This window comes from Epinephelus fuscoguttatus, linkage group LG3, assembly GCF_011397635.1.
Source record: "Epinephelus fuscoguttatus linkage group LG3, E.fuscoguttatus.final_Chr_v1".
Taxonomy (NCBI): domain Eukaryota; kingdom Metazoa; phylum Chordata; class Actinopteri; order Perciformes; family Serranidae; genus Epinephelus; species Epinephelus fuscoguttatus.
The window spans coordinates 20,307,820-20,414,844 of NC_064754.1; the positions used below are offsets into that span (position 1 = coordinate 20,307,820).

The 107,025-nt window shown below is 40.3% G+C and overlaps 2 protein-coding genes and 1 pseudogene across 2 annotated transcripts; 1 reads left to right on the plus strand and 2 right to left on the minus strand.

Annotated features, from left to right (window-relative positions):
* Positions 1–18,940: 18,940 nt before the first annotated feature.
* On the plus strand, positions 18,941–56,965 carry rnf24 (ring finger protein 24). The gene is made up of 6 exons (XM_049569439.1): positions 18,941–19,458; positions 35,464–35,613; positions 42,344–42,386; positions 43,218–43,259; positions 49,763–49,842; positions 51,852–56,965. The coding sequence occupies exons 2-6, from the start codon at positions 35,471–35,473 to the stop codon at positions 51,991–51,993; spliced, it is 450 nt and encodes a 149-aa protein (XP_049425396.1). The 5' UTR covers positions 18,941–19,458; positions 35,464–35,470; the 3' UTR covers positions 51,994–56,965.
* Positions 56,966–66,901: 9,936 nt separating this feature from the next.
* ccdc86 (coiled-coil domain containing 86) lies at positions 66,902–72,285 on the minus strand. The gene is given in 5 exon segments (XM_049569424.1): positions 66,902–67,247; positions 67,249–67,371; positions 67,570–67,644; positions 67,733–67,862; positions 71,674–72,285. Coding segments are annotated over 5 exon segments (885 nt in total). The 5' UTR covers positions 72,192–72,285; the 3' UTR covers positions 66,902–67,208.
* Positions 72,286–80,551: 8,266 nt separating this feature from the next.
* On the minus strand, positions 80,552–88,496 carry LOC125883474 (polyunsaturated fatty acid 5-lipoxygenase-like; annotated as a pseudogene).
* Positions 88,497–107,025: the final 18,529 nt, after the last annotated feature.

Consider the following 107,025-nt stretch of genomic DNA (forward strand, 5'->3'; position numbering starts at 1 on the left):
AAGAAATAGTCTCAGACCTGCATCAGGAGGTCAGAGCTAGTTATAGACTAAAGTGTACAGATTCGTTTTTAACTTACTTTTAAAAATATTACATGAGCCAGCTTCCCTGATATCTATACATAGTGTGTTCCATAGCTCTGGGGCGTAATGAACAAAGGCTGCATTCCCGATCCTCTTCATGCTGTTGCTGGGAAACTCCAATAAACCAGCAGCAGATGGTCACTCTGTCCTCTCATCAATAAATTCCTTTAAATAAATCTTACTAACTTTAGAGTAAATCCACCACAGTATATAAAGCTTTGTTGGCATTGCCTAAAGTGCATATTCTGAAGTCCACCACCACAAAAAAGACGCAAATAAACAAAGAGCTTGGGAGACACTGAACACCTTAAAACAGCAACAAGCTGGGAAATTTTGTTGGATTTTCTTTCTTTTGTGTGTAAGTGACAAACAGGAGCAATAATTTCTGAAACTGGTCCAATATTGAGTGAGACAGGCTGCAATAATTTGGGGCATGTGTGCACCCTCATTGTGTATCCACTAAAAGTGCTTGTTTTTGTCTGACAGGCTCAAATGATTGATTTAAGTTTGTGACAGCTTATGGAAAGTATCACATTGTATGTTATGATATCGACATTGAATTTTACAATGATAAAATTCCTGTTAAGAATGGAGTCTGGTGGAATTTGCAGTGGCGATTATGAGTCTGTTTCGATCTTACTGTTTTACATACACGTCTATCTCTGTGGGGATGCCATCCAGAAATTGTCAGACACTTAAAATAATATTCTGAGCCTGTCAGTGGCAAAACAAGCACTTTTAGTGGATGTAAATTGACAGTGCAACCATGGTTACATCGCTGCTGACAACGGCGATCTGGCTTAATACTGGACCACTTTCAAAATTGCTGTTCCAGGGGTCCACATTGAAAAAAACACTTTCAAAGCAGTTTTAAAGGAATAGTTCAACATTTTGGGAAATGCACTTATTCACTTTCTTGCTGAGAGTTAGATGAGAAGATTGATAGGCTACCATTCTCATATCTGTACAGTAAACAAAGCTAATGTTGGTGGTTGGTTGGTTTAGCTTAGCTTAGCATTAACACTGGAAAGGGGGAAACAGCTAACCTAGCTCTGTCCAAAGGTAAGAAATTTGTCCTTCCATCACCTCTAAAGCTTTTGTCTTTGTCACACACAAAACAGGCAACATCATGTGATGAGAAGACTCCAGCATGGACTTCTCATTAAATATATTATTTCAGTCTAATCCACTACATCTTCAACTAACTAAGGTCAGTATAATGAGTTAGGGCTTCAAATAAAAACAGCAAAAGGAATACAGGCAGTAAGATGAATGTCGAGTTTTTAGTCGGTAGGAAGCAGACAAAGATAGACATGAAGAGGGAAGGGCAGGATAATAAATATAGCTTCCTGCTGTATCTTTGGCCTGAAGAACAAAAAAATGACGCATGATAATTACATTATTGTCCAGGCCCTTTGCTGTGTGTCATCCGGTGGTCCTACAGCGAGGACATGAATGGGAGGCGAGTGATAACCCTCTGACCTGACCTGAGCACGTGTGGAGGTTATTTTAGAAGTTCAGGAAAGGGATGAGAGACCAACGCCTTGATGCAGTCATTCTGTGACCTGCAGCTATTAATACTTCTCTCAGTCACTAATAACTGGTGCAGACACCAGCTCTGAACATTTAGTAAGACTACTCAGGCATAAATAAGGTTTGGAAAAACAACATTTTATATTATCACCTTATAAAGTATATTGCAAACAGTTGATTATTTGTTCACTCTGCAGATACGAAGCATCACAAGCATTCATGTGAGTCCAATATTCAATCTATTTTAGCTCCATTCACCAACTCTTGATAAAATATCTGGCTCTTCAGCTGCTAAATGCTCCACTATGTACACCAGCTAGTTGCTAACTGCGTCTTTCAGTTGTTTGGTGCAGAGCAGGTCGTGTGCAGTGGTCTTATCAGAGCTTTTTTGCTAAAAATAAAGCACAGCTGCCTGCTGTGACCAAAAATAAAGCTGATGACTCAAAACAGTAAAGCAAAACCAAAACAATAGGCTGGAAGATGCTAAATCGCTCAACTCTGCAGCTGGGCACTGCAAAAATAAGTGATAATTCTCAGTTGGTTTATCACTATGAATGACTCTTAATATTACACATGTCATCCATTATATGAAGCTCAGCGTAAGTTCAGTCAGGAAGACTTTCTTTGTGCTCATCCACTTCCACTGCTTCCTCTAATCTGCTGACTATGGCTGTTATCCAATCAAACCTTGCCACGATCGCTATCAGCCAATTAGGATGCTACTGTAAAATTTAAAATCTGCTCTCTTCTGCTGCTGTCAGCTGTTATTTTAGGCAGAATTGCTGCGCCCTCCCCCACCTCGTTCACCTCCAGCCATCGTATCCAGAGTCCAGGACAAGCTTAACAAAGGCTCATTCCTCTACTCATCCAGATCATCTGCACTTCTCCATCTTCTTCTTATCTCATCTTCACCACCTCTACCACCACCAGCGTCTAGACCCCGGGGGGGTTCCCTATTCGACCATGGATTCATCACCCTCCTTAAACCATACCATCTCTATGAGGTCTAATTTCCAAAGTCTTTTCACACTTTTCATTCTGATGTGCACATGTTTATAAATGGTTTTTTTATTGTAAAAAATGAGTCTCTCCTGATTGAAATATATTTATTGGTGTAGCTTGACGTCTGAAGTGTTTTTTGATGTGATATTTAGAAGATGACAAATGTGTCTAGAGGAATCCCACTGTGCAGAATTATGATTTTTAATAGTCTCTTTCACAAATCACTATACCATGAAAAAATGCAAAGCAGAATTGAAATTTGCGGCTGTTTTACTAGAATTAACCATTTTGCAAGTTGCAGGCAGCAGCGGTCCTCCATACTTTGCTCCATGTGAGGTCAGCAAACGCACTCTTGTTCCCATCGCGCCTGTGTTTGTCACTGGATACGCTGCCTCGTCACAGGCGGCTTTGCTATATGTGTCTCAGCGAGAGAGCTGGGGGGAGTTATGTGACCGTGGACCTCTCGTGTTACAAAACATACACTGCAGCCCCACAACCTTGCTGATTCTAAATGTCACACAGACTGCGGGAGATGCTGACCCATGCACACACATGCAGGGTGTTCTTTTAATTTTCAAACCGGGATAACAGGCTGGTAAACACTGCACACTGTCTTGTCCGTGGCTGATCTGTAACTACAGCAGCAGGGGCTGATAGTGGAAAGAATGTGGACTCCCATGGGCCTCTGTGTTAAAGTTAGTCAATAACCACAACTGTCTTGTTAAAGTGATAAGAAACACTGACATGTTGCATCTCTGAAAGCTCATATAGAATAAGAGAATCACAGCCTAAGTAGCTGATGATTAAAAACATGTACTGTGAGCAACATTGTGTCACTGCAATACATCCGAAAAAGCAGAGTAATTCACAGTTTTGATTCTACCACAGTTATTTATCGCTCTCTTTTTACGGTAACTCAGAGGGTCGAGATGGCGGTTGGCTTATAATGATTTATTTGTTTTAACTAAAAAGCTGAAAGTCAATCGGATCATCAATGAGCCACTGGTGATAAAGCATGAATGAAACAGCTGATGACCCATCAGCTGACAAAAATACAACTGCTGTGCTCTACACTTAAGTAATGCTCTGTTATCACATCATGCTAAATCACTGATCCCCATATCTGTGGGAGAAACCACAGGAAAAAAACATCCTGAAAAAAAGTTAAATCTTGAAGCATACCTAGCAATATGAAAACATAATTTCAGTGTCAAACAACTCTAAACCTGAATGCTAAAATATAATTTCAGAGGTCAAAGTTCTGGGATATCAAGGGCATCGATAACCACAAAAACATCACCATAAATTATGATTACCTCTTCTATGCTTAATAAGCATGGCATATGTGCTGCAAAAATTTGCGAGCTGTTATCTATTAGAGTTTTGGAGTTTCCTCCTGTAGAGAGCACAAACATGTTATTGTACAATATAAGTGGATCTGAACCACACACCCAAGGTGGAGGTGAGGCCACTGCACTGGCACATTCTGTACGTGCCATAATGAAGTTAGTGGTATGACTCTTTGGTGACATTATTCAGAAATGTAGACTGTTTTGTTTCAATAAATAAGTTACACCTAAGCTGTGTAAGCTGTTGAGTCTACTGTCTCATCTTAAAATATGCAGGGAGGTTACATTCAGTGTCTCATGTTGTGACATAGCATGAATAGTTGTCTGTCTCTATGTGTCAGCCTTGTGACAGTCTGGCGACCTGTCCAGGGTGTACCCTGCCTCTCACCCGTACAGTCAGCTGGGATAAACTCCAGCCCCACCCACAACCCTGAAGGATAAGAGGTTACAGATAATGAATAAAAGAATATCATGCACATTTAAACATTTAAAGGAGAGGTTTTAGATGATTGAGAAGCATCTAGCAGTGAGGATTGCAGATTCCTTCAGTGGTCATTATTCAGGAGGATTTCACCGAGAGCCGAATTATCCAGAGGTCTCTTCCTCACACCATGTTTCATGTTACAAAGTGTTTCTCCTCTGCTGTTTGGCTCGTCATAGACCAACACCTGCTAATTTGTGCTCACCTTTTTTCTGATCCAGACATCAAGGGAGTATTTACCAGGAGCCGAATTATTCACAGAGGTCTCCTCCTCTCCAAAATAAAGATTTAACTGGTGAAAATACTAAAAAAAAGCACTTTCATGTTACAAATCAGTATCTCTACAAAGCTATTGGGCTCGATGGAGAGGAGCACCTGCTAATGTGTGCCCACCTTTTATTTCTTAACTTAAGATGTCTCTTCCTCTCCAAAATTAACAGACCTGATTATTAAAAACACACTGAAAAAAATCTGTTTTTCCATCGCTCGTTGTGGCAGGGCTGCTATCTATGGTGGCCAATGAAAACAGGAATAGCCCTACCTAGAGCCAATGTTTGGTTTGTCTGTTTGGCTACTGTAAACTTGTGGCAGTTCAACATGACAGACTCTGTGGACAAGGACCTGCTCCCTATGTAGATATAGACATAATCATGATATAATTCATTTTGGGGTTGGATTGTATCTTGTTGATATAGTACCAACACACCTGGTTGATCGTGGGTCAGATGATTATTAGATAATTAGTTCCACATAATTTCACAGACCTCGGGTTCTCAGATGTGAATATGATATATTTTCTGGGTTTCTTTGTCTTCTGTGACATTTAACTGTGTATTTTGAGGTTTGGAGGCTGTTGGTTGGACTAAAGAAGCAATGTGAACTTGCCCACTTGATCTTTGGAGAAATTCTGATGGCTATCTTTCATTATTTTCTGAGGTTTTAAATGTCTAGTGTGCAGGATTTAGTGCCATCTAGTGTTGTGTTTGCAGAACTGAACTTCTCCAGTGTGCCAAGCTTGTAGGTATAAAAGCAGATATAGGGGACAATCTTGCAGCCCTCTGGGCTTCAGGTGGGCTGCTTGCAGTCAGACACGCTTAAATTGACCAAAAAAAAGAAGAAAAGGATGGATCCCACAGGAATTATATAAGAATAAACATATTTATTCTAGAACAAAAATGAAAATATTCTCATACAACAGCCCCAGTTGACTATATAAAAAAATAAACAAAAAGGCTCCAAGCCTCCAAGACAATCTATTTTAAGGGCAAATCAAATGCGGTCAAAAAACTGTGTAGTGCCGCTCTACCTGTGCCAACCTGAGTTCTAAATTACCTGACAAGATAAAGGTGTGGAAAGGAAATGAGAGGAACATGGGAAAAGAAGGCGTATAGTCAAGCAGGTCACCATAACCAATTATCCTAATATTAATTAACACAAAGAATAAACCTCTAATGGGGCAAAAAAGACACAATTTTCACAAAACAAAAAAGATGAATTTGGCTCCTACAGTAGGAGAACAACAGTGGATGACGTGAAAATGCAAAAAATGCCTATGTCCCTATCTAGAGCCGGTGTTTGTCCATTCTAGGCTACTGTAGAACAATATGGCAGACTCCATGTAAGGGGACCTGCTCCCTATGTAGATATAAACGCCTCATTATAAAGGTGACGAAAACACAACAGTTCTTCTTTTCAGGGGATTTTACACTAAACAGAACATAGTTTTTATAACATATTTTATTTCTGTCAGTGTGTCCCACTAAATCCTACACACTGGACCTTTAAAACACAAGTGCAATTCAAAGTGAATAGAAGTCAACAACTTGAAAATCAGTTACACATCACAATAAATTGGAAAAAATACATCTGTAACCAAAGGGCTGGAGTGAAAGCACAGTTTCAGTGCAGTTAAGAGTCACAGAAATAAGTAGCCATAGCTGATATTTTGCTGTGATAACTTGAACAACTTAAAGATGGTGCAGACTTGATATCTTCTGGAAATGCAGATATCTTGTTGATAAACCAAAGACCATCATCATTATGTTTCCTTTTATTCCTCTGTCACCAAACTGGCCCCAGGACCTGGGACTTGTGGTGGGCTCAGCACACAAAAGCAGACCAGAAACCTGAAACATTTGGAGCTTTTACAGACAAGCAAGGACATTTCAAAATGAACTCTTCATCTATCTTCAGTGCAGTGAATTGGAGTAGTGTGCTCTGCTGTCTTTGTCCCAAAATAAACTCAAGCAGCAGTGTTCTGACCGAGCGACACGGTTTCAGTGCTATTTTGGAGAGACACAAACACACAAGTCCAGTACCTATAACATAATCATGACATCTGTAATACAGTAAAGGCTGAGGAGCAGAGATCATTTTCAGGAGGCTCCCTGAAATGCCCTCTACAGGCCAGCTTAACTTAGCTCACAAGGCATGATCCACATGAAACACCCTCTACAGCCTGCTTTCATAAATAGAAGTGTATGGAACTTAGAGAGGACAGTGATACAAAAAATACTTTATACATACGTTTGTTGGCATACAGAAAACAAAACTTTCATGATAAATATTTTATAATGTTCCAAACAGGAATATTATTTCTGAGTAGTCTTTTGAATAGTGAGGGAGCAATCCCGTCTTATGATGATCTCGGAGCAGTGTGCAGTAATGTAATGTAATCCACTCTGTGCAGCCACACCACAGACCTGGAAAAGGAAATTATCATGATGTACAAAGCAAACGATACGCCGTCCCAATATTAAGGATACAACACTGGTGAATTGGAGAAAAGTAGATAACATCTAAGTAGCATATCTGCTGTAGTGTTGTCGTTCGCGAACGAATCGTTCAAAAGAACAAATTTGTTAAGTTCATTTCTCAGTTCATTTGAGCTCAGCAGCAAGCGTGCAGTCCGTGAGTGGAACTGCCAATTCAGTCCGTGTGAACGATGAATCACTGGCGAGTTGCGAGGCAGCCAGGGTGCAGGGAGGGACTGCCTACTGTGTGATGAATCACTCGGTGAACGAATCACTCGATGAATGACGTAACCCCGATCCCCGAGTGATTCAAATAATTTCTTCTCAGCGATACACTTTAATACATGAACACAATCACACACCTCACCATTGTTTTAACAGACTTAGTTTCCAGATAAACAAACTTAAAATGTTAGGCTGGCCAGTAATGAGACTCACCAGTGCAGGACAGATGCAGCAGCAGCTCAGCCATGTATCAGTTCAGTGAGTCGGACTACGCAGTACACAGTCAGGGCTTCACCCACCAAGCGAATCTTTTGAACAAATCTTTTTAATGAACTGATTCTAGTGATTCAGTAACATCTAAAGAACTGCTTTGCCCATCACATATCTGCTGCTATTTAGTGAGAATGGGAGGATTTGTTAGAAAAATGTGTCTCATGGGGGAAAGCTTTTATGTCCATTCACACAACTACCTTTGAAGTCTCCATTAAAATTTTACAACTAAAAGTAATTTATAGTTACTTGCCTACTAGGAAAATGCTTAAAATGGGGCATTAAACAGTGTGACTAAGGGAGGGGAGACAGATCGCCATTCATTCGGGCATTAAAAAGGTAGCATTATTATTGGATTAAAGTTGAAAATTGGATCTCTGTGTACAACTCCAATTTTCATAAATGTCCTTTAACCATATTGTTTGTCAGTTTAGGAGATGATGAAGAAGGAGGTGAACTGAACGTCATTGTTTTGATGAGTAAAGAGCAAAATAAATTCTTGAATGTGGGTGGAATATTTTAAGTCAAGGTGCAGGCTGGAGTTAAAAACAGTCGACAAAAAGTTTCTATCCACGTCCACATACGGCGTGCAAGGTACCACGGTGGTTGTTGACGTAAATACGTACCTTATCTGTTTTGTTTGTAGAACCGAACAAATTTTTCCCCCTGCATATAAGTGTGTGTAAATGACTATGTGCATATGTGTGAACATGTGAATATATATATATTGCATGTATATGTGCTCATGTGAAGACACATCTCTTTATGTGTCTATGTGTATATACAGATATGAGTATGTTTGAACGTAATTTAGTTTACTGTGTGTAGTTAAATAAGTAAAAGATGAACGGATCTCCAAAAGGCATGAAGTTAAAGATTACACATTTCTTCAATATTCTAAGCAAGATTACTTTTTCATTTTAATCTTTCACAGTTTCAAAATAACAAAAAAGGAAAAGGGCCTGAAGCAACAGTGTAGGCGACCTGCATGGACAGTACTTAGTAGTGCCCCCCTTTGGGAAGTATCATAGCTTCTAAGTACGTTTTGTAGCCAGCTACGAGTCTTTTAGTTCTTGTTTGGAGGATTTTTACCTATTCTTCATTGTGAAAGGCATCTGTATCTATGAGTTTCTTGGGCCGTCTTGTGTGCACTGCTCTTTGAAATCTATCCACAGATTTGTACTGATGTTTAGGACCTTCAGCTTGCGCCTGTTGAGGTATCCATTGAGGATTTCGAGGTGTGTTTCGGATCATTGTCCTGTTGCAGAAGCCATCCTCTCTTCATCTTAAGCTTTTTTACAGATGGTGTGATGTTTGCTTCCAGAATTTGCTAGAATCCATTTTCCTTCTACCTGTGAAATGTTCCCCGTGCCACTGGCTGCACCACAAGCCCAAAGTATGATCCATCCACCCCTGTGTTTAACAGTCAGTCAGTCTTCACCCTTTTTTCTCCAAACATACAGTGCCTTTGCTCACTGCATCAGAAAGTTCTATTTTAACTCCATCAGTCAACAGGACTTGTTTCCAAAAAGCATCAGGCTTGTGTAGATGATCCTTTGCAAACTTGTGACGCTGAATTTTGTGGTGAGGACACAGGAAAGGTTTTCTTCTGATGACTCCTCTATGGAGGTCATATTTGTACAGGTACAGTCAAACAGGAGTTTTGATTTGCCTTTCTAACTATCCCACGAGCAGCTCTCTCGGAATGTTTTCTTTGTCTTCCAGACCTCAACTTGACCTCCACAGTTCCTGTTAACTGACATTTGTCAATTATGTTACAAACTGAGGAAACAGCTACCTGAAAACACTTTGCTATCTCTTATAGTCTTCTCCTGTTTTGTGGGCATCAGTTATTTTAGATTTCAGAGTGCTAGGCAGCTGTTTAGAGGAGCTAATAGCTTCTGATTGATGGGACAGGAAGGGTTTCAGGAGTCGGAATATTCATAAAGCTCTGAAATTTGCATCACGTGGCCTTTCCTAACGATGATAGTGATCAAGGCAGAGCCCTAACAAGCTAATCGTGGTGTGACACCCTGTAAAAGCTCCCTGAGAGCTCAAATTTCTGGGATGCCCAAACTTTTGCACAGTGCTCCTTTCATTATTTCATTCAAAAATTATACAAAAGAAAAAAATAATACACTGATCTTACTTAAATGTCCTTTTGGAGATCAGTTCATCTTGTACTTACTTAACTATTCACAGTAAACAAAATTTTGACCAGCTGTGCCAAAACTTTTGCATGTCACTGTATATGCATATTAACCTACCATCTGTCTGATATTACTCTCTTTCAGGAAACAAAACTATTTACCGTTGCAACACTAAAATGGGACACATTTTCATTTTCTTTCTTTCAATTCTTTACTGCTTTAAAAAAAACATTTTTAATTTTTCTTAATTATTCCAATTAGTTGTGTGTCTTTCTTAATGTGGCGGTAACATTGTGTATTTCAATAAATATTTAAATGTCTTTAAATGAAATGTGGCAGGAAATATATTATGTAAACTGAACTTGTGAGGCACAGAACACCTCTCAGCACACACCTGAGATAGAGACACCTACAGTCATCAGGCCTTATGTGGCATTTCTGCCCATTAATCTCCAGGTCTTAAGCCTCATCCATTTAAAATCTATTGTTACGTATGCTTCACACTGCGCCTTCACATAGCCCCACTTTGGAGTTTGAAGCAAACTATCAAAATGTAATGCACAATAATCACCACTAGAGGGTAGCAAATAGTGCAGTAATGTGTCCTTGTGCAAATACAGCAGTCAAATACTACAGGCTGCCACTGTCAATGATTGTGTCTGCTGGAACAGTGCACACACATGTTGATGTGCAGTACAGCAGGTCTGTGACATATTTCTTACATCTGTAGATGAAATAAACCAACAGCTGCTTACACGGTCATATCTAATGGTTATATATGTGTGTATAATCTTTCTTTTCTCCACAATCTGTTCAGTGAAATTTTCCAAATATAGCAGAACAACAGTAATATTTGGTCAGCCCAATAGTTTCACAAGAAAAAAGTAGGTAGTAAGCAAAATAAGAATGATACAAAACCAAGACAGGACTAAGACAAACAAAACAAAATAGTAATAACATTAAAATATGAAAATGTGTGGAAATGTGTATATGATGATAAAATAACACTCCATACTGAAATATAATGGTTGTTGGTTGCACAACAGCCTGTCACATCACAATTTAATGCCTCCAAAATACACAATCAATCATTCAGGAATATCTGGAAAGTCCAGCTCTTGTATACACTTGAAAAAGAGATGCCACATCATGTAAAAGCTCCTCAGGGAGCTCTTCATTTTGCACCTGATTCTTTCCAGTTTGATTAAATTAAGGACTTCCCTTCTCCATAGTGTGTGAAGGAGGTATTGGGGACTCCCACTTGAGAAATACCAAGCGTCTGGCTAGTAGGGTAACAAAGGCTGTAAAGGTTGCCTCATGGGAAGAGAGTGGTACTGTGGGTGGACTTACACCAAACAATGCAATCACAGCATTAGGTTCAACAGATTCTCCAGTAACCCATGGACTGGATCAGTCCATGGTTTGCACAGATAGATGTGTAGAATCCTGTCTATTGATTTGTATTACAGTAACAGCACTATGCCTATTTGAATTTGTTATAGTGCTGTTACCTTAAGTGATCCTGAGGAATATACTGACACAGTCATGCTGCTTTTAAGATTGAGTTTATCATGGTCGTCTTCCCGTGCTGAAACACATGTCAGTACCAACTGTTACTCAGTCCCCAGTGTTTTTCATATTGCAAGTCATTTTACGAGTCATTTTTACTCTACCCTCTAGTAATCTTCTCCATGATTAGATGCACATTAGTTTGTGTTATTTGTAATTCTGGCAAAATGGTGGGTTGTTTTCTATCATCGTGGACACAACGTGTGTCTTTATAGACAGCTAAAAAGGTCTGGCAGCTCTCATAAAGTCACACCGTGCTCTCCTTTGGACAGAAACCTTTGCTAACACACATTTTTGAAAATCTAATATTGTTCGTCAAACTTGAAAAGTAAGACCTTTCTTATCGAGTGTAAAATAGAGAAAACTATTGTAAACTATCATTACTTGTTCTGATAATGCAGCTATCATTGTAGGACACGAAATAACAGGAAATGTTGGTGAAAACATATTTTGCCTTTCGTTTTGCTTCTTGTGAATATTACTCTTTGTAACTGAGTTAAATTGCGCTATTTGTCTGAAAGAGAACAGTCATTACTTTGACCCATGTGGAGCAGTTTATCATCATGTCACCGTGACCCTCATTTTGTGTCATTTCATGATGCTTTTGCAGTGCTGGAAACACAACAGCCTATTGTGGGCAGTATGGAGAGGACACAGTGGTAAATGACACAAGACAGTGTATGTGCAGAAGTGGACATAATAGCCATCGACAGACTGAAGGAAGTGTAACACGGTGATAATAAACCTCCTCTCTCCAATTCTTCTAAAATAATCCCTCCATTCAGTCAGTACCAAGCAGCAGCCTCCTCCTGCCATCCCATGGAAGGGAAGGAAGACCAGTGCCAGTCTTGTACCTAGTCTGCAATCCCTCAATGGGCCTTTGTGGATGCTGCCATCCTTCCCCCCCGGCCAACCCCCGGCAGGCCATTCAGGAGTGTCACATGGCACTCCCACTCTGCGCCCATCTCACAATGCAGCCCTGTCATTCGCACCTCATTGACATGCGCTCGTGGTGATGCGCATTGGGGAATGGTCGTGCTCCTCCTTTACTTTCAAAGGAAATGAAGTGCCGGGCTGGGTGGCCAAAGTGTGGCTTCCTGGATACGGTATTCATATTTCTTAGGAGGAAGTGCTGAAATGTGTGTGTGCGTGTGTGTGTGTTGGGAATTGGCAGTGAGTTTCAGAAAATGTGTCACACCAACCTCCCACATGTCAGATGACGAAATGTAATAAATGGTTTCACGACATCATATGTTCCAATGTAAGGAAGTGCTGAATGTCATTAAGGAAAGAGTCAGAGGTCAGCCCTGGCATTTCATGAGAGAAGAGCGTAAAAAAGACAAGTGAAACTGATCAGTAATGACGTACATAAATTCCAGCCTGGCTCCAGACTTTTATATCACCATCCACATTTAATTCAGTCTGATTATCAGGCTATAGAAATTCACGATATTAACGAGATGTGTGAGATCTAACTAGTAAGTGGTCACTCCAGATAACAAAGGTTCCTCCAGTGTAACACTTGGAATATTATTCGGAGCAATTATTCTACTTCTAGAGAGTGATGCGTTGGTCTGGATGAGTGCTGCTCTCTGTTGAAAAAATATCAGAGGTGAGCTTGCAGCTCAGCTTCCTGCCTTTTAGTGGTAATCTTGTTACCTTGTGAGCTCCTAAATGATGCTGAGTCTGCACTGCATGGGCCAGGTCTTTCCAAATTGACTTACATTGTTATGTTTAGTTGCTCAATCTAACTTGGACTCAATGGACAAATATAATCTAGTAATAAATCTGGTATTTTTCATACCCAATACCAGGAAAAAAGGCAGAATGTTAGGCCTCTTTGCATTGCAGTACACATGAGAGATGACAAACGTAGCTGACAAATAGCTAGATGACAAAAACACTGATAAACACTTCTAAAAATTCACATAAAATAGGCTGCATTAAAACCCACCTACAACACAAGGTAAATGAAAAAGTTAAGAGTTGTGCCTTAAACAGGGGTGGAGGGAAATTGGGACTGATTGCCCAGAGCCCCAGTGGGTGGGGGGCCTCGAGAACCCTGGAATGTAAAGGTTTTTTGTTTTTTTTTGCATTTTTTCCCCTAGGTCATTAGTGCCATAACTAAATTAAAATTGGCTGAATAAATGGGTTAGAAGACTAAACTTTGTATAAAAAAAATAGTTAAAGCTCTCTGAGGGCCCTCTCAGTCCAGACACAAAATGGTTTTATCCACCACTGCGTTAAAATTCAACTGTAAATGCAGCTATAGCCGAGTGAGGGACCGCTTAGACTGTTGGAACACCAATATCCATCGTCATGTCTTTCCCCAAGAAAGGGAAAGAAAGAAAGAAAGAAAGAAAGAAAGAAAGAAAGAAAGAAAGAAAGAAAGAAAGAAATCTTTCAAATTTAAAAGGTGTGTGTGCAACACATTCTCTGTCTGACCTTGTCATATATCAATGTTTGGTCATGGACTTTCCACGTCCACATATGACGTGCAAGGTACCCTGGGTGCGTTGGTTGTTGATATTCTGGGACATTGTGTCAAGTTCTGCATTGTCTTCTTTCAAAATAAACACACTGTGTCAGTACAACACCGCGGATTGACTTTTTTTTTATCCTTCAACAACAAACACACATGGTTGGGTTTAGGCAACAAAAGCACGTGGTTAGGTTTAGGAAAAGAAACAGGGTTTGGCTGGAGTGAAAGTTGGTGTTTGTTGGACCCATCCAATGGACTTTCACCACCTTGATTTGTGTCCTGGTCCCACTGTGTTTCGCCCTAATGCAGCCCGGCGTCGTTAAACTATAACAGCAACCAGCCACGTCATGTCATGCCGACATTAAAGGATGCCTTTTTTCGTTGGTTTCTGACGCCACAAGTCACTGCCCAAGTGCCACATTTCGACGACTTTAGAGTGAGACCAGGCTTGTGTGAGAGAGACATGAATCAAGACAGGAAAGGCAGGGGGCCCACAGAAAAGACTTAAGGCCCGTTTCCACCGCAGGAACTTCGGGGTAATTTTACGCGGCCGGGGCCGTTGGTGCGTGTCTCCACCGCAGGAACCACCCACGAAGGACAGAGTTCCAGAACTTTTACAGGGGCTAAACAAGTCCCTGCCTCGGGGTAGGTACTCAGAACGGCCCCGAAAGACTCCTGGCTGGGGCTTGGGGATTACTTGGTGCTGATTGGATATACTCAAGGAGGGATGTGACGACAACAGAAAGCAACAAAATAGCTGGCATTTTTAAAACTCAGCAGACGAGGGTTAGCGCGTTCATATAGCTTCCGCCGCCATGTAAAAAAACTCACTAAATGGCCCGTGAAAAAAAATATTTTTTCCAGCGGATATCTTAGTTACAACATGATTGAGCTAGCAAAGCAGTTTTGTGTTGCTATGTGTGGTATTTATTCAGTTATGGGAAGTCACGATGTCTAGAAAGCATCAGTGGCCGCAGCAGCAGCAAAGCTAACATCAGGACGTCATCTGTTAAAAGCCTCCCGTTGTCGGACACGACATGAAACTACTCCAGTTAGCTCAATCATGTTGTCCCTACGTCGCCCCGGTCAAAATGGTCGTGCAATGATTACGTAACATCCAGAGCCCGTAACTTTACAGGAACCTTCCTTGTACTCCGCTCTCTCAGTGGAGACACGGCGGTTGAGAGAGCTGAGCGAGAGGACGTTCCTGTAGTAGTTCCTGCTCCCCAAATAGTACCAGGAACTTCTTCAGTGGAAACGGGCCTTTACACATAGGACCCAGAATTTGGTGCTATGCCCCTGGCCTTACATACTGTTGAAGAATGTCTCAATATTTACTCATTAAGTCACCTGACCTTGAAGATAATGGGACAACATCAATATTGTTTTGTCTAGGAGAATGTGTAACTTCAGACTGTCTCCTCTGGTCCCTCTCTGCCAAAGGCAAATCACAGATAAGAATCTGATGGAGTCTGTATTGTCTTCAAAAAAAAATCTGAACCTCAGTTTACATTGTTTTACATTTGGGTATATCGCCAGAAAAACTTCTTACGTATGACATGTTTTAAAGCAGATCTTCACTGCCTTAACTGAACAGTGATTGTAAGAATCACATGAGAAAAATAACCCTATAAATAACCCTGACGTCCAAAAACATTAATAATTTGATTATTTTAGTCATTACCGCCATGCGTGACTCTTTCTCAGCCGTCTCCACCCCTTACTGAAAGAGACATGGATCCCAATTAACATCACAATCATCGTCATTGAGAAAGACCAACAGCATACAGTTCACCACAGCAGACAGGCATGAATAAACACTGCTTGCTGCTATTACAACAACTACCCTGAAAAAATAAAGGTTCAGTGTGGAACCAGTGGTGGTTCCTTATGGGGGAAGAACCTAACCTTTATCCTTTGTGTTAGGTGCTTAAAAAAATATTTATCAGTACATGTTTAAACTCAGATCATTGTCAACTTTGATTGATATATAGCATTATCATCACACTTCCACTTTTTTTATTCTTTATTCTTTTATTCTTTATTCTATTGATTTATATACAAAAGTTAAAGTTCACTCTTACAGCCTCAACACAGTGACAATATACATATTATTTTTAATATTTTTATATCTTCTATCTTAAGTGCTAGTGTTAAACACTGTAGCACATTCTATTTTTATTTTTTATTTCAATGTACATTTCCACTTGTATTTAATCTTTTGTATTGCTTTATATTTATATACATCTATTTCATACTCTTATTCTTACTTCTTAGAATTATCTATTGTTTAAATTGGAGCGACTGTAACAAATCACAATTTCCCCTTGGGATCAATAAAGTATTTCTGATTTTGATTTTAATTATTTTTTGCATGTACATACATATATTGATAAAAAAAATGTAAAAAAAAAATAAAAAAAAATTACTATGGTACAACAGGCAACCGTGCACCCCCATCTGAAATAATCATTAACAAATGTAATCATACTCATAAATAAACTTTACAAATTACCATTGTTATTACTACCATATAACAGGCTGTGAACAAACTACACCATGGTCGCATGGCCTCAATTCACCACTGTAACAAGACTGTAAAGCTGTGTTTGACTAGGCTCAGTGTCGTGACGTTCTGTAGTCTCATGTAGCCACTTGTTAGCAACTGCCTTTTTTAATGACACATGGATGCATGGAAGTTCATAAGTGGGGTATTTACTGACGCATTTTATGTTGTAGAACAAAACATGAAAGCTCGTGTTGACCACAGACCTTATTTCAGGCATCTAACCAAAAACCCATTTAAAGAATCCACTGACTTTGAAACAAGGGAGACGAGGGAACCGTGAGTGGAAAAATGCTAACTCATTTACAGGTTTTAGGACTCATACCTGGGGCACTCTATTACCCCTTTTCGACAGTAATGGGCTGGCGTGCTTTGGTTTGCTTTGTTTTGGGCCATCAGCCCAGCACAGCAAGGATTTACATTTACATTACAACAGGACTGCCTTCTTGAAGGTGTGTTTTTAACTGATGTCGGCTGGTTTTGAGTGATGAGTTTTGAAAGGAGGGGGCTGATCCACAACTAAAGACCCCTGCTGTGTTTGCTGCATGTGTTTTTCTGCAGCAGGGCAGGTAAAAGAAGTTTACCTGTTAGAGATGAGTCTGTTTGCAGGGGTGCAAAAAAAAGCCTGTTGTCTACAGGTCTGCATCAACATCTCACTGTGGCTGATTCTGCTTTCATTTTCCTCTCTGCCTTATCATTAGACCTGCCTTTACTGAAGAAAAGCCACTAACTAGGTTACTCAATGCAGTGATAAAGGCATTTCATTTCCTATAGATTCTTTACAATAAAAGTCCTATGTTATTTTATTGTGTATAAACTTTTACAGTGAAGCAGCAAAATAAAGAAATGTTGAGTTTTCGAGCAGCAACTTCACACAACTTCTAGTACGGCTGATAGCGAACATGAAACAGTAAAATAAAGCAGATATCTAAAGAAAAACAGGACGCAGGAGAGAAACTAAACTACAAAACACAGAGATTCAGTTAGAAGCTACAACAGTACTGAAAGCTGAACACACACACTTTTAAAAGCCTTTCTCTGGTCTCCTGCAGACAGAGGTGAGTAGAGTCTCACAACACATGCTTGTTTGGGGGTGGGGAGAATGGGGTTGTCGGGGGTTGGCTGAGGTCGGCAAGATGTCACCACTACCAGCTTCTGGGCCTACTCCTGAGAAGGTCCATGTTCGGCACTGCTTGGCGCCTCTGATTTAAGACTTTCGCTTCAAAAATACTCTAAAATTACAAGTTTAGCTGTTGAGTTTCTGTGGCGGAATTTATACTTCTGCGTTGAATCGACTTGTGTGCTAATAATGTTGGCATGATATTTTTGTTTGGAAAACTTGTCTAGTCTAAGACAGCTGTTTTGTCAATGAACCTTGTGAGCTGTAATGAAGCAGGATTTTGTAACGTTACTTTTGTTAAATGTTCCTGTTTTTCCTGGCTTCATATGAGAAGAGGGAAAGTTTGCTGACTGCTAGGCTAATTTGTACAATTTTAAATGCCATAGCAGTGTGCTAGTAACGTTAGCATGTTATTGTTCGGCATACGTGTTAAGTATAAGACAGTTGTTTTGTCAGTGAACCTTGTGAGCTGTAATGAAGCTGAATTTTGTAACGTTACTTTTGTTAAATGTTCCTGTTTTTCCTGGCTTCATATGAGAAGAGGGAAAGTTTGCTGACTGCTAGGCTAATTTGTACAATTTTAAATGCCATAGGAATGTGCTAATAACGTTAGCATGTTATATTTGTTCGGCATACGTGTTAAGTATAAGACAGTTGTTTTGTCTGTGAACCTTGTGAGTTGTACTGAAGCTGAATTTTGTAACATTACCTTCATTAAATGTTGCTGTTGTCCCTGGTTTCATATGAGAAGAGGAAAAGTTTGTTAGCTGCTTGGCTAATTCATACAATGTAAAATGCCATAGGCTTGTGCTAAAAACATTAGCATGTTATATTCGTGGGGAAAATGTGTCCAGCAAAAGACAAATGCTTTGTCTGTGAATGCTGTGAGTTATAGTGAAGCTGATTGGTGTACTTGTGTTTGAAATTGTCTCTGTTAAGCCATGTTTAGTGTGTGTTTAATGTGTGTTTTGAATCAGCTAAACTTTACGGCACTTCACAGAAAACCTGCCGCTGACTAACGTCAGTGTTTTGGGGGTGTAATTGCAGACTGACACAGACACACTACTGCACAAGTATAAATGCTCACAATGGCATAGGGTCTGGTGCACAAGTATAAATCCGGCTATAGACCCCCCCCCCCCCCCCCATGAAACACAGGTGTTTACGGCCCTGTCTTTTGGACTTCTTGAATTTTGCACTGGAGCTTTCCTGCAACTATGTCACACTGCATCACCATTTAAGAACCAATATTGGTTCCCATTTGAACCATTATTTTTAAGAATCACTTGCAATCAGCTACGTGACCATGTGCTGCATCCCTCCCTCTCTCCCTAGCATCACTCCCCCTCGTACACGCTGTCCTCAAAACCTCCAGCAGCTGTACCCGCATCGGTCTGTGTGTGTATGCTGAGCTGACTGGGAGGAGCTGGGACCTAACTACTGGTGGTAGTAGGCTTAGCAAACGTTTACGTGCGAGCCGTGCAGATCTCAAACCACGACTCCCACTGCCAACGACGGATTTTTTAAAGGAGGGAAACCACTACGAGAAAGCCCAACGCGGGATCCCTCATCTTGCTGCCAACGACAGACATTAATACCCATTCGTTATTTATCGTTTTTCTTTTTTCTGCCTCCGCTGCTTCCCTCTCAGACCCAGCGAGGTTCCTGTTAACCACAGCCGCCACCATCGTCACCATCACAGGCGGGGGCTGTGTGATGAGGTCGCCCTGCTGCAGGGGCTTGGTTACGCTATTATAAGGCTCTCTGCCCTCAGTTTGGGTCAAGTTGTCGCCTTTTGAAGCTCGTTAGCATCCCGACTGTGACAAGACATACACAACAGAAGAGTGTAGCTACTACTGGAGCTGAGGGAACCGCCGGTGAGTGCCTGCTCCTCTGTTTTAACCCCTTATCGTTAGCTGCTAGCTGGTTAAACTGAATGTGTTGAACTTGGCAACAAGCATTGATGCTGTCATATTTCGAGTTCAGAACCAGTCAAACGTGTGGTTTATGAACCAGTTTAGCCTGTGAGCCATTATTGAATACCAGTGGGACTTTACAGAGAGATGTGTGGGTGTGTTTGAGTTGACATACTGTTATTTAACACCATTATTTTCAGTTAATTTTGACCGTTGGCTGCTCTCATAACGTTAAGCACCGCTCTGTCATGTGTAGCTAAGGTTAGCCGTTAGCTAGCGAGCCTACGCCCAGCGGTCTGCTGTCCTGCAATAAACAATAGCCACAGTGAATTGGTCAACCCCAGCCGCAACATAAAGATGCACTAGTCTAGATAAAGTCAGGTGAAGTCGTAAACGCAGCGTTAAGCTCTCATGTAAAAGTCACCTCAGCTCAATGATGTCCTATCACCGTGACAATCGCTCATTATAACGCAATCGTGCCAGTGCCTCGCAGTGACGTGCACAGATACAGCAGCCGCCATGGTTTTAAACCTGAGCTCACATTAAGCCGCACAGTGATGACCCTTGTGAGAAGCCACGGTAACGTTAGGGACACAGTAGGGCTTTTCTCTCTGTGTTTCCGTCAACACTGACAGCATTGTGTGGGCTGTAACACGCATGAGCTATAAGGCGCTTCTCCTGAGTGGGTGCAGTTGGCAGCAGTGCAAGACTGTTAATATGTGTATGCCATCATGCACTTTTTTTTCTGTAAGGAGTAGAAAAATGTTTACATATGGTCTCCAATCTAATGAAATGCTGCATGAGATGCAAGCAGGGTTGTGTCTGAAGTATGCAGACCTGATAGTGGCAGAGGTCATGTTCATTTGTTGTGCAGTGACTGCTTACTGTGGAAGCAGCTGTCAAGTAAGGAGATGGTGTCCTCCCCTCAGAATTAGCCATGTTAATCTGTTGACAGAATGTGTGTTAAATATGACATCACACTATTCAAAATGTGTGTTTTTAGGTTTTCGCAGTCCTCTGTCAATCAAAGGGTCTAAGGATCCAGGGTGTCATATGTTATTCAGACTGTAAAGGAGCTATGATGACATGCTCAAATCTTGCACTTCAATGTGTGGTCTGCATCAGAGGTTCGAGTTTGTTAAATTTTCTACGCACTGATCCCTGAGAGTGATAACCCTGACAGCCCTGTGCACATGACTGTACATCTCAAAATTGAGTCTACAGCACTCTGTGGCAATGCTCCTTCAAATGCAAGTATTGTCATTGGACCTTGAAGCCGTGATGGTGCTAGAAAATGTGAACTCATTTTTGTATAGTGACCTTTTTTTTACTGTGGAAGTACAATGTCCCCAAAAAGTCTGAAATCTATTCTTTACCACTCTGCCCCATTGTGATAACCTTAGTTTATTTGACTGGCTACAGCCCTGCTCCAATGCAGTGCACCAAAAGTTCAGACATGTGCACTGACCTCTGAGAGCGATACTATTGACATCCCTTTACACATGACTGTACCTCCTGTCTGAAAGTGAAATGTATTTGTAGCAGCTCTGAGTTTTTAGCAAAGCGAGCAAACTTTATTTTTTCACAACAGAAGTTACACACAGAGACTACAAATGAAAACAGTGGCTGACTGCTATATCTTTTAGGTCCCAAAGGCTTAATTTGAGACAGCATTGGTAGAGATCGGAGGTGCTTGGCAATGTGAGCATCAGCGGCCACCTCATCTTGAGCTGAAGCGGTTAAACATTGCACTGCACGAACCGGTGCACAAATATAAATGCCTTCTAGTAGCGTCTGCTCTTAGATACATAAAACTCTTTTCAGCAGCCTTGAAGCGTTTGTGTGTGGAGGCTGTCGTGCATTTAAGGCACTTTCAGGCATCATATGGATAAAGGCAAGGACATGCAGGAAAGCATAACAGGAGAAACATCAGTCTAAAGCTCCGTCAAAAATATGTCAAAGCAGGCTGCAAACAGATTTTGGTGATCTGAGTACTGCAGATCATATTACAGTGCTCAAAACATAGTTGGTGAGTAATTTTAAGTAGGTATGATTTTACAGTTGTAAGGCTAAGGAGAAATAAATATGTTAACATATGTATACAAAGTAATACAGAACACTCACTTTTATCAGTGTTGCCAAACAGGCATCGCTATGTTGATTTACCAAGTATTACATGGACCATCTATGCGACAATATCAGTAAATCAATTTCAGTTTGCATAACTATTATGTGACTTTTCCCAGAAGTTAACCCAGAGGACAGTTTCATTTTTTCAATGAGACTGTAAAGCAAACTGAAATGACATCATTATTAAAATAGCTCACATACCTCTGAATAGCTTGTGCAACCCAATCCTGAGGAGATTTACTGTACGAGAATGACTGGAGCCCATCCCTTTCTTCATTTAGTCATACAGACTAAGTTTTGTTCATGGGATCATGTACATGAAACACTGGGCTTCTGTAACAGCAAGGTGCTTGTCTTCCTAGGACTGCGCTGTTGTAAATGGTTGTATTGTTATTAGATGGATTTGTAAAGAGTCCTAGAGTCTGAGAATAAATTGAGGTCAGCTATGTGTGTGTTGACACATGATATTACCAAATATAAAAGTACACTGATGTCATTAAAGGGATAACGTATTCTGAGGTGACTTTGACAATGGACACCTTGTGAACACCCCATCACAAAGCCTGCCAGTCATAGGCAGTATTGAATAGTAGTTTCATACTGTCCATAGGTGTTTTCGGACCATGCCATTTGGGGGGCTCCCTGAGAGGAACTGAGATTCACACCTTCAAGTTTTTTTTATGTGTTTGCATTCACACTGCCGTCACTTTCGCTTTGACAAGTCAAAATTGTGTTGGGTTTCCTCTATCGCATATATGTAAAATGGATGGTTAAGCGCACACAAATGGTCCGAAAGTACTTTCGGACCATTTGTGTGCGCTTAACCATCCATTTTTTTTGTTATGAGCTGTTGTTTGTGTTTATTGAATGGTGTTCCAAAAACTTAAATCACTGCTAGGTCTTATGGTGTGGACATGCAAAAAGGGGAGCTCTTAGAGGTGTGAAAAAGTTCCTCCTGTCTGAAAAGGCTGTATGTGTTAACACCAGTTATGTCATTTTCCAGTGAAGAGGAAATAAGGGGAACTTACTTGAGGCCACTGGAGAGCAAAGGTTAAAGAGGTATTGCACACTTAAAACGTTTTTTGAACTGTAAACAAAATTATATGACTGTACTGTACTGTTAATATTGACATTTCTTTGCAAATATAGAAAAATCAACATGAAATTTTATATTAAAAAAATGTTGACGCTCTCTAATCCCTTGTCCCCCCTCATCTTCATCCCCTTCTCGCCCCTCCTCTTAGCATTTTTTCAAAATTATGCAATAGGTGGAGTTTAACTCAGACCTGGGGGTGAAATTACACTTTAAATAGTCAAATACCACATGACATAACTGATTTTGGTCGGAGTGGTGTCTCCTCCAACACGTTGAGCAGGTCCAACCCGTTCCATGCAGGAGCTGAATGCTATAGCCTATGTATGTATCTGTAGTGATATCTCAACATCAGAGAATACAGCAGGTCCATTGCAAAGGTTGCAATACCTGTTTGTAGGTATGTGGGGAACTGTTTTGTTTGGGTTAAATGCAAGAATAGAGTCGTGCGCAAAGCCTGCATGTGCATTGGTTGTTAGTAAAAATGCGCCCCTCTGTGTTATCTTGATGCAGGGCTGTAAATTCATCCACATACCATAATCATAATCATTGTTGATCTTGGCTTCAAGCATGAGGCACTTGGCCAAGGCAAACACATATTTCAAATAGATTGACTAAAGGAGTGCATCACTGCAATTGAAAATAGGTTTTGTCGGTGTTCGTTAAAAAATAAACAATAGAATATTTGGGATTTAGTCGCAGTTTGTGAACTTGACACCTTTGCGTGCTTCGTTTCGTCTCAGAGAGATTATTTATTTCCTGTAGGTCAGTAGTGGATAACCCCAAGAAGTGACATGACTTGCACTGGGTTCATGTTGTTTTCATGCTTGAGTGTGACTTACTCACCCTCACATGACTACAGGTTTTATTTATAGTGCCTGTGACCCTGCACTTGCAGACCAAGGGTCCTGTTTCTCTAAAGTAGGTGGCTGTGAAAAGACTTTGGCTTGTTACAATTTCAGTATCATCTTGTTCACGGACACTGTTTTGAAAAAGTTATTTTCGTATAAGATAAAGTACTACCTTTGATTTGAAGGGGTGTGTATGTGGCTACTGGACAACCTCAGACGAAAGTCAACAAACTACAAAAACAGATTAAAATTGGGTTGATAGTGAAACTTGGTCAGTCAAAGGGTGACGGTTAATGAGGTGACACGGTGCACTGATAGTAGGAAAAAAAAACCCTCCAGAAAAATGTGGCACTGGATATGGAGAGACAAGAGTGCTGTGGGACAGCTGTGTGTGTCAGTTCCTCCTGTTTGTGTCAGCTAGTGTTACTATCAGAGTCCACTGAGGAATGATGGGCTTTCAGGGGAGGGAGAGAGCGAGCAAAAGAGCAAATATAGGAAAGGTCATAAAAATCTTTTTGATCTTGGTGCCATGTGAATGAGTTTCTTTGTCTTCTTTTTCCAGTCAGGTCCCCAAAAGTATGTTTAAAGCTTTACCTTATTAATAGACAGTTACGTTAGATTCTCAGACACCATTCAAATGATTCATTACATGCCTTAAAAATACAGATACTTCTTTAGTTAACTGATTAAAATCTGACAAATCTGTGTCAGTTTACAGCCTCACAGATGAAAAGTAGCTTCCTTAAATACTTTAACAGTTGGTCAGAAAGTAAGCCACTTCAAAACTTGAGGCTGGGGTAACTTGTTAAGATTCCTTATATGTATTAGAGACTATCACCCATTTTATTGCATCATATTAGTGGATAAACCCTTAAGATTCAGCTTGTCACGAGTTACTCACCAGTCAGCTATTGGTAATAGCTTGGCATAGATAGGGAAGTTGGTCTAAATCTAAAATTGGGTTTTAGCTGTATTAAAACACGCCTTGAGTGCTTGTAAAGTCAGATAGAGGAATGACGTGTCATTGATTTGATAAACATGACACTTATCATGAAAGATCAATGCCTTCAGTAAACAATGAGCAGGTCAATGAACACAAGTTGCACAAGAAAATTAGCTTTTAAGTAGGGCTGGGGACACAGAGATATTCTGATGTCACTATATTTTGGGCAAATACCTTGATATTGTAGGACTGACTATTGGTGTTTTGACAAAATATTTTAACAAGGAGATTTTCGATAGATAATCATCAATAATGGGGTAAAGACAGACGATAGAACAGCTTGAATAGTATTGTAAGTTCAGAAAATTACATCACTTTACTGTAATGCAGCCTTCAAAACCAGGTTAAGACAGCATTTGGCATCATAACCAAAATCAAAAGCGGTATCTAGTCTCATGTCACAGTATAGATAAAATATCAGGAATATATGTATATATCAGTGTTTGATGGTACATGGAGTGGCATTAGATGTAAATCCAGTAATTGGAATTATATCAGCAGCCGGCATTTAGGTTGACCTTGTCAGCTCCACTCAAGTCCTGTGCCTCCCACATCTCCATAACTGGAGTTATAGTTACAGCGACCTACTTACTGCAGAACTTGGTCCAACTTCGGAAAAACAAGCTTTTCGTTATGCATATTTTAGGGCTCGAAGTGGAAACACTGTTGGCTACTTTCATAAGTAATCGGGTGCGTGATCATCAATATCATCATCTTCATTCCTCTCGGGAAGTCGGTCTGTCATACAGTTTGAGCAGAGAAAGGAGTTTTTTTTTCCTAAAGCTTTCTACAACTCTTACTGACAGCTGTATCCTTCATTTTGTATGCTTTGTAACTGATCTGTTTTCCCTCCTCTGTGGCTGAAAGGATGATTTAACTAGCCACTCTTGTCATAAAACATTTCAACTAGAAGCAATTATGTTTTGATAAACGGTCAGATATGTGAATGGCCAGTGCCCGACAACCTCCCCCACTCATATTGCTGAAAATTTGATGTGCCAGTTCAGTATCATATGAATGTGGGCATTTCGCTTACTGCAGCCAGCACATTTTGAACAGCCCTTGTGCTCTGCCTCTGAGGCCCTGGTGTTTGTTGCTGCCCTTTGGCATATTAAGTTTCAGATGTGCAAATCTCATGGCCCGCTGTAGCTGCTAGTGGAAATTTCCACTTCTCATTCGGACAGCATCTTGTGAATGCAATGTTGTGGGCTGATAGAAAGAAACTACTGAACAGAGCTAAGGTTTTATGGTTGTTTTTAAGGGGAATTTAATATCTTATAATATGATAAAACAAGATTTTTTTAAAAGAATGCATTAAAGATACATACAGTAAAAAAGGACATTTTGTAAATTAACAAAGGTACATTTACGTATGTGTTTTATTTAAGCATTTGGATACATTTTCCTTGAAAAAAAAAAAATAGTGTCAGTATCACTCAGCAGCTTCCTGAAACTTATTTTATCACATGACAAACATACAAAATATCATGGGTCCAAATGTCATCATTTGTCCATGTGATATGTCTAACAATGGATCCGCCACTATTGATCATGAGTAGCGTACAGAGGAGGGCAGGGGAGGTTAATGCTTGGGGGGGCTGGTGCGTTCATTATGTTTGAATAGACTCTGCAGTCATCACATTGTATGATGAATTAGTTACATAATGGCTGAGCAAGGACAAAGGGAGGGTTCTTCGGACAGATGTTCAAGAATGATCTTGGGTTGTCTGAAAACATCAGAGGTCAGAGGTTTAGTTTGGTGAGGACAAGTCTATTTATTGTTGTCGTACAAGGTTTAATAGGTCTAAAAAAACATAATAGTTTCATTATGATTTACAAATAGTTGGCTAACTACTCACAGATTTTGATCTTAATATTTTGATATCGATCTGTGAAACTGGTATCACATGTAATGTATTTTTTCTAGTTGTTTAAACAAAGTCTGCATTCTTGTTTGACATGGCATAGGTCAAAATGCAACCATTCTGTGACCCAAATAAAAGTGATGATTCATGGGCTCGTGGAAAAGGTCCTCTGAGAAGTGTTTGTGCTGGTCGTGTGGATTAAATGCTCAGAAGAATTTATGTAATAGTTAAACTATTTACCAGGCACAAGTTAAAAGTATTATACCGAGGCGTTGTCTTTGCTTCCCTGAGTTAGTGAGTGACGTTATCCTCAGATGAAGCCAAGATTTCCCACTCATGAGGGACAGCAGCTTATTAGATGGTTTTATTCTACTGAGGCTTCACATACCATCGGTTGAAATTCCTCCTGACCTAAGCAGAGTGTAGTTTGTCTGTTAGACTGTTTCTCAATCTTGAGTAGGGTAATGGCCTACATTAAGTTCACAAAGTGATTGCAAAATACAGGACAGAAGAGAGTATACAAATGTCTGATTTTCATGTATATCAGGTCATGAGCCTTTTCTGTGTCAGTACAGGCTTAATTTTTTAGGTAAAAGTATGTTTTCTATTTAATTCTACTGTGTCTTGAGTCTGTTTCACCAAGTATGGAAAATATGGTTCAGTCTTACACAAATTACAAATTATGTAGTTGTGTAATATCCGATAGTTAAAGATATGTGGAAAATCTTTTTGCCACATTGGTACCATCATCTCTGTCCTGGCTGCTACACTTGATGGGGTTAAACTCTATTAGTTCCTCTTCAAAATGTTTCATAGTTGTTTGTTTTTCTATTTTTTTTTTTTTTTGGATGAATTTTACGCTTTTCATGTGTTTTTTCACATGCCCCCTCTTTTCTGCCCCTTCTCAGTTTTTGGTATCACAGAAGTTAAAACTATACATTTCTTCTCTTACATCATACCACAGGAAACTGTGCACAATGAATGCGAAGAGTGATTTGCACTCACGCTCATATCCTATGAATGTGATGTGATGTGATGTGATGTGCTATGCGTGGCCTTGTTGCTGGTTATGTAACAGGGTGAGGCCATGTGAAAACGTCTGAGTGAGAGAGGCAGATGGTGGTAGGAACGGTGGGATGAGGAGAGCAGATGCAAATCATATCTGCCTTTTCCAACCAGAAGACGCCGTCTGTTGCCAAGCCGTCACATTTCACAGTGCCGCTTGGTCCCTCGCAGGATTATCCTCAATGTGAGATGTGTGTTCACAATAAAATTGCATCTGTAACTGGTGAAATCTCTGCTTCAGCTGGTCATTGTGCAGTAGAGATAGCCCTGTCAGCGCTGCCTCACTGTACATTCACATTTTTTTGCACAACTTGTTTCATACCCAGTGAAGCGTGCACATTTGGCTTTGGTCCTGAGTGGGCCCTTCAGTTTCAAAGAGCGAAAGGGGCAACAAGGTATTTTTAGATGGACAGGAAGCTATTTAGTAGCAGGAGGGAATTTAGGACTAAGAGCAAAGTCTGGACTAAGGTTAGTTTTTAATGTCATGGCTGATGTTTGCATTTTTAGGTAGTCTGACTGTGAGATTTGTTAAATTCATCGAAAATACACACGGGTGACAAATTAAACTGAAACCCAACATTAGTTTTCTTGGTCTTGGCTTTGACTACAAGTCTGTTGAGCTCTACTTGAAAGGCTAATACCAGTCCTCCAGAAAGAATTTCCTCATAAGTAATTTGATGTCTTAAAGGAAGCGTGCATACTAATGTTTCTCCACTCGCTCATCCAGATTTGTCACCTGCCTGCATACTTAATTGCGTCTGTAATGATTTCTGATTGTTACACAACAGTTACTACAAGGAAGAATGACTTTTACTCTATTGATGAATGTCTGGTGGCCTTTTCACTTCTCATTTCTGAATGTGTCCTTTTGCAGTGGCAGTTCAGTATGTTGGCTCATTCTGTAACAAACCGGTGCTTGATGATGTGATACGCCAGAAGTGTTTTTGTGGTATGTAGGTTGTTTACTCCGAAGAGATTGGATTTCTAGATCTCTTGATCTATCCAAGATCCTCCAGGTCAGCGAATCTTGATACTGTGAGGGTGTTGCAGTGAAGGGGACAGCCTGAGAGCAGATTTGAAGGAGGATCTTCATTCAGTCTAACTTGTAATGAAACTGAACCAGCTGAATGACCCGCATGTTTGTGCTATAGCTGTCCATAGAACTGTAGAGTTGGATTTGTGTTTCGGTATTGGTGTCATTGGAGTTCTGCTTTAGCTCACTCGGGTGTAAGAATTTAGTTATGGAGTCAACCTTTTGTTTGCAGTGTTTCCCACAGAATAACAATCCATATGTGATGGTAGCTCATGAAGACAGGGACGGGGGTTAGATAATTGCTCAGTCGATCTGATCATAGCTGATCTGATCAGATTGATAGATGAGAGGAGCAGCTCTTCGTTTGTGAAAGAAAAACTTAGACCCAGTGCACTGAAGGTTAAGTTTCACTTTCACTGTGCCTGCTGTTCTGCTGCTCCATCTGTGCCCTCTGTCTGTGGAGCAAAAAATAACCTAAAAAATATCTGAAGATAAGGAAAAGCATGAGCTACAACCATGACAAACAAAAATACTGAAGTTGTCCTGTTATCTGGAGCCAGGCTAGCCTTATTTTGCTTTTGAAATGTAAATGTTGCCCTGCAAAAGGAATGCAGAGGAAATGGTTTCACTAGATTACAAAATATGTCTGGTGTTAAGAAAAGGAGAAGATTACCAAGCCTTTCTTCACACTCCTTGAACAGTCATCACTGTCAACAATGTCTACCACCTTCGGAAACATGTAGGAGAAAACTCAATGCAGCCTCAGCTGACGAGTCACTGGAGGTGCATGTCAATGCGAGTGGTTAGCCACAGCTCACTATTTAAAGCAAATACACCAACAAAAAAGTGCTAAAAATGTCAAGGTACTTCCCCTGCCCCTTAGAGGCCTCTGTTCTTACTTAATCATGTACTGTTTAGGATGGTTTGTCAGTGTGTTGCTCTAAAAATGTCTCAGAGGTGTTTGTCTGTGAGTGTGGAAGGCATGTTGCGGGGGCATGTGTTGCAGCTGATAAGAGAGATGGAGATATGCAGAGAGTCTAGCGAGGATTGAGTTTGGCCTGCAGCCTTTGTGAACGGGGCGAAGAAGGGCTAAGATCCAATAGGTCAACGGGAGCCAACCCACTGACAAGGCTGTCAAGGACAAGTTATGTTACATCTCATGGGCTTACACATACATACCTATACAGACTGTTTGGCACTTCAGCATGAAGGCACCGCTCGGGTACGTACATGTTGTGTGTGTATATATATATATTACACACACACACACACACACACACACACACACACACACAGAGGTCTACATGAAGAGCATAAAATATAGTTAGCTTTAAAGTAAATGTTGTAGTGTGCTAACAAGTAGTTGGCTGGTCATTTGTTATTCTTTCATTGGTTTCATCTCTATCTTTAGAGGTGCTTGTGGTTTGTGTGAGAGGCATGTAGCTCTGCAGTCTGTTTGTTTCTTCAGATAAGCAAGGGGAGGTTGTCTGAGCTGTGTTTACAGGGAAAGATGGAGAGAGAAGCAGGGCTTGAATTTGGCATGGAGCCTTGAACTTGGGCAAAGAAGGGCTATACAAATGATGTCACTGCATATGGGCATGGCCTATTTAATTTGTCAACAGTTGGGCTCCCCCTATAATTTTAGTGGAGCTGTTTAGGCTCTCTTCCATCCCTTGTCTAAGCTGTTTGCGCTATCAAAAGATTTGCAAGAACAACTAACTAAGATGAACCTCGGGCTTGATCTGCCACAGTGTTCTAAAGTCACTAATATTCCACTAATAATCAGAATAATAGGCCAATCAGAATAAAAGTGCCTCATGTAAACACCTCAGTCAGAAGAAACTGGCCTGATCCAGCCTAGTCTGAAGGAATTTTCATTCGGTTGGAGAGTGTTGGTATAAACCTTTAATGATATGTTCAATAAGAAAATATTAGCCAGTTCCTCCAGAAAATCCTGATCTTGCGATCTCAATAATTAACGCAAAATCAATGAAAGTCTGCAATATTTGTGACGGCTTGCAATTTTTCAGAAGTCCCACAAGAACTATAAAAAACATTTGCAGCTATTTTTGTAATATCCAGTGTGATTGTTATAGCAAGTGATTACATGACTTATTTTTGGAGGTAGTATGTAGTATGTAGTACATATTTTTTTTCCTCCTTTTCTCATTAGCTGCAGTTTTTGTCATTTGCCGCAATTTCCCGCCAAAAAAACCCACATAAAAATGCTGCAAATTTTATCACAATTTTTGACAAAGTTGGCCGCAAATTCAAGGGTTTTTTTTTTTTGCGAATTCGTGGAGGGACTGCTTCAGATCATTTCTCTCTGGATGGAATAACTGTCTACTTTCTGCGCATGTTTACTGCTGCATAGTCATGCCACGCCAGCTGTTTCTATGCGCCTTCCTCAGCTGATTTTTATAATTTCTCATAAATTCAAATATGATATTCAGATATTCAGCTCTCTGCAAGTGCTACATTCTGATGTGAGTAGGCTTATGTAACCTTGTTGTCACAGGCTGCAATCGTAATGGACATAAGCTGTCTGTCGTTACCTTTAGCAGTCATCTGCATATGAGACATTTAGCGAACATAAGTTACATAACTGTTACCTCTACTGACAGTCTGCTCGTGAGGTGTTTAGGGGACATCTATAATTTGTCGTTGCTGAAAACAACCTGAGTTTCAGTAAACTAATTCTTCTGTACCTAATGTATTGAATGAACTGAATTTTCTCAGTAAGGTTGAATAAAAGCTTCTTCTTCTTCTGTTATATTTTCAGCAGACTAGACATTTCGCAGCAGGAGGATCCACTTTGTGCAAGTCAGAAACGTTATATTCTAATTAACTGCCTTAGGGCTTGTAAACACACATCTAATTGGATCACCTTAGGCTATTTAGTGTCCATGTAAAGAATTAAAGGCATACTATGCAGGGTTGTCGGTTGCTGTGTGTAAACATGCTCGCCAGTGAAAGTAAAAGCAAAACCAAAAGTAAACCCTAGACTCACTCTCTGAGATATTTGCCTCACTATATTTGTGTGTCTGTTGGATGCCTGCTGCTTCCGACTGGCACCTGGTTGCAACCTTTTTATAAAGCTCTGACCTCACCTGAGTGCTGTGGGGGTACACGGCCACAAATGCCCCAGGCAGAGGTCAGATTCTCTGCAGAAAAATATATCACCACACAACTCAAGTGGGTCATAAGTGATAATTGAGAGGGATTACTTCTGTATGAGTCTATACATTGTCTTCAGGAAAATCCTGCATAGTATATCAGTGTTGGAATGTCTAATCAGAATGATCTCAATCAGGTCAAAAAAATATCCTCCATGTAACCACAGCTATTGAAACATACTGTATGTTGTAAAGAGAACTCAAGGTATTAATCCTGTCAACCCTGTTCTCTGATATCATGAGCCAAGTGTCTTGCTACGAACACAGTCCTCGTGTAGAGCTAGACAGAGGTGAGCATATCTTAGACAGCAAATGACGTTGCACCATCCCACTTACATAAGGGGAGACAAGTAGTTCTGCATTGAGGTGCCAGTCATGACTGCCAGGTACTTGCTGGAGTTATGTTATATAGAGGCTTCTCGGGGTCACGGTGAGAGTGTTCCCTATACTGAGACGCCGTAGTTATATAATAGAGCACAAGTTTAACTGTACACGTGTGGTGTAATCATAAGTGAGGCTTCAGCAAAACCTGCAAAACTTTCCACTGTCCAGAGGAGTGCAGAGGAATGAAGCTCTTGGTGTTTAGTGAAGGGGAGGGGCACAAGATGGGGTTCCCGAAGGAGACAAAGTTATTCCTGTCCTCTCCTCCTCCTCCTCTCTGGGTAGGCGTAGACATGTCCAGTCTTGTCCCTTTGGTATTGAGTAAGAGCGCTTTACCAATAGGTCCTTGTCGGTGTGCCTTGGCTTTTATGTATCAGTTTTTCAGAAGGAATTCTTGTAGGTATGCTCATACAGTGCTGTCAAAAAATGTCAACAATGAAGCCTTTGTAAACTTTGCATTTTGCTTGTTTTGTAACAAAAAGGGGGTGTATTTTAATCCTTTGGGCCGTAGGTCTTTTTTTGGGGTACTTTTACTGCCTTTACTTTTAAGCTCATATCACAGTCATATAAAGGCTACATACACATGCTAGCCTATATATTGTTTTTTTCAGAACAATCTGGACTGTCCAGATTTGCCATCATTATGTCTTTCTATGTGCCTGTATTTTATATTAAATTTTATACCAATGAAAAAAAACCTGTTACTAAATTCTTACATTTTTACATGTATCTCACCATAGCAAGTTGGAAGTAGACATATTCTACCATATATGAAGAGGGGAGACTCTCTGGAATCTGGCAATATAAGAACCATGATGATGGGACATTCTGTCACTTCACAGTTGTCCAAAATAGAGCTTAGATTGGGTCCAAAAAAATCCAGCCTGACCCCACCCGAGCCTGTGCATGTTCTGTCCGAGCCCGGCCCATCCCTTTAACAGTAATTATGAGGCCGAGCCCGGTTTAAACCCAACATTTTTTTTAAGGATACGAACGTGGACATTGAAGGCTGACTCTCGTCTTTCTTTCCATGGCAAGCCTTCGTCATGTGCCTCTTAAGTGTCGAGGTCCCCGTATTTTTGCTGTCATATACCAGCATCGTGCTGCACTTGGTACACTCTAACCCGACACACGTTGTCACCATCGACAACTCAAATGTGCGTGGCCAGTGGCGCTGTCAAGGGGAAAGCTCCAGTCCTGCGCTTTCATGTGACATGCGTGGCATTTCTGTGTGACCCTGCATTCGCGAGTAATCCATCCAAGAGTAATGTGTGTGCAAAGCTGTATGAAAGCTTTGTTATACATAGTTTTAGTGTAACTTTATAATTTTTTTTTCTTGTGAAAACATTGAACTATCGAGAAGTGCTTGGTATTGTCGGAAAGCCGCGATTCCGCTGTTTCACGTGATATGCGTGGCTTCTCGCTGTGACGAAAGGTTGCGGAGAAAATCCATAGAGAAGAACAGGTGTGAATTTGGATGCACTTTGTGTTATTCGGGCCCATAGTGTTAAATGATAAAAACAAAACAAAGAACCCTTACTCTACGGACAGCCGATGAAAAACGAAGAGCTACGGAATACTGTAGGAATAAAGTTCTAGCTGTCTGTTAATGTCACAGATTGGTTTCTGAGTTGCCTTTTAATACATATTTTGCCATAGTCCTGCTGTTGACTTTCACTGCAGATTTTGAGGTTCATTGGGCCAATTAAAACAAACCCAAGAGCATGAGAGTCATAAATCAGCTGTGCGGGAATGGCCATTGGCTCATTAGCTGGGGGACGGAGAGAATGAAGAGGCAAAGTGCATATGTATCCCTAACCTACTGTGGATTTTATTGACTTACTCTAATGTGTTTAGGGAAGCAGCGCTGCTACGCCATGTGGAAGAGGACATTCAGTGAAGTACACAGCATGCTCAGTTGGTACGCTGTGTGATCCACACTTTGGATAGTCTGTTAATGTCTACAACTACTTGCACATGCAGAACAGTTCTGGAGCGCATGTTACACCCAGAAGTTTTGGCAGTGCACTAGTTGCTGTCTGTCAGCTGTGGCATACTAGTAGGCTCAGCCCAGTTGGCCAGGGTAGCCAAGCTCAATGGACAACGCTCTGTGTCAAACTGTATGCTGACACTGTTGAACTAAAGTCAGGTATATCTGAGGATAGACTTCAAACATTTCATTCACAATGACATCGCCCAGATATTTCAATTAGCAGATTGGAAGGCGGGTCCTTCTCCCCACAGTGTTCAGGCAGCCTCCCATTGTGGATTCAGACCATGCCAAAGCAATAAGTAATGCCATGGAGTGTTTATCACTATGCATATGAGACCACACTCAGTCCCACTACAAAGTGCCCTCATATGTGCATTTGAGTCAGTCCCTTGTGCCTGTTCTGTATAAAGGGCAACTGCAAGCTGCTGTGCAGGGGTTAACAGTCTTATGTTGGAGCATAACTGACATTTGTGTTATTTATTTTTCGTATTGCCAATTGCCAATATTTGAGTACCTTAATTTTTGTAGTAAGAAGCACTCTTTTACCTTTCTTGAACCAGCTGAACAGTTGCATCAGCTGTCTCGGCTGAAGGGAACTCCTCTCAAATGTATTACAATAAAGTGTATGAACATTATGAAATAATTCAGTTGATTTAGAGTTCAGAGGCTCTGTTAGTAGAGGATAAGCCGAGCTGTGTTGCATCTTTACTGTGGCTCAAGGGTATCTTTTGCCTCATGTTGTGTGACAGGTTGCACGTTAAATAATATATTAGGATACTCCAATATGGACACCACTTTTTGGAGAGGATTGTGTGTTCAAATGTTAATAATATGTTTGCATTTATCTTGTTCTCTATACTGTCGTTTAAAGAAGATCTGTTGCATACATTGGGGTATACACACACATGACTCGGAGTGTACTCACTTTGCTTGTTGTTCTCTCTCAAATGCTGCTCTGGGCTATTACTTATTTGCCTATGCCTACATATACTAATGCCTATTTATACTTTTTAGTCTTTAAATCCTCCAAATTGTGAAAAAAAAGCCATAAAGTTATGGTTAGTATGTCAGCCTCAAGAAAGCAAAGGAAAGCAAATGTGTGTTTTGGGAATAATGCCAGCAGAGAGCATTTTCAAAACATTTTTTTGGCACCTGCAGTTGAAGACGTGTGTATGACTGATAAAGCTGATTTACAGTAAAACCAAACTGAAATATGTCCACGTAATACTGAAAGTAAACTAGTGTGAAAGTAAAACTAAATCACCCACAGTTTCAGTTTAACTTTGTGTCATGTAATGATGTGTCAATATTGTTTTTATTAGGGGGATATTTGAGGAAATACTCATGTACTGTTTGCCATTTGTCTCTCCATCCAGTCTATCCATGAGCTCCGATTTCCCACACTACAGTTTCAGGATGCCAAATATAGGGTTCCAGAATCTTCCCCTTAATATCTACATTGTGGTGTTTGGGACCGCCATCTTTGTCTTCATCCTCAGCCTCCTCTTCTGCTGCTACTTAATAAGGTAAGAGCCATGCACCCATTAGCCGTGGATTTGGCTTTGCTTTGAATTTGTTTTGTGTTTGATGTTTCCTTGCTGTGTGAGTTTGTGGCGATAAGTGTCATACAGGGGTCTCGTTGGCAAGGCTACATCGTCTGTTTACTGGGTGAAACTTACTGGTTATTTAATTGGTGGCAGTGCAGCACAAGTTATCTTAACATTTTAATACGTTGCCAATTTCAAAAGAGCCAGGATGGAAAACTAAAATATGTATTTATCTCTTGGAAGAAACCTTTTTTTTTTTTTTTAAAGCTTTTTAGGCACAATCAACCTGAGGAAGTAAAAAGCCAGACACACACGTTGATAACCCCACAAAAATAACTGCATTGAACACTGGCTTTTTTAGATATTTGCTTGTCTTTTGAATTTTCATGTGAATTTACAATTCACATAGCTTTGTTCAGGAAAAGCCTTCGCGCAGTCTGACTTTGAAGATGATCACTTTGAACATAATATATCTATTTTAACTAGCAAACTCTCTCTATCTCTACTTATGTGAGACTTGAAAAATGTTATATAATGATAACTGAATGGTTATACTCACAAGGGCTGCCTCCGACTAGTTGACCAATAGTCGTTATTTACAGTCATTAGTTGACTAGTTACCAGCATGTTTACAATATTATTGTTAAAATAAGATTATGTATTTTGGGCGGGGCAACACAATGGTTTGAGTTGAAGGTGTGAGAAAGAATAGTATCAGTAACATTGTTAACACTGTTCTACATTACAGAGAAATACAAAACCGTACTAATGAACCTTCATTAATATAGGCCTATATTTTATCTACAAGTGCACGTCACACACTGAGCGAGCCGCCTGTTAATGACGCTGTGGGCTAATGGGCATGTAGCTACTTCCATGTTTCAGATGATACGTCATGCTTGTAGTCGACCAATGAAGATGAGTTTACATATCACCTTGGGTTCGTTCTTTACAGAGCTGATCTTCTTCCAGGCGCTGTTTATAAATGTGTAGACCTGTCGTCCATGGGACAGATGTAAAGCTCTGGGTAGCCCTGCACTAACATGATCAACTTTTCCATATTTATCAGACTGAATATTTACGGAAGAAGGGAAAGATATCTGTCAGCTGTGATTGGTTTGTAACGTGACTCCAGTCTGACTGCTGAGCGTGGCCTCTTCCTGTGTCTGCCCTTTCAAATTAAATGCCCATACCTACAAGTCATAAAGGTTTTGATTTATTTTGACAAGGTGCAGCTCCCAATAGAGTTTTGTTTTTTTTCTGCGACTAAACGACCAATTAAATCTTGCCGACTGATGACCTTTCTGGTCGACTAATGTTTGGTCGGCTTTTAGGGGGCAGCCCTAACTCTCACAGACTGTTGTCATAACACATAACATTGTACATTTCAGGTCACTTTGGCCCATTAATTATTAGTCAAAAAGTGCCCAGGTGTACCTCTGCACTGTAGCTATATCCATATCTATGCATAAACAGGATAAATTACAGGGACTGATGTTTCTTTATGACTCAATACTAATGGCATAGAGTAACTGCCATGAAGGTCATCGCTAAACTGTCTGCACCCTGAGTTGAATATGTTATGGAAATATATTCAAAACAGTTAAATTAAATTTCTAATTATCATGTAGTTTCTATCCATCAAACTGTATGGCACTTGTCTCTATGACTTTTGGTTGAGGTTGAATGATATTTTTTCCTTTGTAGAAATGCGTGTTTTTATAAGTCTTGCTAAAGGTTATTTCACAAAAGGGCAAAAAATCTCAACAGCACAGTTTGGAGAATGTAGCTATGATACTACAATTGGTGACTTATAATCTGAATTGATAGGAAGAACAGTAGTTTTATACTATAAGCTGCTTGTCTACATTATTATGATCATGGCACTTGGCGTCAAAGAAACTATTTATAACCCTTTTTTAAAGAGCCACTTAACCTCCATAATGCTTTAACCATATTCCTACACTAATTAAAAAAACATTTGGGTGTTCATTAAATTTGCATTTGGATGTTTAAATCTCTTGTTCGTAACATTATCATCTTGTCAAAGCTCCCTTTTAAGGCATTTGGTGTCAAGTGTAATCCGCTAATTACTTCCCCTGCAGGAGATGTGGTCTAGAGTTGGTTACTACTCATTCCCATGTCCCTCTTTTAACCCAGCTGGTCTAATCAAATTGCCCTTGCTGCTGTTGCTGCAGGGTTTTTCTCCTTGCAGCAACAAATTGAAAAGAAATAATGTCCAGCATTTTTTATCTAAGACAGTGAGAAGCAGCAGTTCCCAACATAATTCACCCCTCGCCACCCTGCCATATCCTATCTTGCAGGGCAAATGGTAAGTAGGTTAACTACTACTGTTTTCCTCCAATTCCTCATCTAACTGTGAAAACACACGTTATGACTTTGATGCAGTACCATGATTAAATACTGAAAGTCAAGATTGCCAGGTTAAGGCAAAAGAGCGATTTTTGCTCCATAAAAGGTGTCTAAAGATGCAGTCTCCCAAAGGACTGGCCCAAAACCATATGCACCATTGCGCAAGATGAATTCACCCTTCAAAGCCTCCGTATGGCTAAATATTAAGCAAATTTGTCCTTTAAAAATTGGCCACAGCTTTGTTTAACCTCTAAGGCCATCATACAGAGGGAATCCTATATGGGCTCTGTGCGTTGAGCGTCATTGTTCTTGTTTGCATTGACAGGTAGACGATGGGATCAGGGAATTATGTTAGAGCTGATGTGTGACGGGTCATTAGTCCAACAAAGATAAACACTCATGCATAGTTTGACACTAGGCAGACTCTCGCAGAAATACTCAGCCATCTTTATCAGTGAGTCTTCAGTCCACACACACACATATGTGAAATATGCAATGTAGTTTACATGACAAGGACTGACAAGTACTTCTTGAGTGTGAGGTATTTCTAAAAGTAAAAGACAGGAGACCTTGAATTCATGAGCATGACCTTAATGTTTCTGAATGTGCAATTTAAATCAACAGGGCTTGAAATACTTTTTTCTGCATACATGCACTGGTGCATGTATTTTTTCCCTGCACGATTTTGTGAATTTTTTGTCTTTATTTGCAATTCCATCGAAGCCATGACAGGATTCAACCAGAATTACAGTGGTGTACATTCATTCATTTTTTTTCCATAACCAGGGTACCCGCGGATCCTTGAAAAGTCTTAAAAAGTCTTAAATTCATGTATCTAAAAGTAAGGCTTGAAAATGTCTTAAATTTATTAGAAATGTCTCAAATTGGTCTTAAATTCATTACTCAAAGGTCTTAAAATTGTTGCGGAAGGAATATTTAATCTGACTTTCTGTATCCATGCGGCGTCCAATAACGGCACGCGCTGGTGTTAGCACATACACAATGAATGGGTTCGTCGGCGGAGGTCTGCGCTTTGCGCGCTCTGTGTGGAAAGGGCATAACGGCATGCGCTGGCCACCTGGCACTCAATATGCTGCTGTAGTGGTTTGTTTTCTAGACAGTGAGTATCTTTGAGCAGTGAAAGTTATTATTTATGACTTTTTACTTGTCGGCAGTGATTTGTTTTCCACAGAGCTCTATGTGCGAGCATTTTACTCGCATTTGTGACTAAAAATAGTTTTGTGCCAGCAAAATAAATCATTCAGCACGCAGTGCGAGTCCAGATTTCAACCAGCAGCAGAAATGAAAGGCAAATCCTGCAGGTTGTGGGTTGAAAGGGGGTCACAGACAGGAATATGGTGGTCAAATAGCCTATGGCGGCTCTGTGGCGGAAAATAACGGTTTACCGGCGGCGACAGAGAAATCCGACCCCAGGTCCAGTAGCCTAATTTCCTCTTTTGTTGGCATCATGACTGCCGTTCTCATTTCTCTCTGTGGCAGATAACGGCCCACAGACCTCACCGCACTTTACTACACTGACTGTTCTTTACTTATGAAGGGACTGTTCTTTACTTGTCAGGGGAGGAGGGTGGCTGGTTGATTGTTATTTTATTTATTTATTTTTTTTATTTTATTTCAGTCCCCCTATGTTAATCACTTAATGATGCTGTTTTTCTATGAATAAGTCAGTAAGTAATTTATTCCATTGAAATATCATTGATGTATTATAGAAAAGTGATTTATCTTTTTATAAATGACAAAAGGCACATCTGCCTCATTTTTGCTGTGGTATCATGATACTACTCAGAACCGAGATACTTTAACTGGTATCATACCGTGGGTCCCAATTTTGGTACCGTGACAACACTAGATGTCACAACCATTCCATTCGGAGTTGCACAGTGAAGCGGCTCTGGTGCCGCTTAAAAAAGTGTTCCCCCACTTCTAATTTTACAAATTAAGCACTGGTTATAGTACAGCAGGATCCTCCAACCATCGCTTATATTTATAATTTTTTCAGTCTTAAATTCCATTCAAGGTGGCATTAAAAAGTCTTAAATTTAACTTACTGAAACCTGCAGATACCCTGATAATTGCTTATCCTGTTATGGGTTGTGGGGGCTGGAGCCTATCCCAGCTGACATTGGGTGAGAGGCAGGGTACACCCTGGACAGATCACCAGACTATCACAGGGCTGACACGTAGAGACAGACAGCCATTCACACTTATTTTCACACATATGCGCAACTTAGAGTCACCAATTAATGCATGTGTTTAGACTGTGGGAGGAAGCCGGAGTACCCGAAGAAAACCCGCGCTGACACGGGGAGAACAGGTAACCCTGGATTCGAACCAGAAACCTTCTTGCTACAAGTGTGTGCAGTAAAACTAAATTCTTTATGGCCATAGGAACATTTTAAGCAGCTCCTAAGCACACCTCGTATAGGAACTTCTTTTTAAAATCATGTTAGGACTTCTTCAGTGCATGGAAGTACTTGAAAAAACTGCCAGTACTTTCTATTAAAATATTTGTGTTACAGAAACAGTAACACATCAATGATCCCTCAGTCAGCCCCCAGCAGTTAAGTGGAGGGCAGGGAGCTGAGCCAACCATCCTCCTTAATAAGAAGATGCTGCTGGGTCTGGAGTGAATATCTGTTGAGTACCTAACTTAAAAGTAACTTCACCTCAACACGGCAGCTGCGGCTGGCCTGACCACAGTGGTTTCACAGTGCTGCTGTGGTTTTGTGCTGCTCTGTCTCATTTTCGCTCCCTGTGCTCTCTTTTCAATCCACGATGTTATCTGTCGTGTTTTTTTCACTGTGTGAGGAAATTGACGTGCGTTGTGCGTAGACTGTGGCGTGAGAGCCTGTGAAAAGAGTCAATTGCTTGATTCAATGCGTGAGTCGGCAGCTGTACCATGTTAGGTGCACTGGTGCATGTAGAGCTGAAAATCACATGCATTACTCAAACTTTACGTGCGCTACCATGCATATGCTCATGGTATTTCAAGCCCTGATAAATGTAGATCTTTGCAACAGTAAGTTAGCAACATTTACTTGGTGCTCATGAATGTTCAGTGAGGTGACAAACCACAAAGTAGACCAAACCATTTTTACATTAGGCTGTCGCACATATTTTACATCGACCACAGGCAAATTATGGGCTAGAGGAAGGTCAATTTGGACACCTGTTTTCCATTTTTCAGCTGGTTATTCTCCTAGCCCACTTTGACACTCCACTTAAGGGTCATTGAGCAACACCCATCATTCATGCACGACCTCGTCACCCAATGACCAGTTGTCCCCTACCCTTGGGAGTCTCTGCACCTTTTCCTGCTGACCTCTTTCCAAATGTCAGTTTCTCTCCTAGACTGTGCTGCTTGTTTTACAGATCCCTCTCACTCTGCTGCGAGAGGTTAAGGTTACTTGTAATGGAGGTAAATCTTACAAACCTATGAATTTCTCCTATCTCTCTTGTTCTTGTTTTCTTCCCCTTTTTTTCTACATATTTGATTTTCATTCTTGGTACCTAGATCCTCTTGTTATCCAGTGCTCTTTATGTTCTCTCTTTTGTTTTGTGTATGCTCATTTAAAAGAGCACTGTTTATTAAGAGCTACACCAGGAGTTTGATAAAACTTTAAACACTGGTTGTGTCTGTGGGTACTCTCCTTCTAACCTGGAGTTTTGCAAGAGTGTCCTGACGACCTGCAGTATGTTTTTAATGCCTGATCCTCTGTATTTTGGATGATACTGTGAGTTGATATTTTACTTTATGTCCGGTACTTGTTTTGACACAGAACTAAGGCCTAAGGTATCTGCTAATATGTAACCTGGCCTACTATTGCATTACTAAGCAAAACAAATATTTAACAGAGTTCAGTAAGGTGCCGTTTTATTGCTCTGTTTTTGCTCCGCATGTAATTGGTTAATCTAATTAATATTTATTCAGTCAGAAGTGTCATGTGTTTCACCTGACATACCCCTGAGGCAGAGTCATCTCCTCTGTAACACTCATGGAGAACATGCACAGCCCAAGTATTTTTATCTCGAGATAGAAATCTGTGCTGAAAACTATGGTAACATGGTATGTATGCCAGATTATTATTATTATATTCTGTAGGGACTGAGACTTGCCTTTTAAGCTCAGTTGGTACCACATTGATATACTAGAACAGACTGGTGTCAGAAGGCAAGTATTTATAAGGAAATCACATCCAACTTTGTCCTTTTTCTCGCTTTTTCCAGGATGTATGAATGCTTTGTCTCTATTTAACATAGTCAGTTGAAGGTCACATACTAATCAAAAAGACGTTTTGTTTTTTCATCTCCCCAGGTTACGGCACCAGGCGCACAAAGAGCTATATGCATACAAACAAGCAAGTACTCCAGTGTCACACACAGAAATTTTAAATCACACACGACCCAATGCCAAGCAGAAATGAAGTGTTAGAGTATGTGTACTTGTTCTGAGAAAATCATGAAGATCCCCTCTAGTCCTTAAATGTCAGTTCAGCTGGTGCATAAATTCATTTGCCGACTCTTCTGGCAGCTGCAGGTATTTCGAGGGTTATGCCTCTCAATGGATCTAGCCCATTTCAAAAATATTTACCAGTTTTAGGCGAGCACAAGTGTACACCCAAAATCCCGAATTGCACGTAAGCTGGAGGGAAGCAAGTGGCTCAGCTGGAAAAATCAGGTTCACAGTTAGCAGGGACAGAGCATGCCAGCAAAGTATACCCTGCAAAGCCAGTAAGAAGGAGTGATGGAGGGCATTAACATGACTCATGTCCTTCAATTATGTAATACAAGTATGAAACAACACCCAACATGTCAGAGTTAAACATGCGCACACACAAGCACAGTGACCATTAACTGTAAATGTAATTTGTCCCTTTGGTACCTGCCAGCTTAAAACATAAATGTGTCAGATTCCCTGTGGGCTATATAAGTCTACCAAGCTCATATAGTACACACACAACAGACACCCACACAGACGCTCACACACATTTGTGCACATGCTTTTACTGTAGAACAGCAACTGTATCATAGTACATCTTATGTCTGTGCCCCTCTGTTGGTTCATCACACAGTCATTATTAAATGTTAAGTCTGTTATTGTGTTTTCAGAAGAACTGGTTTCTGTTTCTGTGACTGTGTTAGTCTCGACCAATGACTAATCTTTCCTTGTCTCTTATTACACCTCTCAGGTCATTCAGAAGGAAAAAGTCAAAGAGCTAAATTTGCATGAGGTAAGCACCCATCATCTTTGTTCATTTATTTGCGGTTTCCCATCGTATTTATTATCCTCTTCACCAGCTCGGCCTGTCTTGTGCATGGAGCATTCTGTAATCAAACATGACGAGCACACGCTGTACTGCTCTATCACTTAATTTGCACTAATCATGCTACTTATTTTGAAAAAACGCCTCAGACACAATGTCGTTCATGTACTCAGGTCATCTTTTCTGTACTTCCTCTTTGTCGTGCAGTAATGATGGTTGTGCCACGATGCACTGTGCTCGTCACTGATTTAAAATAAAGGGCTAAGGCCCGGGACTCTGAAGGTGCATTTCATGCTATCATTATGCACGTAAACATCCTCAGCTTCGAGATGGATCATAAAAGGTTCCAAATGGTGCAAACTCCTGTTATGTAATGTGCATCAGTAGCAGACATATGCCATTGTCTGAACATTTCAGGACACACTGTAATGTTTGGGCTCTCTGCACAGCTGTACTGTACACCTCCTGGGTTTATATGTGTTGTGGATTTTTGTCTAGTTTGGCAACAATGAAATGTCACACATTTTATTTATATCATTGCATCTGTCTTGACACACTGTCATGTGAAAACTAGCATCTTATGTTTAAGTCATGAATGTTTCTCCTACTGTTATTACATAATGCTGTATGTCAGCTCAGCTTGGTTGGAAAATTACAAGCAGCAGCACTGGCTTTGCTGTAGACAAATGGTGGTCCCCAGCCAGGAACACTATCCCTTTAACACTAGAGTGCAAATGAAACGTTAACAACAGCATCTTCATGTGCGCTTTGACACGTGGCTAAACACAGTTTCTTGTCAGCAGTGTTGGAATTTCCCACCATTCCATCAGGCCTCCGGGTTGTGTTGTTTATGTTGTTAGAAACTGAGAGAAAGCATCGGACGGTGTCATGTGAGTGAAGACTGTGACAGAATAGTCAAGCTGTATTTGTTTAAGGACAATAATACATACACACACAGACACTAGGCAGTGTGGATGACCTAGTTTTAAAGGCTCCCACGCCAAAGGATCACCCTGGAGACACGGATATAGACTGAGCTGCACAGATTCAATCTCAGCTTTTTGATGGAATATCTAGAATATGGGTGTTGATATGGGATCCATTTACTGGTCAAGTCATGTTCAAGTTTGTCTGATGTGTAACCTGATTAGTTTTCCTTTTTGTAGTATGACAGTGACCCCTCTTTCCATTTGTTGTGTGTTATGAATACTGTAATGTAAAGGACCCACATCTTTCAGTAAGGCATTAAGTTACACTGCTATATGCCACTGATCTTGTGAAGAAAATCATAATGCAACACCAGCTAAAGCCTTTTCAGCCTTTTACTTCATTTGTAGTCACACACACAGATGTACATACACCCACTATCTGTGTGTCATTAGTGCCTGTTTTACTAAGGCAGCAAATCATTTTGTAATTGACTGCTGGGACTTCTATAATAGAGAGAGAATGGAATAAGCAACACATTGCTAGCTTGTTTGCTGATGCACGGAGCAGGTTAGAAAGTCTTCTTTGGGAAACTTAGACAATCTGATGTTCGCTCACTCGCATTGCGGCCTGTTAGGAATAGGTGTAAGCCTGCTATTACACTTCACGTCAATCAATTACATGTAAAAATGTCAGTATCTGTTATGGTTTCGTTTGAATATCTTTTTGTGTAAAGGTTTGTGAAGCTCTTGCAGCAGAAATATTTTAACACAGTTCTAAAGAAAAATCAAATGAGATGGAGTGATAAAAAATGACACCTAAAACATTGGTCATGATGATACAATCAACACAGTCTCACAGGAATATGGAAAGTAGACACGCCCTCTTAACTTTGCATCACGTGGTGATGGACACAAAGTGTGTTGAAATTACTGGAAATCTGAAAAAATGCGAATGCAAAGTCTATTATAAAGAGTCACAGTTTGGTTTAGGAAAAGAAAAACAATTAAGTTTGGAGACCAAAAAAATACTTAGGTACCCTGCATAGTTACATAACGTACTTTGTTTAGTATGTCAAGTGTCTATGTGAAGTACTTTGCATTGTTGCATTCAGTCCATAAAATCACAATTATGTTGACTTTGGGTTTTAAACAGGACACTAATGGTAGTCTCCTGGTTGAAAGTCCATGTGTGTTTGACCCATTCACCACCCATCCCACCTGCTCTGTGTGGACTTTCTTACTATTTATATACAGTATAATAGCCCTCTTTACACAGAGATCTCGCTATAGGGCCGCTACAAAGTTCCTTCTTTATGCCTCCTTTGTATTTTTACACAGAATCAAACGACCACAGCATCGTTGCACCCCAGTGTGTGATTAAACACTGCATCGCAGCTTTGCGGAATCAAGGAGGCGTGACAGGCGTGACATGTAACATAACAGTTTCGGCCTTTAGTGTGACATATTACATAGCACTTTTCTAAACAACAATGGCATTGAAACAATCATTTACCACCCCTGTTGTGTGGTAAAGAGCTCCCCAATCTCATTGTTTTCTAATTTGCAGACATTTACGGCCACTGTTCTTCTTTGAGTTAGCTGCTAAATGCTAACAGCTACTTTTCAATTCTCTTGCAGTGGGTTGCACGTATAACGCATCAAAATGTCACACCCATGCCCCCTATATCCTTTCCCACATACTTTCCTGTTTGTACAGGCACAGTTTCAACACTGCTACTACCTCAAGTGGTAGATTAAAGGCGAGACCATTTGGTGATCGTACCTTATATAAAGCACGGCGAGGTGGCGCATTGGCATAGCATTCCCACCTTGAACAGGCATTGTAAAAGGGGCTAATTTGTGTGTCCACCATGACAAAACATCCTTGTTGACTTTGGTTCAGCATTGTTTTCATGTCGCCAGCACATAATTTTAACACATATCATGCCCACCACCATGTAATACCTTGTTAACAGTTCATGTCCACTTCAGGTATTTCTGAGACTAGGCTGGCATAATACACCACAGTGTATATGTGGTTAGAAAACCCAAGAGTCTGTAATTAACCACACTTATTATATATTCTCCTATTAGTGCAGTCATCATTTTAAGACACATTCACTAAGCACAGACTTGCATTTACCTGGTTGGACATAAGTTGTAAATAATAATAGATTTTATTTGCAAAGCACTTTTCAGGGTACACACCAAGGCTTAAGATGGTGCAGAGTGTTTTTCACTTTCCAGACAAATGCAAAACACTATTTACTTTGGCCTTGCCTATCCAGTACATACTGTGAGAAGATGATGGTATCAAAGAGTGTAATCTCCTACAGTGGCCTTGGCATGTTATTCTCTGATTAGCTACATATTTTCTTTGCATTAGCATTATATTCTGCTGTTTCTTTCTATCCATCTAGAGGTGATCATTTTATATTTATCTTAAAATAATCATATTTGGCTTTCTAAAGTTCAGCGTAACCATTGCTGTTTTCATTTTGATTACGTAGTTGTTTCGATGTTTACATTGCTTCAGGTATTAGATTAGATTGACGGCCGGTTCATATTTGTTCCGTGATATAGTTAGGAAACAACTGTCACCCATATCTCTGTTGTATAATTACGTTAGTGCCTACTTTAGATATTTATTTTCCGATTAAAGCCTTGTGAATAGTTTATTGCAAGGCTTTTATTGTGTGTTAGATGTCCAGTACACTGTTTAACCCTCCCAGTTTCTTTTCTCAGTTGATAGTTTGTCCATGTGTCAACATCACATAACAAATATGTGTTAATGTGTAGAGCATTGTGTGTGTTGCCACAGGGATTTGAATGTTCTTGTGGCGATTGCACATTAGTGACCATTATGTAAACTCATTGCAGATTCAGATTTATGCCGTTGCAGATTTCAATTAGCTTTACCTGACCTGCAGTGTGTGGAAGAATAATAATGGAAGAAAGTAGATGCAGATCTGCGGATGTGTTGCCAAAGATTAAAAAAAAAAAAAAAAAACAACAACAAAAAAACAAGGGCAACATGTCCTCGTCACAGGAGATCCAGAACCAGATGGCCTGTTGGTCCGAATACCCACTGAGGTTAACTAGTCCCTATTCTGGCCACAAATAACTTTTGAGGATTATTCTGAACCTCGGTTCTTCTCCTCTTTTCACAAACTTGTGTTGCTTGGCTCTCTTGGACCTAGCTTTTTTTTTTTTTAAATTGTACATTATTTCGCAACTTATTTCTGCTCAGCATTTCTTAATTAAATCATTTGTAGCACATATTTTTCCTCTGATCAAATCCATGATCCTCTGATGTTTTTCCACAAAATTAAGTCCGTGTGTTTTGCATGGGATTTGTAACCAAAGCTTACTGGGTTTATTCAGTTAATGGGGAGAAAGGGATTCTGTCAAAAGTTGGTGAAGGGTGCCAGATCCCGACTGTGAGTGTGACACCATAGACAAGGCAGTGAAAGGAACAAAAACATTGATCTATTCACGAATAAAGAGAGCAAAGCAGACATCTTAACAGAAGATTGTTCTGTGTCCAAAAATCATCGGGAGAGAAAGCTAAGAGCCCCCATGCTGTTCTTTTCATCCTTCCTTGTCCATCCACCCCCATAAAGCAGAGCTAAGAGAAAGAGAATCTGTGTGGCTAAAGGAGTAATAGTTGCAGGGTTAGACGACCAAAAAATAGTGCGCCAAATTAGAACCCTCTTTTATGGAAATGTCACCCAGTTGTTGGACCGAGTGGTGTGATGGGAATTCTGTCTGGACTTATATTATTTATGCAGATTTTTGCCCGTTTTCTCACACTTTAAAAATGCCCAGTTCTCTACGCACTGTGCGTCCTTGTCACTGCAATTCTAATGTTGGTCTAGGGACAGTGTAGTCAGCCATATGCTGCCGTCACTATGTGTAGTTACCTCAGTTTGTTCAATTTATGCCAGCCCTGGCCTTGGGTCAGCAGTTGAGATTGTACAAGTTGCCCAAATGAGTCTCCTTTGCAGGGTGTCTGGGCTTACCTGGAAGGACAGGGTGACAAACTCTAACATTGCTACTGCCAGCCGTGTCTTTCTGCATTGAGTTTGCCTCATTTAAAAGCCATGATAAAAGCATATGTTAGCAAGCAAAAGGAATGTACAGGGCTTTTAATGTGAAATGGAAAGAGGAAGTGTGGAGTTTTTTCATGTCTGTGACATATTCCACTGATATAGACATTAAAACTGTAGTGAAAGATGCAATGTTGCTGGTATGACATCAGTATGGCCATCAACATATCATTTTCACTGTCTATGTGCTAAGAACTGCACACGTCATGTGGAAAAAATAGGTGAGAATCCGAATCGCTGTTAGTTGCAGCTGAGCCGCACCTGGCTTTATGGCTGCTCTGACCCCGTAACTAGGGCGCCAGAATAAAAAGAAAGACACACAGGCATTGCTCAAGCCGGTGGTGTGGCGTTGGTGTTAATAGCGGAGGAGACACCAGGCAGGCTCAGAGCATGTCAGAGGGATTATATATTCCTTCTGGCCTGGGCACATCTTGGGATCCTCCAGGAAGGAAGGTGTGAATAACAAGAACTTCTTCTTAGCTGGCTGCCACTGAACTTATGAAACACAGGGGGGAAATGGATGGATGAGCGAGTGCGATTCATGTTCTGTGATCATATGCTTCATACTGTTCAAGGAGATTCTCACAAATGTATCTGGAAATTGAATGTGTTCACTCTGGATCATACTCAGGATGCACTGAAAAAGTTGTAACACTTGTAACACGTCAGTGCAGCAAGACAATGATAAACCAGGAGGTAGTTGATTAATAAATAAGACTCACAAATATTCTGCTACTGCTACTAAAAACAGAATTTCCAGAATTTGACAACTAGGCAACTTCAAAAAAATCTACCTTACATATTTTACTCTAGATTTATTGCAAATAACAATGTCACACATAACTGAAATACTAGCTAATGCTTGCTGTGAGATCATGACCTGTTGGTGCCATGCCTGTTGAACGGGCGCGTGCATTTGTGTGTGTGTGTGTGTGTGTGTGTGTGTGTGTGTGTGTGTGTGTGTGTGTGTGTGTGTGTGTGTGTGCACTCATAGCATCAGGTAGAATGCCATGAGCTCGATAGCCATCAAAAATGTTCACGATTTACGCTCAAATATAAGGTTTTAATATGCACCAATTGTCCTGTTCGCTGTGGTGTGGCTCCACTTTTATGCCTCTGGCTGTCTTTCAAATCTTTCAGTCTTTTTAACCGAACAAGTCCCCAATGTGAGTTTAGTCAGAGTTACGTGACAGAACACAGTTGGTCAGTTACTGCTATGTTGTTTGTGTCAATTTTTTGCAGATGTTGGCCACAGTTGTCTTTTTCCATGAGTGCTTGACCTTGGTTGTTTGGATAGACTGTTTTCAATCCACCAACACAGAGTTCAGATCAAGAGTGAAAGAACCAAACACCAGAGAACAACCAACAAAGTCAAAATTGTTGTATCGCCCCCGCTCAGAGAATATCTCTAAACTCTCCCTCTCCCTTTCAGATTTGTGCGGTGTGCTTGGAGGAGTTCAAACAAAAAGACGAGCTGGGGATTTGTCCGTGCAAACATGCCTTTCATAGAAAGTAAGTACGAGCTTTTGTTGACATTCACGGACACATGCACACACAGAGTCAAGGACAAGTGGATCAGCACAGATTTCCTTAACAAAATAGGACATTTTCATGCATCTTTACCTGCTCTTAGGCACATTAACCGTGACACAGTGAGCATATGTAACCCAAAAAAAAAAAAAAAAAAAACCATACCAAAACCCCAGAATTTTTAGACATCAGAGTGAAGTTATTGTTAAGTCACTGTGTGGATTGAGTGCATGTTGGTGATGACAGAAACGAGTTAATAAATATATGTTTTTGTACATGAAACTAAAGCCGAGTGTGTGTTGTATAAGTTCTGAACTACACAAGACATGATGGATTGCTTGAGCCAACTTTATCCCACACACCTCCCCCCCGTGCCCTGACCATTTCAACTGAGTTGTTTATATCAGCACGACACCTCCCTTGGCCTAGTTTTTTCCCCCAGTTGCAGCAAGAGTGGTCACCACTCACTGAATCCACTGTATAAACACCCCTTGTAGTGTGTGTGCGACTAATTCCATGCTGTTTCACGGACAAAACACATTCCAAGCTGACCATTAAAAAAACATTCAGTGGTGAAGAGCATACTATATTCTCATTATTGATTAATCTCCCTATTATTTTTTTTAATTACTGGATCAATCATTTACTCTACAGATATCAGAAAATGGTGGAAAAACACACATTAAAATCTCCCAGAGGCCACAGTGATCTTCAGATAGCCTTTTTTTGTGGGCAACAGTTCAAAACCACAAAGTTAATAATTACGTAAAACAGAATACAGCAGCAAATTAATGTTTTGCATTTTGGCTGGATACAGACAGCTTGTTTCAGCTCCACATCAAAGTCACTTCTAGGTCAAAGAAATGTTAGGCGCAACTGCAATATGGAGTACCACACTAGATAATTTAATATAAATGCGCTGTGCTTGCCTCTGTCTCAGTGATGAAGGTAGTATGTCACTGCTGGAAAAATGGTCTTTTCCCCAAACTGGGCTGTCTGTTCAGTAGAAAGACACAAATACTTTTTGAAATAGGTGCTACATGACCAGAGAAAATAGAGAAAAGGGACTGTGGCAACTTTTGCTCAAGAGGTAAAGAGCCTTCAACTACCAGAATGCACTGCGCCGCACCAGAACAATAAACACTCCTGCTGGTGGGTGATGTGATGTGAGCTTGGTTGTTTATTCTACATGACCCGCGGTAACGATCTTGATTTACAGGTAAATAATAAGCCAAAATACATTTCTGGGGAAAAAAAGGACGACAGCTTGACATGAAGAATGTCAGTCAGCTGAGGAGATGATTTGAATCTTTGACTTTCAGTGGGCAGCCATAGTAAACACCAGCATCAGTATTGGAGAGTTTGGATCTGATACACATTGATATGTCAGTTTTTAAACATAAAACAGCCACTTATGAAAGGTTCTCTTCAATACTGTTTTTAAAAAACTAGTGTCTCATAGAAATGCACCGTATGTGGGACGTTTTACATTTAAGATAGTTATCAGTGCCCCCTGGTGGTAACAGCTACACCGTTTCTTAATCATTGCAAACATATACATGCCGGGGTTTTTTTCTGGTTACTTACTCTTGCCACATGAGAGATGCTGCCTGGCTGGCACAGTGGAGGGAGACAGTTTTACACCTAAGAAAATGAAAAATGTACCAAGAACATCATATATATGGTATGCATTAGCAAATTAGCTAACACTAACTGGCAAGGTAGCTTTACGTGTGCATCACCGTTGAAACTGACCACATTCAGCACAAATGTTACTCTAGCAGACTGCCTGCACTACCTCAAGTGTGAATTTACCTATCATACATTATATTATTGCAAAATATGATGTTTCTCTCTCAATCCATTAGCCTGCTAAGCCTACTGCTGACCCATTAACAGGTGTAGTTTGTGTCCTAATTTTAAGGCCAAAGCAGTGACTTTGAATAACCTTTGTGACTCAAGTTAACCCAAGTTTACTTCCTGTCTTCCAGGTGCCTCATTAAGTGGTTGGAGGTGAGGAAGGTGTGCCCGCTGTGCAACATGCCCGTCTTGCAGCTCGCTCAGCAGGCCGGCAGCACGGATCCACCTATGCCAATACAGCAGCCTCTACCCGGCATTGAGAACCTGGTGTAGCAGACTTGGACCCTCTCCTATAGTACACTACAGACACACACAAACACGCATCCCATCACTCATACTCTCACCTGTACAGGTACACCTTCGGTATGAGTCTGTGGACACAGCGGAGAAACTGGAGTTCATGCGCAGATACTCACAAAAAGCGTGACTCTGCGGCCATCGTCACCTCTCGTATCCTTGCATCGGTTCACAGAAGGATCTCCTGATATCAGTTCTGACTGAAAATCAACTGCTTTCACGTTTTTCTTTTCACGGACTATGAAGAAGAGTTGATCTAGAAGTTTGCTTCTTGGCCAAGACGTGGTCGGATGATGACTTTTTCTCAACCAAAGCACTTTTCTGGGGACACCAGCTAAAGACCAGGAGGAAGAAACAACACAAAAGCCAAGAACTACAATACGCTAAAATATCAATTGTTTGAAAACAAAAAACAAAAAAAAAAAACTTAACAAGCACTTTACGAGAAGGCAAACCTTAATTGCTTGTGATGCTAGTAGCAAGGTTATGTTTTATATTTTATCATTAACTATTATTTCTGTGTACAGACTGTGTACAGGCTTTCATTTTAATTAGTAAACTTTGATTTTTAAACAAAAAAAAAAAATATCTCAAAGGGACAACAATACCTGTCGGTTGATAGATGTCAGGTAATTGTACACACACACACACACACACACACACACACACACACAAGAAATGAAGCTCAAAGCAACATTGAGACTTATGTCTGACTAAATGTGAAAGGTTTGAATGTGTTGAAACCCTGAATATTTCACACTAAGCCGACAGAATTTGTTCCCTCATCGCCTGTTTGTCATTCATTACAGTGTGACTGTTGTTATCATCCTTTTTACTCTGTCAAAACAGGAAGGTGATACAGTGAACAAAAAAAACATAACAAATTCTTCTTACAGGAATTTACTGGGAAACACCCTCCATATAGGAGTGCTGCCAGGCTATATGCTGTCACCCCAGGCATTACTCAGAAAAACAATTCAGGACTTCTCCAACTGAAAATCAGAGTTATAAAGTAACTACTGTGATTACCTAAACCAGTATTAGTGTTTAAAACATGGCGCTTTATCTATGAAACCGTTTTACAGAACAAACACGTAAGTAAGAAGCAATATTAAACAAAGATCTATAACATGTAACATAAATGTTCCATTTTTTTTTTTTAAATATTTGCTCTGCTGCTGCATCTTTTTTTTGTTGTTGTTGAAGAAGCTGAGCTGTGTGAATGTAAACGTGGCTTGCTTCAGATGAAGGCTGTGACACTTCACAAAGCAACAAATGTCAAACAGCCATGTTATCTCAAACTAGAATGACATATCCTGTTAGAAAGCAATCAACACTTAAAGGTCCAGTGTGTAGGATCAAGGGGGATGTAATGGCAAAAATGGAATATAATATGATAAGTATGTTTCCTTGAGTGTGTAATCACCTGACAATAAGAATTGTCATGCTTTTGTTTACTTAGAAGGAGCCGTTTATATCTACAGCAAGATCGCCATGTTGCACTGCCATGTTTCTACAGTAGACAAACGAAACACTGGCTCTACATAATGCCGTTCATGTTTTTACGTTTCTGCGTCGGCCACCGTCGTTCGCAGCTTCTCCGTGACGAGCGTCAGAAAAAAACAGATTTTTTTTTTTTTTCATGAAATTGCTTTAAGTATTTTTATCAGTTTAAACCGGTTCCATTTGTTTTTGAGAGGAAGAGACAATTTGGCTCATGATAACAACCTCCTAGTTGGTGCTGGGCTAGCGGCCTGTCTGTGACTAGCTGTGCAGCATCAGAGAAACACTGATTCATAATGTGAAACTGCTTTATTCAGTGTTTTTACCGGTTTTTAACGCCTGGTCGAATGTTTCGGAGAGTGAGAGACCTCTGCGGACCTCTCCTGAACAATGAACACTGAAGGAATTCTAACCGGGAGAAGTTTCAGCTGGTTGCAGTCAGCCACCCTCACCACTAGATGCCGCTAAATCCCACTAACTCTTACACACTGTTCCTTTAAATTTTGAAAGAGACCAGGATTACAAAGGCTTTTGCTGCCTTTGCTGTTCAGCTCCTACTCAAAATGTGCCACATACACAGTTGCAGTTGTTTTTGCTTCTATCCCAATAGACTATTTATTTTTTTTATTTATTATAATTTCTTGGTACAGCTGCATAGAGTGAATAAGTTGACTGACACCTGTATCAGAAGCACTGCCCTCAGCAGATCATCAGCATATCCTTTGGTCAAATTACACACTATTTTGTAAAACACACAGGGCTCGAGCTGCCCCCCAACACACACGCACGCACGCACGCACGCACACCGCCTGGGCTGCCAGAGAGTCAGTGGTCAGCAGGTTGTAATGAAGCAGCATTTTCATTCACACACACACACACACACACACACACACACACACACACACACGCATAAAGGGTAGTTCTGCTTTTTGGCTGCAGTATTCTGGTGCTTTCGCCTCTCTCCCTCTTTCTGTACGGTACAGAGTGCTTTTTGTTTTGTGCCACACATAGAGTAACTCTAAGCCCTGCCAGCTTTTGTGGTTATGTTTTTTTTTTGTCCTCATCCCTTGTGAGCTGCATTTGGTAAAAGGGTTGTGGGTAAATGTGCTGATCTAAAAGAGCGGCTGTGTGTCAGAGCGATGGACCTAAAACTGGTCGGAGATTGTCTCGTTACCTGTGATATGTATTGTCAAATGACAATCATACATCCTCATTAAAGACACAATCGCTGATCCAAATGTCAACAAAAGAGAAGTCCCTCTTAAAAAATAAAACACATTAGACAACATTTAGATCAAATATTACAATGTGTCCTGGTGCTATAAAAGATTTGTGTACATGTTGTTTAATGTTTACAGACATTACTGACGGAAAATTAACAATCCTGATGAAATCCAATTCCATCCAACTCAAAATAATTTTGAATATGCTAAAAATATAACAAAAGATATATTGATATTGATTGTGCCTTCAACAACTCAAAATTCCCAATCAGACATTATTCTCTGACATCAGACACTGTCACGGACAGAGCGGCACAGGTTCCCAATACCGAGATGGCTTTAAAAAGTGACAGCGGTTCACCTTCTGTGGAAGGAAACCATCGTTACTCTGCCCCTTTCATCTCTGCTCACACCCCGCAGTGACAACCTTTGTGGTCGGGTCAGAGCAGGCAGCAAGGTGAAAATGTCGACTGTCAGATGAGAGCAAAACAGGATTTCTCCTTCCTGTATGAAGCATATTAGTCAGTTGTTCCATGCCCGTATCAAGGTGCAACTCAAATTCAAAGAAACATGTTGTCCACATTAGCCTTACCTGAACAAAAACTGCCACAATTACAAAAACAATAAAAGACCAGGGCTGTTTATTTCGTTGATATCACAACCTCTTTACCCTCTTGTGATCAGTGACTCATTTACATTTCCTGTTAGTGAAGAGGTTGTGGCTTTATGTTGAAGAAATAAGCAACATGAGCTTCAGTATGTTCAGTGTGTGATGTACAGTATGTGGTACCTTTTGTGCTCCTTGGTTGTGAAGGCTGTTTCATTGAACTTGTATCTCACTGCAAAATTTTCCAATATGAGAGCCAACATTCTCCTTCATGCCATGACCCCCACAACTAAACATCACTGAGTAGTTCTGCCCCCTGAAAGACGCAGCGCGAATAACACAAGTCTTAAAGCTTCGTCCCTGCTAACAGTTATGTCTTGGAATGTAAAGGATCACGAGAGAGAGACGAGGACAGGAGGAGATTTAATGTGAAAGCATGCTATTTTGCATAGTCAAGTTGCCACTGATATCACCATTGTTAAATGTGTGTAGAGAGTAGTATCAGTAGTAGTGTATTTATACATGAGGTGCACAAAGAATGCTCCTTCATATAAACTGAATGGCAGCTGAATACGTCTGCCATTTGGCCATCGTAAGTGTTGTGGTTGATTGTAAACACTTTTAGCCTTTCACCTGAACTTCCCCCATTTCCTTCCTGTGTGCCGTCCTAATCCCGCCGAAAACAAAGTGCCAACCCAGAATGAGCTGTTATGGATCAAAGTCCCAGCCAATGAGACGGAGAGAGGAGACAGGCAAGAGTCTCAGTCAGTCAGGCCAGGACAGAATGGAAACTGAGCCAGCCATGAATATAGTAATAAATGGCTTCCAGCGACTGAAATTACCTTTGACGTCAGAGCTGCTTCCGAGTTAACTCCATCATAAATAGGCAAGACACAATCAGATGAAATACGACAGGCAGGAACACGGCTTTGCATCACAAAATATACTGATACTCAGAGTAGGAAGCGTCTGAATGACGGCATCAGAAAGCCTTTAATGTGATTGTCCTTTCAGGGCACGATGTTTGATGGTAGATGTATTTTGGGAGAAAATGACAAAACAATACCGTTTTATTTAAAAAAGAAAATAGATACATGTGGTCCCCACATTCTCTGTAGATGAAGGGTCTCCTTATATTTCCATGGTTGGTTATAGCGACCACACCATTTAAGGATTTTTAATCTCTATCACTGCCTCCCGAAAGTGAACTTTCCTCTTGTTTTTACGGTGTGTTATTTATTCCTCTGTAGCCCTCGTAGTGCCCCTCCAGCTCACAAATGACTTCCCTCCTCTTTGTCCAAACAAACCCTCCCACCTTTACCAGCTTCCCCCCTCCCCCTACTCCCCCTACTCCCCCTTTTTGTTAACACTGATTATGTTTGTGGACTCTCACAGACATTGTTTGTAAAACTAAGAATTCTGCAGCAGAATATTTTTGGAGACAATTGCTGTACAGTATTTGTAAGCTCTATTTTTGTATATTGCTATTTTGGAGAAAATAATATGCATTTTTTTTCTTTTCTTGTTTTTGCTAATTTCATGTTTATTCATTTAAAGAAAAAAATGTTGCATGTGACTGACTTGAACTGTAAATAAAATTTCCAAGTTTTGGAAAGATTTCAGTGTTTTTCTTTCCACACACAGTGAAAGTGTCTGTCATTAACCCTTTGAAACCTGAGCACATTGGCTTGATCTCTTTTAAAAACTTGGGAAGAAGACAATGAGCAACAAAAAAGAAATGACATTATTGGGAGAAATATTATACAAATTACCACGAAATTAGTAAAAAAAAAAAAAAAGTTAAAACAAGGAAATTACCTGGCAAGTGCCTAAAAAAATAATAATTCTGTAACATCATTTTAATCATTTCAGTATCATCATTTTTTTAATTTTTAATTTTTTAATTTAATTAATAAAAAAGTGATGTCACTTACAAACAAGACCGTGATCTGAAGTTATTCAGCTGTACATTTGATTCAAAATTGAATGCCGCATAATTTCGAAAGTCTGCCTACAGATGGTTTATAGAGCATTTTGTAAGTGCAGTGCAGACACCACCTATATAAGTCTTTTTATGTTTTGTCAACATGTAGGGTTTTAAATTCAAAAACTTGTGAACTTATCTACACTCATTGGCCACTTCATTAGGTACACCTGTTCAACTGCTCGTTAACACAAATAACTAATCAGTCAATTACGTGGCAGCAACTCAATGCATGTAGGCATGTAGATAAGATGACCTTTCTGAAGTTCAAACCAAGCATCAGAATGAGGAAGAAAGGTGATTTAAGTGACTTTGAATGTGGCATGGTTGTTGGTGCCAGACAAGCTGGTCTAACTATTTCAGAAACTGCTGATCTACTGGGATTTTCACGCACAATTATCTCTAGCGTTTACAGAGGTTGGTCCGAAACAGAAAATATCCAGTGAGTGGCAGTTCTATGGGCGAAACGTGAAGCAGATGGGCTGCAGCAGCAGAAGACCACACCAGGTGCCACTCCTGTCAGCTAACAACAGGAAACTGAGGCTACAGTTCACACAGGCTCACCAAAACTGGGCAATAGAAGATTGGAAAAACATTGCCTGGTCTCATGAGTCTGGATTTCTGCTGCCACATTCAGATGGTAGGTGATAGGCAGAATGGTAGGCAGAATTTGGTGTAAACAACATGAAAGCATGGATCCATCCTGCCTTGTATCAACGGTTCAGGCTGGTGGTGGTGGTGTAAGGGTGTGGGGGATATTTTCTTGGCACACTTTGGGCCCCTTAGTACCAACTGAGCATGGTTTAAACACCACAGCCTACCTGAGTATTGTTGCTGACTGTGTCCATCCCTTTATGACCACAGTGTACCCATCTTCTGATGGCTACTTCCAGCAGGATAACGCACCATGTCACAAAGCTCAAATCATCTGAAACTGGTTCTTGAACATGACAATGAGTTCACTGTACTCCAATGGCCTCCACAGTCACCAGATCTCAATCCAATAGAGCACCTTTGGGATGTGGTAGAACAGGAGATCATATGCCGTCATGTCAATATGGACCAAAATCTCTGAGGAATGTTTCCAGCACTTTGTTGAATCTATCCCACCAAGAATTAAGGCAGTCCTGAAAACAAAGGGGGTCTAAACCGGTAATAGCAAGGTGTACCTAATAAAGTGACCAGTGAGAGTACATTTCAGAATAATTCAGTTGAACTTGAGTGAATAGTTCCAAGTTCAGCTGAGAATATGTAGGGATATTCATTATCGTCACATACGCTCTACAGATAATCTGTTTAACATCTACAGACAAGGTTGAACACTTAAATTGTTGAATCTCAACTAATAAACTGTTGTAATGTGACAGATAGTCTGCCTACAGATGATTTACAGAGTATCAAAAAAAAAAAAGTGTTAACCCAAATGGTAATATTTCTTGTGGGCTACAAGTTACACAAATGACTTGTTATAAGTTAAATGAATATCTTTGACCTTATTTCAAATTGCTGTCCTGCGAAGTGAACCAAAAGCATGTTTAAATATTGTGCAATACCGCCACCTTGTGGTTAAAACAGCGTTAGACTACATTTCCTGTAACTGGCCAACATGATGACCATATTCACATCTTCCTTATTTCACTGCTTTTAATGAGATGTTTAATCTTTACTGTACTACTACTTGACTATAAGACAGTATTGACACAACAAAGTCATCTCGTGGGGAATGTTAGTTGTTCTAAATGTAAGAAAGTGTGTATAAGTGTACACTGAGCTCTGCAGAGGGGACTCAAAGTGCACTGTTAAAGCAGACTTTACAGTGTAATAGCCTGAACTTTGTGACCACTAACTTGCTTAAATTCATCAAGGTGAATAAGAAAATTAATTTCTACATTTTCACTTTACATTTTTCTATTAATCAATTAATTATCAAATAAAGTACATCAAACAATCAAATTAAACTTTACTCATCTATTATTGTGAATCCATTTTCCTGACACATGATACATTTTCATCCTCTCCATTCTTTTTATGTGGGTGAGGCCTGTTTTTTGACACAGTGTCACTTTAACAAATAGACCAGTCTCAGCAAGTGATTTTGATGTATGGTGACCCACCCAGTAGGATCATTAATCACAAGCAGACGTCACTGCAGAGGTTCACACACGGGCTTACAGGACACCACAAACATGAAACCAAGAGCAGTAACATAAAAACAGTGAAAGAACAACTATAAACACCTCAATGCACGTCAAACGAAATCATCAATCAAACCATTCATACTCCCACTCCTTAGACGTTACTACTGTAAACATTTAGAATTGATTTTAAGCTCCTCCTCCCTGTATACAAAGCCCTAAATGGGCTGGGACCGAGCTGCATCACTAAATCCCTTGTTAACTATTTGCCTCCAGGAGTACTAGGATAAGGTAAAACTTTAATGTCCCTGTAGGGCAATTTGGTTTGCAGTCAGTAAAGGGAGACATAATACAATATGACAATACAGCTCACATATAGAACACCAAGACCACACAGGACACACAAAGCAAAAACATGACCTGGCATCAATGACCATAAAGGGCAACTATTGCAGATGGGACAAAGGAAAATCTGTACCTATTGGTAGAGCGTTTTGGGAGGATAAACCTCCGCCCTGAAGGAAGCAGCTGAAACTCAGCACGCAAAGGATGCAGAGGGTTGGACAAGATGGACTGAGCCCTTGACATGCGCTAAGAAATAGATTCAATAAAAGCAGAGTAAAACATTCTCATCAGAGTCCTGTCTACATTAAAAAGAACAAGCACTGGTTCACCTTTTTACACAGGCCATCTATATTAGCCTCAAAGTTCAGCCTATTATCCAGGACAGTACCCAGATACGTATAGTGCTGCACTGCTGTCACTGATTCTCCCTTAACCACACAGGGAGCAGCAGTGATGGGCTTCCTCTGAAAGTCAATAAACATCTTTGTTTTGGCCACATTAATTTGCAGGAAGGACTGGTCACACCAGTTAGCAAATTCATCCAGCACTGAAATCAGTGAGCCAACACATTGTGCTAACATCTAAATTAAAATGATATAAAAGCCTATGTGCAAGGACATGTGGCTGAATACAGTTAAAAGCAGATGAGAAGTCGATAAAAAGAAGACGTGCATGATTCTTACCTCCCTCAAGATGCTTCAGTACAAGGTTGATGAGTGTGGCCGTAGCATCATCTACGTATGTGAATATCTACTGCTGGAGGTTCCCAGCAACAGCCAGAAGATGATCAGGGATGCAGCTTTTGTCAATTACGCCCCAAAGCTATGTAACACACTACCTATAGATATCAGGGAAGCTAGCTCGCTAAATATATGTTAATGAAAGCTAAAAACATCTGTTCACTTTAGCCTTTAACCAGCTCTGACTTCCTGATACAGGTCTGAAACTCTTTATTTCCGCTTCACGCTGCTGCAACTCTTAAAATCTTACTTGATTTTATGATTTATAGTTTTACAACTCTAAGATTTTAAACTGTTTTATGTCCATTATGTCTGTTTTCATGTGGAGCATTGCCCTTAATGTAAAGCACTTTGTGCTGCATTTCTTGTATGAAAGGTGCTATATAAACAAAGTTTATTATCATTAGTGTGACCGAATCAGGTAGATTATTTAAGACCGTTAAAGACTCAAACCAGAGACTCTTACACCAAAAATATATAGGCTCTTTCTTTAAAGCATAAAATATTTTGATTCAACTGAGGAGCAACAAAAGTTTGAACATTAATTCAAACTAACAGCAATAATGTAATTAAATATTGATTAATCAGTTAAACAAGCAAGAAAACTAAAAGGACCATGTTGCACCATGAGGGAGGCTGCGGCACGGCTATGCAATGAACAATGAAAAAAAACCCCAAATAAATCCGATTATGTTGGCAAACTATGGATTAAACACCACACACAAATTAGTCAATATGGATCAAATTAATCCAACATTCAAAATGTACCTACTTATAGAAAAATAATTCAAACCACACAAAGCACAAAGAGGTTTGCTGCCCTACTAACCAGTCTCTCCCTTTGATGTGGCAAGGCCTCGCACAAGAGAACAAAATAAATGGCCCACTAAATTAATAAATTAAAGGCACAACATCAACTAATTGTGGGACAAACGGTGGTTTGCTTCTCTGTTTAGGTGTTGGTTTTAACTAAAATAAACAAAAGCAAATTAATGTAACACAAAAATACTTTAAACAATACAGTATAAGATTTTAAAGCAAATGACATACCTTGTAAAACAAGAAGAAAGTCGTTCCTCTCAGTCGGAGGCTTGCAGGTGATTAGATTCTAAATTTACAAGGAACTGAGTTAACCTTCGAATAAAATAAATAAAATCTGTTTAATTAAATTAAATAATTGTATTGTTTGGCATAACTTACGTCTTGGCTGGCATGCTTCGGCAACCACTCCAAGGTCTTACTTCAAACAGATGGACCCTAGTCAAACATTTTTACTCATTATTATAAAGGATTTTTTAAAGGATCTTCATCTCAATGAACTAAAAACTATTTTCTCTCTTAATCATGGTTTTAAAATATGTCTTATCAAATAAAAGGCCTACGAAATTAAGTAGCAAACAATTGCAGGCCTCAGGTGTGTCAGTGCAGGCAGAAAGGCCCAGGTGAGTTTCCCCGCCCCCTTTTTATAGACGCCACCCACCTGCCTGGGTCCTAGTGCTGGGCCTGTTCCCCTTCCCTGCTACATTATAAAATATAACTCTCTATGTATCTATCTATAAGCCTAAATACAAGACAGACTAATACCAAATATTGATCGCGCTATGTTTAAATGATCAGCAGTTACTTCTTACGACCTAAATACCCTCTCGCACAAGTTAGCGTGGTTAAAGCTTGTGAAAACGGCTATTTTTAACATAATATTTAAGAAAGAGAACATCATTCCTGCACACTGCTCTGTTACTTGCAATATTCTTTATTTAAATACACAACATTTCAGTCCTCAGACCTTCACCGGGTAAAATAAAGGAATAAAGAACTTTCCAAAACACATACAGACAACATGTTTTCAGGTGAGTTCAATCAGAGGCAATGAGCTGTCATATATTATGGATATTATGGGCCAAACTAGTCGCATGAGTCTTGATTCTGACATAACTTTTAAGCAAAGGAAAACAAATCAACATTAGAGGTGATGACACAAACCCAGATATTCAGATTTCTACTGAATAATATATTATTAACATTTGGACGCACTGGATCATCTAGATCTTCTAAACCTATCAACACAAGTGCCTCATAACATGATTATTAGGTTGTATATTGTGACATATATTAGAAGTTACATTTCTCAATGGGTAACAATGACTGTATAAACAGATAAAGCACATCAGCTAGGTTACAGTGTAAAGATGAACCTGTAGAAAACAACAGTGAAGTGACACACAGCCAGACTGGCCATGAACGTGATCCCAGGATGTGCAGCGGCGGCAGCAGCAGTGTTGGTGGCGTTTGTCGAGTTTGTCGTTAACGCCATTGTTGTCTCTGCGCCAGTGGTGGCTGCGGCTGTTGAGGCTGCGGCTGTTGAGGCTGCGGCTGTCGTGGCTGCTGCAGTTGTGGCAGCGCCGGTGGTAGCTGCGCCAGTGGTAGCTGCTTTGGTGGTAGCAGCTGTGGTCTGAGCACTTGCTGAGCCTATTAATCAGTAAATAAAACATAAATACAAGAAAGGGCCAAAAAAATGTTAGTGCAATGTAACAAGAAAAACATGTCTTACTCACCGATGAGCAGGAGCGGTATCAGAATTGGCAGAAGCATTTTAAATCTCTGCTGCATCTAAAATAAAAAATGGAAAGGACGTTTTCTTACATGATCAAATTAAACAGTTCCTTCCACTTAACGTGCATGTTCAAGATTAACTAGGTCTATCAGAGACTGAACAAAAACATCTTGAACAAACTGATGAAAATACTCACCAAGCTTCTCTGGATTTGACTTACGTAGCTGCCTTCTCTCGTCAGATGTGCACCTTCATCTAAACCTCTGAGTTTGTCACTGCCTTTATACGTCGAACGTCCGCAGCTGTGAGTGATGATGTGAAAGACACCCAGCTTTAAACGCGTTTGAAGGATGATCATTCCTTCCACATGGGTCACCTCCGTTTATCCGTGCGTTTTAAAGGATGTAACATTATTGTACCTGCAACTGTGAGGATTTACAAAGCAAACAGGTTGGTGATGAACTGAAGGAGTTGTCTGTCTGTGTGGCACAAAGACAGCAGTGTGTACCTTATTAATGAACGTCATGTGGAGTCCTTGGAATGAGAATAAAGGTGAGGGGTAAAAGCACGCGACCTGCTCTTCAAATTTACTCTGCTAATGTGGGTGAACACAGTGTTTCTCACTGACACCAGTGTCTTGTGATGGATTCATTTATGTTGACGCTGTGTTATGAAGCTATGCGTCAACATTATTCATTCATTCATTTTCTGTCACTGCTCATTCTGTTTATCCCAGCTGACATTGGGAGAGAGGCAGGGTACACCCTGGACAGGTCACCAGACTATCACAGGGCTGACACATAGAGACAGACAACCATTCACACTCACATTCACACCTATGGACAATTTAGAGTCACCAATTAACCTGCATGTCTTTGGACTGTGGGAGGAAGCTGGAGTACCCAGAGAAAACCATGCTGACACGGGGAGAACATGCAAACTGCCCTGCTTTATTAACTAGTCAGTTTGAATATCATTTGAATAATTTTGAGGTTTGGATTATTGGTTGGACATAAGCATTGTAAATGTGTCACCTTGGGTAACTGACATTTCTCACTATTTCAGAATCTTTACAAACCAAACTATCAATGAATTTAGCCCAGAGGCCATTTTCTGCTTTGAGTACTTCTACTTTTAATACCTTCAGTACATTTTCCTTAGTATACTTGCATATTTTTGCTTAAAAGTGCTAAATATAACTCTGGAGAGAGACACGATTGGTGAGTCACATTCCCAGGTCATCAAATATTGACGCTTTGGTTTGGTCATCAAACCAAAGCGTCGATATTTGATGATCTCAGCAATTGACTATCTTTCTCCAGAGTTACATGCAGCACTTTTAAGTAACATTTTCAGTGTAGGGCTTTTACAGTGTTGTGTTAGTACATTTACTTAAGTGAAGGATCTGAATAGATGGTTTCACTGGAACTGCATTGCTGGTCATCAGCTTGGATCCATGTATACTTCCTGTCAGCTGATGTCATTCATACACTGCAAATCATTTCTCACCAATTAAGAATGTTCCTGTTTTTGAATTTGAAACCATCTACACTTCCTCCACTGCTCCAAATAACTACGCTCTAATATGATGGTTCGTTGGTATCAAGCTACCTCATATTTATTTGCTGAGTAACTGATCAGAAGTCACATTACACTCTCCATGAACAGTTTCTCGCTGCCATAGCTGAGCTGAGCTGAGCTGAGAAAAATGTTGGTATATATTACATTTCTGTCAAACATTTGCATGTTATTATGCAGTGGATACATTGAAACTACACTTGGTTAACATGTGGTTACAAAAAAACGCCTGGTTATGGTTGGGAAAAGATCATGTTTAATTGGGGGCCACAATCCCCACAGGAAATGCAGAGGTGCTTCCGTAAAAAACAACTGCTTTTCGTGACATCTGGTGTCTAAAAAAACAGCAATGACTCACTAAATCACAACTGGTTTTGTTGTTTGCTGGTCTGCGGCAGCGGTGTGCAGTTTGACAGACATTTCACCCAGGTGACACACCATCCACCATCTTCTCCACCTCCCTATGACAAAGTCAGCTTGTACATTCACTACAGTCACTGATTGATACAAGACATGTGAAAAGTGCCAATGTAAGGTATTTGTGCTTTGTAGAAACACACAATGGCAACATTTTCCTCTGGTGACTGGGTTAGGCCACAAGTGACGATTACAGGATAACTGAAATGTAGTAAGATCAAGTATGAAATAAAATTAGGGAACTGACTCAGTGATATCAGTTACACAGTAATATAAAGGTACATCTAGCTAAGACTAATAGTCTCATACAACAGCCCAGTAAATCCTGAAATCAAGGATATAATGTTTCATTTTTGTTGAAACTGTGGTGATGAAGGGTGAGTTATTACATTTTTCATTTACCGGAGGTTTTGTTAATTAGTCTTCATGATCTGACTTCTTGAGTACAGAGCCTGAACACAATGAAAGAGTTACTGTCCAGTGTCAGCACTGTAAACACTGTGAACCAGTAGCCCAGGCAGTCACCTGGTCCCATGACACCAGTGTGTCGTTTAACATATTGTAAAAATAACCAGTGACATTAGACACAGTGTCCCACCCAAACCTCTCACACACTGTACAAAACCAAAACCAATTATTGTTTCAATCAATATATAAATTGTTCCGTCTATAACGTGCCTAAAATTGGAGAAAAATGACAATTATAATTTCCCAAAGCTCAAGTTGACACCTTAAAATATGTCCAACCTGCAGTCAAAAACTCAAAGATATTAAGTTTACTGTTATATAAAAGAAAGGAAAGCAACAAAATCTTACATTTGAAAAGCTGGCACCAGTGAGTATTTGTCATATCTGGATAAAACAATGACAAAGCAATTAATACATTTTTTAATCATTGAATCTAATCAATTGTTTCATCTCTATTAAAAATTCTAATTTATAACCACCCATTTTATAAACACACTTAAAAAACTATTTAAACTTCATCCGTTACCCTGGAAACAGAAGGTGACGAAACAATCTTGTCACACGGTCCCTTTAGCAGCTGGTCAGGAAATTTCGATCATAATACCCCATCTAGCTCAGCAGATAGTTTGCCCAGGAATAACCAGTAAGCAATCATCATTTTGCCCAGTAACAGTTATCAATATGCTGATCTGCAATAAACTGTAGTATCAGCGCTACACATCGTCCTGTCCGATTTATTAGTTGGGCTTTATGGTAAGTCAACGCGAGGCTTATGGGTTTACTCTAAATATAATAAAGCAATATCATACTTTTATGATTTTCATTGTGTGTATTGTGCCGCTTACAAACTAAGTAATGAAGCAAGATGAACTGTGAAGACACAGGCATTTCATTCTGAAGTGTTTAATATTTCTGCTATAAACTCATTTGTTCCATGCCAGTCATTAGGTGTAGATTACAGTTAAAGGTGGAGTCCTTGGGAGGACAGGTCCTCGGGTCCTCCCTCTGGCTCCAAATGATGTCACCATTCCAAGTGGCAGTGGCCGCATCTGTGATGTTAGGGCGTCACTTATGTGCAGTGGGAGGAAGTGAAGACATGTCGTCCATCTTTTCATAGTCGATGGTGCAGCTCCATTCCACGTGGGCGAGGGAGATTGTCTAGCATAGCGTTGTGTGGCTCAGTCTGAGTTTGTTTGTTTCTCGTTTACAGAGCCAGATTTTCCATATCAGCGTACACACAAAACGCACAGCTAACTAACCATGAGGATGGACTGTCATCGCAGTCTCCACTGACACTGTACACATCATCAATCAGTGTGACAACTTTAAGAACAGTAAGAATTAAAATTTTATTTCATATAAAATCCTGTAAGAGATACAAAGCTGGTCATATGCGATGTTCTGCAGACACACAGGCTCTAAAGAGAATTATACAAAGTTAAATCTTAGTTGATGATCACCTTACTGCCCACCTGGCCGGCAGCACTTACATTTATTGTGCAGCATTTTTAACTTACTAATACTTCTCTATTTTAAGAACTTTTGGTACATATGTTGTTCCATAGAAATGTGTTTGTTGTACTTCAGGCATGTGAATATAAGACACGTGGGCAAAGTACTGATGCATGTTTATTATCTCACAGTCTTGAGGTCAAATCTCGGTCAGTCTTGTGACTTCTTTTGACCTTTGGCTTTTACGCTCTGCTTCTGTGACTTCTGCAGCAGAGCCAGAGTGTCTCTCTTCTCGATCTTCCTGAGTTGTTTCTTTTTCATCCTCTTGATCTTCGCTGTGTTCTTGATCTGTGATAATAGACAGAGAGACAGGGGAATAAAAACAAAAGGGTCAAATCACTGACAGAAAAATTGTGTGTGCTCGCAATAAGCTGTTTTTACTGCACAAATCAAACTCTGAAGCCGTTTTAAAGCCTTATCACAGCTTTAATACGACTAAAAACATACTTAACTTTGAGCTTTTGGGGTGAAAAACAGTTGACTTACCACTTGCACAATTTCTGCTTTGCGTTCGTTCTCTGCTCGACGTTTCAAGTTGTCTTCTCTCCTTTTCCTCTTTTCCTGTAAAACCCGAAAATATCACAAACATGACAAAGATGCCGATACTTTAACATCACAAGAATTGTATCATTGCACAGCTTAAGCTGACCTCTTTTTGTCTGTCTTTCTCCTCTTTAAGCTGCAAAGAATACTGTTTCACCAGCTGCTTCTCACGCTTGGCCGCCATCTTTTTCTCCCACGATGAGCACAGCTGTTTGTCTCGAACCACTGCAGAGAACCTAAGAGACAAGATCACATAGTGCAGGTTAACGGATAACACAAGATGCACTGTAACAGTGTCCCTCATTCTTAAAATATCACATGCAAAGTAGGGATGCGCTGATCCAGCTGTTTTTCAATGCACATACTTCACACCTCACTGCAGTTATTTTTATGTGAGCTATCATGAGATCAGGGGCTACTGCGGCACTAGACTCACTGATTATCAAAATGATGCCAACAAAAAACAGTGTTTAGTATGGAGGAGTCACGCCATGGACAATATGCAATCTACTTTATCAGGTTAGCTGATTATAGTTATCAAAAATGTTTCAATACTTGTGGACTTTCACCTCAAAATATGTTTGGCAAAAAGGCAGGTCATATAATGTCTGAGCCCTGTCACACTTCTTGAACAATATCAGCTTTCCCATCATGCAGAAGAGTTAGAGTCTCACAGACTTGACTGAAAGTTGTAGTACCCTTTAGTTCCTCGGTCTGTCAACCTATTACATCAGAGGATGGCTTTTATGTAGCTTCAGTGTACGCGGAGGAACACTGAGTGTTATAAGGAATAATTCATCTGTTGCACTGCACCCACTTTTCGTAATGTCTGACATCATTTGTAGCATTTGTAACATGGTTTTGTTGTTTGGTATAAAGTTATTTTGTATTTTTGTATGTATGAATCCAGTCTGACTGAGTGGATACATGCAGTTATCTAGGTGTGTTAGTTGAGCTACGGATAGTCCAACTTCAGTCAGACTAAAGCCTAGTTCACGACACGATTTTCACCACTTTTTTGGCGTCGCAGACGATCTTGAGAGCCACCTTGAGTCGGAGGTGACTCAACAGATAGCCTGCCACAACGAGTCCTCATGTGTGAACAAGCCTATGAGCAAGTCGCCCCCTAGTCTGTGACTGGGACTGGATATCTGGCATGCTAGAAAACTGGAGAAGTCTAACACGACTGACAAAGAGCCTCAGCCAACGAGAGGCGGGATACATCCCACGTCAGCACGCAGGAGAACGGAAGAAATGTGAGGAGGACAAGCCGCAGGGTTGCCACTTCCCAGGTCTGCTTATTAGCCACAACTTTGGGCTTGTTCTTTTGTAAAGTCACTTACAAATATTAGTAGTTGCAGGTTGTGGTTTTTCAGGCTTGTTTCTAAAGTGGAGTTGCTTATTTGGGCTTAGGCATGTGCCGGTATGAGATTTTAACGGTATGATAACCATGGGCAAAAATACCATGGTAACCGGTATTACCGCGGTAAAAATACTACTACTACTACTACTACTAATAATGATAATAATAATATAAAACAGGTGTTGTCCTATTTTCGCGCTCTACACTTTAAAACGGTAGGCTAATATTTGTCTGACCATTCATGAGCGACAGCACTACCAGGCATCTCCTGTCAGTGCAACGCATCATCACACCAGTTCTTTAAATGCGTAGGCAAATAGACCCATTAAAAGTTTAATAGAGCCGTTTCTTAACTTCACGATGGTGACTTTGCCCAGCAGCTTGTTGAGCTCCTTGTCGTTGCGGACAGCCAGCTGCCGGTGACGGGAGATGATACAGGTCTTCTTGTTGTCACGGGCAGCGTTTCTCAGCGGTCAGATACTCCAGCACAGTCGCCAGGTAGACGGGGGCACCGGCACTGACAGCAGCCTGTGAACACGGCCGACTGGGAACTGGAGCCCAGCACGGGAGGAGCGGGTCTTTGCCTTGGCTCTGGGGGTTCTTCTGATGGCCAAAATGGTCCCACACCACCGACTTCGTCCTTTTCGCCGGTGGGAAAAGTTCAGCTTCGCTTCGGCTGCACATGCATGATTTCAGAGTGTGTGCCAGTTAAAATGTACAACTGGCACAGAGTTATTTCTGAGTTTTGAGTTCCTGAAGTTCCCATTTATGAAACGTAGCATAGGTTACACCGTCAGCTTTTACTGTCAGAACGGAAAATGGGCGGTTAGTGACATCATGACATTCTTTTACCGTGGTAAACCGTGACACCGACAACCGGCACATGCCTATTTGGGCTTGTTTCCATAGTCCTGGTTGCTTGTTTCTCTCCCAAGATCTGGCAACACTGAAAAGCCGGCAAGCAACAACAACAATGGCGGCGTCCACAGGATCACAGGGAGCGCGTTGTGTTTGGACCCAGGCCCTGGAGGCAGATGATTCAACACTGGGAAGAATATCCATGCCTTTACCATGTGTTGTCTCCAAGTTTGGTGATGTCACCGCGTTATCTGCGGCTCTGTCTGCGAGGGCTCGGTGGAGAAATCTTGTGGCGTGCACACACAGGTCATAACGGAGTTGGCGAGACTCCCGTTGACAGAAACACACGTTGCCAGGTATGAACACTCGAAAGATTATGATAGTCTCCGCGATGCAAAATTGGGGTGTAAAATCGTGTAATGTGAACTGGCCTTAAGCTGTTTACATGCATTTAAAAGTCCGGTTTCCGTCAGACCAAGCCAATAATTTGATTTTCTCAAACATGCATGTAAACTGCTGATCATTATATTATGCAATGTACTAAAATGTTACTCAGCTTATATTTTTATATTCTCTACTTTTCCCCCCAGCTGTTTGCATTTACTTTTCATATTTTATAGATGAATCTTGTGAAACAATTGATATCCTGGGATTTTCAGACTTTTGCTGATAATAAAGTGAAAATTTATACTGCCTCAACTTTTAGTGCTATATCGCACATTTGATGATCGTTACATTCGTGTGACTAAGATTTGGAGCTAAAATCATTTCTTGTTACTGTGTTCAAAAAAGTCTTTTACACTGCATGCCCATTTTTTGTCTTTTGTGTGTGCTTTGAAAAATAGCCTTTTGGCTATTTCTGACAGTTTTATACCAGGTGTATTTATAAATGTGCACTGTCCCTTCTTCTAAAAAACCCCAAATCAAATCAAAATCGACTTGCATTCAGTGAAATACACCAACTGTCATCTGTGTTACAGGTTGCTATAACACAAACTGATGTACAATAACTAACCTAAACAAAATATTGACAAAATTGACTCAGACAATAGATTTTTAAAAGCCAGCTTTTAAAACATATCTGATTTAATAATTGCTGTATTACAGATTATTACAGATTCATATCTTTCTTATCTTGCTGCAGCTTTCCATTTTGAATGTTACACTTCCTGTCAGCCTATAAAAAAATAAAGGATAAAAACCTGCATAATGGTTAAATGGTTGCATATTGTCAGCGGCAACCGTATTCAAATAATGTGCTTAAGTAAAAGTAGCAATGTCATACTGTAAGATTACTTCAATTGATAAATATAGTTAAGTAAAAGTGTATTCTGCCTCCCTCTGTAGAATGGCAAATTATCTGACCGCTGTGACAGATCAGAAACTGACAAAGACACTGACTATGTACAGACTCAGTGATCATAGGCTGGACATAGAGACTGGCAGACGCAGGCAGATCTGCGGACAGGTGGATCAGAGACAGGTGGAGACTGAGGAACATTTCCAGGAGTTCCACCAGACTGAAATGCAACATCTGCTTGGAGAAAACAGTGCCAGCACCATAGATGCAGTAAAATATGTCAGTGCATGTCACAGCCTGAGAGACAACCTACACAACAACATATAGTTCATCTCATCACACATCACACTCTGCCTTTTTATTTACTTATTCACTTTTTAAAAAAATCTTTTTATGTCAATACAGCTAATTAAACTGAATGAACTGAATAGAAATGAGTGCTTTAATTACAGTAATGGTACTAGAGTAAATGTACTGCATACACACACACACACACGCACACACACGCACACAGTGGTGTCCTCACCTCTGCTTGTTCCGGTCCTTCCACGTCCTCCCAGATTTGGGTTTTCCCAGCGGAATGACCGGATTTTGTTTTCCACTTGAAGCCGGACGAGGCTTCTTCTTTGGGGCGGCCTCGGTACTCGCGGGAGCCGTCTCTGCAGCTGCAGGCCCGGACAGCTGCGTCTCTCCGTCACCGTTAACCTCGGCTCTGCCTGTATCTGTCTGCGGCTCCGACACGGCACACGGCTCCGGTTCTGCACACATACCGAGCTTCTCCTCGGTCCCACTATCCAGTTTCCGCTCTGAATCCTCCGTGTTTTTCTCCTCTGCTGCCGGCACCTCCTGGAGCACAGATCTCCTGGTCCTCCGGCTGGGAGTCCTCACCGGGGCTTCTGAGTCCAGCAACGCGGCAGGAGTGCGCACTTTGCGGCCGCTGCGGGTCCGTCTGGTCTCCGGCGGCGGGTCCAGGACCTCCTCCTCCGCGAGTCCCACCTCAGAGACTGTGTTTTCTTCTGTCATAGCCGCCTTTCTCTTCGACATGTTTTCTAACCAAGTTAACTACACCACATTACTTTATTAGACGTCTGTACCCACGTGTGACCACCGCCAGCGTTGTGTACGTTGCTTTACTTCCGCCTCCGTAGCGGAGCGTAAACAGCATGGGGGCGCATTACCGCCACCTATAGGTCTGGAGTGTAAACTACAAGTATTTTCTTCTTCTCTTTCTTTTTGAGTTTTAATAGCGGTTGGAAAACCATTTTTAAGATACATTACCGCCACCGACTGGACTGGAGAATACACTGCGAAAACAGGAGTTTGCTGGAAAAATATGGTTTTATTTACTACAAAGATGCAAAAACCAACCAAGAACTTAATAACTAGGTTTATAAAAGAGGTAAAAAAAAATAGAGCTGTCAAAATAACAGCGGCAAAACAACGTGTTGACTGAACAAACTAACCTAACAAAATGAAACATGAGGGAACGTACAGTATATAGTGACTTGGCTAAACCATCTAACACAAAAAGGGGAAAACAAAATGGGTGTTTAACTAGAACTAACACAAAGGAAAAACTAAACCAAAATCCCCCCTCTGACACGTCAGTATTTGTAGGTTTATTTATTTAAGAAACAAAACAGGGACAGTGCATATTGATCATAACATTTACATGTAAATATGCAAGATTATAGCCAGTGGCTAATTTCCATCTTTAGTCCCTGGGGGCAGATTGATGTTAAGTACAATAACATTTAAAAAAAAAAAAAAGATAATAAAAGTACAGTAGTCAGACAGATGAACAATAAGCATAAAGACCGTGTACTCTTGACAGAACCAGAATCTGGGGAGCCATAAAGTGCTTGAGTGCTAAAGTGCTAGGTGCTGTAGTATCAAAACCTGCTGGTGTTATTGCATATTTTGACATATTTATTACACACAGATAAGTGTGCAGATATTATTGCACTTGTTAAATGTACACAGATGTATTTGTGTAAGCCGTATACGGTTCTGTCTGATGAGATGGCCACAGGATTTAGCAGCTCTCTGCCCTTGACCACGCCTCGCTTCTCCAGGAAGAGACCTCCCACCAGCACAGTAAGCCAGACACAGAAGGACAAAAATGATTAATATCACACAACATTACTCATTCTAACCCCACAATGTGAAAATGTGTGCACTCCATTTAAACAGTGTATGGCTTAAAGTAAATAAAGAGATCATAAATCTGTATCTATATGTGTAGTGTGGATTAAATTTGGATATTTATTGTTTGGGGTGAGGTTGCCTGCAAATGAAATTTGGCAGCGTACTTAACAAAGTAGTGAGTGTGTGAACAATATTACTTAGTGATGGTGAGATGAAGCTTCATGAAGCATTGAAGCTTTCCAGCAAATTGGTTCAGAAAAGGGTTCATTTCTCGAGGCTTCATGTGCACACCAAACCATCTGATGGCCAAAGTGTGTAAAACAGGCAGCTGTGATCTTAACCATGTAATCTGTGATACACGGTATTTTGTGTCAGTAATGGCTGTTGGGAATGACTATAAATAATAATAATGATAATAATAATAAAATATATATAAAAAAAGTATGACCATATAACTTCTTTTTTATCAACATAGTGTATTTTCTAGTGAGTATATTATGACCATACTGTATCAAATACATGTATAATAAACTGTTATTGTTTTGTGAATGCATCCTATGTGTATAAATCATTTGGCCAAAAATTGTATTATGGTGTAGTGTCACATAATATAATAATGGCAGGAGGGGTAATATTCGTGTTCTGTGTCACTTCTATCAAAACCTCGCGCCAAGATCTGAACCATTTCCTGAACCAGTCACATGGTTCAGCTGGGCAGCGAGGCTTCGGACGTCATCAATGATGTCACTCATCTGAAACGATGCAAGCCTCGATACGCGCATCGTGGAAACACTTCCTAGATTACTTGACACACGCTTTGAAGCATCGGCACAGCACGTAACATCACTAATATTACCACTTCTGGCTTTTATGTTGACCCTCATGCCGACAAGAAGTCTAGTGTAGTTTTTTAATCCACAAAACTCGTCTGTGGTATCAGAGGATAACAGCTAGCCAGAATAACAGCTACACTTGAAGTGAATGGAACCCACATTTTTAAAATGTAATAAAACTCTCCTAATGCATTTAAATTGTGCTATAAAAGTGGAGTAAATTATGTCCTTTTCAAGTCAATTTTGCATGCCGCAGCTTCAGGGCACTTGGATTACGACGGACGGGCCGTTATGACTTTTTTATGATGTGGGTGCTTTAGAGGCTGTGACAATCATGGCCTATCACATTCACTACTTTCACTCATTCATGGGGCTATCCCCATCATGGTGACACACTAACCATTTTTCTCAGAGGAAACTTATTGTTGTCTGTAACTCAGACTGGAAATTCATTTTAAACTTTAGATTGGAACCTGGACAATCTGTGCCACATCATGTTGTTTATCACATGATGAGAGCCACAAGAGACCTTTTGGCGAGCTTGGTGTTAAAAAAGATGACACAAGCAGCCGTCACCCTGGTTACCTGGTGTTCAGGTTGGAGTAACCAGGTGAAAGACTGGAAAAAACAGATGGTCCTCCATGAGTCATAGCCTAATCTAAATGAGAGGTTTAAACTGATTCACAGTTGAGCTGGGTGAGCAGTCAGTCTCTGACAAGCCTGTTGAAGTGCAGAAAATGAAAAGAAAATGTGTAGAATAAATAATCAGAACAATACATTTGGTGTATGCATAGGCACGGGGTGATATATGGTTATGTTACAACAGTCTGATGCTGGTTGCACTTGATGTACACAGCAAATCTGTCATGTGTACTTGTAGCTTGATAGCATCGACTCAACACCGAGCAACATGATGTGGTAGAGACTGTTCGGGTTCCAAACTAAAGTTTAAAATAATTTCTGTTCCAAGTCTAAAATCAAAAATCAAAAGTCTACAGAATTCTCTCTGTGTGGTACTGATCCTCCACATGTCACATGCTGTTAGTTATTGTTTCCAAAAAACACAATTTTCTGTTCCGACATTCTTCAGTTTTACTCATGTAGTGCTTGACACACTAATTAAACATTACCAAGCTTCAATCAACAGGTTTCATCGCTGCAGTCATACTGTAGCTACAATTAGTTTTGTTTGTTTGTTTGTGTGTGTGTGTATGTGTGTACTTATACATGCTACACAGTGGGGACCACAAAACATATTTTAGCAACAGAGTAAGGACATTTGAGCTGGTCCTCACTTTTTCAAAAGCCTGTTTGAGGGTTAAGACTTGGTTTTAAGGTTCATGTTAGAATTAGCTTTAGGGCAGGGGTAGGGTAAGGGTTAGGCACTTAGTTGTGATGGTTAAGGTCAGGGTAAGGGGCAAGGGAATGCATTAATGCATTATGTCAATGACGGTTGTCAAAAAAAAAAGTACAAGTGTGTGTGTGTGTGGTCAGACCAGTGAAGGAGTGACATTTCATCAAAGTGCACTCAGTGTTTTCTGAGGAAGAGGGGGTTCACATAGGTGCAGCCATGGATCAATACCACCACCCACCCCTTTCTCATACAGCAATCACTTGGGCACATAGCAGATGGGGCATTGTGTAACATTGTGTGTTTCAGAGTTTGTTCTGAGGGTTCATCTGTTCCTCCATTGACTACAATTTCAACCAGGAGACACAGAAGAATGAATTAAAGATGAAGTTTAATGCGGAATATAAGTGTATAGATTTACAGATGATTGGTGCTGTTAAGATTTAATATAAGTCTTTTGCACTGAGACACCAGAGGGAGATTATTTGTGATCTGAGCCGCAGCAAGATAAACCCCCCTATGGAGTCTAGACACTGGTGGAGGAGGTGGTAGTGGATGACTTTGGTTGATGACTGATGAGACGGATAGAGGCTGCATCCAAGAAGACTAGGTGGTAGACTAAGCATGCAGCAAAGGACTGCGGACAGATAAAGAACCGTATTTTAAATGAGGAGCAGTAAGATGATATGCTGACGGAGAGATCTATTGACAGCCTCAAATACGAACAACAAGAGATTGACAGTGAGCATGCATGCAAGGAGTGAATGGCAGGATGAGAAAGAAAGTTACAGCCTAAGCATGAAAAAGTATTATCTCCCTGACTGAACTTTTGCCAGAGCTTCATTTCTGCCAAAACTGATGCCCTGAAACATCAGCTCACCTCAACCACAGTGAATGAAATGTGCAACACTGCCACCTACTGAATAAAACGTGTTTGTACGCCATACTACCATATTATTTAGTATGCCAGATAAGATTGTCATTGTGTTCTGAGTCTCATACTTTTTCTTTTTTTACTTAAGGGTGTTCTCACACCTGCCCTGTTCGGTTCAATTGAACTCAAGTTTGTTTGGCCCCTAAGTGCGGTTCATTTGGGCAGGTGTGAACACAGTAGTTGCACTGGGGTGCGCACCAAAACAACTAGACTGACACCTTCTTAAAGAGGTGGTCTTAGTGCGGATACAAACGAACTCTGGTGTGTTTCGTTTGTGCGAGAACGTCTTCCAACCTCGATCTGAACCAACTGCAGTCACATGACACATTGTTTGGGTTAAACATGAGCATGTTACAGTCCTGGAGGATTACTAATGTGCACCTCCTCCTGTGCTGCCTTAATATGCACATTCAGCACATCCAATGCATCATCCAATGTTTTCTAGTTGGAGCTGCGCCTCGTTTTCAAACTGTATGGTTTGACTAAAATGAACAATGACAGTAATATAGTCCACGATGACCAGCGCTAAAATCAATTTGCGTAGTTGTCCCTCCATTGTGACATTAGAAAGTGTCACATTTATCTTGCAAGTGTACTCTTCTTCAATGTTTTGTTTACTTCCCGGATTTTTTCTACATGGAAATTTTACCCATAAAGCATTTTATCTGGTCTGACTATCTGGTTTAAATGCTGCCGTTAGAAGGCAAACCAGCTCTAGGCAATCATGCAATTTTTTAACAAAATTAGTCCCTGATTTGGACCAAGCAAGCAAACTGTAGGTCTGAAAGAACCCTTAGTAAAAGTAAATTTATCACAGTCTAAAAATACTTGATTACAAGAATAGGTCCTGCATTCAAAATGTTGCGTAATTAAAAGTTTATAAGCATTATCAGCAAAATGTACTTAAAGTATAAAAAGTAAAAGTACTCTTGCAGAATGACACCTTTCAAAGTATCATAACCACAGGAAGATTATTTCTATAAACGGGTATGGTAAAATATGTGAATCTGTTTGCATATAAAAGTATTTTAATGTCGTAATTTTTCAGTGTGGAGCCAATTTTAGATACTTTGTGTACTACTGGGTAGATAAATAGTGAAGTAGTAAATTAAATAGTAGTACATGTAATGGAGTAAAAAATACAGTATGGCAAAGGTAGAGCTGTTTGAAGCTTCGAATGGGTCGATTGGGTTCTGGACAGTGGCATAGTGGTTGATGAGGTGTGCACTACGGGGTAGATGGGTAGGTTACCAAGAGGAGGAGGGTAGACTGTCCTATATATTCCATTCACTTTTGACTGATTAGATGGGTATACTGTGAACAGAGAAAAGAAGTGGGTATACCCTGCATACTTGCATACATCCTTAACTACAACACTGGTTCTGGAGGTGTGGTCATCAGTATTTGCACAGGCTTTACATAGCCTGTGGTGGTGGGGCCTAATGTTATATCTTTACATGGGGCCCAGAACCCCTGGTAGCGCCCCTGATTATGTCACTTATTTTCAATCACAATAGGAATTATATTATTATTATTATTTTAATGAAATATTGATGAACAATGTGTCAACCATGTACTAAACAAATAAGAAGTGCACCACCCTCTTTACCGACGTTACTCCTTCAAATAAAGGCACCAGCCTTTACCATTTACAGTTTGGCCAGCAAATTATCAGTGTATCAGCCCAGTCATGCTAATAACAACCATGAAGCAAAATAGTGTCAGTTTATTACTCACTGACTCTCTTCTTCCCACTTTTCAATTCTCTCCCTGTGAGACTCAGAATCTTTATTGGTCCATATATTCATAAATTCAGTTTTGTTTTTGAGTGTCCCCTCCAGTAAATGATAAATGATCTCTCAGACGCCTCATGTGTAGACTTAACCAGTACTTTATTTTGGTGAAGTTTACAGTAGACCTTAGTGACAGTAGAAAGTATTGATCAAAAATCACCACCCAGAGAAAGTATTAAATGGATTAATTCACACACACACATTAACATGAACTGACATCTAAATGTGCTAAGTCAAATGTGTTTGGCACTGTGTTTAATTCGGGCTTTGCTGTGATTATCCAATGACAAATCAGCCAAATTAATTTTTACATTAATATGCACCATGTTTGTTTTCCCTTCTACAGCACATGCAGATTGTCACATTTTGTTTGTGGATGATACATGTGTTTATACTGTAACTTGTCAATGCAGCAGCTTCACTTTTTGTATTTAACTTTTGTAACTGAGGGAAATTGTTTTTATAAAAAGTGTAAAACAAGGACAAGGACAGAAAGAAGCACATCCCTCATGGAACACAAGATCATTGAAGCAATGTCTCTTTCTGTGGTTACAGGAACCTCCTGTCCTCTATGAAACTGAGCAGACTTTGGTCTGAGTGACAAGTACTTGTTTTTCACACGAGATGAAAGAGACACAATTCACTTAAAAGTTTTGTCCTCTAGTACTCGCGTATTTTTCTAACATACAGATACAGAGCATGCAGTAAATCAAGCAAAACATTGGTACCTACATTTATTTATACTTCATTATGACAATGAGTCATAAGGCACAGTTTGCTTCTAAAGTGTTACAATCTTAATGTAAAATAATATTTTTCCCCACAGTAACTGATTTTGATAAAAGACCATGCATATTCACCGACATACTAAGAAGATTTAAGATGTAGATTATGATTTAAACCACATTTTCCTCACAGTTAAATCAATAAGGTTATATAAAAATATAAAAAGCCACAGGTATAGCCTTGAGGCTATACCTGTGGCTCCCCCTTATAGCATTTTGTACCTACACGATTAGGCCAATTGCTTTATTTATTTATTCATTTTCAAAACTCAGATATGAGTTGTTCTTTGCATGTCAGGGCTGACCTACTCCTCACAGCGTGCGCCCGTGCACACACAAACTCAACAGAGTGAAGTCAGACAACAGCAGAGAGGCCGTGGTGCAGATGAAGGGAATATAACTTTAAGATTACTCTAGTTAACGCCAACTACGCTTGTTACTGTAAGTAAGTCCGATAAAACCTGTGCCAGCCAAGCCAATACTCTATCAATACACGTGATCAGCATGTAGACAGCCATATTTCAATCTGCTCTGTCAGCAGTCTCTTATTCACCGCTATTATGATTTACGATCGTGGTCGACACGAGCACATTGCGCTCGTGGTGCTAACAGCAAAGTGTTAAAGACAAACTAAAATGAAAGCTGTCTGTATGTAGGCTAACACTTTATCTGAAAATGTACCTGAGGCAGCCGACCTGCAGACAGTGAGTCTCCTAAGTAGAGGGAACAGCAGTAACAGCGCCAGGTCACCATCGGTCGGGCATCCCTCCTCCTCTTTCAGCTCTCACCAGCACGTGAAAGCCGGGCCAATATTAATCCTTGTTCGAGCTCTTGTTTTATTGCTCTCCCATTTTCATTTTTTTGTCTCCTCGGGCAACACCTTCACCTTCTTCCTTTTCTTTGTTGCTTCAACCATGACAACCACGCTCTAAAGAGAGGAAAGTAGCCAAATGTTGTTTTCTTTGTGTCCGGGTTCCAGTGCCAGTGCAACAGACACTGTGAAGCAATGACAGACGTGTCATCCAACCTACTGTGAGTTGATGTACCATCACAATGATCTTGGATATATATTTTGAGGGCTCAAAACTCCATTGTGTTGCTTTAAGACTTTGATACAGTTGGATCCTACAACTTTAAAGGGATAGTTTGACATTTTTGGGAATTTGCCAGTTAACTTTCTTGTCAAGAGTTAGATGACAAGATCAGTATGATAATGCATTAAGTATGGAACTACAGACAGATGGTTATTAGCTTAGTTTAGCTTAAAGACAGGAAGCAGAGGGAAACATTTTGAGCCTGGCTTTAAAGTTTAAATATATGCCTACCAGCACCTCAAAACTTTACTGATGTACACATTGTACTATTTCTTGCTATACCATGGTCATGATTAAAGAAATCTGTTTTGAGAAAACCAATTGAGTTACATAAGAGAACAAAAGCTAGTCAGTGGTGAAGGCAGGATTTGGGCTCTTATTTTCCTGTATCAGGACAACTATACTACCTGTGGATGATATCCCAAAGCTTGAGTCCATCATCCCTGTAGTAGAAGTTTGGCACCCTTCAGCCCACGCCAGCGATGTCGTCTGGTAAGCAGAGGAGCTGTAGGTCACTGAGGACATTGATCTCTGCAGGAGTGTCACCAAACCTCTCCACCAGAGGCTGCAAACTAGCAGACAGTCAGATATGTCAGGAGTATAGTTAGAGACAAATACTGTCGATGATATTGAGAAAACAACAACAACAACAAACAACAACAACATTGTTTCGTAATGGTCTACTGAGTGTGTTGGTCTTTGGTACCTCTGAAAAACTCCAGTCTCAGATATGAGACGATTTCGACATGATAAATATATCTTTACTAAGAGGCTATGCACCATGGTCCTTTAAGGCAGCTGTAATTAAACCCCTTCCAAAAATGCCCACCCTGGATCCTGAGGTGTTTGCCAACTATAGACCAATATCTAATCTTCCCTTTCTTTCAAAGATCCTTGAGAAAGTAGTCGCAGACCAGCTGTGTGATTTTCTCCATGATAATAATTTATTTGAAAAATTTCAGTCAGGATTTAGAGTGCATCATAGCACTGAGACAGCACTAGTTAAAATTACTGCCTCAGACAAAGGACTTGTCTCTGTACTTGTTTTACTAGCTCTTAGTGCCGTATTTGACACAACTGACCATCAAATTCTGCTACAGAGACTGTAAGATTTAATTTTCCTTAAAGGTTTTGCACTATGCTGGTTTAAATCGTATTTATCCAATAAATTTCAGTTTGTTCATTTTCATGATGCATCATCTTTACATACCAAAGTTTGTTTTGGAGTTCCACAGGGTTCTGTGCTCGACCAATTCTATTCACTTTATATATGCTTTCCTCAGGTAACATCATTAGAAGTCACATTTTGTTGACAATCATTGTTATGCAGATGATACAGAATTATATCTACTGATAAAGCCAGAAGGAACAGATCAAGTGACTAAACATAAAAAATGCCTTAAAGACATAAAAACCTGGATGAGCTCCAATTTCCTTATGTTAAATTCAGACAAAATTGAAGTTATTGTTCTTGGACCCAAACACCTCAGAAACTCTTTGTCTGATGATATAGTTTCTCTGGATGGCATTGCTCTGGCCTCTTGCATTACATTCTCTCATTAGCATGAGAAAAGTAATATTTGATAAAGATTTGCCTTTTAACTCCCATTTAAAACAAACCTCACAGACTGCGTTCTTTCATCTGCATAATATTGCAAAAATAAGGCCTATCCTGTCACAAAAAGAAGCAGAATAAAATTGGTCCATGCTTTCGTTACCTCTGGGCTGGATTACTGCAATTGCCCTATTATCAGCTCTAATACGTCTTTGAAACCTCTCCAGCTAATCCAGAATGCAGCGGCATGCAGACTGACATGAACGAAGAAACAAGATCACATTTCTCCTGTTTTAGCTTCTCTGCACTGGCTCCCTGTAAAATCCAGAATTGAATTTAAAATCTCACTCCAAACTTACAAAGCTCTAAATGGTCAGGTATGGTCAGGTCAGCTATCAGGCTCCTCTCCTGTGGAATAATCTTCCTGTTGCGATCCGGGAGGCAGACACTGTCTCCACATTTAAGACTAGACTTAAGACTTTCCTTTTTGATAAAGCTTATAGTTAGGGATGGCTCAGGTCTGTTTTGGATCAGCCCCTAGTCAGGCTGACATAGACCCAGTCTGCTGGGGGACCCCCTATAATACGCCTCCTATAATGCATGTTGTTTATTAAATAGCGATGATGTGAAGATGATGAAGGACACTCCGCTGACACCGTCTTGCTTGTATATAAAAAGGTTTATTACAAGAAGTACAGCATCAAATCAAGCACCTAGGAAGCCTGAGAGAGATTTCGAAGCGAATATGAACAGCTCTGCCTAACGGCTCAATTTACCCTGCATACTGTATATAGGTTGGTTGTTTTGATGAACTTTGAGACAAAATCTGACAAGTCACAGAGAAACAATCTAGATGGAATCCAACCTTTCACCTAGCTTATCTATCCTTGACCTAAGCCATGATAAAATCTTGACCTAGGCCCCTAACTGATCATATAAGACCCTGGTCATCACATAACATGTGGCACGTCAGATACTACATGCACCTTGCATCTTCTCTCCTCTCTCTCTCCTTCACCAACATCCACATCCTGTTGCTGCATCTCCGTAACTTGGCTTCTGCTCTGGAGCCTTTGTGCTCCACCGTGTGACAGGTTACCTTATGTGATGTGGTTGTGCTGCTGCCGTGGTCCTGCCTGATGCCTCCTACTACTACTGTTATTATTAATCATACTTCTACTGTTATTATACACTAGGGCTGTCAAAAGCACCATGAAGTTGAGTTCAAATATTTTTGAATTAATTTAGTAGAGTTCGAATAATATTCAAATTTATTATTATTATTATTTTATTTTATTTTATTTTATTTTATTTTATTTTATTTTATTTATTTATTTATTTTTTACAAAAAATAAGCTGCTTACTGCTGGCGAAATATGAACGTGACACTCTGAAATGGATGAAAACATCTGACCGCAATGTTTGGATACTTCAGTGGGCTCGTAGTTTTCCACCACAAGAGTGGATCCTGGTAGGCTCGTAGTGGTGGCTCATTCTGGTAACGTTTCATCTCTTCTTCAAAAAGCGTAGGCAGGGAGGCAGCAGGTGCAACACTCTCCCTATATGTCTCCCCGAACAGGTCACACATCGCAGACAGCGCAGTGGGTGGTGTTGGTACAGCAGGGTTCCTCCGTTGGTGCCTCTCCCTCTGTCTCTTGCCGGAATTCCACTGGATGCGTGTCTGTTGCGGAACGGCTGGGCTAGTTATCCGCTGCATGCGCAGACGCAACCAACATGCATCATGCAGTATTAATGAATTATTAATGATAATCGAATGATCAAATTTAGGTTCGAAATTATAAAAAAAAAATATTCAAATATATTTTGAACTTCAAATTTTTTTTTCATTTTCTTTTCAACTTTTTTTGACAGCCCTATTATACACATATGATTATTGTCACATACATATACTATCATATATTAATACATACTTACATCATATTGTACCACAATTACTGTAATTATTGTTATAATGATATTACTTAAATTAATATTGTTGTTGCTAGTATCATTACTGTCTGCCCTGCATCTCTCTCTGTGTCTGTGTATGTATCATGTTGTCATTCCGATTACTGCAAATTTATTATGTTGATCTGTTCTGTACGACATCTATTGCACGTCTGTCCATCCTGGAAGAGGGATCCCTCCTCAGTTGCTCTTCCTGAGGTTTCTACCATTTTTTCCCCCATTAAAGGGTTTTTGGGGGGGAGTTTTTCCTTATCCGCTGTGAGGGTCTAAGGGATAGAGGGATGTCGTATGCTGTAAAGCCCTCTGATGCAAATTGTGATTTGTGATATTGGGCTTTATAAATAAAATTGATTGATTGATTGATAACACTATTACATGTTAACCAAGTCAGTAATTTTGATGTTACTTTACAATTTAGTTGTGAGAAATACTTAAAATTTTATATACACACTAAAACATTATGATTTGTCAACTTAGGAAGATACAAAATCAGCAAAATGAAAAAAAACAAACAAAAAACTACAGCATGAAAACCTACAACTACAGTAGGTTCAGTATTCTCCCCTCAGTTACCTTGTACAGTGGATGCACCATGGGCACGTTGCGCAGCAGTGACACTGCAAACACTTCAGCCAGCAGATGAGTGTGCAGCAGGTGAGAGCTGAGTTGATGCACGTTGAAATCTGCACTTCTCACAAAAATCTTTGCCTTAAACCAGTCGTACTCATAATCAGTAGGAAGGAAGATGGGGTTGTTATGTGCTGGAGTCTGCTTCAGCTGCAGGAGAAGGAAGGAGGTGTGGTTTATTTAATTCAGTATATCCAATACCAGTAATGCCAGTAGTGGTCAATGTTTAAGAATTTTATGTAATTGTATATTCACCTATTTACTATAAGTTTAATCTGCTTTTCAGTTTAATACTTTGTTGGCCCCTTAAAGGAAAATTCATATTTTTATTGATGCACAGGTCGGAGCACAGGGTCAACATGAGAACGGCAACTACACTCTTATCAGTCTTACATACATTAATACTAGTGTGTCATGTAAATAACATTGACTTGACTTCTCTTTGTCAGACTCAACTGTCAGCCCTGGATGTGGCTATTGGAGGAACTTTTGTACATGGCACATGCTCAGGCAGGAAAATGAACTGCTGCTCCTTGCATAGTGACTTCATAGCACAGTCGAGAGCAAGATGCTTCAGGTTAGTCATTGTGGCTGGCAGAAAGTAACATCAATAAAAGGCCTCAGAACTCATCAGGGAAAGAAGAAGTATGTGGCAAAGAAAGGGCAGAGTAGCCACATTCATCAGTACTTCCTAAGAAGTCAGCCGAGTCAGTTGGATGAAATCCAGTGACAGATAGAAAACCACAGTTCACAGGATATCAGTAACACTGCCACTGAGGAGGAGGAGGAGGAGGTAGTAAGAGGGGATGCAGGTGACACTGAGGATAGCAGGCCAGTCAAAGAGAGAACCATGGAGCAAAGGTTAGAGTTAGATGGCCTAGGGCAAATGACAGCAAACAATGGATTTTCAGCAATCTTAAGCAGGCTTAGAGGAAATTCAATAAAAGTTAGAAAAGATGGGAGATATAATGTATTCATATGGTGTAGAGAGGTTTGGGGTGTATGAGAGAAAGATGGGTGAGAGGGTACTATCAGGTAAGTCTAGGCGGCAAAGAGAAATAGAGAAGTTAGTTAAGGAAAGGAGACAGTTAAGAAAGCAGTGGAAAAAGGCCACAGAAGAAGAAAGGGAGGGAAATTACATGGGATCAAGTACAACTTACCGACTTATATCACTGACATTACAGGTTATTTGTATTTACATGATACATATATGTATTGTTATCATTAAAACATATTTCAATGTGCCATCTGATACTCCCACCTCAGATTTTGTGAAATGGTGCAGTCCATCTGACAGCGATCAGATCAAAACACATAATCACTGCTAATGTAAATCCTACTAGATTGTGGCCCTTCCCATATTTCCTTATAGCTGACATGTTCAAGATATAGTGACAGTTTCAGCAAATGTGAAAACTTATTTTAGAAAAGTTATATGTAAAGCTTCAACTTAGTTAAATCAACACTCTTACATCTTGGCTGTTAGCCATATTTGAGTGTTACTCTCACCTGAATAGCAATTGGCATCAGCTTGTCCTCAGGTGTTTTGTGGAGCAGGACGAGGGGAGCTGCCAAGTACTGCTTCGTTACAATGTTGGTGTTTGCTTTCAGTCCATCCAAATGCTTGTAGTCACACAGGAATATGTTGCCTTTCTGTTTTAGTGAGGATAAAAAAATGATGTGACTTACATGCATACAGTGTGGAAAAGTACATAAACTAAGTGAAAATGTAAGTACAACACGCAGTTCCAAATTTATCATGTGTAAATACTAAGATCAGTCAAGGTCAAGACAATCACCTTCATCTCCTCTGCCAAGCTGAACTGACCACTGGGAAGACCATGTCACAGTGACAGGAAATTTATCAGGCAGAGCTGAACAGCGTTTGATCACCATGGGGTTGGCACCATTTAGAAACTGGTAGCCAAAAAGATCATCATCCCTCCAGTGCTGCTGGACATGGTCTGGAAAAAGAATGGAACTTCCAGTGAGTTTTAAACTTTAGGCTAGAAAATCTTGGTCAACCTCTGTCATCATCTTAATGGTACACTTCATGTAAGACTAGACAATTGTGAACAATGTGTTACTCAGAATTCTCGTTTTTATCTGATGGCTTTTTCTTTGGTGACATGGTAATTATTTCATCTTGTTTTATATCTTGTGTTTGGATTTTATTACTTTATTACTTGTTTTGGTAACAAAGAACTTTGTTGCTTTGTTTGGAAAGGTTTCAGATCAGTTTCAGATTCTCTTTATTAGTCCTCTGTAGATCAACAGGGCCAAAGGTTCAGTGAAATGTATTTGGACAGGAGAACAGGTCAGTTCAGCAATGAAACTAGCTACAATAAAGATAAAATAAGATAAAGTGACAATAAGATGTAAAATGTTAATAAAGATTATTATTAGCATTATTATTGTACATACAGAATTAACTATTCAATCAAACTACCATGATAGTACCTGATATGTCAGTCCGTCTCTCTGGGAAGACCTGACTGATAGCAGCAACATGAAGCCATTTCTCCCTGGAATTAGCCAGTCCCTCTAGTTCCAGCTCAATCAGCCTAGAAAATAAAAGCAAATACTAACTTTATTATGATTCTGTTTGATAGGCTGGTATATAGTTTCACAGATATATAGATACCTAACAGAATTTGAGGACTTTACCCTGACTCTAGAGTGTACACAAACTCTACGTCCTTGGTGAAGGAGAAGCGGATATCTGCAGGCAGATCAAAAAAACTATCTGCCTTCATGCAGTCGGGTATTCCCTGCGCATACGCATCCCAGCTGGGTAAAAACAGAGACAAGGAGGTGATGAACTTTGGATAGTCTACCAGTGTATGTGCAGTTTTGATTCAGAGTACACAGGTATTAAATAGTAGTCACATATTCAATATTGCAATTTTGCAAAATGTGTGATAGTATAATATATTTTAATAAACTCTGGCAGGTGTACAGTAACAATGTCATGTGGTTATTAATTCATCATTATATATCAGAAATATATTCAAAAGGTAAAGGTGGGGGTGGTTTGGATGCATGTTATTTTTGGGCTGCAGGAAGTTAAAATGTGAATAAACCCTGAGCTCTCACCGATACTCTTTGTCTTGAGTCTCCAGCTCTTGCTCCCGAAATTGAATGGCACGAGAATAGTCTTCAAAGTCTCTCAGAGCTCAAAGAAAGAACCAAAATAAGGTTCAAAATCCTGAATATATACAGTATGTTTTCATAAATTTATTCCAGCCTCCTTATTATCCTCCTTGCAAAACTTGTCCTTCTTGTATCTCATATAATCAGTGAACAACATACAGGATGTCAAAAAAGTACACTTCCACAAACCTGTTCCTCTCTGAAGCGGTGCACCTCACTGTCACTGATCCAGCTGTAGATGGGAAAGTTGTAGGTGTCTCCCTCGGGGGATTTCACTACCACCTTGGCAGGGAACCAAGAGTCTTCGACTAGGAAGTGCTGTTTGTCTAGCTCTATCAAAATCAGCTTTCCAATGGAGACGGGGCACTTCACCTGGAATGATGAGAGATGGTTCACGAACATTTCAAGGGATGAAGAAAAAGTCTATTTGATAACCATGAACTAATAATTAATGATACTTAGCAAATATTACTGAATGTAGAAGTGTGGAGAAAACACAACCTCTGTGCAATATGTGCACTGCATAAAATACTTTTTTAAAGCTCATTTTGGTGATCTTCTGTTGTTTTCGTCACTTTTGTGGCTGCAGGTTGAAGATTTGCAGAGCAGCACATATCCTGTTATGGCCCACCTGAGCCTGAGCCTCTCTTTTTTTATACAGGTAAAGTTAAGGAAGCATGTTAGATGTTTATGTACAGAAAGGGACATTTTCAACGCATCGGTAGTTTGTCAATGTTTAACAGCCCCATATAGGTGTGGAGCCACGTGCGTTTGCTCTCCCCATTTGTGCCCACCAGCTTAATGAAGACCCTGTTTCTAGTGCCAGCAAAGGCAAGCTCGTCATTGTACACAGTCACTTCATAATCCGCCATTTCACTCCAGCAAACAGAGGAAACCTGGTGTGGAGAGAAAAATAATAATAATCCCTCTCAACACTGATAGGGTTAACTGTAACTAGATGAACCTGAGTGCAAAACAGCTTGAAAATACTGGTATCACAATGACATTGGCATATTATTATAACTAATATTAAATGTGTCTCTCATAAAGCATCTCTCACCTGTCAATGAGATCAAGAAGTTCCTTTGATGAACTGCTTGTTTGATGAAAGTTATCCCCTCTGATTCCTCTTTTATATGCACAGTTTTGTGGGAGTGTCTGGCAGTAATAGTTAACAGCCAGCTCTGCTGATGACATGTTGGACATGTATGAACAATAACTATAGCTACCTGCAAAAGACAGGAAGATAATTAAAATAATGATAACAGTTTTTTCCACCATGAAAATCTGAGACCATCAAAGTCAACTAAAAATGTGAAATCAAATGCCAATACAGTTTATGCAGATTTATTGAGTCAACAACTGTGACATGATAGCAACCAACTTCTATAACATGGAAAATATACATACATTAGAATATCCAGTACTGGTCATCTAAAATTGCTGCTCCCAGCCAGAGGCTCTTGGTTTGCCAGCCCTCTTGCACCCAGTTTTAAGACACTGATAAGTCAGGTTTCAACTGACAAAATCAACAACTCACCCAATGTTCTTTTGTAGCAACAGCTTTAATTTAAAAAAAAAAACAAAACAAAACAAAAAAAGTCTGATTGTAAATCTCATAGAGTTGCAATCCTAGTTGGACAAATTTTACAGCAGTTCAAACAACTTCCAGAGTTCCTTAGAGATGTTGGGATATAGTCATTACATAATAGGGATTACTGTAAAAAGGTGAAGGCCTGACAGATTAATTTACCACAGAAATAGTAATGATGCTCCTCTACACTGTGGATGTCAACAGCACTGATTTTGGTCTTGCAGTCTAAATGCCAGCTCAAAGAGATCGAGAGTCCTTGGCCTAGATCCTCAGGGTTACCTTGGCTTGCAGTCCCTGCAACACCAGAGGCTCTTGAGACCACAAGAAAGAAAGTCACAGGAGATACGATGAAGAGGGGGAAAGTTGTAGTGCAGGCTTTCATAGAATCTCTGAATATAATTTGAACTCAAAGGGGCTATCCAGTACTTAAACTGCTAGTTCCTGTTATTCAGCCAAGGTTATCTTGACTCAGTACTTTACATACATACAATACATGCATTTTCATTGAATATGTACTATATATAACCTTCATTTTTGCTGAAATAACAGGGGAATATAATCCTGGCAGGTTCAAAATCAGTATTGCCAAATAATGCATCTATTCTGTAACTTTGTCTCTGGAGACCTACCAGTCATACAATTTTAACAGCTCATATTTTGGACTGTTTTGAGACCTGCATTGATGTGTGTGTAACAATCCATGCACCTTGTTGCTGCCATGTGAAAACCATGTATCACCAAAATATTCACTTTCCATAAGCTAAGAAATATTCAGCTTTTTTGATAAATTCAGCTCACTCAATGTTTTCTTATTGTTTATTTTAACATCATGACTATGATGTTCAAACGTCAGCAGCTATCACCAGTTTTCAAACGCGACCTCCCTGTCGTGCCGTCCGAGTCCGAGTTTCGTATTTCCATAAATCATATGGCTCATTTTCACCATTTGTACACAGTTTAAACCCATCTGGTGGTTCTATGGATTGAGTGTGGTTGAAAAACACCTTCAATTAAATGTTCCTTTTATAAGTTACTGCCTCGCTACAATATGACAAATGTAATGATGTGAACTTAATGTGAGCTTCCCCTGTTTGAAAGACCAGCAGCCACCACTGTTGTGGATACCACTTGACATGCAGCACCCACCCAGCGCTGAGGACCTAGTCCCCCCCTGACCTGTCAGATGTGAGGTGGGGCACTGGCACATCCCATGGATGCTTAGTCAGATTGGGATCTGGGGAATTTGGAGGCCAGGTTGATGCCTTGCACTCTTTGTCATGTTCCTCAGGCAATTTCTGAACATTGTCTGTGGTGAGGCATGGTGCATGTTCTGCTGGAGGGGGCCACTGCCATAGGAGTGTTATTGCCATGAGGGGGGTACTTGGTCTGCTGCAGTGTTTGGATGAGTGAAGTGCTTCAAGTGGCATCCACATGAATGCCAGGACCAAAGGTTTCCCAGCAGAGCATGGTATTGTAACGAGATGGTCAGTATTGTCCATGTCATCTGTCAGTGGTTTTAATGTTTCCACTGATCAGTGTGTATATTAATGTCACCTATTATATAACTATAGTAATATAATAGGTGACTTTAACTTCCACCACAGTATTTTAAGATATCTGTACTTTTACTTGAGTATGACTTTCAGGTACTTCATCCACCACTGTAAATGGATTCATTAGAGCACTGAGCCAGAAGCAAGGCTGCAGGGGACTGACGCTCTGTGATTTCCAGATGGCCTGAAATCTTTTCAAGCATAAAAAGTGAATAAGATGATGCACAAAAACCTCAGCCTAACCTCCACTGCTTTACACTCCCATCTCTTAGACTGCAGGATGTGGTGGGGCAGCCTGGTACACAATTGAAGTAGGTTACCCACCTTAAATCTGCCCTAAAGCCTATTTGCTTTCCATGGGAACTAACTGCATATCTCAGTTGTGTGAGCACAAGATCAAAGGAGATCTGTTGCTTTTTGTTTCCTTGTTGGACACAATCCATGTTTGTCCAAACAACTTCCAGAGTTCCTGAGAAATATTGTGAAATAGTCATTTAAATAATAGGTAGGCCTGTAACTGTTAAAAGGGTGTGGGCTTGACAGGTAAATTTCCGAAGAAACGGTAAGGATACTCAGCAGCACTGATTTGGTGCTTGCAGGTCCCACAGTACCAGACGCTCTTGAGACCACAATAAAGTAAGCCACAGGAGATAAGATGAAGAGGGAGAAAGTCGTAGTGCAGGCTTTCAGAGAATCTATGGATATAATTTGAATAATGGAAGTTAGATAAGTAACATTTGTACGCTGACAAAATAGTGCCTGGTTGGTTATTTTTGTTTCTTTAAAGCTAAGAAACTAGTGATTATACTTGAATGCCTTCTAAGTTAAATAAATCTCCTCCATGGGGTGTAGTGGAGGGTATACGCAGGTAGTGGAGGGTTCGTTTTTCTAGTCGTTTACAGTATACCCACCTGTCAGCCAAAAAGCCATTGGAATATACAGGAGAGCATTCAGTATACCCACTTCCTCTTCTGTAATCCACCTTACCAGAAACCACTACAGCACTGACACTGTCCTTTTAAACAGTCTGTCACACTAACTCAAGAATAGACCTATGTATTACCATATGAACACCATTACAGCTCAGAGAGAGATGTGAAATAAATAAGAATAAATGAGACTCAGAACACATGATTGCACATTTGCGGGTTTACTCGTGGGAAAGACGGAAACTGATAGGACATCTTGACTTTATAGTGTCTGACAAACAGACACAAACAACATTTACTAATATGAGACACACCAACAAGCCTTCCCAGACACACACATACTTTATTAATCCCTGAGGGGAAATTCAATTTTTTCACTCTGTTGTCAATTACACACAGGTCCGAACACACACATGCACTAAGTGGAAAGATGTCAGAGTGGGGCTGCCCATGACAGGCACTCTGAGCGGTTGGGGGGGTTCGGTGCCTTGCTCAGGGGCACCTCGGCAGTGCCCAGGAGGTGAACTGGCACCTCTCCAGCTACCAGTCCACGCTCCATATTTTGGTGTGGACGGGGACTTGAACAGGCGACCCCAAACGTAAGTTGCTGCTGTTATTTAGCTTAAGTTATCTTTTTTTTTTTTTTTTTAAATTTTATTGACAATAAACAGACAGTGTACAATAAGCAGACATCAATGTGCAGCACAAAAACACAATCACAGTGGAGGAAAAAACAAACAAACAAGCAAACAAGCAAAAAAAAACCAGACAAGCAGTACACCATACAATATCACAAAAACAACAACAATAATAATAATACAATCACAAACACTAGACGCACAAGACAACAGAGGGGGTGGCCTGGTTCTGTGATGCTGAGACTTATCCACCGCTGAGCCCCACCTCAACAGAACCAGTGCCAACAGGGTACAGAGCAGACGACTTATGCATTTACATCATGCAGGTAACATGCTGACCTCCAAGCCAGTGAAACCATTTGGGTTTCTTTACTTACATATATATATATATATATATATATATATATATATATATATATATATACACATGCATATGTACACATAACCTAACAGTCTTTCCACAGAATCCCTCGCTAACGGATCATTATTTGATTACTTTTGATTTCTTTTTACTCAATTACACGCCACTCAGCAACAGTTACTATACTAGATGTTTATCAGATAGTGCTGACGCAAAATTTTAAGGAAATGATTACTCCGTCGTTAAATTCAATACCAAGTCCTTCAGTAACAGAGGTTTCCCGTGCCGACTTTAAGCTCTCTCAAATTGATCATCTTGTCGATAGCGCCGTAGGCTCGCTGCGAACAACACTCGACTCTGTAGCTCCTCTTAAAAAGAAGATAACAAAGCAAAGAAAATTCGTTCCTTGGTGTAACTCTCAAACCCGTAAGTTAAAACAAATATTGCGAAAACTTGAAAGGAATTGGCGATTAACCAAACTGGAATAATCTCGTTTAATCTGGGCAGACAGTCTCAAAATGTATAAGAGGGGCCTCCGCAATGCCAGAGCAAACTATTACTCAGCATTAATAGAAGAAAACAAGAATAACCCCAGGTTTCTTTTCAGCACTGTAGCCAGGCTAACTGAGAGTCACAGCTCTATTGAGCCTTGTATCCCTTTAGCCCTTAGCAGTAATGATTTTATGAGCTTTTTTAATGACAAAATTCTAACTATTAGAGGCAAAATTCATGACCTCCTGTCCTCAGATAGTACCTGTCTAACCTCAAACACAGCTGTAAGACCTAATATATATTTAGATTGCTTCTCCCCAATTTCTCTTCAAGAATTGACTGCAGTGATTTCTTCATCTAAATCATCAACGTGTCTCTTAGACCCCATCCCAACTAGGCTACTTAAGGAGGTCTTTCCTTTAGTTAACATTCATATATTAAATATGATCAATATATCCTTATTAACAGGCTATGTACCACAGTCTTTTAAGGTAGCTGTAATTAAACCTCTCCTAAAAAAGCCCACCCTGGATCCAGAGGTGTTAGCCAACTATAGACCAATATCTAATCTTCCCTTTATGTCAAAGATCCTTGAGAAAGTAGTCGCAGACCAGCTGTGTGATTTTCTTCGTGATAATAATTTATTTGAGGAATTTCAGTCAGGATTTAGAGTGCATCATAGCACTGAGACAGCACTAGTTAAAATTACAAATGACCTTCTGATTGCTTCAGACAAAGGACTCGTCTCTGTACTTGTTTTATTAGATCTTAGTGCGGCGTTTGACACTATTGACCATTGAATTCTGCTACAGAGACTGGAACACTTAATTGGCCTAAATGGTTCTGCACTAAGCTGGTTTAAATCTTATTTATCTGATCATTTTCAGTTTGTTCACGTTCATAATGAATCGTCCTTATGTACTAAAGTTTGTTTTGGAGTTCCGCAAGGTTCTGTGCTCGGACCAATCCTATTTACTCTATATATGCTTCCTTTAGGTAACATCATTAGAAATCACTCCATTGTTTCCATTGTTATGCGGATGACACACAGTTGTATTTATCTATGAAGCCAGAAAAAAGTAATCAATTAACTAAACTTAATAATTGTCTTTAAGACATAAAAACCTGGATGAGCACCAACTTCCTGATGTTAAATTCAGATAAGACTTAGTTATTGTTCTTGGCCCCAAACAACTCAGAGACTCTTTATCTGATGACCTGGTTTCTCTCAATGGCATTGCTCTGGCCTCTAGCACTACCGTAAGAAACCTCGGAGTAATATTTGATCAAGATCTGTCTTTTAATTCTCATTTAAAGCAAACCTCACGGACTGCATTTTTTCATCTGCGTAATATTGCGAAAATTAGGCCTATCCTGACCCGAAAAGATGCAGAAAAATTGGTCCACACTTTTGTTACCTCAAGGCTGGATTACTGTAACTCTCTATTATCAGGTACCTCTAGTAAGTCCTTAAAAACTCTCCAGCTAATTCAGAATGCAGCAGCACGTGTACTAACAGGAACTAAGAAACGAGATCATATTTCTCCTGTTTTAGCTTCTCTGCACTGGCTCCCTGTAAAATCCAGAATTGAATTTAAAATCCTACTGTTAACTTATAAAGATCTAAATGGTCAACCTCCATATCTTAGAGAGCTCATAGTGCCTTATTATCCCACCAGAACTCTGCGCTCTGAGAACGCAGGGTTACTCTTGGTCCCTAAAGTCTCCAAAGTAGATCAGGAGCCAGAGCCTTCAGCTATCAGGCTCCTCTCCTGTGGAATCATCTTCCTGTTGCGGTCCGGGAGGCAGACACCGTCTCCACATTTAAGACTAGACTTAAGACTTTCCTCTTTGATAAAGCTTATAGTTAGGGCTGGCTCAGGCTTGCCTTGTACCAGCCCCTAGTTAGGCTGCCGTAGGCCTAGTCTGCCGGAGGACCCCCTATAATACACCGGGCACCTTCTCTCTCTCTCTCTCTCTCTCTCTCTCATGTCCTATTACTGTATCTTGTTAACTCGGCCATTCTGGATGTCACTAACTCGGCTTCTTCTCCGGAGCCTTTGTGCTCCACTGTCTCTCAGATTAACTCATATCGCAGCAGTGCCTGGATGGTGTGACGTGTGTGGTTGTGCTGCTGCCGTGGTCCTGCCAGATGCCTCCTGCTGCTGCTGTTATCATTAGTCATACTTCTACTGTTATTATTATACATATGATTATTGTCACATATGTATACTATCAGATATTAATATATTATTACTAATTATAATATTATTACTTTCTTTAATGTTGTTGTAAGCTACTGTCATTACCGTCTGTCCTGCATCTCTCTGTCTCTCTGTCGCTCTCTCTTTCTGTCTCATTGTGTCATAGGGATTACTGTATCATGTTGATTTGTTCTGTATGACATCTATTGCACGTCTGTCCATCCTGGAAGAGGGATCCCTCCTCAGTTGCTCTTCCTGAGGTTTCTACTGTTTTTTTTCCCCGGTAAAGGGTTTTTTTGGGGAGTTTTTCCTTATCTGCTGTGAGGGTCCAAAGGACAGAGGGATGTTGTATGCTGTAAAGCCCTGTGAGGCAAATTGTGATTTGTGATATTGGGCTTTATAAATAAAATTGATTGATTGAATTGATATACATGCAGACACATGCACATACATTCACATACACATGCATATACATATACACACATACATACACACAAACATATTTATTTTGTACTTGTCAATGGAGCAAGCTGTCAATGGAGCAAACTGCAGATACGGCATCCAGATACTCACGCCGGGTCGCCTCCAACCCGCCCCAACAGTGAAGGGTCTGGGTCAAATAGGTCCCACCCTGACACCAAACCCTGCAGGGCAAGCTTCAGCAACCACACACAAGCAGCTAGGTGCCCGTGCTACCTTTATTTGGATGGGGATTTTTTTTAATTTTTTTATTTATTTATTTTTACTATTTTTATACTTCTGCCAATAATAATCGTTTAATAAGCTAAGGGGACGAAAATTTCCCATTTGTGAATGATCTTTGTCTGGTTTGGGTAGTACAGATATAATTGCTGCATTCATGCTAGGGGGTATGGACTGAGTGGCAATGACGTCCTTATACAATAATGTTAGAATGGGAGCCAAAGCATCCTGAAAGCATCTGTAAAAATATATACTAAACCCGTCCTGGCCTGGTGCTTGCAGCGGAAAACATTTTTATGGCTGTTTTAACCTCCATCTCATGGACATCCGTCTCGAGATAGTCCTTATCTTCATCTTTCAGCTGCGGGATGTAAGTGTTACCAAGAAAATCATCTATCACATTTGGATCATATTTGCACTCATAAATATGTGAGTTAATTGTGAGTAATATTCTCAAAAAGCATTGTTTATTTGATTTTGTTCATATACCACAGATCCACTATAATCATGTATTGAGATAATCGAGGATTTACTCTCCAATTGTTTCAATCTCAACGCTAGTATTTTCCCAGCTTTATCACCAGATTCAAAATGTTTTTTTATAAGTTTGTATAATGCAGCTGAAGTTTCTTTGTGTATAATTGATTATAGTTCTGTTCTAGTGAGTAACATCTTATTTTTCAATCCATGATCGCTAGGATATTTCATGTGTTGCATTTCTAGGTTTTTCAGCTCCATCATTAGCTTGTTTTTCCTTTGACATCTTTCTTTTTGTTTTGCAGAGGCATAGCTGATACACCAATCTCTACAGGTGGCTTTAAAAGTCTCCCATGCGGTCTTTATTGATATAACGGAGTTCAGATTTAACTCAAAAAATTCTGCAATTCTCTCATTTATAAATGAAACAAATGTCTCATCCTGTGACAACATGTTATTCAACCTCCACTGTTTTGTTTAATGTACATTAAAAGAAGGTGAGAATGATATCGGAGCGTGATCTGAAATCAATATATTGTGGATCTCGGAATTCATCACATTTTCAATTAATGGGTTTGATAAGCGCAAGTAATCAATCCTAGAATACGCGTTAGGTACTTCAAAAAAGTTTACTCACGGGAGAGTGGATTCACACATCTCCATACATCAGTTACACCCAACACCTTCTGTAATTCCTCAACGGCAGCGGAAAGACCAACATCTGATGGAAGTGGCCACCTCGAGCAATCTAACAGAGTGTTCTTAACCAAATTAAAATCATCACCATAAACTTTGATAAAAGTATAGTTAAATCGGCCAAGAACTCAACTTGCCCATTATTTGGAGCATATATATTTACTAAAGTAATTTTCTTATGCTGGAGAAACCCAGAAACTATAACATATTGTAACACTGGGTATATAGTGACTGTTATTATTTGTGTTGTTTACATTATTTCTATTGAGGGAGGTGTCCACCGTAGGGGTATTTGCTGATAAGTTGTTCTGGGGAGGGGTAAGGAATGTTGGGGGTAAGTTACGACAGTTCACGACAGAGGGGATTGGAGGGAGAGCGGCAGGCTGCCGGACTGGTTGGCGGCATAGTGATGGAAGGAGCAGCAGTTCAGAGAGTTAGAGATCCTGTTTCGTTGTTTTCCGGGGACACCTCAACCTCGGGGTAGCTGTTGCTATGGCAAGGGAATAAATCGGGGCTCTGTTGAGCTAGCAAACTGCAACATCACCTCCTCCTCGTCCTTCCTCTACCCACCTAGCTACCCTGCAACGCTACAATATCTTCCATTTTTATCCGTAATTAACTCTGTAGCGTGAAATTCTGTTTTGTTTTTTTTAGATAATAAGATACTTGCGCCTTTTGACGCTCCGTTTCCAGGTGCAGTAAATACATGACCAACCCATCTTTATTTTAATTTCAAAGATTCAATTTCGTTCAGGTGGGTCTCCTGAAGCATGGCTATATCACAAGCCAGAGACTTCAAATTATTTTATACCGTTTCGCTTTATTAGAGACTCCATTCACATTTCCACTAATCACTTTTATAAAATTAGTACCCATCAAATAATGTGATATTTTGCAGGCCTACGTCACAGTCCTGCTTAACTCGCTTCTGTCTTTTCTGTACCTCAGGGGAAAACAACAAAAGGTAACAAATAAACATACACATACATAATGCCACTGGGCAAAAAACACAACAAAAAAAAAAAACAAGAGAAAGAACATTATTTCTTCTCTATCCATGATCCAACTGGAGTATAGGCGTAAAGTCACTTGGCATACCAGCCCCACAACCTTCTGTATATGTTGCCGCATTATTTATATTTTATGAAACTGCACTGGTCCAATAATAATGGCCACACATCATACAGTTGTCTTTTTCTGATTTATTGCCACCTTTCTTTCATCAGACACCGTGAAAACTACAAAAAATAAAACATATAAAACCAGTGAGTCAAAATATACATCTGTCAGTCATTTTACAGTCTCTTTAGCAAGTAATTAATAATTAGACAGGCCCAAACAATTTAGTGTATCATGCTAACATCTGTTAATAGACAGATCCCAGTCCGTGAACACAGCAACAGAAAATATCAAAAGTATAAAGGCATTTCAACAATACTATGCACAATCAAAGGTACATCACCGTGTGCGCCTCTTGAGCCATGCAGAATAATGTCAATTTAGGCCGTAGCACTCTGTTCCTCTGCAGCCACATTTGGCTCTTTTCTCTGCAGGCATGTTGTCTCTCTCTCTCTCTCTCTGCTGTCTATTGTTTCCTGACCCATGATGCATCAGGTGTGCCCTTCACTAAACTCTGTTCATCTGGCCTGTGACATTCAACATCAAAATAAAACTTGCATTCAAAGGTACTGGATTTAACCAAGCATTATTTTTAAGGTAGTGTATTTTAGTCCAGTTTTCAATTAAAGTTCATTATTATATTTTAACACATTTTAATGACTGTATGAATTCAAACATTGATCAAATTATTACTGAAAAATATAAAAGAAACATTTTAATGAAATCTTGTAAAAACTGTCTCTGACAGTTACATTATATGTCTCTGCCTTATAGAGAAAAATAGGTAGGAGAAAGATGAACGGAAAGAAGGCAGACATTTGAGCTTTAGTGCGTTATTCTAATCATACCTCTATCTTATCCGAACACAGACAGGAGACGTGCTGGGTCAAGACCCCCCCTCCAGTAAAGCTGTCCCCCCCTAGAATAATTTGAGACACAATTAATAATTTTTAAACAATGCAGTAGTATTTATTGAAAGCACAATGTAAGCAGTACTCATTATAATCGCGTAATAATGTGCTATTTAAATCTTTAAAGATTTAGTCCCCCCCTCCCATTACTAGTAGTGGTATCCCACACTCTTTCCAACGGGCGGGGCTAAGAGCCGTTTGGCAGCAGTAGCATCGTGTGGCTGGACTCTGCTGCCCATATCGCGCATCGCCGGGTAAGGCCCCGTTCAGATGTAGCATCTAAAAGCGCGTGGAAAACGCCAGCTGTGCCGTTTCCATCCTTTTATCCAAGGCGCTTCGGAGGTTGCGCTACTGTCCCGCCTGCCGTTACTAAGCAACCAAAACCGCCTGTCACTCACAGGGGGAGTAAAAAAGTTACAAAGATGAAACAATAACGTATCATCATGCTCACCAGTTATCCCAAAGCTCCGAGCTGATAATTCTCCAGGTGGAAAAAAGTTTTCGGACACCCTTAAAATGTTACACAATCTCAAATATTATCATGAAATTTTTGTGGAAAAATCTTTTTTGTGTTTCAAAAGGTGTGGCTGCATTGGACAGATACAAACAAATACAAATTATATTGTTTTGTTTATTGTTTACAAGAAAAACTAACAAAACTAAATTCTTGACAGTTTCAATATGTCAGTTCTCAACATTGTCGGTATCAAAGTCAACAAATAACAGAGAATGTGTTCAAAACTGAACAAAAAATAAATAAACCATCACATCATCAAATTAATATTTAGTAGTCCTGCCATTGGCACGTAGTAGAGCTCTAATCCTGGCTGGCATGTTCCCCACGAGCCTTTCACACTGTTGAGGGCTAATCTTGTCCCATTCTTCTTGAATTACTGCTTTTAATTCTTCTAAATTCTTTGGTTTATGCTTTGAAACAGACCTTTTGATAATCCACCACAGATTTTCAATGGGGCTCATGTCCGAGGATTGAGTTGGCCACTCTAAGACCTGGATACTGTGCTCCTGCAGCCAAGTTCTACTGGCCTTGGATGTGTGGCAAGGGGCATTATCTTGTTGAAACATCCAGTTTTTACCTCGAACACTGCACGTGCAGAAGGGAGCATGTGGGTTTCGAGAATGGTACAATACTTGGTAGAGTTCAATGTGCCATCACAGACAGTGAGATGACCAACACCAGCAGCACTCATGCATCCCCAAACCATGATACTGCCTCCACCATGCTTGACAGTAGGTACTGTACATGCTGGAGATAATGCTTCGCCTGGCCTTCTGTGTACCCTCACATTAGTAGGAGGAAGATAAAGCTGGAAACTGGACTCGTCTGACCACAAAATCTTCTTCCAATTCCTGGCTGTCCAGTTCTTGTGTGCCTGGGCCCAACGACGCCGGGCCAACCTCTGTCTCTCATTAATCAGGGGCTTCTTGATAGCCTTGTAGGACCTTAAGCCATGATCTAAAAGTCGGCCACGTACAGTGCGGGTGGAACACTGGACACCAGTTTGGTTTGACCACTGCTGCTGAAGCTCCTGTGATGTCATTCGGCGGTTTTGCCTGCACATGCGGATCAGGATGCGGTCATTTCTTGCTGAAGAAACCCTTGGATGCCCAGATCTTGGTTTGTCTTCCAAGCTGTTGGTTCATCTGTATTTCTGCAGAGTGTATCCAACTGCTGAAGGACTGCATCTGCACTTCCTGGCTATCTGGCGGCAGCTGTACCCTTCCTGGCTGAGAATCTTTATCTTCAGGCGTGTTTCCTGCATTAGGTTCCTTGTTTTAGCCATTTTTGTGTCTGAAGAACTTTCAAATGTGTTGGCTTTATGTAGACACGAAGCTTGGCAACAAAAATTGTGTCTTTTAATAAAAAGAACGACCTTCATCACTGGTACCAAAATGACCCAATACTCAAAATTTCTTATGTATTTTTATGGAACCAATCAATTTTAAGTTTTTAATGGCTTTTTTTGGGGATTTATTTAGTATTTTGGCTGTGACTGTACTAAAAGATATTGCACTTGAAGACCACCATCATCATCACCATCCTGGTGAAGGATGTCCGGCAGCTCTCCCCACAGCACCAGACCTTCTCACTGGAGGCATTTCACTCACTTATGCTGCACTTTGCCCCCAAGCACACCGGCTTCTCCTTCCTTGGGATGTACAGCAGGTAAATATTATGTGATGTGAAGAAAATATTTTTCTTTTTCACATCCCTGGTCCCACCTATTGTGTCTCTGACCCTGTGCGCAGCAGTTTTTCATCTTTCTTAGTATCTTTAGCCTACATCTTCCTACTGCTCTTACTCCAGTGCAGTGGCTCTTCCTTGTCAGTGTTGACCCTGCTGTTTTCTCTCGTCATTATTGTTATTGTTGCCTATGACACTGTTTAATATTTCTTTCATTGTACTTTTTCCACAGGCTTCTCTTGGCAGCCCTGCATTTCAACAACAATGGCAGCAGAGAGATTGCCCGGACCAGTGATGGTGAGGCCTGTTATGCTTTTTCCTACCCAAGGTTCCACAAAGGTGACTGCGTGGTCCGTCCCGTCAAGGAGAAGCCATCATGAGGTTAGCAGTTTGTCAGTCCCTAAATATTATTAAGTGAGCTGGTACATGAGTCAACCATGTCACTGAATTTTTCTCCTTTTCCTAGCATATGCATCAGCCTTCATGGAGTCTCTGAGAGTGGGATACTCCAGGTCACCACATGCTCAACGAGAGAAGAGTGCTCTGTTGTCCTCAGCCACACCTGCCCCCCTTTGCAGATCCTTCCAGCAGATCAGCAAGGATGAAGCCGTTGCACAGCATCGTGCACGACAGTCACGCTTCAGCACAGGACATTAATACAGATGCTGTTATACTTTTTATTTTATGTTATCTGTGTGTTTGGAAACTTATTTTGTATTGATATATTCTTGCACTGGAAACTAGCTGTTAGAGAGGATGCCAATAATGTGTTAACATTAGGGTTATTTTTTTTTTTTTTGTCTGTTTCTCACCGTGTATCACCTGCATCAGCACCGCATCCACGGGGGCTGCCATTGTTGCGGAGTAAGGTAATTGGTTTAGAGGGCTGTGTGACGTCGGAAATCGTGACTGGGAGTACATCGATCTGGTACGAGTTCACAAGTGGGAAGTTACGGGTTTGACTGCCATTCCAGTGCACTTTCACGGGTTACAGGTTGTAAAAACACAAGTTACGGGTTGCCTGGAACATGCCATAATGTGACAGAAAAGCCTGATAAAAGAATGGAATAGAAGAGCAAGTGCGCCATCTAGAGACCAAAAGATTCTATAGTTTTGTCTATGTAACACACTGTACATAATTGATTCTTATTGAAGTCACATGAATGAAAGTGCAGCTGCTGAACAGTGCACACCCTAATGTTTACCTGTACAGAGCAACATTGTATATTTTCTAATGTAGTTTACATGATATCTGATGCGTTTGTGTTTGGACAAAAGCAGTGTTGGGCAGTAACATATTACACATTACTCTAAACTTTAAATTTTTTAAATTTATTTATTTATTTATTTTTCACATTACTCTAAACTTTACCCAGCAACGAGTAAAAGGATAACATTTTCCAAAGCAGTATTTACATTACAGTGACTAAGTCAGGTAACTGAGTTACTTTGAGCTACTTTGTTACCAGAAAGTAATTTGTTTTTGTCCTAATAAGGCTTAACAATGATGATGTCAACATGTAGATTGACAGAAGTCAGTGGTGTCATGCAACATTATTTGTTTTGGTACAACCATTTGTCTTTGCTGCAGATAATACTGTATGTCTAATTGTTCATTCATATTGATCTGATAAAATTGACTCTGTTACAAGAGAAGTTGGCTAAACAAATGCACTTTTTTCATATGGGGCTTACGTTATATTGTAAAGTAAAGAGTAATCACTTTTGATAACAAATAAATAATAATTGCCTATCAAATAAAATGTGTATCACTAAACTAAACTAAACACCCTAATGTCTCACCTGTACAGAACAACACTGCATATTTTCTAATGTAGTTTACATGATATCTGATGCGTTTGTGTTTAGACAAAAGCAGTGTTGGGCAGTAACATATTACACATTACTCTAATGTTACCCTACCCCCCTTGTTGAAACTAATGTGGAATGACGCAGCCTACAGCCTCCTGTCATCGTGTGGAGTTGCATGATAGACTGATAGCTGTGCATCAGTTTCAGTTATGGGTAAGTAGGCTACAGACACCTTGGCATTTAGTTTGATCTGCACTCTATGACAAAACGAGTGTTTATAGTAAAACTTGCGCAAAAAATAGTCAGTGCTTATAATACATAACAGTTACAAGTAACACATTCATATTGGTTATTATGTAGCCTATTACGAAGCGCTCTCAGTTTATTTTTTGTGGATGAAGGTTCTCAAAACCTAAAATAGCCAATACGATCAGTTTTTGTGACCAGTTGCTCTGTGATGACATAATTGATCCCTGTGGGAAATTCCTGTGAACTATAATAATCAGACGAATATAGACCTGCACCTAATGTGGCAGTGTCACAATATTGTAAAAGGTTATTGCCATGCATCAGACTATAACAAAACTAGAATTTGTTGCCTAAAGAAAAGCGGTGTCCTGCCGAATCCGAGTCCCTCTCGCGTGCCATTCGTGTTTAGCAGGCTAGTTCTTCCTCATACACCGCCTCGGCTTGAGTCTGCACTATTACCACATTACACCAGGCTGTCTCATTCTTCTCTTATCAGTTTTGCAAAGTCACGTTTGCTCTCTGAAGTTAGTGGCAAGCTGCACTTGCATTGCTCAGGCGCCAGTGATCAGGCACATGAAAAGGTAGGCTAATACACTGTTACTGACGATATGGATTATCCTCCTAATTATATTATTTCCTTCCATTGTTAATAGAAATGGTCAATGTTGGTAATTGATTGTTAAAATGTGAACACAGCGTTAGATCTTGCTAGCTAGTACTAGCTAGCCTGGCCTCACCAGGGCACCTCCCTAGCTCTCATTCTCCTCACACCACAACTCTATCTCTCCTCTGACCATCATTTCTCCTAACCCTATGCTGCTCTGGCTCCCTTTGCCGTCTGGCTGGCTCAAAGTTGTAGGGTTGTGGCCCGTCATATGTCCCAGCATAAACATTTACAACCTCTTCACTGTCAAAACTAGCCATTGTCTCGTTGTTTTACTGTACTTCTACTGTACTTGGAATTCAGGACTCCCCATGCTACGTCAATTCTGGTTTAGCAATTTTTATAAATACGGAAGTAACAAATACGACTCCCAAAGTTACAGTTGTGTATATTTTTTAATTTTTTAAATGACAATTGAGTTCCTACAATTTTCCTACACACTGACTCATAGTGACCTCCAACCTGAAATATTCACTTTAAGCTCAGACGGTCCACTGCGAGTCAGTTTCCTGTATCAGTGTTACGTGGGGTTCGCGACCACCACGCCCCTTTAGGAGACTAACAGCAGGTCCTGAGTCCATTGACTTCAGTGGGAGAAATGAACATGATTACAGGTCCAAAGGTCTGTTGGTGATGCAAGACCAACAACTAGATCAACTCAAGAGGGAGACATTATCTCTAGGATGAGATTTGGGCATACTGGTTTAGGCAGTACTTATTTTAAAGAAACATGCTGATGGTAAATGTAGTGTATGTAGTACTGCTGAGACTGTAGAACATGTTATTGAATACTGCTCCAAATTTGACCAGGAGAGACAGCAACTCATACAGGAGCTGGAGTCAGAAAGTGTGCCTTTAAACATAAAGACTATCCTCCAGAAAAAATCAGGTGAGGTTTGCTTCAGGTTTTTGTTTTATTTTTTTCTGTTGAGTAGAACTGGTCTGATCAGAAGAACTTAGTTTTTTTTTTCTCCTTTTCATTATCTAGTGAATATTAATTTATCCAGACCCACACTCCATTTCGGTAGGTGGCGGTAATGCTTCCATGCGTTGTTTGCCAACCGCCATAAAACTAGAAATAGAAGACAGAAGAAGAAAGAAGAAGAAAGAAGAACATGATTACAGATTATGGCCGATTCTTTCGCCCCATAGTCACGGAAGCAAATATTGGACCCATTTATCACAAGCCACATATCTTCAGAACATTCTCACACTAAAATGGCAAATTTCAGACAGACAAATCAGGAGAAAATTTACTTTGTACAAGACCTGTCGCTGTCTCAACAACAGCTCTCAAGAGATCTGGCAACAGATAGCTCCTCTCTGGTGCTGAAATAAGTGCAGTCTCACCAAAGATACTGGATTAAAAAAATACTTTTTCCAGCGGATGTCTTAGGTACAACATGATTGAGCTAACTGGAGTAGTTTCATGTCGTATCCGACAACGGGAGACTTTTAAAAGATGACGTCCTGATATTAGCTTTGCTGCTGCTGCAGCCACTGATGCTTTCTAGACATCGTGATTTCCCAAAACTGAATAAATACCACACGTAGCAACACAAAACTGCTTTGCTAGCTCAATCATGTTGTAACTAAGATATCCGCTGGAAAAAATATTTTTTTCACGGACCGTTTATTGAGTTACTAAGTTATTACAGACACCGCTAACGGCTAACAGTTAGCCCAGCTAATCTACAATAACCAAGCGAGGTTGGGGATACTTGTCTTTGATTGGCGGTTCTCCATCGTCTTTGATAGGGCTACGGGGGACAACGCCTACTTAGGAGACTGGAAATGTATACCATTTCATACAATGGGGGTATATTGTATCTTACATACAATGGGAGTATAATCCAGTATCTTTGGTGATAGTCAGAGAGGACAGGAGAGAAAGAAGAGGGAGAGGACAGGACAAGAGCAGTCAGTGGCGGAGCAGCTCGTAGCTAATGGGTACCTTTCTGTAGGCTCTCCACCTGTCAGTGAGACAAACATGAAAGATGTGCAGTTTAACTGACGAGGAGTGGTCATTACGCGCGACTATTATGCACGGTTGTGAATTGCGCAGCGCCAGATCTCACAGCACACTGTTTATAGACCAGTTTACCAGTTTAATTGCAGGGAATGTTTAGTTGTTAAGCCATTTCTCAGAAGTATAGACATTCACTGTATATCCACACACCTGAGCCAGAGAAAAAAGAGGGAGAGAAGGAACGAGATCGAGTTTCTGTCTTTGATGAATGAAGCCTTATTGTTTTGCTGAGAGAGACATGTTTTCTCCATTTACTTTATAGCATAAATATTCACACTATTGCACACGGGGAGACAGAAACCTGCTCTGCTCCAGACACACTCAGCACCTTGGACAGCATGGAAAGGTGCTGAGTGACAAAAAGGTCCTATGCCTGCCTGTTGGAGAGATAGAAAGAAGATTAAAGTGTCAAATCGCGGTACAAGATGCTGTATAAAAGACAGGCTACAACTTTTTTTCCTTGTCCCTCCCTGAAATTATTCTCTAAAATTTTACCGTTTATTGTCCCCCCCAACTATGAAATGGGATTTTCGCCCCTGCCTGGAAGCTTTGCCAGGGGTTGTGTAGATGAACTTTTCCTTATCCACAGTGACGATGAGTCTTGCTGGGAATAGCAGGCCATAGCGGAGCCCAGCTCCACGCAGCTTGTTTGTGATGTCGGTGTACTCAGAGCGTCTTTTTTGGATCTCCGGTGGAAGATCTTGAAACACTCGAAGGTGTTTATTCTTCCATTCCAACTTTTTTCCTTTCGCTGCCAACCTCTTCCCCTTTTCCGTTGCAGCTCTCGAGTTGTCGGTCACTCCATCCACTGGACAGTGTACGGTCTCGGTGGTTCTTTGGGACCCGGGCAGGGCTGGAGGGGCTTTCTTGTCAGTGGATTGTTTGTCCTCCAGGGAACTGATGCATGTCTTGGCGTTTTATATTCTGATAGCCATGGCTCGTGTATCTTTTTTGATGTCCTTCATTGTGGTCTTCAGATCATCAAGCTTTCTTTGGAAGGAATC

Bases quoted from the DNA above. Each gene is read 5' to 3' on its own strand.
- rnf24 (XM_049569439.1), top strand. From the start codon at position 35,471: ATGAGCTCCGATTTCCCACACTACAGTTTCAGGATGCCAAATATAGGG. The intron at 35,614-42,343 runs GTAAGAGCCATG...TCATCTCCCCAG, and splicing joins TTCTGCTGCTACTTAATAAG to GTTACGGCACCAGGCGCACA. The intron at 43,260-49,762 runs GTAAGCACCCAT...TCTCCCTTTCAG, and splicing joins AAGAGCTAAATTTGCATGAG to ATTTGTGCGGTGTGCTTGGA.